The 103,563-nt window shown below is 44.2% G+C and overlaps 1 protein-coding gene across 2 annotated transcripts; it reads left to right on the forward strand.

The window, feature by feature from the left end:
• The first annotated feature begins 1,169 nt into the window (after positions 1 to 1,169).
• MTMR12 (myotubularin related protein 12) lies at positions 1,170 to 74,532 on the forward strand. 2 transcript variants are annotated; one of them, XM_038535402.1, is made up of 17 exons: positions 1,170 to 1,390; positions 31,654 to 31,714; positions 34,298 to 34,440; positions 35,752 to 35,824; positions 36,536 to 36,666; positions 38,495 to 38,588; positions 42,223 to 42,352; positions 50,504 to 50,579; positions 57,228 to 57,334; positions 58,269 to 58,393; positions 60,028 to 60,106; positions 61,538 to 61,608; positions 64,272 to 64,444; positions 66,861 to 67,028; positions 68,394 to 68,555; positions 69,454 to 69,552; positions 71,610 to 74,532. In XM_038535402.1, exons 1-17 carry the CDS (start codon positions 1,310 to 1,312, stop codon positions 72,177 to 72,179), a joined length of 2,343 nt encoding a protein of 780 aa, XP_038391330.1. In that variant the 5' UTR covers positions 1,170 to 1,309; the 3' UTR covers positions 72,180 to 74,532. The 2 variants fall into 2 exon arrangements, with proteins under 2 accessions (XP_038391330.1, XP_038391331.1); XM_038535403.1 differs by lacking the exon at positions 69,454 to 69,552 and having other exon boundaries at positions 1,310 to 1,390; positions 71,610 to 72,179.
• Positions 74,533 to 103,563: the final 29,031 nt, after the last annotated feature.

Raw genomic sequence — 103,563 nt, forward strand, 5'->3', positions numbered from 1 at the left:
TAAAAAAAAAAAAAAGTGACACTTGGCACCAAATGTGAAATTTGAATGAATTTCTTTGCGATTTTCACTAAAATGAGGAATTTATCGGTAATTTGGGAGTGGATAACACCTTTTTTTTTTTTTTTTTTAATCTAAATTCAATGAGCCAGGGCGCCTGGGTGTCTTAGTGGTTGAGCATCTGCCTTTGGCTCAGGACGTCATCCCGGGGTCCTGGGATCGAGTCCCACATGGGGGTCCCTGCAGGGAGCCTGCTTCTCTTCCCTCTGCCTCTTTCTTTCTGTGTCTCTCGTGAATAAACAAAATCTCTAAAAAAATAAATTCAATGAGCCAACATACAGTACATCATTATGAGTTTATTTTATAAAAGAAAACAAATTAAGGGCTATTGTTAGAAACGCCAAGAAGCAACAACAGCAACAACAAAACTGGAAAGATGAGGTCGACAGGACCTTTATGATCAAATATTCAAACCTATTCCTAGGTGCCTGTTAAGGATGATGGGTCTCCTCTCTGCCTGGATGCAAAGTAGCCAACCAGGACGTCATCGGTGTGGACCTGGAGCTCACACGGCGGATTCGACACACCACTTATTTTTTTTAAGATTAAAAAAACAATGTATTCATGGGAGACACAGAGGCAAAGACCCAGGCCGAGGGAGCAGCAGGCCCCACGCAGGGAGCCCGACGCGGGCCTGGATCCCGGGTCTCCAGGGTCACGCCCTGGGCCGCAGGCGGCGCTAAAGCGCCGAGCACCCGGGCTGCCCCGACACACTTTTGAAAGTTTTAAAGCCAAACGGCCAACGAGGAGAGGAGAACGCCCGCCGGGCACCGCGGCTCGCAGCTCAGCGACCGCAGCATCATTGGCCCGCAGCGCCGCCCCTGCCGCCAACCGCCGCGGAGTCCGGAGGGAGCGCTCTCGGGATTGGCCCGGGAAACCTCTCTCCCGGTTCATTCAAGAGGTAGCTCGGCGCGGGGCTAGGCCGGCGGCGCCGCCTGCCCAATCAGAGGGCGCGGGGGGCGGGCTTTGCCCGAGCGGAGCCAATCCCCGAAGGCGAACCTCCGCCCGCGCGACGCGCCTGCGGCGAGCGGGGGGCGTGGTCTCCGGCCGCGGGCTCCCGACTCCCCGGGCCCGCGCGCGGGGTGGGCGGGGCGAGCGGTGTCGGCGGCGGAGCCGGATGCGGGCGTCGCCGCGGCCGCCGCGGCCCTGGGGATGGGCGGAGCCCCGGCCGCCAGAGCTGGTGGCCGCCGCCGCTGCCGAGCCCGAGCGGCCGCCTCTGCTCCCGCGCGGCGCTGCTTCCTAGGGCGGCGGTATGCTGGGGAAAGGGGTCGTCGGCGGGGGCGGCGGCACCAAGGCGCCCAAGCCCTCGTTCGTGTCGTACGTGCGCCCGGAGGTGAGGGGGCGCCGCGCGGCCGGGGCGCGGGCTGTGGAGCTGCCGGGGCGGGGGGCGGGGGGCGGCGGGAGCCCCCTCCCCGCTGCGGCCGGGCCGCGGGCGCTTCCTGCGCGGCTGCCGGAGGGGAGCCGGGCGGCCCGGGGAGCTCGGGGGCGCTCGGGGGCGCTCGGGGGCCCCGCGCGGGCAGGCAGGTGCCGGAGCGCCGGGCCCGGTCGTGGCGACCAGGTGAGGGGCCCGAGCGGGGAAGGGGCCGCGGCCCGGGGCGGGGGGGGGGCGCTGGGCGCTCCGGGCCGCCGGCGTCAGGGCGGGTGGGCCCTGCCCTTGGAACCGCTCCGCTGAGGCTTCGGGGCTGCCCGTGTCCGCTGCGTGCGGCTCCGGGAGCTGCTGGGAGCCGCCGGCGGGGTCCGTGCGCCGCCTCCCGCCTCCCGCCTCCCGCCTCGCGCCTCGCGCCTCCCGCCTGCCGGCGGCGCAGCCCTCCCCTTCCTCGGCGAATCCCCCTCTGTCATTCCCTCCCCCTCTCACCGCCGTCTCGCCTTCCTCCTGGAGTTTTACGGTCAAGTTCATTCATTCACGAGCTGTTTTCCCGGAGCTCCTGCACCGTCCTGGACGCCCGGGACGCGTACACAGAACTGCGACCCCTGCTCCCCGGGAGCGTATTTGTTGGCGGGGCGGGGGGGGGGGCGCGAGTCGACGCAAGTAAAATATAAGCAGATGAAACGGTTACGTCAGGAGGGGATGAGGGGTCAAGGGCCGAGGAAAGAGAGGCGCCGTCGTCCTCCCCGGCACGGTGGCATCTGAGCAGACCTGAGGGCTGTGTGTGGGGTCTGAGGGGGAGTGCGCGGCGCTGGAGGCACAGCGAGGGAGCCGGCCCCGGGGAAGCCGAGTGGGCGAGGGGGGCCCTCGGGAGCCGGGTTAGAGACGCCGGAGCCTGTAGGCCCCGCCGCGGGCTTCCCGGGCGGTAGTCCCCGCTCCAGGTGCCTGATGAGGCGCCGTCTCCTGAAGGTTCTCCGGCGCCCGCCCTCCCCGGTACGTGAGGCAGCAGCGTGCAGGAGGAGCACCGAGCCCCTCACGGTCCTCAGCCGCCTCCCCGCCCCTGCAGGCAAAGGCCGGCGGCTGTGGGTGACAGGTCTTGACTGGGGACTGTTCTGCAAGAACACCTGAGGCCTGAAGCCTTTACACGCGCCCCTTCACATTCACGATTGCATGTGTTTTCTCTCTAGTTGAGAATACTCTTTTTTTTTTTTTTTTTTTTTGAGCATACTCTCCAAATCGGTTTTATTTTTAGTTCTACTTTGAAAATAAAAACCACTTCCTCCTTAGATGCTTGATAAGGAGTCAGGGTCATCTTGAATTTTCAACGGGCTTCCCTTGTGTTGTGGGTAAGTAGATGTGGGTTTCTCTTCGCGTCTTTTTTGATGCGGCCCTTGTTGAAATTCAACTGATCTTTAACCTTTCCTCTTCAGTGAGATTAAGCTACAAATGGAAAGTCTTCTGAAATGTGGCCAGAGTTCAAGAATGTTCAGATTTTTCATCCACCGAGTGCACATGTTGTAATTAGACATGTTTTCCCTCTTTGCCCGCAGTGCCTGATATATATTTCCTTTGAGGGATAATTAGGGAAGGGGAGTGGTTCAGCCCCAAAATGGTCACATTTTTGGGATCCTTAGAGTTCGCAGTTTTGTTTTCTTGCCATGAAATAGTGCTGTGTAGACACTATGTTTCTTTGTTGTAATCCGTCTCTAAAAATATTTTGTAAGGGAGGAAAGGGCTCTGACCTAAATTGCTTACAGTTTAAAAGATAAGGGCATGAGGGAGGGGACGAGAAGCAGTTTGTTTTTAAGTGTATAGCTTTTCCTAGACATCATATTGTTGGAAATTGGAGTGTGCAGCTTTGAGGCTTACCTCTTAGAACAGAGTCTGCTAACCTCATGGCTCACTCCATAACAGGAGTCCCTCAGAACACTTTCTGGACTGTTCTGTTTCTACTTCATACTGCTTTCATCTTTACTGTGTTTGGTGTATGTCTTCCAATCACTTATTTCTTTGTATGTGCTTTGCTCTTGTTAGCTGGGAAATCACACGTTTCTCAGGCTTTTTTTTTTTTTTTAGAGATTTTATTTATTTACTCATGAGAGACACAGAGAGAGGCAGAGACACAGGCAGAGGGAGAAGCAGGCTCCATGCAGGGAGCCCGATGTGGGACTTGATCCTGGAACCCCAGGATCACACCCTGAGCCAAAGGCCGACGCTCACCCACTGAGCCACCCAGGTGCCCCTATCTCAGGCACCATTTTGCTGGTGGGTCACTGAGCTGTCAGAACAGTCTTCATGCCGTATGATCTAATGATACCTGTGCCTGGTGATGAACTGGTTCTTGGCTGACCAGATCTTGGAAGGCTCAACAGTGGCTTTCTTCAGTATGCTAGAGTCTGTCAAGAGTCAGCAACTTTGTGTTAAAAGCAGTAGCACTTTACTGGATAAAGGATTTGAGGACGATGCTTTTAAACATGATGGCTTTTTTTTTTTTTCTTGTGGTTAGACGGATTGACATTGAACAACCTGAAAGGAAGGGTGGTAGTTCGAACATGGATCTCTGCCAGAGTTAACTTGGGCTCTTCTGTCATTGATTCTAAGTCAGTGAATGTGAACATTAAAGTGCTGAACTGTAGTTCAGGACCTTTGGTCGTGTTTTGTAAACGCTGCCCGCTGCCCGGAGAGTTGCAAATCAGTAGAGCTTGTAAATGGGAAGCTTGGGAAATTGAGGTGAATGGGAGAGAGAGAGCGCGCGCGCTGGGTCATTCTTGGTGGTACCAGATGGCTGGTACCTAGAAACATCTCAGCATCACTACCTCAGCTTAGTCCCAGGCAAACAGTACAAAGGACATTGTGTCTCCGTGCAGGGGAGCCCCTGAGTGCTGAGCTCCCTATCAGGGAGGCATTTGGTTATAGTTTGGAAGCCAGATCTATTTTTCTTGCTAAATAAAACACTTGTTTGAATTATTATTTCAGAAGCCATAAGTGTTCATTTCATTGTGGAAAAATAAAATATAGATATGCAAAGAATTTAAAAAAAAATTATAAACAACTCAGACTGTACCCTGTCAAAGATGTGTGTGGGTGTATGCATATGTTTTTTCTAAAATGGGCTTAATATTGCTGATCATATTATTTTTTTTTTTAAGATTTTATTTATTTATTCATGAGAGACACATGGAGAGAGAGAGACATAGGCAGAGGGAGAAACAGGCTCCTCACAGGGAGCCCAATGTGGGACTCAATCCTCATACTGGGATCACGCCCTGAGCTCAAAGGCAGACACTCAACTGCTGAGCCACTCATGTGTCACTGATCATATTATGTTTTAATCTGCCTTTTCCCCAGAAATCTATATTGTAAATGTCTTTCCATGTCTGTTGTTAACCTATAATGTCATTTTAGATTAGACCCACAACAGAAACACACATTGTGGTGGGGAGATGTTAGATAGCACAAAGAGCCAAAGAAAGCAGTGTGTGTGTGGGGGGGTTTTATGTGTGTTTTTTTTTAAGATTTTTTTTTTTTTTTTTTTTTTTTTTTTTTTTTTTTTGAGAGAGACTGCATACACAAGAGAGAGGGTGGGGAAGACAGGCAGAGGGAGAGAGACTCTCAAGTGGACTTCACACCCAGTGTGGAGCCTGCTGCGGGGCTGGATCTTATGATCCTGAAATCACCAGCCACAATCAAGAGTCCCACACTTAACTGGCTGAGCTACCCAGGCGCCCCGTGATTTTTTTTCTTAAGTTTATTTTATTTATAATCTTTACACCCAACATAGGGCTCAAACTTGAGATCAAGAGTTACATGTTCTCCTGACTGAACCAGCCAGGTGCCCTCTATTTGAAGATTGTTAGATTTGGGGGATTATTTATTTATTTATTTATTTATTTATTTTAAAGACTTTATTTATTTATTCATGAGAGACACAGGCAGAGGGAGAAGCCTCCATGTGGGGAGCCCAACATGGGACTCGATCCCAGAACTCCAGGGTCACACCCTGGGCTACTCTTCCTCTGTGATACAAATATGGGCCCTGTGAGGTTAAATGTCCTGCCCAGCACCACAGAAGTATTGCAGTCCGGAGATAAGAACTGTCCCCTGGAGCTAGCAGTGCCTGTGGTTAAGCCAGGCCCATAGGAGGGTAGGGAAGGTTTTTTTTTTTTTTTTTTTTTAAGGATTTTATTTATTTATTCATCACACACACACACACACACACACACAGACAAGAGGCAGAGACACAGGCAGAGGGAGAAGCAGGCTCCATGTAGGGAGCCTGACGTGGGACTCGATCCCAGGACTCCAGGATCACGCCCTGGGCTGAAGGCGGTGTTAAACCACTGAGACACCTGGGATGCCCAGGGAAGGTTTTTATGTAGATGGGAGGAGAAAAAACAAGATTGAAGAAGGGTCAAAAAAGTTCAGATTTAAGAGCCAATTTTTTCTTTTCAGTCCTCAGGGAAAAGAATGCATTTGATTGCTTAATCTTCATTTAGGGTCATATCTTTTCATGGAGAGAAGTGACCTTATCTATGATCTTGTGTTTTTCCAAGAGATAATGGCTGGGGTTATATATCAAAATAATACAATGAATAGTTAAGAATATTTGTTAGGCACTTATGTGTGCATATCTCATTTCATCCTTTCAGCTCTCTTAGGCAGCAGACACTGCTACTCCCTTTTGTGTGTTTAGATGTAGAGAGACCCACTGAAGTTAGTACCTTGTGGGGGGGAGGGGGCGGTAACAGCTGGCAAGAGGTGGTGCCAGGATTTATTTATTTATTCAATTCATTCATGAGAGAGAGAGAGGGGCAGAGACACAGGCAGAGGGAGAAGCAGGCTCCGTGTGGGGAGCCCAACGTGGGACTCGATCCTGGGTCTCCAGGATCATGTCACCCTGGGCTGAAGGTGGCGCTAAACCGCTGAGCCACTGGGCTGTCCTGTGCCAGGATTTAAATTCAGGCAGTCTCACTCCAGGGCTGTTCTTCCATCCTTATGTTTATGAATGCAGGTAATTTTATAGTGAAACATGCCTGTAGTCATGATTGGCATTCACACACTAAAGTGCTTTCTCATTCACGTTCTCCAGTAGTGGTTTCTTTCTTGGCTTTTGTTAGCTTCTCCAGCAGGTGACTGAGAGGATTCAGGGCCCCTTGGAGATACAGCTAATTCAGCAGATATTTACTTAGTACCTGAAAGTACCAGGCTCTATTTTAGATGTTGGGACTACAAAACAGATAAAATAATTGAGATGATTATTTTTTGGTGGCACACTACTGTTTTGGACCACCAACTTTGACGGCTTCAGTGGATCCATAACTAGAAGACATTGGCTTATCCTAAACAGACTTCCTTGCTCAGTCCTAGCAAAAAAAAAATACCTTTAAAAGCAAGATCTAGATCTGTCATTTTCCTTTTGTAAAGACTTTTTTTCCATTCCAAACTAATTTTTTTATGCCAGAATTTTCTTCTGGACCATAGAGGTCATTGACAGTGATTTAAAGGACATCAAAAGTTCTTCCTAAAAGATCTTCCTAAAATGATCACTTTCTTAGCTGTGGCTGGCTTTAGCCTGATAATCTATCCAAAGCTTCCGCTTTTTCTCTCCTGCATGTGCTTCCTGCGGCATCTCCCTGGATCTTTTCCAGTACCTCTCAACTTCTGCAGATGGAGCATCAGAAGATGTCATGAGGCTATGTCAAGAGATACTTCCTGTAGCCTGATCAAACAGCTGCCACACAGACACCCTCTGTCTTAGAACCTAATGCTCTTCTGCAGCCTACTTCCTTCTCTGTTATTAAAACCAGGACTGCTTTTAAAATATTAGGTTAGGGGTAGCCCGGCTGGCTCAGTGGTTTAGCGCTGCCTTACAGCCCAGGGCGTGATCCTGGGGACCCGAGATCGAGTCCCACGTCGGGCTCTCTGCATGGAGCCTGCTTCTTCTGCCTGTGTCTCTGCCTCTCTCTCTCTCTCTGTCTCTCATGAATAAATAAATAAAATCTTTAAAAAAAAATAAATAAAATATTAGGTTAGGATGCCTGAGTGGCTCAGTGGTTGAGTGCCTTCATTCCAGGGCGTGATCCTGGAGTTCCAGGATCGAGTCCCGCATTGGGCTCCCTGTGTGGAACCTGTTTCTCTCTCTGCCTGTGTCTCTCATGAATAAATAGATAAAATCTTTAAAAAATATTAGGCTAAGGGCAACCCATACTTAGAAGTTTCAAGTTCTAGATTTTTCCCTGAGCATCACCAACAGGATATTTGATATTCTTGGAATACTTCACATTAAACCATCCTGTGTGATATTGTTCTTTAGTGAGAATTGGGTTTTCACAGGCCAGAGCTTTTGAAAAAAAAGTTTTCTCTTGAGCCATCTGGGTCAATGTGGCTTAGTGGTTGAGCATCTGCCTTTGGCTCAGGTCATGATCCGGGGTCCTGGGATCGAGTCCCGCATCGGGCTCCCTGCAGGGAGCCTGCTCCTCCCTCTATGTTTCTGCCTTTCTCTGTGTCTTTCGTGAATAAATAAAATCTTTAAAAAAGAAAAAAAAATCTTATTTTAAATTTTCTTTTTTTAGAGGAAGGAAGGCCCAGAGGGAGATGGAGAGAGAATCTGAACCAGGCTCCATGCGCAGCGCAGCTCAGTCTCTCAATCCTGAGATAATGACCTGAACTGAAATAAAAAATTGGTTGCTTTACCAACTGAGTCATCCAGGTGCCCCAACCAGAGCTTTTTTTTTTTTTTCTAAGATTTATTTATTTGAGAGAGAGAGAGAGAGAGTTTGCTCATGCCTGCTCTGCTCAGGCAGGGAAGGGCAGAGAGAGAGAGAGAGATCCCCAAGCAGATTCCCTGCTGAGTGTGGAGCCCAGTGTAGGGATCATACCACAACCCCGAGATCATAACCAGAGCCAACCCTGAGATCACAACCAGAGCCAAAACCAAGAGTCAGATGCCCAACTGGCTGTCCACCAAGGTGCCCCCAAAGCTTCTTTTTAATCACTTAAAGATGTATACCTATTTTTATGATAAAGACAATGTTCAAAAAAGACAATATAACGAAGTTGCAGATACCAGAAGTTAGAAAAATAAAATTACCATCAGTTGTGCTACCTTAACCAAAGCAATTAGTTCCATTGTTTAGTATGTTCTTGCTTTGTCTGTGTATCTCATATAATTGCAATCATAATATATGTAAGAATTTGTAACCCGCATGTGGTTGTCAAGTTTGAAGATAGTACTGCTGACCTGTCACAGTAGAGCGTGTGTTTTTTGAGTTATTTTTCCAACAGAAAACCATCTTAGTTTCTAATAAGTTACCGTTGTGACTTCTGAGGTGTTTTGGGGAGCAACAAAAACAGTGGGTTTGCAGTTTAATGAATCGTTTAAAATAAACCTCTTGAGATAGGTTGGGAGGTAGGATTAAACTGGAACAATTTTTATAATTTCTTCTGTTGCTTCAAGAGGATGATGAAGGGGCTAAAAGTGGAGAGGGATCTGGAGTGGAGTGAAGCTGCTCCAGAGCAGGGAGGACCATAGGACCTCTTCCTTTCCTTAGTCTGCTCTGCGTGCCTCCGGGGCCACAACTCTAGGGAGGGCAAACAGCCACTTATTATGGCTATGAGTGAGGCCAGTCCTTTAAGCCTTGGTTGTATTTCTACCTGGAAAATAATAATATTATCTGATAGGTATGTGAATATTTATGAATATCAAATATGATTCTGCAATCCTTAGAATACTTGGCACATGGTTAGGCTTCAGTAGATGTGGGCTACTGTTACTACTATTCAGAAGTTGTGGGTCAGGGCCACTTGGGTGGTTTCAGAAAGCACTTAATCATTAATCTTAGAATACAGAAATCTTTCCCAGCTAAGGTATTAACAAAAGTATTTAGTTGTTGTGGTTGTTGCCATAGTATCATGCCAGGAGAGTTCACTGGGTGGTAACTTGCTTAGAGTATTTTTCACCATCTCTAAAAGTTTCTTTTCCTCTTTTCTTTGTTCCTTTATACATTTGAGAATGATTTGGTTATATTTAAAATTCCAACCTAATGAGAACACTTACTAGATGACTTTTTTCATTGTTGACATTTGGCCTTTGGCATTTTGCTCATTTCGTTCTCTGGACCCAGTTTCCCTCTTCACTCATTTCCTTTTTTTTTTTTTTTTTTTTTAAGTAACCTCTGTCCCCAACATGGGGCTTGAACTCATGAGCCTGAGATCAAGAGTTGCATGCTCTATTAACTGAGCCAGTCAGGTGCCCCCCTTATCTCTCATTTCTAATGACTCTATTGTAGGCCATATTTTGTCTATTTATTGCATCTGTTCAGTGATTTTTTTTTTTTAAGATTTCATTTATTTATTAGAGAGAGAGAGAGAAAGAGGCAGGGACACAGGCAGAGGGAGAGGCAAGCTCCATGCAGGGAGCCTGACGTGGGACTCATCCCACTCATCCAGGTCTCCAGGATCACGCCTTGGGCTGAAGGCGGGGCTAAACCGCATAGCCACCGGGGCTGCCCTGTTCAGTGATTTACTTAAGATACCAGTAAGTAAAGTGAAATTACCTCTGGGAGTAATGCAACTTTTTATCTTTTTCAAAGCCAGTTGCCAGACCATGCAGTTTTGATTTCATATGTAAATGCTTTTCATAGCTTTTCGTTTTGTGCTCATAACATCATAGCTTTTCGTTTTGTGCTCCTGACCATCATTCCTTGTAGACCTGATGGGGGAGGGGGTGGGGAGTGGGGGGGTAGCCTTTTGGAGGTGGCATCTAAGCCCCAAGTTGTTCTCATTTGGCAACAGGGAAAGTCTTCAGCTCAAGAAAAGTAGGGCTTGTGTATGAAACCCTGGCCACCATGGTAAAATACTTTCAAGTCTACCTTTCCTTCTTTTTTTTTTTTTATTTTAAGATCTTATTTTTAAGTAATCTTTACACCCAGTGTGGGCTCAAACTCAACCTGAGTTCAAGAGTCCCATGCTCTACCAGCTGAGCCAGCCAGATGCCCCAGTCTATCTTTCCCTATGACAGATTGCCACCGCTCTTTGAGATGATGGTCCTGAGCTGCTTTTTGCTTTTCTTGCTAAGAGAGTTTTAATACTTCTGAGAATACCTTGAAGAGAGTGAGCCCAGTTTTTGGATGAAAAATCTCACTGAATTCCTACCTTTTCTCTAGACAAAAAATTGAATTCCTGTTTTGCTTTAATCCCTCGAGATCTACTTCCAGTGTGATTTTACCTCTTATAGACTTTTTTCCCTCAACTGTAACATTGGGTGATTATCTTCACTGTAGGCTTATTTTGAATGTGAGAAGAATAAACTTGTATACTCAGGACCTGACACATGGTGGATCCTCAACAACTGCTAGATGCTATTATTATTAATAGTAACTTGACATGGGAATATTATTGATTGTATGCCTGCCATTTGCACTGTTAGAATTTGGAATGCGAAAACAAGTTTGGGCTCTGAGGTGGTTCACGTTCTGTTAGAGAGACAGCATGTCAACAGATGGCTTTAATGTACAGAGGTAGGTGCTGCCTGTTTATGAAGGAGGAGTGCACAGAATGCTTTTGGAGCACAGAAGGCTTGCTGCAGAACCTGCGGCAGCATCTGGCCTCATTTGAAGGCTATATAGAACTTGGAAAGGGCATTGTGAGAGTGGGTGCTAGTGTGGGGGAAGGGGATACATGCAGTGGGCAGGCAACAGGGACAGCTCCCAAGGCTCATAGGCATGTCGGGACCAGGTGGTTGGAGCATCTGTCTCATACCTTATATAAGGCATGGTGGGGGTGCAAGTGAGCTCAGTCCTGAAAAATAGAATTGAAGGGGTGCTGCTAGGATATGCAGGGTTGTTTTCTGCTTTACCATTAAGTCAGTCTGGCCCTTTGTGAGGCTGCAGGTGCCTTCTCATTGGCCTCTGGTTCTTCTTGCCCTGAGACCGTGGAGAAGCTCCTGCTCTGAAGCTTTGAGCTCCTCGCCAGCTATTCAGCTGACCTAGGATTTATATAGCAGTTCTGGGGGGGTCGGGGCAGGAGGTTGGTGCACAGGCAATGCCATGTGTTTTTGCAGCTGCTGTTAGTCACATCAGTTGGCTGAAAGGATGACATTTGGACAGTGCCGTCATTCCCAACTGCTACCTTTCTCTCGAGCTCGTACGCGTTCCAGTGCTGCCCTCTTTACTTTCAACGTAATGTGCTTGTGAAGAGCATGGCTTTGGAATCAGAGCTCTACGACCTGGTGCGTGGATTTGGTCTGGCTCTTTAACTGTTCTGAGCCTGTTTCCTCATCTGTGAAATGGCAGTGAAAATAACAGTGTCCAGCTCTGCAGATTGTTGTTAGCCTTAATTGAGGCAATCCACGGGAAGTGGCTAACACAGTCCTCAACATGTAGCCAGCACTCATTAAATGTTCATTGCTGTGGTCGCTGCAGCTTCTGTGTGTGCATGCGTGTTCTTTGGGCCACCAGAGCAGGTCTCCATAGCAACAAGATTTCCTACATTTCCTTCTAACATTGTTCTTCCTTGGTCTTCTCAGAGGCTTGTGTCCGGAGCCAAGGGCACTGGCCCTTTCCCAGGACTGTGCCCTACCTGCAGTGGGTGCCTTTGCTATCCACCCAGAGGGTCTCCCTTCCTGCACAGCGTTCTCTTCCAGTGAGCTTTTCTGTGTGGATTCCTTCTCTGTCTTCCTTTTTTTTTTTTTTTTTTTAATTTTTATTTATTTGTGATAGAGAGAGAATGAGGCAGAGACACAGGCAGAGGGAGAAGCAGGCTCCATGTACCGGGAGCCCGACGTGGGATTGGATCCCGGGTCTCCAGGATCACGCCCTGGGCCAAAGGCAGGCGCCAAACCCCTGCGCCACCCAGGGATCCCTCTCTGTCTTCCTGTTAGGGTGTTTTGTCTTGGGGGTGCCCAGGAGGAGCTACCTAGGGTTTGGGCAGCATATTATGTCCTGGGTGTTATGTCCAATCCAGTTTGGCTTTTGCCCTTTTAAATTAGCCTTCCTAGCTGCTGCCAGCAGTCCCCCCTTTCCCCAGCAGCCATTTGTACTCCAAACTAGTCACAGTTTCCAGGGTTCCCTTGGGGGAGACCTCTTTTGCTGGCCTGTCTTTATTTCCATTCATTCTGTGATCCCTGCTAGCATCTCCTCAAGTGCTTGGAACCACAGACCACAACTGCTTAACTGGTCTGTCTACCCAAGTCACCCTGCACACCATAGCCAGGTTCCTGCTGGATGCAGCTTTCATGTGTGATTTTCCTATTTAAGAGTCCTCCTGTCCACCTGCCTCCTCCCCACATCTTAACAGCTTTTCCAGACTCACTGCAGATTCCTTTCTTCTTTTGATTTGTTGAAAGAGTGTTAGCTTGCATTTGGGAGGCCAAGGTGCTGCTCATTTCTTTTCTTTTCTTTTTTTTTAAATTTTTTTTTTATTTATTTATGATAGTCACACACAGAGAGAGAGAGAGGCAGAGTCACAGGCAGAGGGAGAAGCAGGCTCCATGCACCGGGAGCCCGACATGGGATTCAATCCCGGGTCTCCAGGATTGTGCCCTGGGCCAAAGGCAGGCGCTAAACCGCTGCGCCACCCAGGGATCCCTGCTCATTTCTTTTCTGTGTGACTTTGAGGGAGCCCCCTTTACCTCTTTGGCTCTCATATCCTGATTCAGAGAGTTGACTTAGGCAAGTGATTTTAAACCTGTTTGCACGAAGGGGCACCTGGGTGGCACAGTCAGTTAAGTGTCGGACTGTTAGTTTTGGCTCTGGTCATGATCTCAGGGTCGTGGGGTGGAGACATGCATGGAGCTCTGTGCTCAGCATGGAGTCTGCACGAGACTCTCCCTTGGCCCTCCCATTGCTCACGCATGCACGCACACAGCCTCTCAAATAAATCTTTTTTTTTTTTTTTTTTTAAGATTTTATTTGGGATGCCTGGGTGGCTCAGTGGTCTGCCTTCGGCTCAAGTCATGATCCTGGAGTCCTGGGATCAAGTCCCACATTGGGCTCCATTCATGGAGCTTCTCCCTCTGCCTATGTCTCTGCCTCTCTCTCTCTCTCTGTGTTTCTCATGAATAAATCAAATCTTTTTTTTTTTTTTTTTTTTTTTAATTTATGATAGAGAGAGAGAGGCAGAGACATAGGCAGAGGGAGAAGCAGGCTCCATGCACCGGGAGCCTGATGTGGGATTCGATCCTGGGTCTCCAGGATCGTGCCCTGGGCCAAAGGCAGGCGCCAAACTGCTGCACCACCCAGGGATCCCATAAATCAAATCTTTAAAAAAATTTTTATTTTTTCATTTGAGATAGAGCAGAGAGAGAGAGCATGAGTGGGGGCGGGGGGCAAGGGAGAGGGAGAAGCAGGCTCTCTGCTGAGCGGGGAGCCAGATGTGGGGCTCAATCCCAGGATCCTAGGATTATGATCTGAGCCAAAGGTGGATGCTTAACCAATTGAGCCACCCAGGGGCCCCTCAAATAAATCTTTAGGGAAAAAAAAAAAACCTATTTTGTACAAGGAAACTTTTAAAAGATTATTTATTTATTTGACAGAGAACATAAGCAAGGAGGAGGAGCAGGGGGAGAGGGAAAAGCAGGCTCCCTACTGAGCAGGGAGCTCATGCTGGGCTTGATCCCAACACCCTGGGATCATGACCTGAGCCAGAGGCAGATGTTTAACTGACAGAGCCACCGAGGCACCCAAAAAGAAAGAAAAAAAATTCTTTTTTTTTAAACAATGTGTTTCTTTGAAGAATTTCTTCAAAATACACTGTCCCAAGTCCTGCTTTAGAGAGTCACATATATCTTAGGGACAGGAAAGGATGTGTGAGGGAGTGGGCACCTGCTGTAGGAATCTGCATTTTTTGTTGTTAACTATGATCCTTTCCCTCATCCCCATTAAGAACTGCCATTTCAAATGAAGTCATGGAGGAAACCCTAATGGAGAAAGAAAAGTGAGTTTAGTGGGAAAAGCATCTGGCCAGTGAGCGCTTCAGAGGGCCAGAGCCACCTTAGCCTGTGTTTGCTGGGCTTTCCTCACTGGCATTCTCCCTTTCTTTTTGTACTGGGTACAAAAGCTACAGACTGTAGCTCTGGGCTCTTGGTTGCTACAGTGTCTCTTCTCTACTCAGGTATAATCTCTCCACATCTGGGGGTGTTCTTTTTCCAACAGAACCCTAAGCTCCTTGAGGGCAGGGCTGTGGGGCTTGAGTGGCCTTGTGGAGGTCAGGGCGGCTTCAGAGAGGGCTGTGGCCATCCCAGAGGGGGCCTCAGAAGGTAGCTGGTAGGAGCATCATTCTGAGGCTTTTTTATTTCTCCTGGAGAGTAATTTGGATAGCTGAGGTAGACCTTTAATGTGGTTGCTGATTCTATTCTTGGTCTTAATGCCCCAACAGTCAGTCATCTGTTAAAGTGATTTTTTTTTTTTAATTTTATTTTAATTTATTCATGAGAGACACAGAAGAGAGGCAGAGACACAGGCAGAGGGAGGAGCAGGCTCCATGCAGGGAGCCTGATGTGGGACTCAGTCCCGGGACTCCAGGATCACGCCCTGGGCTGAAGGCAGGCGCTAAACTGCTGAGCCACCCAGGCATCCCTGTTAAAGTGATTCTTGTCAAGAAGCCTAAATGAGGGATCCCTGGGTGGCGCAGCGGTTTGGTGCCTGCCTTTGGCCCAGGGCGTGATCCTGGAGACCCGGGATCGAATCCCACGTCGGGCTCCCAGTGCATGGAGCCTGCTTCTCCCTCTACCTGTGTCTCTGCCTCTCTCTCTCTCTCTCTCTGTGACTATCATAAATAAATAAAAATTAAAAAAAAAAAAGAAGCCTAAATGAGTAATACTTTCACTGCCATTCAATAAATGATGAGCTGTCAAACCAGAGTGAGGGATTTAATTTGAGTCTTTGTGAGTACTTTCTTCCTTAAAAAAAAACTGAGATAAGGGGGAAAAGCGGTCTAAATGTGAAAGAACTTAAAATAGGCACATGCATAAGTATTTTTTTTTTCTTAGCTGTTAGGATGATACACTGTTGGAGGCTGTTTCCTGTTTCCCTGTCCTGAACACTTGTTACATTTGAGAGGATACTTGATGGCATTATTTTGTAATAGGACAGAAGTTTAAGATTGGCAGTTAGTTACCTAGGGCTAGGAGTGGGCTTGGAGGGTTGGTGGCAGGGAGAATGGAGGGGATGAATGCTAGTGGGTACCATGTTCTTTTTAGGTGTGCTGAAAATATTCTAAAATGGTTGTGATTATAGTTGTACAACTCTGAATATACTAAACACCATTGAATTGTGCACTTTTAAATAGGTGAATTGTAGGGGCGCCTGGGTGGCTCAACAGTTGAGTGTCTGCCTTTGGCTTAGGGCGTGGCCCCGGAGTACCAGGATCAAGTCCCACATCGGGCTCCCCTCAAGGAGTCTGCTTCTCCTTCTGCCTATGTCTCTGCCTCCCTGGGTCTCTCATGAATAAATAAATAAAAATCTTAAAAGTAAATAAATAGGGGCAGCCCTGGTGGCGCAGTGATTTAGTGCCGCCTGCAGCTCAGGGTGTGATCCTGGAGACCCAGGATCGAGTCCCACGTCAGGCTCCCTGCATGGAGCCTGCTTCTCCCTCTGCCTGTGTCTCTGCCTCTCTCTCTCTGTCTCTGTCTCTGTCTCTCATGAATAAATAAATAAAATCTTTAAAAAAAAATACATGAATTGTGGGGTGTATAAATTTGTCTTTCTGGAGTTTGTTGTTGTTAAGTAAGCCCAATGCCCAATGTGGGGTTTCAACTCACAACCTTGAGATCAAGAATCAAATGCTTTACCTACTAAGCCAGACAAGGTGTCCCTGAATTTATTATGTCTTAGTACAACTTTTACAAAAACAAAGTAAAAACCAAAAGTACTAAATTTTTGTTTTAAGCTTTCTTAGGTGTTGGAATTCCTGAGAACAAGTTCTGGCTTCATCACCTGTTTAGCTGTATGAGCCCAGTCACATGATTATTATTATTTTTTTAAAGATTTTATTTATTTATTCATGAGAATACACAGAGAGGAGAGAGAGAGAGGGGCAGAGACACAGGGAAAGGGAGAAGCAGGCTCCATGCAGGGAGCCTGACGGGGGACTTGATCCTGGGTCTCCAGGATCACGCCCCGGGCTGTAGGCAGCGCTAAACCGCTGAGCCACTGGGACTGCCCCCAGTCACATGATTTAACCTTTTGGAGCTTCATGGGCCTTATCTATAGAGTAGGGGTGAGAATACTTTACAGAATCACTGTCAAGATAAATTACAGGGGACCTGTGAAAGTGAACGTAGTAAAACCTCCGGCAGATTATATATTTATGTGTTTAAGTTAGGCCTATATTTTTGTGGATAATAGATGCTTAGTCTGAAATGTTTTTGAGAGTTCCCAACTAGCCATATGCAATGAACACTTATTAAGGCTGAGAACTGATTTGCATGGCGAGTAAATAGCAGGATCCTCAAGACCAGATACGGGAATGGCTCAATCTGTCGTCTGTTACTCTGAGTCCAGACAGAGATTGTCAGTTTGCCTCTTACTGCATGTCTGCTTCCCTGGCTTCTGTTTTCTTTCAGAGTAATTGTTGTTTGTATGCCAAAGACAGTGTATAGTTAGTGGAGTTGATCTGTGGTTAGCAGGAAAGCCGTTACCTGTGTTTTAGCCAGGAGTAAGCCTCTAGTCAGGCTGGCTCCAGAGTGATTGAAGCCCTCTGGCCAGGAGCAGAGAACCAACAGCCCTGGGAATCAGCTCCAGGAAACAAATCCCGCCTTGATTTCCAGCTCCTAGAACTGGACTGTGGATAGATTAATTTAACTTCTAGCCTATATCTTCAGTGACAGACCTTCAGATTTAAAAGTCTGGCTTTGAATATGCACCTGCCCCACTGATGGGACCAGAATATGTTTCAGAAAGCCAGTGAGACGTGTGACAAGAGTTCAGTAATACTGGCACTAATCATATACTTAGGTAGTCATTTTTATTTTATTTATTTATTTTTTACTTTTTTTAAAATTTTTTAAAATTTTTATTTATTTATGATAGTCACACAGAGAGAGAGAGAAGCAGAGACATAGGCAGAGGGAGAAGCAGGCTCCATGCACCGGGAGCCCGACGTGGGATTCGATCCTGGGTCTCCAGGATCACGCCCTGGGCCAAAGGCAGGCGCTAAACCGCTGCGCCACCCAGGGATCCCTATTTATTTATTTTTTAAAGATTTTATTTATTTATTCGTGAGAGACACAGAGAGAGGGACAGAGACATAGAGGGAGAAGCAGGCTCCCTGCAGGGAGCCCAACGTGGGACTCAATCCCGGGACTCCAAGATCATGCCCTGAGCAGAAGGCAGGTGATAAACCGCTGAGCCACCCAGGCATCCCTAGGTAGTCATTTTTAATAGAGCTCTTTTTAAAAAATCTCTTAAGAACTATGCTTCGGATGAAAGAATATTACCAGGATCAAGAATTATTTGTCTTCTTTTTAGGTTTTTCTTTTATGCATTCTTTCAGTAGACTTCTGACAGTTTACTATCTGAGGCTAAAAAATACAAAACAGAGGAGCACAGGGGAAGGGAAGGAAAATGAAACAAGATGAATTCAGAGAAGGAGACAAACTGTGAGAGATTCTTTTTTTTTTTTTTTTTTTTTTAGATTCTATTTATTAATGAGAGAACGAGAACGAGAGCGGCAGAGAGAGAAGCAGGCTCCATGCAGGGAGCTTGACCTGGGACTCGATCCCGGGTCTCCAGGATCAGGCCCTGGGCCGAAGGTGGTACTAAACCACTGAGCACCCCCAGGCTGCCCCAAACTGTGAGAAATTCTTAATCAAAGGAAACAAATTGAGGGTCGCTGGAGGGGAGGAGGGTAGAGGACAGAGAAACTTCGTGATGGGCGTTAAGGAGAGCACATGATGTAATGAGCACTGGGTGTTATTTGCACCTGATGAATCACTGACCTCTACCTCAGAAACCAATAATACACCATATGTTAATTAATTGAATTTAAATACAAAAATGAAAGTTAAAAAAAATATACGGGTACAGCCTCAGCCCCCAGTTTGTGTCACTGGTTAGGAAGGCAGACAAGGTAAGAGATTGTTGCAATACAGGAGAGGGGGTGGATCAGAGAGCTTCGCAGAGGTCTTGAACCGTGTGGACAGTGGATTGACGGGCCATTGGTGGCCGTGTGGCTGTGGTCAGGGCATCGTGAGTGGGCATACTCGACCAGGGAACACAGGCCTTGTGAGGAGGAAAGAGGACCCTGCCAAAAGAAGAGACTTGTGGAAGAGCAGCCAGGCCTGTAACTAATTTCTAATTTTTAGGTCTCAGTATAAATGACACTTCCTGAGGGCAGCCGTCTTCTCTGACCCTGTCTGAATGTGATTAGATGCCGTGCTCCCATCAGGCCTGCGGCCTGTCCTCCAAGCGCAGCACCTTACACACATCTTTATTACGGCTTGTACTGTGGTCGACCCCTGTGTGCTCCAGAGAGGTAGAGGCAGTGTGTTGTGTTCTTTCTGGGGTTCTTGTGCTTGAATATAGCAGGTGCATTAGGAGTGATTGTTCAGTCAGTAAAAGACTATGTGAAAGGGCAGGAGTCAGAGTCCTGGAGAAGGATGTGGTTGGCAGGAATACAATTCTGATCAGGTAAACTGAGGCTCAAGTCCCACTTCACATAACCTTTGTCCACCTCGTTTTCCTCATCTGTAGAATGAGAACAGTAATAGCTGTTAACAGAGTTGTGAGGATTACATGAGATGATGTGGTCTTTATACAATCTTGTCAGCTTCTGGTACTTATTGCATTGTTCATCCAGTGTTCCAGTTATAACTTATTTGTCTGTCTGAAGTTAGTGAGGGCAGAAGTCAATTCTTATTTATCTTTTTATCCTCAGCACTTTGGTATTGAGGATGCTCGGGAGCTGTTTGTTGAAATGAATTGGTATATATCAGAGATGGGTCACCTTGCAGCTCTGAGTAACCAGACGCAGAGCCCGAGTGTTGACGTGCTGGTTTCGCTCCTCAGGCTCATTGGAGCCCTGTACTTTGGGCCACTAAGAAATCTAGTTCTGAGGAGAGATCACAAGGACAACTTTTTCATGCCTTGCCAGCTCTATGATATGGGTTCCAGCATGTCTCTGTTGGGCCATAAGCTTCCGGAAGAATGAGCGGCAGTTCTCACATCTTGTCTGGCATAGATTGCTGGCATAGGAGTGCTTCTGGCTCAGCATGGGGCAGGATTTTCAGATGATGTGGGGAGAGTGGCAGCTGCAGGTCCTGGGTCCTAGGTCCTGGGGATGGTTGATCTTTGCAGTCGGAACAGGAACAGATGCAGTTCCTTTTGATCTGTGGGGTGGACAGTGCGGAAAGGGGAAGACTTGCTATTCATGCCCTTATCCTCTTTTTAAATTAAAACAAACAAAAAGAGTAGCCAAAACATTGGAGCAAATGATAAGGAATTAACAAAACAAACAAACAAAAAACCCCAAATCCCATCCTAGCACTGTGGCTGGACTGTTCTCTATTTCTGCTCAGCCACTGTTCTGACTGAATTCAGGCCACTGGGATACCCTAGTTTTGAAAATGTGGACATGCTGAGACTGCTGGCAGCCGTCTGTGCATTCTTCTGTGCTGTCATGGCACAAAATGTCCACACTCAGAGGGAGTAGCAAGAGGTGCTGCACAAAGCATTTGGTCCATTTTACTGCCACATTTGTTGAAAATTTGCATAATTTTCAAATGAGTTCGTTCTCAGGAATCTTGCAGAGTTTGAGAAAAGTCTGTCAGTATAACTAGGAAAAACAGTCTGTGTGATTATTAAAGACCCATACTTTTCTACCTTTTTTCCCTACACATTGAACCAAGATAGTTAATTGGGTCAGTAAGGACTTTTTTTTTTTTTTTTTTTTTTCAGATTTCACTAATTTTTTTTAATACTTTATTTAAATCCAACTTGCCAACATATAGTATAACACCCAGTTCAGGGTAGCCCTGGTGGCGCAGCGGTTTAGTGCCGCCTGCAGCCCAGGGTGTGATCCTGGAAACCTGGGATTGAGTCCCATGTCAGGCTCCCTGCATGGAGCCTGCTTCTCCCTCTGCCTGTCTCTGCCTCTCTCTCTATGTCTCTCATGAATAAATAAGTAAAATATTAAAAAAAAAAAACCACCCAGTTCAGTAAGGACTTCTATCCCATGTTTCATAGATCTAGAAGTAAGATTGGCACCATTTGCTGATTAGGCAGCTGGGCAGGAAGCATCAGAGTTGAAGGATAGTGGGACAGAAGGAGTAAAGGGTTAAGAGGAAGTCCAGGTCCCTCTCTGAAACCAGGTGGCAATTTCAGGAAGCACAGAGGCAGCTGTCACTAGACACGAGTTGAATTGGCTGTAAGATCCTGGGATGACACCAGCCCCATCCACGGCTGTTGCGCTCCTGCTGGACAGGCTTCACAATTTCTAGTCTTTCTGGATTAATACCACATGCATGACAGTCTTTAATGGAATACACTCTTTCTCCAGTACTTTACAATATGGTTAGAGCATTTGGTGATGCCATCCATTAGTAATGGCCCAAGCCTAGGTATTGTATCTTAAGCCATATGTTTCTCTGGTCCCTGGTCAAGTGGTTTTAAAACCTCTCACTACTTATTCGTTACTAATTAAATTAGTCAAGAAAACCTTTTGAACATATACCATGTACAAGGTCTGTATTGGATTCTGGGGATATATGGTGATCAAGGACCTGCCCTCAGAGAGTTTAGATTGGTGGCTAGATAGACTTAAATGATTATATAAACAAATGTGAAATTGCAACTGTGATGATAGGGCTAGGAGGGAGAGAGATACGTGGGGCTGTGAGAACCTGTACCAGAAATGGCCCTTGTCCTGAAAGCTGACGGATACACAGAATTCACAGAGGAGGAGAGGAGCATTCTGTAGGAGGAGCATCCTGTGGGAACACCTCTGGATGGGAAGGAAGGTGGCAGGTATGAAAGGCTGAGAGAAGAGCAGTATGGCCAACATGCAGACTAAGGAAGAGGAAAGGTAGGAAACCAGGGTGGACAAGTAGGTAGGGGCCAAGCTGCACAGGGCCTCGTAGACCACATCAAGGCACTGTCTTCATCCCACCAATAATGCAGAGCAAACTGCGCTGAAAGGATCACTGCTGCTTTGGTGTGGAGCATGGATCAGAAAGTGGACAGATACAAGTAGACCAGCTGGAAAGACCACCTTCACATGAGATGGTATCTTGAACTAGGTGATGCTGGTGGAGATAGAGGATTCTAGAGACACTGAACAGGTAATATTGATGGAATTTGGTAGTAGATTGGATACTGAGGCTGACAGAGAAGGTATAAAGGGAGACTCTTAGGTTGGCTTCTAGGCTACATGCTCCTGAAGGGAAGCACGGGATTGTCCAGGCAGTACGTAGCAGTGTTAATTGTGGTTGGAGCCTTTTCTAGAGTGTTGTGAAGCAGAGAATTCCCATTGAACCCTTGAGGGTTTGTTGGGGTGACAAATCAGAGACTTCTGCCTTTGTGGACCCAGAGAAGTAAGTCACAAGAGGTGACTCAGCTGGTGTTGAAGAAGCCCCAAGGTTCTTCCCCACGCAGCCGGCCTTTACTCCTGTGGAGGAGGTGGTTTTCGGTTTTTCCCCTTTGGCCTTCTTTTGCATGTCTACAATACTCTTTGAGGTTTCTATAGGCACTTTCTATGATTCTTGGTTGGACTTGGTTTCAGGTGGGTCTAGCAGATACATTCACCGATCATTTTGTCGTGTTTTTCCATCGTTCCACGTGAATGGCAGTATGGCATCCTCTAAGGACACAGACTGAGCCAGCTACCGTGTTGGACTTGCACCTCCACATGTACTAGTTCCGTGTCCTCGTCTGCAAAATGGAGATAACAGTGTGTATAATAACCCCACTTCAAAGGCTTGCTATAAGGATTAAATGAGTTAATAAGTATCAAACGCTTTAAACAATGCCTGGCATAAACAACTCAAATATTTATCATGGGGCACTTGGGTGGCTCAGTCAGTTAAGTGTTTGGACTGTTGGTTTCGACTTGGGTCATGATCTCCGGGTTGTGAGATTGAGCCCTGTGCATGGAGACTTCCTATGATTCTCTCTCTCCTACTCCCTCTGTCTCTCTTCCCACCTAAAAAATACATATATTTATCATATATTTATTCACCTCTCAACCTCAGTAAGGGCTGGTCCTTATAAGTACCCCCTTTGGCATTTACAGAGTGGACATTTGTGATTTCTGCAGTCCACAAGTGACCCCTGAGTCATGATTTAGTAATTCATAGTGTTGATAGGGAAGAGATTGTATTTACTTGCCTGATTGTAAAGATCAAGTTGGACAGCCTTTAATCACTCATCCAACAAATTTTCCCATGAAGACAACAGCTTATCCACACTCAGAATGCAGCATGATCAGGAGTAGGATGTATGTGTGGGAATTTCATCGTGTCTTGTAACCCACTTTAGGGTTGTCTGTCCATGTCCAGACTCAGCACACCCAGATGTGGGTGCTCCTGTATGCTTGTTGGGAACTGCTTCCCCTCTCTTCCATTCGACTGTGTTTCTTAGCCCAGAATCAACAAGCAACGGATGTTATAACTCTTTTCTCTTACTCAGATGCATTGAGATATTATCTCCATGTTTGTCAGGTTTTTTTTTTTTTTTAATTTTATTTATTTATGATAGTCACACACACAGAGAGAGAGAGAGAGAGGCAGAGACACAGGCAGAGGGAGAAGCAGGCTCCATGCACCGGGAGCCCGATGTGGGATTCGATCCCAGGACTCCAGGATCGCGCCCTGGGCCAAAGGCAGGCGCTAAACCTCTGCGCCACCCAGGGATCCCTTTTTTTTTTTTTTCTGTGCAGTTCAGAACACTATTGTGAAATACAGAAGTGAAGGAGCAATACGACATAGCCAGTGGGACTCCATTCTCTTTCCTGACTCCTCCCCACCACCCAAACAGATAGCTTCCCAAAGTAAAAAAAAAAAAAAAAAAAATTCAATTTTTTTGAAGGGAGGGTTTTTTTTCAAAGTTTATATTTTAAGTAATCTTTATACCCAATGTGGGGTTAGAACTCACAACCCTGAGATCAAAAGTTGCATGCTCTTCTGATTGAGTCAGCCAGGTTCCCCTTGAGGGATTTTTTTTTTTCTTTTTAATGATTCTCTTTGTATACACTGATTTATTGGTGTCCTTTAGGCTATTTCTGTTCTTAGGACTGGTGTCTGTTTTGATTTAGGAAGGAGTATTTGATGGCACCTCACGGTACTTATTTTTTTACGATTTGTAAGAATTGGATAATGTGGGTAGCCCAGGTGGCTCAGCGGTTTAGCACCTGCCTTCAGCCCAGGGTGTGATCCTGGAGACCTGGGATCGAGTCCCACATCAGGCTCCCTGCATGGAACCTGCTTCTCCCTCTGCCTGTGTCTCTGCCTCTCTTTCTCTCTGTGTCTCTTATGAATAAATAAATAAAATCTTAAAAAAAAAGAATTGGATAATGTATATTTATAATTATTTTGAAGTATTAAGCAGAGAAGGGTTAGATACTAGTAGTGATGTTTGCCTACAGTGTGGCTCCTTAAATTCCACTGCTTAAGTGCTTATATAGGTTTATTCTCGGTGTGCTACCAACTTTCAGTAGAATCAGTCAAGAAAGCTTTACTTTTTGTACGGTATACCCAAGCAGTCCCTTCCTCGGATGTGGTGTTCTCTTAAGGGAGCCTTTAGTTTACTCTCTGGGTCTTGTAGTGGGTTCAGAGTATTTTGTGTTTTTTTTTTTTTTTTTTTTAGAGTATTTTGTATTGCAGAAGACGAGACACAAAATGACCATATCTAAGTCATTGTGGGCTTTTAGAACACAAATCCTATTAATAGAAAAATGCCATTTCTTTTTCCTTTGCTTCAGGTATTCCTCTATACTCTGTCTTACAGAATTAGGGCCAACTTGGGTGTTGCTAACTGGGAGTTTCTGATCTGCAGAAAAGAAATGAGAATAGATTAAATTTACTTTATTGTGGGAAACAGGACTGAGAGAGAAGTAGAAATTATTTTAACTTGTGTGACAGAATCTGGAATAATTGTAACTCTTACGTAGTATTTTTGAACTCTACTCATCAGAGGAAAGGAGGGGAAATGAAAGAAATCAAGAAACAGATACTGTCATGTCCAACAGTGATAACTCCCATTTACTGAACTGTGTGCCAGGCATTTGCATACATTTTACTTAAAGCCTCTTATTAGGTAGTATTGTTTCCGTGTACATAGAAGCAAATCAAAACTCAGATGAAATGACACACCCAAGGTCATGTAGGTAGCAGAGCTGGATTTGAACTGTGGCCCCAGATCTATAGTCTTTCTGATGTTAGGGCATGCACTGAGAGAAGTTTGGAGAAACAAGGGGGAAAACAAAATTTATTAGTATTCTGCTGTATTAAAAATACAGCTTTCTGGGCACTTGGGTGGCTCAGTGGGTTAAATGTTGTCTGCCCTTGGCTGAGGTCATGATCGCAGGGCCCTGGGATCAAGTCCAGCATCAGGCTCCCTGCTCAGCGGGCAGTCTGCTTCTCCCTCTAACCCTCCTTCCCTCCTGTTGGTGCTCTCTCTCATGCTCATGCTCTTTCTCTCTCTCTCAAATAAATAATTAAAAAAAAATACAGCTTTCTGCTGTAAAAAGGGTAAATTTCATCCTAAGATGCACATAGATTCCCACCTAATATGGGGATGCAAATACATTTTCCTCCCTCACATTTTCTGTTTTAGCAGGGAAAACATGTATTAAATGTCCATTTGAGAGTGGTAGAGCAACTTTAAGGAAATAAAATGTCTGCGTTGTGTCTTTGTAGCACTTTGATGCCAAATGCGATTGAAAGAAATTGTTTTGGAACCTTTAGGAACTTGGCTCTTGGAATTTGCCTTTCTGGCTAGATGAAATTAAACTGAGAATAAAACTTTAGTTTTTGACTCAAAGCCCTCATAAACACTGAAGGGTTGATATGAAGCATTTTGGCATTTGTAAGCCTTCTGGCCTATGAGAGCTTCATTGTAGGAACACCCTCCACAGCTCCCCTCATCTTTTCAAGGTCAGCAGCCTTCTGGCAGGGCCCATTTTCTGCCTTTCCTGAGATGCCCTACGTCTGTCACAGTTTTGAGATGAGCACCTTGGATGTGAACTTGGTAAGAAACTAGAGAATTTACTTTTTGAGAACCAATGGAATGAAAAGCAGTTTGCTTTTCAGCCTCTCAGCAGATTCTCAGGAGTGTTAGCTGACTTTAGCTTTCACGTGCTTTTGTCCTGTATGTGGCAAATCCTCGTACAGTGAAGTGCAGTTTTCTTAAGGGAATTATTTTAGTTTGTCCTAATCAATTCTGTAATAGGAGACTATTAGGAAACTACGAGCAGTGGATATCACAGCCATTTCCCTTTTCTTTTTTAAAAGATTTTATTTATTTATTCATGATAGTCACACAGAGAGAGAGAGAGAGGCAGAGACATAGGCAGAGGGAGAAGCAGGCTCCATGCAGGGAGCCCGATGTGGGATTCGATCCCGGGTCTCCAGGATCGCGCCCTGGGCCAAAGGCAGGCGCCAAACCGCTGCGCCACCCAGGGATCCCGCCATTTCCCTTTTCTAGTAGGAAACCAGGGACCACATATGTGACAACTAGTACTTAGCAGTGAAGAATGTGAGCTCTGGAGCTCGTTGGGGCTTGGGTTGTACCCTGGTTAGTGACTTATTTCCTCTAAAAAGGAAAGTTCCCAAACCTTTTTAAGCCTCAATTTCTTCATCTTTAAAAGGGAGAGAATACCAGTGGTAGAGTGGTCGTACGGATTAATGAGATACCGACATGGGACGCCTGGGTGGCTCAGCGGTGGAGCATCTGCCTTCAGCCCAGGGCATGACCCTGGAGACCCGGGATCGAGTTCCCCATCGGGCTCCCTGCATGGAGCCTGCTTCTCCCTCTGCCTGTGTCTCTGCTTCTCACTCTCTCTGTGTCTCTCATGAATAAATAAATAAAAATCTTAAAAAAAAAATGAGATACTGACAGAGCACTTACTTGGCACATAATAGAAGCTTAATAAATATTGGCTATTATTATAGTTAAAGTGTGCAGTTGAAGTGAAAACTGAGCCTGACAGATTGTGGAGGGCTTTGACCACTGTGCACAAACTTGGGCATATCCTTTTTGTTTTCATGATTTTTGGCAGTGGTTAAAGTAGATGAGATTGCTATACAACCTGTGTTGTGGATGAATATAGTCTTGTTGTAATTCTTTAGTGCCATTTGAGGCAGGGACTCACATGCATTTGATGATTTTTCTTGGATGCTGGCTTTTCAGTGGCAGAGTGAACTTACTGTTTTTCTGACCTCTACTTTTGTGGTGTGAGCACCGAGGGCAGTATGAGGAGTAGTGGCAGTTTTAGTAGAAAGTTGAGCTCTGCAAGGAATCTTGGTGGTGTTTCTGTCATCCTCCTCCAGCGCTGAAATTCCTACATGCTTCATAGTAAAAAAAAGTATGTGGCTTCTGAGTGACTTAGCTGCTTTGTGTGTTTCCTCTCTTATCTATCAGATCAATTATTGGTCAGCAACTTGTTGCCACCATCCAAATGTATTTAACATTATTCTAGGGAAGAAGAGGAGTCAATATTTTGAAAGTGAAAGATGTGTACTAAGCTTTTGGCAAAGAAGATGGTGGGTGGGAAAAGGTCTGCAGGAAATGTTCTGGTAGATTGATATTCATCCCTCCAAGAATTCAGTTGCTTGTCGTGACAGTGTTCTGGAACGGAGAGAGTGGGTCTGTAGGAGGAAGCTTTCTTTTCTGTTTCTAGTGAGGGAAAGCTGTCAAGGACCCTGCTTCCTTTCCAGACACAAATGCTCAGGCTCACCTCACGGTCATGATTTTGACCTTGTATGGATCTCTTGTGCATTATCTCAAAAGGCAGGCAATATGGCTCTTAAGTCCATTCTTTTAGATGGGGACATTGAGGCCTGGAAACTTGTCCAAGACCCCTCTGATATCTTTGTAGGCTAGAACCTACCCAGGTTCCTATTTAGTCCTGTGCTTTTTCCTGGAAGACCTGTATCAGAGATAGTAAAATCTATATGCTTAATTCACTGCCCTGCTTGAAATCCTGCATGTGCTCCCCACTACCCACAGAATAAAGCCCAAGCTCCTTAAATGGCCTAAGGCCCAGCACTCACCCTGCCCTCTTTCACACCTATTACAAAATTACTTGCTTCTGTGTCTTTGCACCTCCTCTCTCTGCTTGACCATCCCTTGAACTGCACATTCCTTCAGAGCCACTTGCGTAGAAGCACTTGTTTGAACAGTCTCCCTTCTCCTCCCTCTTTTGGGGGAGTTAGGCCCCTCTTTTGTGCTCCAGGAGTTCCACATCTGTACCCTTATTTATAGCATCCATCATGTTGTACTGTGGTAGTACAAGAGTGCTGGTGTTGTCTGTTCTCCTCCTGGACCACAGGTGCCTGTTCACCTAGCACTTGGTGGAATTCATTTAAATTACCTTTGTGTTGGGGATCTCTGGGTGGCTCACTGGTTTAGCATCTGCCTTTGGCCCATGGCATGATCCTGGAGTCCTGGGATCGAGTACCACATCAGGCTCCCTTCATGGAGCCTGCTTCTCCCTCTACCTGTCTCTCTCTCTCTCTCTCTCACATGAAAAAATAAATAAAATCTTTAAAAAAAATAATTACCTTTGTGTTCTTATAAATCTTTTGTTTCCATGAACAAACCTCAATTACCTTTAGAAGCCAGCATCCTCTGCTTAAAATATGTATGTATATACAAATACATATATGACTTAGTTTAGAAATGACAAGGCTAATCAGCTGAATGATGGCAAAATCCTATGTTGCTTTGTGGTTTGGAGGCCTCATGTGTTCTCAGTCCTTCTAAAACCTACACACTTGCAGTAGATGCTAGTTCTGGCATCTGACTCCTTGCTGCCAGTCTTACTTGTGAGGTAGTAGCTGTGATGTTGGTTGTAATCCTATAGCTGTGGCTATATTGTACATTGACATGTTGAATATGTGATTCTAGTCATTTACAGTTTCTCTATTTTGAACATAATAGTCCTAAGTCAATTCCCTTGTGACAATCAGAAACCACTGTATGCCTAATGTAGGCAAACAAGGATTTATTGGAGGGATGCAGGTGTAATTCACGGAACTGTGGGCCAAAGATGTGGTTGGGCCTCAGTAAAGCCTGGGAAGCCGTGAGAGTGTAGGCCATGGTTGTTTGTGTGTCTGGAGGAGGGGGCTTTTATCTCACATAACCTTTTCATGGTTTTTATTCTCGGCAGAACAGCTTTCTCTGCTTTACCAGATCTGTGTGACCAGGTCTACAAAGGTATAGTTTAAGCAGCCAGCTTGATTAACTTCTTTTAGACCTTCAGCCAGATTAATTCGGGACGTAAAATAATTAGCTCTTTGAGGGGCTGCTGTCTGTTTCCCAGACATTTGATGGGGAGGCCATGGTTCACTCCAGGAACATAGGGGAGCAGAGAACAGTTGTATGGGGAAAGAAAGTTTTCAGTAGGACAGAACCCTAGAAGTGCCTCCTGCTTGTTTTCTTTATGGAATGCAAAGAGAGAATTCCACCAACCATTTCAAAAATTCATGTAGGTAGTTTTAAGTAGTATAAATTCTTTATCATCAGAAGAGGCTACTTCTGCAGACATAACAGTGGCGTTGTCCTCTCCAAGCTGGCTGTTCTAATGATTTTATTTATTTATTTGACAGAGAGCACAAGCAGGGGGAGTGGCACAGAGAGGGGGAAGGAGAAGCAGGCTCCCTGCTAGGCAGAGAGCCTGATGTGGGGCTTGATCCCAGGACCCCAGGATCATGACCCCAGCGGACAGCAGACGCTTAACTACTGAGCTACCCAGGTGCCCCTGGCTGCAGTGTTTGAACTGAATTTCAAGCACTAGTCAAGATGATCACTAGTTTTCTGACAGCTGATTGAACTTAATGACTAGTTTTGCTTTTTCCTGTGAGAAATATGACAGACCTGTCAAAAATAATTGTGCTTTAATTTAGTTCTGTGCCAATGACAGATGATGAAAACTCCATGAGAATTTGTAAATTACCAAAACACTCGTAGCATTTCTATATGCAAGATGGACAACCTAGTGCAATGCATCAGAATCATCTGGGGAGCTTTTTGCAAAACCAGGGGCCCAGCTGCATCCCTAGCACTTTGATTTTCTTACACTTGTGAAAAGTGCCTATGCGTAGAGGTAACAGGATCCCCGGATGATATGACACTCCCCAAATCTAAGAAGCACTGCCTCTTCAGGACTTAGTTTATTGGCATCTTTTGGGAATGTGAACATTAAACATCTCTAAAATACACCATACTTAAAATCGGTTCTCTGAGGGACACCTGGGTGGCTCAGTCCGTTAAATGTCTGACCCTGGCTCACGTCATGATCCCTGGGTCCTGGGCTCCAGCCCCATGTGGGGCTCCTTTGCACTCACTGGGGAGTTTGCTTGTCCCTCTGCCCCTCCCCCTCCTCGTGCTCACGCTATCTCAAATAAATAAAATCTTTTAAAAAAATGGATTCTCTGAAATAGCTCTGATTTTCTTCTTCATCCTCAAGATAGGCTGTCTAGCTTCTTCCAGATAGGCTGCTGCTTCTTCTTCTTCAGCTGTGCCCAGGTTTCTTTTAATGCCACATTCCAGCCTGAATTCCCAACTTCAGGGAACTCCTACCACCCAGAGCCTCAGGCCAAAGAACAAAAACAAAACTCATTCATTCTGATTTTGTTAACAAAGCTGGTTGTGTTATAAAAATTTTCCACAGTTAAGATTTGACTGGTTGCATCTCCATGGTGTCATTTAACATGGTTTTCTGTCCCAGTGTTTCTTATAAATTAGTAGATTGACATAGAAACTCAGGCTGACAGGGTACTTGAGTGGTTTGGTTGGTTAAGCATCTGCCTTCTTTGGCTCGGGTCATCATCCCAGAGTCTTGGGATGGAGCCCCACATCAGGCTTCCTTCTGAGCAGGGAGCCTGCTTCTCCCTCTCCCTCTGCCTTCCCCCCTGCTTGTGCTCTCTGGCTTTCTCTCTCTGTCAAATAACAAAATCTTTAAAAAAAGAAAAGAAACTCAGGCCACTTGGGGATAGATATTTTGGCAAAACTACTTAATAGATGGTGTGGTGGATTGCCTTAGGAGACCCACCAAACTCTTTGTTATGTTAACATCCATTTACGACCTTTGCTTTGTTCTATTAGTTCATTAAGGACTGCTAATTATCTTTGAATACCCAATAAACAGGGCGTGATCCCGGGGTCCTGAGATCGAGTCCCATATCAGGCTTCTTGCATGGAGCCTGCTTCTCCATCTGCCTGTGTCTCTGCCTCTCTCTGTCTCTCATGAATAAGTAAATAAAATCTTTTAACCCCCCCCCCCCCCCCAAAAAAAGAAACAAGTGACATAGAACCTGGCCTTGATTCCTTATTAGAAGTGATTGTATCCCATTGCACCGCCTTGTGGTTTTAGGTAATTTGGAGTGTTGCCCTCTGTCTTCCCTGAGTCTTGGTATGTTACAGAGTAGAAGGGTCAGTACTGACTTGCTTGACGCATTCATATTTTCCTTTTCTTCTCTTCAAGCCCTTTACATATGTCCATTTTCTCTCAAGAACACATAATCATTATTTGTTTTTTATCTTGATTCTCACTGGAGGAAGAGAGGAGTCATGCTGTGGAATGTCTCTCATTCCCTTTCTGACTCTGTATTGGAGCTGCCTTACTTTCTGTGACATTTGTTCTTTTAGGAAGGGAGTTGTCCCCTCCCGGTCCCTCCACTGGGGACAACTAATAGTTGTCAATCCTAAATAATTTAGTACATTGAACTAATTTTCTGGAATTCTCTGTCTTCCTTTAGTTAAAATACATTTTTTAAAGATTTTATTTATTTATTCATGAGAGACAGAGAGAGGCAGAGACATGGGCAGAGGGAGAAGCAGGCTTCTCGCAGGAGCCCATGTGGGACTCGATCCCAGGATCCTGGGATCACACCCTGAGCCAAAGGCAGATGCTCAACCACTGAGCCACCTAGGTGTCCCTAAAAATATATTTTTAAAAAGTAGCTTGTCAAAAAAATCCTGAGGGTATATGTTTTAGTGTGTATTCTGAAAGACGACTTTGTTATTCATGTTGAGTCCTTAAACAGAAAAATATTACCATTTGTTCTTCTCTTTTAGGAAATTCATGCAAACGAGAAGGAAGTAACAGAGAAGGAAGTAACTCTTCACTTGTTGCCAGGTAACGGTCGTGTTAGCTTCAGACCTCATGTGCAATTCAAAGCCAGTGATATATGATGTCATCCCTAGTATTGCTATATATAAACTCCTTTGTTTTCATCCAGAAAGCTTATAACAGCGTGAGTTGGACAAAAATATCAAGATCTTTAGTTAAATCACTATATACCCGGTCTGAGTATTACAGCATCTGCCAAGAATTTTTCTTGTTTTCCTCTCCACCCAAGCAGATGAAAATAAACCTGGGAAATTCACCTCTTTCACAAGCAAATTAGGCCTTTTTCAGGTCACTGTATCTGGAGGCATCCAGTATTCTGGTCCTCACTCAGGAAATCCTGGTCCCCCACAGAGCCCTACATCTCACATGCTCTTCCTGCTGCCCAGGTGTAGCTGCCCTGGACTAGCGCAGCTGCTTAGGCCTCCCCAGGCAAGCTTTGGTGGGTGGCCTCACCTGTGGTCTCTGCTTACATATCTGAGCGTGTAAGTGCCAGGCAGCCTTGGGGTTTACTAACCCTGAGCCTGCAGGGGCTTTATTCTGACATCATCACTAAGAGTCTGAATTGGTTAGTTATTTTTGAGATGGAAGAGAGACTCTGTACCTGAGGTTAAGCTTTAATCATTTGTGAATTCAGAAACGGAAACTACTTGATGGTTGTATCCCCTTAAATGCGTGCGGGCTCTCCTGGGGCTGTGCATTCAGTTCTTCTTCCATTTTCTTTTTTCTAATCCAAGTAGCTTTTTTTGTCAGTTTTTTAAGGTATATTTCCCTAAACCAATAAAGGTCTCATTTTGGTACTTTTTTTTATCTTATTCCAGTTTGTTGAGAGAATATGAATATGTACAAGTTACTGACTGATCCACCTTTGGTAAATATATTGGGATCCTGGAATTAAAAAAAAATATTTCTAAGTTTCAGAGGGTTTTTTGTTTTTTGTTTTTTGTTTTGTTTGTTTGCTTGTTTTACAATAATGACTTAAACCTTAATTCATATACCACATTGTCCTTCCTTTTCTTGGGTCATAGATCCTGAAACTAACTTTCATTTTAGTGTTACCTTCTCCCATTCTCTGTATTACCTGAGGACTCTTCTAGTTGTGCAGCCTCCATTTCCCAGACTAGAGCATGATCTTTTCCAGCTTCTGCCTTCCATGATTCAAGACTCTGCACATGTGAGCTGATAGCTATGGTGCAGCACGTCGAGCTTGCAGAGCCTCACGGGATGTTGTATTAGCCAATGCGTTCCGGTGTCTCTAGTTGCCAGTGCATGGCCACGGACTGACATGGCTTGCTTGGGCTTAGGGAGATACTCACTATTAAAAGCTGTTTCACATTAGGAGTTGAAAGCACGGGAAGTCTTGTTCACATATCTTCTATCTTGAACTAGTTGAGGCACTTTTTCTGGAACTATTTTAAACCCTAATGAGGCCCCAATTCATTGTTTTCTTCAAGCTCTGTGGTCCCTCTGGAAGCTGCCCTGGTGACTGAGCCACCTCCCATATTTCCTGAGTAATTAACTCCTTGGGAGATGGAAACATATACCATGAGAGGCATCCCTTCATAGTCTCAGTGTCTGACACTCTTCTTTATTTTCATTTTAAAAGTTAGACCAAGTGAATTTTGAGTCCAAAAATAAATTGAAAGACATTGAAGATAATATCCAGAGGGATTCTGAGGGGAGATAGTTGTCTGTTGAAAGAGAAGAAAATTCTTTTTCTTTTTTGTTACAAAACATTTGCACTTGATTTTTTATTTCTTCCCTACCCATCTCCTGCTCTCATCCAAATGTCCAGCCCTCATGAACTTCTCTGCTTCCAGGGAGCAGTGAATGCTTACTTATCCTGAAATCCTCATCTCTACTGTAAAGAGAAGAAGTCCCCTCTAACTCCAGGAAATAGAGCTGCTCGTGTAGGCTGGGCACCTCAGATGGAGCAGGAAAGGTGACACACTGAGAGGAAATAGCCTCCAACTAAGAAAGAGAGGAAACCATTTTTTTCCGACAAACCTCTGACCTCCCTTTTCCTCCCATCCTTGTCTGTGGAGCCAGAGTGCATGTGGTCTTGCTGCACCTCTTATGTGAGGAAGCTGCCTATGAGCCCTGTGGCTGGGGAACCACCCTGCTTTCTCTTAGCAGTTCCAGAGTGAGAGATGATGGTCCACTCTCACCACAACTCAGGCTGGAGCTCCATATTCTAGAGCCTTGCTCATTTCATTCATTTAGGGGATCACTTCTGTGGAACGCCTGCTTGGGCCCAAGTGACAGGAACACTGAGGTCTGCACTTGCAAGCATCGCTGAGATCATTTCCACGTATTGGAAATGTTCCTTATTCACAGTGAGAAGATAGGGAAGTGCGCTATGTGGAGGTGTAGCTGAGCCATTTTGGTTTTACTTATCAGTGGTCTCTACTCTGCTTCATCTTCGTTCCTGGCATTTGCAGCTCCTGCTGTGCTGCCAAGTGTGGAGTTCTGAAGGGCTGCCATATATCATGTGTTTGTCTTTACCGTGCATAGAGCTGGGGAAGCCTTTAGTGTTTGCATACTGTGTATTCCCTGAGGACTCTAATGAGGACTTGTTTTGGTTTCCATCAGGTGAACAGCTGCTTTGTGAAGCCAGTACAGTGCTGAAGTATGTCCAGGAGGATTCCTGTCAGCGTGGGATCTATGGGAAACTTGTGTGCACAGACTTCAAGATTGCCTTCTTGGGCGATGATGAATCTGCGTTGGATAATGATGTGTGTGCGAGCTGTATTTGGCTGAGTTGGGGGGAGCAGTGCAGTTGTGTCTCCATCATCTTTTTCCTCAGCTCTGCAATTACTCTAACTCCCTCCCCACCCCCAACACACATTAAACACAAAGGACAGAAGTCCTCACTGTTATATTGTTCTCTATCCCTTGGGATCTCTCTTCAGGGGTAGGACCACTCTAAAATTTCCCTCCAGTGCCTCAAGTCACGCTGGCTTGCATCTGCCTTCAGAGGTTGACACTGTCAACTTCTTGTTTTTTTTTTTCTGTATTTCATCACAGTAGGTAGCATTCACTGGAATCACATCTCCCCAAATATACAAGTTCCCTGTGTTTCCTGCCCCTCAAATTCAGGAACTGAGTTCAGTTGTGAAACTTATGCTGAATGCAGCACTTGAATTTGGGTTTACTTTGCCCTGAGTAGCGGTGTCCTTGTAAGACTTATCTCGACTTGCGGAGAATGGGCAGCGGGACGAGGGAGAAGACTGCCTGCACCACTCAGGGAGCGCTGTATGTTGATGCAAACCCAGCTGTCCCGGCCCATCCTTGCTGCCTTGGAGCGTGGCCTTCTCTGGCGTGGATCCGCTCTCATGGCTTGGCTCCGTGTCCTGTACACATAAGGACAGCATTCACAGAAACTTGAATCTTTCAGTGTTTTCTTCCTAAGCCTGGCTTCATGTAGCTGTCATTCACTAGTTTGCATTTATGTAGAGAAATCTTAACCTCTCAAAATGATTGTGTGTGGCATGGCTGGTTCACCTGGGACCAGCCCAGGAATGGCAAGTCATGCCTGGGTTTGGAAAAAAGTGCTTACCAGCTTTCCTTGCACACTTCATCTTCCCTTTCCTAGAGAATGTGGCTCCATTTCCCTGTTTGTTTTTTAGAGTGTACACTCAATTTTTTCCCCAGTTTTTTTAAGATATCATTAACATATAATGTATTATTTTAAGGAGTATAACATAATGATTTGATACATGTGTATATATTGCATAATGAATACTGGAATAAGTTTAGTTAACATCTGTTATGTCATATAGTTACCAATTTGTTTTCCTTATGATGAGATCTTTCTTAGCAACTTTCAAGTATATAATACAGTATTGTTAACTATAATCACCAGGCTGTATGTTACATCCCATGATTTGTTCATCAGTTTATACCTTTTGACCACCTTCACCCATTTCTTTCTCCCCATCTCTGTTTTTCTTAATGTGCAATTGGAAAATGGCGATTTGTTCTGCCTATAAATGTTTAATAGGGCATAGAAAGGAGTCACAGTTGTTTCCTTTTGAATCTTTTAGGAGGCCCAATTTAAGAATAAGGTTATAGGAGAAAATGACATCACACTCCACTGCGTTGATCAGATTTATGGAGGTAAGTATCTTTTCCTCTGGGGTGTTGCCAGCCTTTGAAATGATAATGATATGGTCCTTTACAGTTTACTAAAGTTTCTTTACATATTTATTTTGTTTAAATCAGTTGTATGAATGATAAAATTGAGATGTGAAGTGGCTTATCTGGGACCACTTAGCTAGAGGAGTTTGGACTTGAATTTAGAACCTGTTCTAATATTCTGCAGTGCCATCATATATGCTAGATCATACTTGTGGCTGTCTGTGTTATCTGTGTAGGCTTTACTCCAAAGACTAATCTGATAAAGGTTTGTTGCACTACATTCTGAGTCTTTTCTGCTAAGGGTCAAGCCTCTTTATGCTTCACTTCTCTTTTTCTGCAGTAAGGGCTTTTTTAGAAATTATTCAGTAGCCTTTTATGATGGTCTCGACACCAGTAGGTGTTGCGTGGTCCAAACTTTGTGGCAGGGAGGGAAGTGTCAGGAGAGCCCCTGTCCATAAACCTAAGGTTCCACTGTCCTGACAGCATGTCCTTAGTGACCCCCTTCCATCTTTTATAATCTTAGCTTCTGGAGTCAGAGAGCCAGGGTGGGGTCCCTGCTGACAGTGCCATTTAGAAGACAGCACCTTTTCTCTCACTTTTGAGAGGTGTTAATAGTCTACCTTGTTTCCTCAACATTAACTTTTGACTTATAACATGATTTCCCTTCCCGATTTCATTATCGATATATAGTGTTTGATGAGAAAAAGAAACCTCTTTTTGGACAATTGAAGAAATACCCTGAAAAACTCATCATCCACTGCAAAGACCTTCGAGTGTTCCACTTTGGTCTGAGGTACACAAAAGAAGAGGAAGTCAAAAGGGTAACTAGTTGCATGTATTTGTAGGTTTTCTTTCCCATCAGTGTCCCCACTAGCTCTTATTTGTTGCTTATATTGCACGGAAGTGGAGGGGGAGCATTTCACTCTCTATAGTTGAAATTGCTTTATAATCATATATGCTTTGATTAGAATTGAGAGAGAATTTGGTGAAGCAAGCCTGCATATTAGGTTGGCATATACTACCTTTAATCCTTCAGGTCATGATGGTTTTATTCCTGGTACCTCTGAAGGATGGGAGGTGGTACCAAGGTCAGGAGGCAAGCCTCTCCTCCCACATCTGACAGTCTCTCCAAACAGTAGTAGCAGAAACCCCCAACTCCTGAAATGGATGAGTTCATATCTGGGAAGTAGTAGAAGTATGTGGGAGGAGGAAAAGGTACATGTGGCCCACAGGCAAAGCCAAGTTACCAAATGAGGCCTGTGATTTTGGACACTAAGGAAAAAAATCTCATTGCTGCAGCAAGTCAAAATACATAACTGGATGAACTGGTTACAGTGGTCACTGTAACTTCTCAGATTTCTTACTCAGATATTGAAGGTCTCAGACTTGCCATGGTCATACTAAATCCATCCGGGAAAACCTGAACAGGGGCCAGGTCATCTGTTGTTCTAGTGACAGTTGAGTTAAACACACTTACAGGTAACTCCTTGGTTTTCTTTCAGAGAGTGTGGTACTTCAGTTAGAATAATGAACATGACTCCGGTATCTCTTCTGAGCAGGAAAAGAGTGATGTAGTTAGGGGAAAGTCCTTGAGAAGCCAGAAACTTCATTTTAAATGATGATTTTAGTCATCTGTCCAAACTTTTGTTTGGAAACTTTAAACCAAAAGCACAATGGATTGGTTTCTTTTTCTGATCTTCTAGAAAAAGCTCCTGAAGGCCACAAGTGGGTCAGAATATTTAAGTGTCTTGATTCTTGTCTGATATTAGCTCTATGTCTCTGATGTGTCAGATTTTTAGAGTATCTGCATATGGCACTTAAGTTTTTGTAGCACCTTGTTTCTGAGGAATGAGACTGATTTTAAAATTTCCCTAGAAATTGAGGGGTGCCAAGGTGGCTCATTTGATTGGGTGCCTGACTCTTTTGACTTTGGTTCAGGTAGTGATCTCAGGGTTGTAAGATCAAGCTCCACGTCGGGCTCCACAATGAGTCTACTTACGTCCCTCGCTCCCTCCCCTTTAGCCCCATGCACACATGCGCTCTCACTCTTTCAAATGAATGGATAATTTTTTTAAAAAAATAGGCGACTTCCCTGACTCGGGCCACCTCTCCTAGTCATGGAACCTCGCCTGGGAGCACTCCCCATTAAAGCACTCTCGAATCTAAAAAAAAATAAAATTAAATTTAAAAATAAAAATAAAAAAACACATTTTTTTTTTTTCAATTTCCCTAGTGCTTCAGGGCCGCCTGAAGGTGGCTCAGTCAGTTGAACATCCGACTCTTGGTTTCTGCTCAGGGCATGATTTTAGGGTCATGGGATTTAAGCCCTGCCTCAGGCTCTGTACTTGGCACAGTCTATTTGGGATTCTCTGTCCTGCTTCTCCACTCCTTCCGGTGCTCATTCTCTCTCTCTCTCTCAAATAAATGAGTAAGTAAACTCTTTAAAATTTCCCTAGAAATTCAAAGCTCTTAAAAAACCTGACAAAATTGTTAACATTCTGTTTGTCTGGAATTATTCCAAAAGATAATATCATAGGGACCTTGGAGTTTTCTGCTGCCCAGAGGAGCCTATTAGCATGACTGAAACCTAGACAACTTAGTATTTATCTGCCAAAAGCATGACTTATCCATTGTTTGATTCTTTTCTAGATTGTCAGTGGCATAATTCATCATACCCAAGCTCCTAAACTGCTTAAAAGATTATTTCTGTTTTCCTATGCAGCTGCTGCACAAAACAATACAGGTGAGTCTCCTGGGCTCTCATTTGCAGGTAGGCAAACCTTTTAAATTCCTACATGAAACTAGCAGGCAAAAACCCATCCATGAGTTTCTTTTTCCTCTTTCCTAGCAATTGATTGCCTCTTGCTTGGGTAGGTCATTCAAACTTTTTAAAAAACCTTTCGCTTTTTTTTTTTCCCCTGTGATCTTTGTTGCTTTTTAACTTATCTTTAGGTTTATTTACTTTTTTGTGAGGGATTATTGGTTTGATTGTTTCTTATGAAAGATAAAATCAGCATATTATAATGCTAATGTGAGACTGGAGAAACAAAATTCAGACAAGTTTAAAATAATCCCTGTTTATCCTTGTTTGTTTTTTTCCACCTTAATATATTTAATTTCATTTCATAACACTCTAGGGAATGTCTTGCATTCTAGAAAGTTTTTATTTTTATTTATTTATTTTTAAGATTTTATTTATTTATTTATTTATTCATGAGAGACACAGTGAGAGAGAGACAGAGACACAGGCAGAGGGAGAAGCAAGGCTCCATGCAGGGAGCCTGATGTGGGACTCGATCCATGGACTCCAGGATCAGGCCCTGGGCCAAAGGCAGGTGCTAAACCGCTGAGCCACCCAGGGATCCCTAGAAAGCTTTTAAACAACCAGAACATGCTCTGTAGCAAATATTTTGGGGGAATGGAACAGTTGTATGTGAGAGAGTATTTGACAACACAAGTATGCTTACATAACTTAAAATTCCAAATGTTTTCCATTTGATTCACTGCAAAAGGGAGCAGTCTTTTAACTAAGAAACTTTGGTCGATTAGCTGTTAATAATGCCTAGCACTATACAGTGTTTCCCCAGATGTCTGTCTTCCCCTTCCTCTCCATCCTTCTCCTCGGTTTGTTTACTCACTCTGCTGGTCAATCTTAACATCACGTTGATGTTGAATGACTCTGTACTATGTACTTTTCATCAGGGAAGTGGTATGTTACTTTAACAACAGACATGGGGCTTTCTGGAGTGCAGAATTGAACTGCTTATTTGGTCAACATTTTGAACACTTGATATGGGTCACGGCTGTGGGGATGGAAGTCGATAGGACTAAATCCTTGTCTTCTATGAGCATCACGTCAAGCACAGACAGCTGAGAGATGTGTTCTCTGGTGGAGGGGCTGGTCACACCAGAGGAGGGAGGCTTTCACAGGCTATTACAGGCTATCACAGGCTGTGCCGGAGCTGATAGTGGAGGATGTGGGCATGTGGTCATGGAGGAGTATTTTAGGCAGAGGGCTCAGCATGTGTAGAAATGTAGATACCTGAGAGAAAAGGTTACATTTTGGTGACTTAGTAGAAAAGCTGTGAATTTTGGGGTCTGTCCCACCAGAGTTCAAATCCTTGCCCAGCTGCTCAATAGCTGTGTGATCCTGGGGCTGACACTAAATTCTTGGGGCATCTGTTTTCTCATTTTAAAAACAGCGGTGTTAAAGCCTCTATTAAAGTGTTGTGAAGATTATAAATTGTTAAATGCATGGCACATAGGGTGCAGTCAGTTAAGTGAGGGTTAATTGAAAGTATAACTGCGTATTTTTCAGGGTGGATTATGTTCAGAGAATTACACTAACTTAAGATAGTGCTTGCTTTACTGTTAGACTGAACATAAAATTAGTTTCTTGGGGATCCCTGGGTGGCTCAGCAGTTTAGCGCCTGCCTTCGGCCCAGGGCGTGATCCTGGAGCCCCAGGATCAAGTCCTGCATCAGTCTCCCTGCAGGGAGCCTGCTTTTCCCTCTGCCTGCATCTCTGCCTCTCTCTGTCTCTGTATCTCTCATGAATAAATAAATAAAATCTTTTAAAAAATTAGTTCCTTAATTCACTAAGTTCATCTTTGTGAATGACAGGTGTTTTCACTGTAGCTATAGGTATAAGTGCTGAGTAACTGGCTTACCACAGCTTGTTGCAATATGAGATATACAAAATATAACTTATTAATTACTATAATTTATATAAACATTTATTGGATTTACATTTGAAAAATAATACTCTGTTTTTAGGAATTCTACGTCTTCCTTATATCCTGACTCTTGGTTCAGATTCAGCATAGGACAGTTTCTTAACTCCCCAACACTATGTTGATCCGTGTTCCAAAACCCTTACCTTGATAGACTCTGGCAGTTTCTTCACTTTGTGGTGTGTGTGTGTGTGTGTGTGTGTGTGCGCGTGCGCGCGTGTGCACGTGCTCGTGCCACAAGGCCCAGGATATGTGTCATCTTTTATTCTGTTTTCCATCTTTTTAAAAATCTTCCTTCCAGTCCCCATTTTTTGAGAAGTAAATGTTATAAATGATAGATGCTAATTGACCAGTTAGCTTTTGCATGGAGCAGCAGTTTGTAGAGGTGGGTACTTTGCAAACTGAACATCTTTAGTTACTTTCTAGCTTGATAATTCACAAAAAGTGCTTTGGCTGAAAGGTCCTGAATACTCTGGGACATGGCATTTTAGGGAAGGACTTACCTGTGTTGCTAAAAGAATGATCTACTCTTGAATAGCATGTTACAAATATTTGTGTCCACCGGGAAATTTTTTTGGTGTCTATTACTTTATCCTTTACAGCTGCTTGGGTTTGGATTCCAGCTCTGCCATTGCCTAACTCTGTGATCTTAGGCAAGTTCATGACCTTTCTGTGCCACATCTGTAAAATGGAGAAATTAATATTACCCTACCCTGTAGGATTGTGAAGATTGAGTTAATAAAATGTAGTATGCTCAGAACAGTGCCTGGCACACACCTAAGTGCTATGTAAGCTTAACTACTGTTTTTATCATTATTCTTATTCTCTTGTGTACGATAATCTGGCTTTATTTTAATGAAATAAACTAGCACGGAGGAGTTTTATCAAACACTATTTTCCCAAAAAGCTTGGCTTTTTTTAGATGTGCAAGGACTTGAACTAACTGATTTGTTTAAAAAGCTGAGACTATTTTGGTGTGTGTCACCCAGCAGTCTTTGGCTTGGGAGAAGACCAAGAACACATCTGCTGGGCTGCAGGAATAGTGCTCCTGGACATTTCCTCCTAGCAGGTAGCAGTAGCAGGGCAGGGTGAGGGACAGAAGACTCCATCTAACCCTTACCCTCCCACAGCTGTGTGATCTGATGATGCCCTTTAATAACTGTCACACTGGAAAATCCTCTTGTTGGCAGTGCATCTTCAAATTGAAGGAGGATTTACATTCAGGGACCTGACACGCTATTCAAATGAGTTTGCCATCTTATGCACATATTCGTAGGGCTGAAAATATTTTATTATTTTAGCATCTGTGCCAAGCCTGTCTTCTGGTGCTTCACAGCATCTTTTATGTTATATAAATTATCTCATGGTCAGATGACTGAAAAATGGAGCTATAAATTACTTTTGCAAGGAGTGGAACAAGAACACCTCCTTTCTTCCAGTATAAAAAGACAGACCCTTAGTCATAATTTTGGGTTAATGACAAAAAAAAAAAAAAAGGAACAAGGTTAGGATTAATCAGTGACCTTGCTGTGCTTGGATAAAAATGGGCTTAGTGAACAAAATTAGGACTTACAAATCCACTTTCACATCATTAAAATACCTGTACTTTACACAAGATTTTGTCTTTTTAAATTTGTTTTGCTAGCCACTGATCCCAAGAACCATACTGTAATGTTTGACACCCTTAAGGACTGGTGTTGGGAATTGGAGCGGACCAAAGGCAACGTCAAGTACAAAGCAGTGAGTGTCAATGAAGGCTATAAAGTCTGTGTAAGGTAAGCATTCAGTGCTCTTTTTTTTTTTTTTAACAGCTTCATTGAGGTAGAATTCTCATGCCATACAGTTTACACATTTGAAATATACAGTATCTATTCACAGGGTTGTGCAGCCATCACCACGGTCAATTTTAGAACGATTTCATCAGCTCCAGAAGAAGCCTCATACCCCTTAATAGGTGCTCCACACGTGCCCTCACCACCCCCAGCCCTAGGCAACCTCTGATCTACTTTCTATCTCCATAGTTGACATATTCTCAAGATTTCATATAAATGGAATCCGATAACAAGTGGTCTTTATGTGTGGCTTATTCACTTAGCATAATGTTGTCAAGGGTCATCCATGTTGTAGCATGTATCAGAATTCCATTCTTTTTTATTGCTGAATGATATTCCAGGGTATGGATAGACCACATTTTATTTATCCACTCATCAGTTGATCAGCTATTATGAATAATGCTGCTATAAACATTTGTTTATAAGGTTTTATGTTTTCATTTCTCTCGTATATATGTATGTATATATGTTTATACGTGCACATATATATTATGTGTGGAATATATATGGAAACCTATGTTTCCATTTCGTGTGTGTGTGTGTGTGTGTGTGTGTGTGTGTTCACACACCTAGGGGTAGAGTTGCTGGGTCAAATAGTACAAAATGTTTTTCACAGTGACTGCACTATTTACACTCCCATCAGCAATGTAGGAGAGCTCCATGTTTTTCATGTCAATACTATACTTAAGAAACCCTTAAGATGTCCCTTAAAACATTTAAAAGTGAATTTGTGTCTTTGTTTTCCTCCATTATAGTCTGAGTAAAATTATTAGAGGCATTTTTCAATTTGTGTATTTGCTTTCCTTTTACTTAGCACTTCATTTATTCAGCAAAAATCTTTGGTGGGGTGCCTGGGTGGCACAGCTGGTTAGGCGTGCGATTCTTGGTTTCGGCTCATCATCTTGGAGTCTTGCTCAATGGGGAATCTGCTTCTCTCTCTCCCCCTTTATCCTTCTGTCACTGGGTGTGCACTCTTTCTCTCTCTCTCAAATGAATGGATAAATCTTTTAAAAAAAGAATTATTTGAGTGGCTGCCATGTGCCAGGTAATGTCCTGACTACTGGAGGTACAACAGTTAACAAAGAGCCTAAAAATCCCTGCCCTCTTGGAACTTTCACTCTGGTGGGATGAAAACAATGATAAAATAAATGAGTGATTAGAACGTATTAAAAGGTAGTAAGTACTGGAGAAACATAGATCACACAGGGCTAAGGGGGTGCTGGAGGTGTTGGTGGGGAGGGATGGTCAGGCACCGGAGACAGTAGAGGCAAAGACCCTGAAGTGGAGTCTTGTCTGGCTTCTGTGAGGAACCGTAAGGAGTCCAGGGGCTGGGGAGGAACCATCAACTGGCAGAGTAGTAGGGGGTGAGGTCAGGGCAGAGAAAGGTAATTAGATGGTTTCAGGGAGGAGGCTTTCAGAATTTATGGTGCAGCGAGGAGTAGTTTGAGCAGAGGCGTGATGTGATCTGACCTTCATTTTTAAGGGATGACTCTGCATAATCCTTTTCTTTTTTAAATATTTATTTATTTATTTGAAAGAGAATATGCACATGAGCAGGAGAGGCAGAGGGAGAGAGAGAATCTCAAGCAGACTCCTCACTGAGTGCTGAGCCTAATGCAGGGCTCGATCTCACAACTGCAAGATCATGACTTGAGCCAAAACCAAGAATTGAACACATAACTGACTATGCCACCCCAGTGCCCCTGTAGACTCCTTTTGTAAAATCTTGAAACTTCTCATTTTGGAACGTACTCCCCAATATCCTGCTAGCAGTTTCATAGATTTATATTTTTGTGGAGCTTTTTGTATTTATGGTTCTCACAGACCTGTTCAGCTCATCAGTTTTGATTTGGATCAGTCTCAAACATTTATAAAGTTAGCTTTCCTGACACAGCACAACCTGGAGTGACAGTGGGGAGGGGCCTGCAGAGCAAGTGTCACCTCCCCATTCCCCCTCTTCTCCTCCCCTCTTTCCTAGTCACAAAGGATGAAAAGGGGAAGCTAGCTCTTGCTCAGAAAGAAGTTAGAAATCCCTGCACCTAGGAATTGATAGTTTATGATATGATGCTGACACTGATAGAAAGCATCCCCATTCTCAGAATTGTTTTTTAAAAATCCTGGCATAGGGATCCCTGGGTGGCGCAGCGGTTTGGCGCCTGCCTTTGGCCCAGGGCGCGATCCTGGAGACCCGGGATCGAATCCCACGTCGGGCTCCCGGTGCATGGAGCCTGCTTCTCCCTCTGCCTGTGTCTCTGCCTCATTCTCTCTCTCTCTCTGTGACTATCACAAATAAATAAAAATTAAAAAAAAAAAAAATCCTGGCATATGTTGATTAAATTCATTGGTATTTGTGTAGTTGTCAGCACATCAAAAATATATTTGGTAGAAAGGCAGGTGGAGGGATCCCTGGGTGGCGCAGCGGTTTGGCGCCTGCCTTTGGCCCAGGGCACGATCCTGGAGACCCGGGATCGAATCCCACGTCGGGCTCCCAGTGCATGGAGCCTGCTTCTCCCCTCTGCCTATGCCTCTGCCTCTCTCTCTCTCTGTGTGACTATCATAAATAAATAAATAAATTTATAAAAATAAAATAAAATAAAAAATATATTTAAAAAAAGGCAGGTGGAGAAGGAAGCTTTTAAATATTTTTTTTATTTCAGAGAGTGCAGGAATGTGAGCAAGTGGGGGAGGGGCAGAGGGAGAGAGAATCTTCAAGCAGACATGCCACTGAGCATGGAGCCTGAAGTGGGGCTTGATCTCACAACCCATGAGATCAGAACCTGACTGGGGGGGGTGGGGGGTGGTTACCTGGGTGGCTCAGGTCATGATCCCAGAGTCCTGGGATCAAGTCCCACATCGGGCTTCCTGAATAGAGCCTGCTTCTCCCTCTTCCTGTGTCTCTGCCTCTCTCTCTGTGTTTCTCATGAATAAATAAGTAAAATCTTAAAAAAAAAAAAACAAAACCCAAAAACCCTGATTGGAAACCAAGAGTTGGACCCCCAACTGACTGAGCCACCTAGCCACCTAGGTTATCAGGGAAAATGGAGCTTTCTCAAGGTTTTAGTGCTGGGAGCACTCAGCACAAACACATACCCTGTGGACTGCCCCACCCATGCTTGCAGTCCCCGCACCCTTTTCTGTCCCATGGAGAAGATACAGGGCAAGCTTGTATCTTGTGCCTTGTGTCTCACATGCACCACTATAGTGCTGCCTCCATGGTCTCCGCCACCCACCCTGGTCCCCCAGCATCCGTTCTCTGTGTCTCAAAGGGCCCTTTGTGGTTTGATTCCTGCCTCACGCCCCTCAATACCCCCTCTGACCATACTAACCCCACTCCCATAGGCCTGCCTGTGTGGTCTCCTGTCTGGAATGTTCCTTCTGCTTTCAGCCACACAAGTGTGGTTACTCACATCTTATTTGTCAGCTCTTAGCTCAGATGTTACTTTCATAGGGAACCTTCTCCAAGGCCAGGTCTCTTTTTTTTTTTTTTTTTTAATATTTTTTATTTATTTATTCATGAGAGACACACACACACACACAGGCAGAGACACAGGCAGAGGGAGAAGCAGGCTCCACGCAAGGAGCCCGATGTGGGACTCGATCCTGGGTCTCCAGGATCACACCCCAGGCTGCAGGCTGCACCACCAGGGCTGCCCCAAGGCCAGGTCTCTGTGAGAGCGAAAGCTTCTTTTCTGTTCATGGCCTCTCTTCCCAGCACTTCCTACAGTTGTAAGTTTATTTTTATTTGTATTACCGTTTGGAAATGTTTGTTTCTGTAGCTTGTCTGCTCTGGAGAATCAAGTACACTATCATGGGGGATTTTTGTTGTTGTTTTGTTTTGTTAATCATTATATCCTCAATACCACATACAGTGCCTGGTTTTAAGAGGCACTCAATAAATAGGAAACAGAATGAGTAAATTAATGAAAGCCCTTCCCTCAATAGGTAGATGGCACTCCAGTCAGTTTTGATAATAGGAAACTGAGCATCTACTCCATCTTTTCTGGAGGTCAGGGCTGGCTTACCAGTCTTCCTTCTCCTGAAAAGCCTTCCTCTCATCTTGCCTCCCTGCCAGAATATCGGAAGGTCTGTTACCCTGTAGGGCATGTGTAACACGATGGAGCCTGTGAATTGACACTGCCGCAGGAAGACCTTGCTGCCCTGCTCTTGTCCTGCTGAGGGTTTCCTCACCCTAACTGAGGCTGGGGCGCGGATCGGACAACTTTCTTTCAGTAATAAAACATCCTGTATTTGGAAAAGTTTATTTTGTATTTGAAAACTCATCCTGATGACTAAACTGACTGCTCTTCCAAGGAGGGAGGGTTCACTGTTTGTGGACATTGGGAACCTCACAGCAGAGAGCCCTCGGAACTTCCTAGTAGTTCACTGGGACAAAGGAGGACATCTTAGACTCCACTCACTGGTGCAGAGCTGTCCATCTCTGTGCCAGCCTCCTTCCAGGAGCCACTACATGCCACATACACTAATACACTTGGTTCTGACATTTTTCCCTTTTTGGTAAAAGACTGTTTATAAGAGGAAATTAACTGGCTAACCAACATTGTAAAAAAAATTTAACCTCACTGGTACTAGTTGGGGAAGACATGCAAATTTTTATTTTTATTTTTTTAAATTTTATTTATTTATGATAGTCACAGAGAGAGAGAGAGAGAGGCAGAGACATAGGCAGAGGGAGAAGCAGGCTCCATGCACCAGGAGCCCGACGTGAGATTCAATCCCTTGTCCCCAGGGTCGCACCCTGGGCCAAAGGCAGGCGCTAAACCGCTGCGCCACCCAGGGATCCCGACATGCAAATTTTTAAAACCTTGTGGCCCCATCTCTGTAGAATGAGCCTCTGGGGACACAGCTGGGACTTGGGCCTAAACCCACCCCACACGTAGGTCTCCTGTAAAGGCTGAGAAACTGGTCTGTTGGTAAGTTGCCAGCTAGAGCAGAGCTGCTTCCTCAGTCACCTGGGGAGTTTGTTAACATGCAGATTCTGATTCAGTTGAGGTTCATCTTGAGAATGTGCTGTCCAGGTGATGTTGCTGCAGACTTGGAGTAGCAGGATCTTCTAGAACAACTGCCGTCATCCTGCCTGTACACTGGGAAGCTTTTGAGCTTCAGATTTTTTTCTTCAAGCTTCTGATACTTAGTAGTTCTGGGGTGGAGCCTGGACATAAGGAGGTTATTAATATTCCCATGTAATTTCTTTTTTTAAGATTTTATTTATTTGAGAAAGAGACAGTACAAGCTTGGGAGGGAGGAGCCAAAGGGAGAGGGAGAAGCAGACTTCTTGCTGTGAGAACCTTCCTTCTTGGTGAGCAGGGAGCCTGATATGGCGCCTGATCCCAGGACCCCAGGATTATGACCCGAGCCAAAGGCAGACACTTAACCTACTAAACCACCCAGGCGCCCCTTCCTTTGTGATCTTATTTTATTTTATAAATAAATTTTATTTATTCATGAGAGACAGGGGGAGGGGGCAGAGACACAGGCAGAGGGAGAAGCAGGCTCCATGCAGGGAGCCCGATGTGAGACTGGATCCCCGGACCCCAGGATCATGCCCTGGGCTGAAGGCAGGTGCTAAACCCCTGAGCCACCCAGGTGTCCCTCCTCTGTGATTTTAATGGGCAGCCTGAGTTCATTGATTTGTGAAGGGTTTTTTTGGGGGGTGGGGAGGGGTGTTGTTTGTTTACTTCAGTGATAACACCTGAAGAAGGGATAGCTTACCACCTATGCATTCAAGGGGACATACAAGAAAATATTCTGAACGTATCAAACTTCAAAAGCCAAGTAATTCTTAACAGTTTTGATGGTTTGAAATACCTTGTCCTTGATCAGTGTTTTCCAAAGCTGGTTCTGTATTATATAATGAGAGCTTTTTTCTTTTTAATTACTTTAAAAATTTTTTAATGGAAAATTTCAAGCAGTATAAAAGAAAAGAGAATACAGTGAGTTCCCTTTTATTCATCACCCTCCTTCAACAATTATTCTTATGCCTAATCCTATTTTCTCTGTGCTTCCCTTGGGTTATTTTGGAATAAATCCCAGACCTCATCACATTTCATTCATGAGTATTTTGATATACATCTCTAACAATTAAGGACTCTTTTTATAAATATAACCATAAAACCATTATCATACCTTTCAAATTTAACATTAAAACCCTCAATGTCGGGATTCCTGGGTGGCGCAGCGGTTTAGCGCCTGCCTTTGGCCCAGGGCGCGATCCTGGAGACCCGGGATCGAGTCCCACGTCGGGCTCCTGGTGCATGGAGCCTGCTTCTCCCTCTGCCTATGTCTCTGCCTCTCTCTCTCTCTCTCTGTGTGACTATCATAAATAAATAAAAATTAAAAAACAAAAAAAACCCCTCAATGTCATTTAGTAGCCTAAGTCAGTGTTCAAAACTTTCCCCATTGGTTTTATAAATTTTTAAACAAATTTTCAGCTTTTTATCTGTTTTGTTTTTTTTTTTTTTATGATAGTCACAGAGAGAGAGAGAGAGAGAGGCAGAGACACAGGCAGAGGGAGAAGCAGGCTCCATGCACCGGGAGCCCGACGTGGGATTCGATCCTGGGTCTCCAGGATCGCGCCCTGGGCCAAAGGCAGGCGCCAAACCGCTGCGCCACCCAGGGATCCCGCTTTTTATCTGTTTTACCGTTAATTAAGACTCAGTGAGATTGATATGTTGCAACTGATTGATAGGTTTCTCAAGTCTCTTAATCTATAGATCTTCCTACCATTATTTGTTTTCTTGCAATGTATTTGAAGAAACCAGGCTATTTTCTGATTGTTTCCTGTAATCTGGATTTTGTTGGTATTTAAAATGTGCTCCATCCCTTGTGAATTGATTAGATCTAAAGATGATCACATTCAAATTCCAACCTCTTCAAATTAGAAAGTCCATCTGTCTCATCATCTATTTATTTATTTATTTATTTATTTATTTATTTTATTTATTTATTTATGATAGTCACAGAGAGAGAGAGAGAGGCAGAGACACAGGCAGAAGGAGAAGCAGGCTCCTTGCACCGGGAGCCCAATGTGGGATTCGATCCCGGGTCTCCAGGATCACGCCCTGGGCCAAAGGCAGGCGCCAAACCGCTGCGCCACCCAGGGATCCCTGTCTCATCATCTAATACTTAAGGAATTTACTTTAAACATGTGACATGCACACAGGTGCCATCTGATTATTTTCCATTGTAGTTTTTGCACTATAGACACCTTCTTATCTCCCATGAGGCTTTATTTCAAGCTCTTTGAGTGCAAAGTGTTTACAGCCCCACAGTGATACAACTTAGCACATTTCTTATTCATCGAAACCTGCATATGCTAGCTAGAGGAAGAGGTGGTGACCCTGTATATCTTTGATATTTGCAACTCTGAAAACCTAACTTTCCCACATCCTACCACTTAGCAGGTTATTTTTAGAACCTAAGTTTTCTCATATAGAAACGGAAGTCATACTGGTTAGGTTTGGGTCATAGCTTTACTAATGCTTAGTAGTGGTATTACCTGTGAAGGGCCTTAGGGGTACTGTCTCAGTTTCTTTATCTGTGAAATGGAATAATAGTAGTACATACCTCATAGAGTTGTTGGGAAGATTAAATGAATAATTTGTGTTAAGGAATCCAAGTCTGGCATATAGGAAGCACTTAAATGTTTGTTGTCAGAGTGCGTGATAAAATGTCTAGGCATCAGTCATCATAATTATTGGTTTATGTTTTAGTCTGCCTGAAAACATGAGTGCTTAATTGCCACCGTGTGACAAGAAAGATCTCTCTCAGTTTTGGAATTCATCTACTTTTAGGTATCACATATTCCATTCCCCTCATTTCAAGGATGAAGAGACAGACCCAGAGAAGTGGGGGGCTTAACTAATGGTCACATAGAATCAGAGGCAGAGTTAGGATTTGAACCCAGAGTCCCAACTGATTTAGCCAGAGATGGTTCATTTGTACTGGTTCTTCTTTAACTTTGAAATAAGGTTCGTGCCCTATCACTTTGCTTCACTTCCTCAGTTCATTAAAGTTGAGCTTTCATATTTAGTGCATCACTCCAGGACAAAAACTGATGACCTCTCTTTCTTCTAGATTGCCAGCATACTTTGTTGTCCCTATTTCTCTTCCTGAAGAGGACGTGCTACGCTTTCAGGGTCACGGCATACCAGTAAGTACATCTGGAAACCCTAATAGCCATGGGTTGCTCATCAACCCATTCTGGCAAGTTATTCTATTTAAAACCCTTGGCTTTGGTCCTCTGTCCAAAAGTGATCCAAAAATATCTCAGGGACTCACTAAAAGAGTCTCAGACATGAGGCTCCCTGGGACAGCTCTGAAGTTTTCACAGATGCAGTCGAGTTTTTAGCAAAAACATTTCAGAGATTGAAAAGGATTACATATCTGCCTACTGTTGAAAGCCAACTTGATTTTATACCTGAAATCAATTTGAGGCTAAATCTCAAAATAAGTCTGAGGGTCGTAGGGCTTAAGATTCTTTTTTGGCCCCACTCTTCATTTTTGAGTGGGTGTGGCCATGTTTTCTTCCAGAGACAACATGGAGAACTTACTTAGTTTCCACAGAATAGACTGGGATGGGAGCCATGTTTAATGTGTCACTGATCAAAGAAAGCAAGACTCTGGCAGTTATTCCAGTTTCTAATTGGTGGTTGAGAGTTGCCAAGCCTTCAGGGAATTTAATAAGGAATGAGAATTACAAATAAATGCTGTACTGTGCTCATGGCTTTTTCACTGAAAAGGTCACTCCTGTATGGGAGGCGAGATGTTTAATGGGGTCACATGCCCAGAAGCCTGTGTAGGCAGGGCAGGTAATGAGCTTGGTCCTTGCAGTGAACCAGAGACCCTCCACTTGAGTTAAGGGGAGCTGCTCCTCTGTGCCAGCCAGTTTGTGCCATGTGGGAATATGGGCCTGGTTTTGCCAAATATCCTGATTTCTCAGGGGAAGCCAGAGATTAGGATTTTTATGTGAGTCGTGACTTTTCTCAATTTCTAAATGTATGCATCTGCTTCAGATGTTAAAAAAAGACAGAGTTGCCCAGAGTCAGCTCATGTCCCACTAGTTTGTAACCTTTGAGAGTGGTGGTTCTCACACTTCTGATCTCAGCACTGTATACTCTAAAAAGCTATTGAGGATTTCAAAGACTCTCTGTTTATGTGGATTATATTGTTTGATATTTGCCATATGACAAATTAAAACAACATTTTAGTTTATTTTAGCAGTAAACTTACATGTCAGTATAAAAAATTTTTTATGAAAAATAGCTGTTGTTCAAAACAAAAACATAGAATTGCAGTGTTTTACAGTTTTGAAAATAGAAGACCACTGGATTCTTATATCTGCCTCTTTCTTCAGTCTGTTGTAATAGGCAGTATGGGCTTGATAGAAGTACATGAGGAAAATCCAGCCTCACACAGATCCATATTTGGGAAAAGGAGGAATATTTATTAGCCTTTTCAGATAATTGAGAATATTGTTCTTTGATGGTGCACCAAAAAAATGATAAGTGGTGGTTTCATAAAGGTTAATTGCATAAGGAATCTGAAAACATGATCAATGAATTTTTCATTCTTTGCTAAATTAAAATCCATGGGGTCTGCCTTGTATTTGGAATAGATCTTAAAACCTGCATGATTGTATGATATTACATAGTGGTCATTTGGGAATTGGGGTTATACAGATCATCCAAATATTAGCATGTTTCCTTCTATAAAAATCACATTCATTAACATCACTCTTGTCTCATCAGAAGAATCTGTATATTTTGGGAAGCAGTCTAGCAAGAGGTAGAGATTAGTTTCCTCAATTCTAAGTTTGTTTGTTTTAAGATTTTATTTATTTATTCATGAAAGACACAGAGAGAAAGGTAGAGACACAGGCAGAGGGAGAAGCAGGCTTTCTTCAGGGAACCTGATGCAGGACTTGATTCCAAGACCCCGGGATCATGACCTGAGCCAAAGGCAGATGTTCCAACTACTGAGCCACCCAGGCATCCCCACAATTATAAGTTTTGTTTGAAAGTTCAATATTTATCATTTTACCAGTTTGTCGGTTGTTTTCCTTGAAGAGATAGGGTCACTTCTTTCTTTTTTGTTTTTTTATTTTGGAGGATGAACGCTTGCCACATACCAAAGTCTGAACACCCATTGTTTGACTCTCACTTGTTCTTTGAATTCCATGAAGAGAACAGTTCATTTACCTCTCACCTCAGTCACATAAATGCTTTTCCTCAAGCTAAATGTTGTGCTTCAGTGCTTCCTTCCCACTTCATCACATAAAATATAAAGCATGCTAATATTAAATATTAATCTGTAATGGTCAAGATTAATAAAAATAATTTTTAGTCCTTCATTAAGGACATTCTCAAGTAAAACATTTTCTTTGCCTACGAGTGTATGGTAGCAAAGAATACATTGGTGGCCAGTGCTGTCTGATAGCAGTACCTTGACTAGGCCCAGGCACCAGCACGGCTTTGACATCATCAGTGCAAATGTCAACACAGTGAAAAGGACAAATTACCTCTTAGTATTATTCTCATACCACCCAAAAGGGTTTTGGGACCCCTGCCCTCTATCTATAGACCACATTTTGAGAATTGCTATTTTGGAAGAATGAAAACAAGGGTCTTCGTTCTTTAAGCCTTTCAGAGATGAATTGGGGAAAAGAAGGTGAGCTCTGTGGGAAGAGACAAAAGATCAATTGTCTATACGAGTGTGAGTAGACTGCCTTTCCACCGAGCGTTGTATGAAATTTAGATACTGTCTTCTCTCCAGGCCTTGAGGCTGAGAAAAATAGGTGTTCTGATGAGACCTGCTGGGGAGCCAGCAACATAACTTTGATAGAAACAGTGAGCAGGGGTTCTCACTTCTTAAATTTTTTTGTATTTATTTTTTAAGATTTTATTTATTCATGAGAAACAGAGAGAGGCAGAGACATAGGTAGAGGGAGAAGCAGGCTCCCTGCGGGGAGCCAGATGCAGAACTCGATCCCAGGACCCTGGCATCACAACCTGAGCCAAAGGCAGACGCTCAACCACTGAGCCACTCAGGATGCCCTTCACTTTTTTAGATATGTCCTGAAAGTTGTTGGTGGGGTTTACATGAATGGACAAGAGAAAAATATTATACAAGATGGAATTTACACATTTCCCCAGGGAACACAGAGCTCTCATGATACATAACATAAAATTTATCATTAATGGCACTTAGTGTATGCGTATTGTTATGCAACCATTACCACTTTACAGTTCCAGAACATTTCTGTATCTCCATGCTTTTTCATCCTGATTTTTCAGCTAGTGTACTTTTCTTTGCCTTTTCTTATTTTCAGTGACGACCTGCATCATTTGTAAGTTCAGGCATATCCATGCTGCCACTCTAGTGACTTTGGCCTCTGCCCTCTACTGTTCTCCAGTCCCTGAGTATTGATCTTTCTTGGCTGTGGAGCTAGTGAACATCCATAAAGATTATTCAAACCGAACAGCAGAGTATTACTTAATGAGATATGTGAAAGCCATATGTTACCTTGCCTCAATTGGGCCTTTCTTCTGTTCAGCAGTCTGTTGTTTAACTCCTTTTGGATCTTGTATCATTCTTCCCTAGGGCTGGTGTAAGCCATTTTTTTTCATTCTCTTTAAGTTTGTAATTCCATTCTTTTATACTGAGAGATGATGTTACCCTACTTCCATGGGATCTTAGACAACCAGTGACAAGACCTCCCTTGGCTTCTCCCTTCACTTCCATTGTTTTTCTCTGTGCTTCTGTTTGCTTCTCCTGAATCTAAACAGCTGCCTGGCTCTTGATTGGCTCTGCCCTTGCCTTGTCTGGAGCCTGCTTCTGTCAGTCGTCCCCTTGCCCCATGGATTTTTCCTGGTGTTCCGCTCTATCTGAAGGTACACTCAAGCCTCCCCCTGAAGAAGCCCCCCCTCTGTGAGTTAAGCTACTGCCTTGTTCTCCCTCCCAGAACTGACAAACATCTTTAAAGACTTGATACTAATTTTCCCTACTTGACTCTACTCATTTCTTCTCTTACCATGACCTTTGCTCCCTGCTCTGCTGACAGACCCTCCAGAAGTCAGCGGGCCTTGTACATCCCACCTCTCCACACCAGCACTGCAGGTGTCACACTGATTATGGTCTCAACCTTTTTTGTTTCTAAATTCTTGTCTTGTGTGGACACACTGTGCTCTCTTGGTCCTCTGACCTCCCTAATGGTTTCTTCCTTCTTACATTGCATTCTAGCTTCCACTTTGTAGGTGTTCCTCTGAAGCTCTGTCTTTGGCTATATTAAGAGAGATACCTTAAGATGATCAAGTAATGAATAAATTCTCCTTCCATTTTAAAAGTTAAACAGGATTAATAAGCAGTGATTGATGTCTGTTGTCAAGACATTTATATTAAGGGATACCTGAGTGGCTTAGTGGTTGAACATCTGCCTTCAGCTCAGGGCGTGATCCTGGATTCCTGGGATTGAGTCCCATATTGATCTCCCCATGGGGAGCTAGCTTCTCCCCCTGCCTATATCTCTGCTTCTCTCTGTGTGTCTCTCATGAATAAGTAAATAAAATCTTTTTTTTTTTTTTAATCTTTATTTATTTATGATAGTCACAGAGAGAGAGAGAGAGAGGCGCAGAGACACAGGCAGAGGGAGAAGCAGGCTCCATGCACCGGGAGCCCGATGTGGGATTCGATCCCGGGTCTCCAGGATCGCGCCCTGGCCCAAAGGCAGGCGCCAAACCGCTGCGCCACCCAGGGATCCCCTAAAATCTTTAAAAAAAAAGACATTTATACTAAGACACCAGACAGAAATTATACCTATTACACATGCTTTTTGTTAAATTCCAATGAGAAGTCTGTCTTTCACCAAGAATTTTGCTTATTTTCTGTTTATTTTTTCAAATAGAGAACAGTAAGGGAATTGCCTCAGAGGAAGTGAGACCGGTATGGATGTACCTGCAAAAGAAAATGAGCTATTGATGGTTGAATATCACCAAGAGCCAACTCTTTCTACCCCAGGAGGAGAGATCAAAAGGATAAAGGACACATAATTTCTTAGAACCTGTCACCTAGTCATAGCTTAGAGTGTCTCCCCTTTTATCCAAGTGAGCTGCACCAACTAGGGGGACAGGATTGCTTAGGCTTTCAAAATACTGCCACCATTGGCAGAGGGCTAGGAACTGTCTGGTAGTTTCTGTACGTTGCTTAGCATGACACTGAAAAGGAGGGGAAGGCAGCAAAGGGCACTTTGAGTTGTCTCAGTGTCCTAACACTTCCAACCTCATTGAATCTTAAAAAGTCGGAGTACGGCTTGGCCCTGAGAGGAGAGTCCTTGCTTTTCAGCATTTCCTTTAGTTCTGTGTTTCTCTGTCTTCACTCCCTGGGTCGGGGTGTCCTATCTTCCACGTCAGCTGGCAGCCAGCTGCCATGTCCAGATCCCCAGTCTTGCCTTCCCCTCCTAAACTTGTAACCCCCATCTAATATGCCTTCTGGATATCTGCACACAGCTGTCCTATTGGCACTGGACGCCTAATATACCCAACATTGATCTGTCTTCTTCCCCTGAAACCCCAAACCACTTCCGTTTCCTGGCTTTCTGAGTTAGTGTGGAGTATCACCTGGATTGTGTGCTGATCTTGAACCTCATGGCCCTGGCTTCTGCTGCTAGCATGGCCAGTGTGTGGTTTATACCATTCATTGCAGATGAGTAGCACATGGTACCGTCTTTGGGTAGCAGAATTATAAAAGGCATCTTCTTCCTCTCGGTTTACCTTCGAGCTAAGGCTGAGGACTTGGTCAGCAGAGCGGCTGCTGGGCTATAGCCATTTTCAATGCTTAACCAGGCCTTTATAGAGCACAAAGTCCACAGGTGTACTCACCTGCCCCAACCAGCCTTGCCCTCTCCTCCACCCCCAGCTCCACCGACAGATTACTTTGTCCCAAGATTAGTTCTTACTTCCTTCTGTTCCTGCAAAACAGCAAACAAACAAAAACTCCCACCATAGCCAGAAAAGTGCCTGCACACCTGAACCTATCACGTACGGTCATTTATATGATTTCTTCCTCTCTTGCCTTCCTTTGTTGTTCCTTGAAATTCTCTTCTCCCATTTACCACATCCTACCTTTCATTATGTTTGTAAATTTATTTCCCTTGGGAGTATAAACTCCTCGAAGGCAGACACAGTATCTTAGCACTTTTCACATCCCCTTTGTATATAGCGCAGTGCCTGGCGTGTACGGGTTGTTGAGGAGCCAGCTTTCTGTTCTTTCCAGGTGAACTTTCTCTGCTGACAGGGACTGCCCCCTTCTTGCCACCCAGCTAGAGCACGGCGTCTAGTCAGAATGCTGCAACCTTTAAGTGTAGCTAGAGAAGGTTATTTGGTTCTCCAAGCCTCAGTTTGTTGCTCTTGATGGGGCTACGGATCATAGCTGTCTCAGAGCGTGACTGTGAGAATCAAATGGGTTAATTGAGTAAAATGCCTGACAGAGCAAGCTGCGCTCCAGTGAGAGCTACTGTGCTAATAATGGTGGTGATGCCATTGTCCAGGCTCCCAGCACGAGAGCCAAGTCAAGAGGGATATGTTAGACCATAGGCGAGGCTGAGTGTGCTTGTCTTGACCTGGTTTGTTTTAAGACTAAATCAGTGTTTTTCATTGTACATAGTTACTCTTGGGCTTAACAAAGTTGAATATATCCAGCCATTTCTTACTGAGGTTAAACATTTCCCTGTATGAATTTAAATGCTAAGCTTACCTGACTCCTGCTGGATTGTGTATGACTGAAAAACCTGTATTCCCCTTTGCAGATATGGTGCTGGTCCTGCCACAATGGATGTGCCCTTTTGAAAATGTCAGCACTGCCCAAAGAACAGGATGATGGCAGTTTACAAATCCAAAAGAGCTTCTTGGATGGGTCAGTACTAGTCTACATATTGTTACCAATTAGCTTAGTTCTTGTTTTCCCAGAAGCAGGGGAACAGTTCTTAATAGTACATTCACTCCTGTTTACCTGCTAAGTTAATGCTCAAGAATACCACATAAAGTGGTTGTTTTCTTTTTTTTTTTAATTTTTATTTATTTATGATAGTCACACACACAGAGAGAGAGAGAGAGAGGCAGAGACACAGACAGAGGGAGAAGCAGGCTCCATGCACCGGGAGCCCGACGTGGGATTCGATCCCGGGTCTCCAGGATCGCGCCCTGGCCCAAAGGCAGGCGCTAAACCGCTGCGCCACCCAGGGATCCCAAAGTGGTTGTTTTTAATAACCTTGAAAGGAGGGACACGTGACTGGCTTGCTGGTGGAGGATGCCACTCTTGATCTTGGGGTCATGAGTTCAAGCCCCACACTGGGTGTAGAGATGAAACTTTGAAAGGATAACAGTATAACATAATCATTAAGAATGTCAACCACATTGTTTCTAGAGATGCACACCAAAGTATTTAGGGGGTAGTGGCATGATGCCTATAGTGGTAACATTGGTCAGGTCTAGCTCATGGCCTATGTCACTGTCCTTTAATACTTTTGAAAAATTTCAAAATATTAAAAAAAAATTTTTTTCAAAATATTAAAAAAAACCCAAAGTGGGTAAATTAAAAACAGAAAAGAAGAAGACTTTGAAGTTATATTGCCTTAGGTTCAAATCATGGCTCTTTCAGTTTATAATCTTCATGATCTTGGGCCAGCAAGTGCTCTACATGCTTCCTTTGCTGACTGGGAACGACAGTCCTATGCTAGTCCTGTAAGTGCTCAGGACAAATAAACTATTTCTAATTCACATCTACTTTTCTTTTTTTTTTTTTTTTCCACATCTACTTTTCTAATCTCATGTTACTTTTTGATCCCTAGAATTTACAAGACCATCCACAGGCCACCCTATGAAATTGTTAAAACTGAAGACCTGTCAACCAACTTCCTGTCCTTGCAGGACATCCAGACTGCATACTCTAAATTTAAACAGCTGTTTCTGATAGGTGAGAAGAATGCTGAGCAAAATCTTTCTGTCACATGGGGAAGAACATGCCATGTGGATCAGGTGAAAGTTGGTGCCTTTTCCCTGGGCTCCGTATGCACCAGGGGCTCCTGGCCATGAGGGTTGGTGTCATGGCATGGAGGACTGGTGGCCAAGAGGCCGTGTTGTTGCCACATCCGCCCCCCCATTTTTCTCCAGGCTTTTGCCCCCCTGCCCTTTCTCATGGCCATGAGCACAGGCCCACCTCTTTTCTATCTCCATCTCCAGCACCCCAGGTGTCCAGAGATGAACATGGGCTTCTCCCTTTAAAAGTTGTGTAACTGTGCAATACCGGCATCCACAGGCTGTCTCACAGTGACTTAGAAAAACGAAGGGTCTGTTTATTTTCATTGGTGGTTTTTTGAATGGACCCTCCCACCCCCACCCTAAGTGAAAACATCTCTTTTTCCTTCTGATTAAGCAGAAATGGACAGTGTAGGAAATGAAATATGCACATCCCAGCCACCCCCACTTCCCTGCCCAGGCTGCCCACTGTGAACAATTTAGGACTGGAATCCTGGTTAACCTGTTCAGTTACCTGTTCTCGTTCTTCAGTGAGTCTGTATTACCATCTGAGATTAGTCACACTTACAGGTAATTTTTCCTAACTTGGATTTCATAGCCTAACAAATTCCATCTATTTGAGGATTCATTCATTCAGCCACCATTTATGGCATTTCCATCATAGGCACTGACTATGGAGACGTTTGAGATAAAGATGAATACGATACCTGGGGAAACAGCAGTGTCCACTTCTAATGAGAACACATTGCGTTGTGTGTTATAAAATAGATTTATAAAAAGCAGGGACTTGGCAGAGAGTCCCTTTTGCACTAGTCCCATTGCACTAGTTCATTGGTTTTGGGGGTCTTTTGAGGGGGGTAGGTAGGTTTTTTGGTTTGTTTTTTGCAAATCTTAAATTTTGGGTGCTCTACACATTCAGAGAAACTTCTCCAGTAACAGACTATAAAAAGGATCCCTGAAAAGTAAAGTGGTCCCTGCTCTAGCTGTTGCAGGACTGTGCTTCTACACTTCATCCTCATCTTCCAGGACTTGGAGAAGCGTCTGCCTTGTCACTGATTTGAGTTTGCAGCTTTGACATGTATCAGACATCCATGAAATGCAGGGCTCTCTTATCAAGGTGGGGGGATGAGGGGTAGGAGCGTGCAAGGAAAATGTGTTCATGTATTTAGGGTTCTAACAGAAGCCAGGTCTCTCCCTTTGGCCGGCCGAGTCCAGATCACTAGTAGGAACAGTATAGGGCACTATTTTCTGCCTAAAACATGTTACTCTCCCTGTTGAGTTCTAAGGTAAACTGTGACTTTATAGACATACTGTGGGGTACTTTTTATTTGAGCAGTAGATATCCAAAAAATCCATTTTTGACTGCTACCTCCTTCCTGGGGCATAGAGTTCAAACACCATTTCAGCCGAAGTCTGGAAATGTCCTTTTCTTAAAAGCGGAGATCTGTGCTTGGATTCTACAGTCCAGGTCTGAGACTGACTGAACAGCAGGCTTGGGTAGCATGGATTTTGCGTGGCAGATGTGTCAGGGAACAGTGACCTAACTTCTTACTCTTTTTTTTTTTTTTTCAGATAATAGTACGGAATTTTGGGACACAGATATAAAATGGTTTTCTCTGTTGGAAAATAGCAGTTGGCTTGATATAATCAGGTATTTTAAGCTATTCTTTTGCTCATGAATTTTATGGTTCTCTGATTCAAAGTAGTGAAGCAAATTGACAATTAATTTATATTTCACAGTTAATGGTTCTTAGATCATATGTTCTATTCAGGGCTCAGCTGGATTTTACATGTTATGTGTTCTGTGCTCATTTGATCTGAATTTTTGGACATACTACTGCTCACTAAGAGATCTCTGTAGGCTCTACCTGAGGCATGGAAAGACTGCAGAGGAGGGGGCAAGGCAACCCAGGATCCTAACCGAAGCAGCTGGCCTGGCCTCCAGGCAGGAACCAGGACTGCCAGGGGGAGGGATGTTGATTTTTTACTGAATACCTTTCTGAATTATGTGTCTCGTGTATATTACCTGTTGAAAAAAAATAATATCATTTTTCTCATAATTTCATGATTAATCTCAATTAGTCATTTTGGGTTTGGGAATTAGATTGAGATTCCTGGAGACAGAATTACATTCCCTTCCCTACTGCATATTTTGAATAGCTCCCCTCTGTTGCTGTTAAGTAGTAGAGAGGGTGAAGGGAAGCACAGAACACAATGGTGACCAGGGGTGTGAGAATAGCTCCAACCCTAGGATTCTTTTGAGGAAAGAGAAGAATTCTTCCCTTGACCTGGCCTGGAATCTCTCTCTCTGTTCTGCCAATAAGGTGTGTGAAAAGGAGTCTCAGCCCTGCAAACACTTACTAACAAATACCTGTTGAAGAGCCTGGTGCATGTCCCATAATTGGTGTTTTTGTTTTTGTTTTTTGTCCTGTAATTTGAATGTATTATTGTAAACGGTGATAAATGTCATACAGAAAAGAACACTTCATTATGTGGGGTAGGTAGAGAAGGTTGAGCATCTCTAACCAAATGAAGAGTCGCTACGAAGGCACCCCTGCTGCAGGCAGACAACAGCGTATGTGAAGCCCCTAGTTATAAGTCAAGAAAAATCAAAGCTGTTAAAGGAATAGTGTGGAGAGAGAGAGAGACAAAAGAGATTTCTGGGCATATTGGATCTTATCAGCCACACTGACATGTTTGGAAGTGACCTTGAATTAAATGATGTGGTCTGGGGCACAATTTCCGATGTGGGCATTGGCGGGTCTTACTAGGACTCGCGGGCCAGACTTAGGCGTGAGTTCTCAATAAGAGTTTGTAGTTGAGAAGTCACCTGGGAACATTTTAACATCAATTTTGGGATTTCCTTCTGAAAATTTTCAGTTTCTAATTAGCAAATGAAGTGTCTTGAATATCTGAATAGTGTAAATGGTAATTTGCTTCTTTTCTGTCTGGAGGATTTCAAGTGGAAAAACCAATGAGATTGTGTCCCTTAGTCTTCAGTTTTCTGTCTCTAAACTTCTCATCGTTTCCATGAGGAACCATCAGGAACTAACACCCCTTTTCTTGTCTCTTTCTAATTTAGACGTTGCCTGAAAAAAGCAATAGAGATTGCAGAATGTCTAGAAGCACAAAACATGAACGTTCTTCTTTTAGGTAATATATTTAAAGCAACAAAGAGTGGTTTTCATTTTCTTTCACTCAAGACTCAATTTCTGTACTCACAGCTTTATGGAATTGGAATTGTCTAATAAAAGGAGTGAGCTTGTGTAGAAATCCCTCCCATTCTTTTCTATCCTGACCTTGGAATCCTTTGTGTTTGAGGTCAGTGTTATGGTTTAAAAATAAATACTTCATTTAGAACTTGGCAGATCTGTTTGCAGCCCAAGAAGGAATTGTTTGGTATCTTCACCAAAGCTCACATTTCCAATGCTTTGGGTTTTGTTTTATATTAACTTGGTTGAAGTTAAAATCTTTTGATAATTCCTTTTCTATAAAGTAACCTGTGGCTGGTTTAACTGTTATTTTTATATATACCTTTGTGTTTGACAACCTTGTGCAGTTGCCCTTGAAACTTTGTGGGTCATGAATTCCTTTTCCTCAGTGGGCTTAATTAACATGCTTAACATGCTGACAGGACATAAACATTCAGAATGTGTAAAAATAGGTATAAACTGCTTTTATTTATTTGTGTATTTATTTATTTTTAAAGATTTTATTTATTTATTCATGAGAGACTCAGAGAGAGAGAGAGAGAGAGAGAAAGACACAGAGACACAGGCAGAGGGAGAAGCAACCTCCATGCAGGGAGCCCAATGTGGGACTCGATCCCAGGACTCCGGGATCACGCCCTGAGCAAAAGGCAGATGCTCAACTGCTGAGCCACCCAGGTGTCCCCAAACTGCTTTTATTTAAAGCCTCTGGCTGGAATTGGTTAGATCTGCACTAGAATATTATATTTGCTGTTTAGAATATTTTCAGCTCCTTATAAACTGCACTTCCAATTCAGTAGATCCCCTCAGGCTTTTGCCTTGCTCTGATGCACTCCGTGACTGCTGAAATTTAGCCTCTGTGGGCAGGTTGGAAAATGAGTCTGCCTGGGGCTTCTGTTCCACCTGAAACTGGCTTAGTGACTTCAATTTTAAGACATTTATTGAGCACCTGCCGTGTGCAGAGTTCTATAATTCTGCCATCTAGAAGTTTACAGCCTAATGAGAGAGTTGACCTGAGCACATAATTGAAAAATACCTACCCACCAGTGGCAGAACAGAGTACTGAGTAACTGGTGCAAAGGAGGAAGGATAGAGATTGGAGTCTGAGAGCAGAAGTACCCAGGGCCAGACTGAACCACTGAGAGTTCCATAAAACGAAATCTGAATCTTTGGCTAAGGTATGAGAAGTCACTCACTCCCAGATGGATGACTAAGTTGTCTCATCTGAAATCTCATTTTCTAGCCCCTCTTCCTGTTACTAATGACGTACTATTTATATGCTTCAGATGCAAGAAGGAAGATCCACTTAAAAATGAAACTTGTTTCAAAAACCAGTAGCACCCCATAGACCAAACTCTGGTTCTTTTAAATCCACATGTTCCCTTAATTTAGACTTGTCGTTTAGAAGATAAAGAGAAGCACAAGCATAAGCCTGGATTGTAAACCGTGCCTCACAGTTACAGGGTCAGAATGAAAGAGTTTTCACAGTGGAAACACCTTACCTACTTACTACCTCATTTTCAAGTTTCTCTAAGTGCACTGCTACTAGCACCGTCATCCTCATGGACATTTTTAAATAGCAACTTGAGTTGTACTTCTTTTTGTAAAGAGGAAACCATGGGGGTGTAGACCCTACCTTTTAGGATCTGAAAATTCTAAGGCAGGTTCATGGATGGTAGTATGCTTTCATTTGCTGTGAGTCATGAATGCACATGAAGCAAGCGTGTGAGCAGAATTTTTGTCATCCAGGTTTTTGTACGGTGTGCTCAGGGGTGGGTGCATGGAGGTGGACCCAAAGGTGTTTCTCCTCCGGGTGACACAAAGGGCAGCAGGCACCTCTGTGCTCTCAGCCCGAAGCAGAGAGAATTGTGGAGGTGGGAATTAGGGATCCAGAGATCTTAAATTTCCTCCAGAGTAGAGGCAATGGAGAAATCGGGAATGGCAGAAAGGAGCTCTGAGCCGAGTCTGAGAAGCAGCTGCGTCTTGGAACAGTGGGTCCGGTGAGGACTTCTGCTTTGACACAGCAGCTGGAAGAGGTTGAGCTGGTCTGTGAGGCCCAGAAGACCCCCCATCATGTGGATTGTTCTGCTCTCATTGTGTGGCACCCCAGGATGCCCCGTGCTGACCGGGGATTTGGCAGGCCGCATTTTATTCATTCTGTTAGCAGATACATGCTTAGTGCCAGAGTTTGCCGGAACCTGTATGAGTCTGGCCAGAGCGGTTTGTCTCTCAGGCTGAAAACACTGCCTTGTTTCCCTCTGGCCCTTGCCTCCAGGGAAGTAGGGCTTACCTGCCAGTAGTGGGCAGACTTTGGTTTGGGGAGCCCTGCTCTTAATTGTGCGGGTATGAGTGCTCTTTAAAAAAAAAAAAAAAAAAGATTTTATTTATTCATGACAGAGAGAGAGAGACAGGCAGAGGGAGGAGAAGCAGGCTCCGTGTAGGGAGCCTGATGTGGGACTCGATCCCTGGTCTCCAGGATCAGGCCCTGGGCTGAAGGCAGCGCTAAACCGCTGGGCCACCAGGGCTGCCGGGTGCAAGTGCTCTTTGCAGCTTTTAGTAATGTCATGCTCTCCTGCCTCTCTCTGCTGGTGCTGGGGCCCCTCCCAGAGGAGAATGCTTCAGACCTCTGCTGCCTCATTTCCTCTCTGGTACAAGTGATGATGGACCCCCACTGCAGAACCAGGGTTGGTTTCCAGAGCCTTGTCCAGAAGGAGTGGATCATGGGCGGCCACTGTTTCCTGGATCGCTGCAACCACCTCCGTCAAAGTGACAAAGAGGAGGTGAGTGTCCACCTCACAGAAGTGCCTGGTCTCTTACTTAATACTCACCTTCACATGGAGGGTTACTGCTTGCAGAGTGTGCGCCTATGGGCGTGTTAGGGAGGCTGTGTTCCCCTTACTCTCTGAGGATTCTGAATTCTTTAAGCAGTATTGAAACCCTTCCCCAAGGAAAGGGAGGTTAGTAAGCATATTCAGATCCCTCTCTTCTAAATTGTGTACACCAAGGGTGGATATTTATTTCATGGTGGGAATAACATTGACTTATAAACCTTAAAAATGAATTCAGAGAGACTCCCACAGTTTCTGTTAAATTAGGCTTTGCAAAAAAAAAAATGAATATCCAGTATACAAGTTTCTTACAGAAAATATATGCTAGTACATAAATCTTTTTAGACTAAAGCATGGGGTTAGTTAATGCCATCCGTTACCAGGACCTCCTTGGCGGTGTGTGTCCACTGTGTACACCACTCTTCTGCTTCTGGCCATGTGAATTGCTCCACGCCCGGACCCTGAATTCTAGGCATCGGAAAGTTAGCGCTATTGTTTAGGCCCCTTAGACTTCCCAGATTGTGGTGTACTTACCTCAGCTGCAGCTGTGCAAACTCCTTTGGCCGCATTATTAATGACTGTGGAAGGGAAAATGAAAACAGGTGAACTTTCTTTAATTAAGTCACCTGCGAAGTTCCCGTATTCTAGAAGCAGGACTCCTGGTGCTCTTACTCTAGATAATAAACATTGCTTGCGGTGGGGAACAGCCTGGCGTAGCATGCTATGGGAATGGAGAACCCATGGCTCCTGCCCTCCACGTCTTGGTGTGTTCCTGGAAGACCCCAGCTTCTCTAGCTAGGCCTTGAGGTTTCTTTCAGGCCTGGTCTCTGCTCATCTGTGTCCCATCAGGCTAAAGGGAAATCACAATTTTCAGTCTTGGAATGGACTTTGTCTTTCTGAGGAACTTGGCAAGGTTAGTGGGACTCAAATAACATGATGGGCAGAGAGAGCAGATACTTTGTCGAGAAGAGTAGGTTTTGGGTATCTCGAGAAAGTGAGCACTGACAGGTACCACGTCCAGGGGGATGTAAGTCCAAGAGCCCATCCAGTCTGATCTACTTTCACCCAGCTTTTGGAGAAGTTGTCCAAACTTTCCGAGCCCATTTTCCTGATTCTACAATAAGGTTCAGATATTTTCCACTCTGTTTAAATGCTTCATTGAGCCAAAAAATGAGGGGTGAAAGTTGTTATATAAACATTTCTTAGCATCTCAACATCAACATGTTGGAGTTGTTGATTTTTCTTTTTTCTTCTAATATGTGACCACTTTTATTTCATTTCTTAAATTTTTAAAACTTATTTTCATTAAAAAATTTTTAAGTATATTTTTAAAGATTTATTTGGGTGGGGGCGCAGAGAGAGAAAGAGTGCTCATCCCAAGCAGACTGCACTGAGCAGGGAGCCTCACGTGGGTCTTGATCCCACGAACCATGAAACTATGAAATGAGCCGAAACTAAGTCAGTTGCTTAACTGACTATGCCACTCAGGTGCCCCAGTCTCTTAAATTTTTTAAATTGTATTTTTATACTTTAGTTGACACCATATTGGAGTTTTAAAGGAAAATTCGGTGGTCTGCTTTGTGATATGATTGGTACAGCCCTGGATTTGATTCATAAACTGGATTCCCGACTCCTGTCTCTCTTAGCTGCATGAGGTCTCAGCAGCCTCCATAAGGGAGAGGCTGTGACTTGGCTTGTCTTACCCACTGATAGGATCACTGGCGACTCAGAAGGATAAATACTTTGTGAATAACAAAGCACCCTAGAAAACTATCTCTACCATTACAGACTCACCTCTGGCTAGCTAATAAACGAGGCTATCAGTTAAAAACATCTGTGCCAAAAAAAAAATCTGTACACTTGTGAAAAAAGCTTAGAAACTCACTTTTGCTGCTTCTGCCTTGTTTCTCATCCTTTCTTCTGCACCATCAGTGGTGGGGGTGGAAAAAGGAATATTGACAAAATATTTTGAGTACAGTTTTTTGGTAATCTACAAATGAGAAGAATGGAACTCTTTTGGTGGGGAGGTAACAGTTTCACTTAACTGGGGTTCGAGTGTTCCCTATCATCAAAATCAGTTGCAAGTGTTCATCTGTCAGTGCTTAATCGATAGTGAGATTTTACATACTTCATCTTTGAAATATCTTTTACACAGATCAATACTGCCAAATACTGATACTAATCTACAGGCATGTGACTTCAGTTGAGCATATCCATTGCTTTGACTGGGGCGGAGTCTACTCTGTTTCCCAGAGAAGGTAGTGCTCAGAGATGGTTATTGTACGACTGTTGAGATGGCTGCCCCTTGGGATAGCTGGCCCTGGACTTTTAGTGCCTACTCAATAATATGTATCTTGTTTTCACATAGGTTCCCGTGTTCCTGCTGTTCTTAGATTGTGTGTGGCAGCTGGTGCACCAGCATCCCCCAGCATTTGATTTCACGGAGACTTACTTGACTGTTTTGTCAGATAGTCTATACTTACCTATTTTTAGCACCTTCTTCTTCAATTCGCCTCATCAAAAAGATATTAACATGGTAAGAGTCCCTCTTAGGAACCTGTGTATTTTTTTTTAAAAGATTTTGTTTATTTATTTGACAGAGAATGTGCGCACAAAGTGGGGGTGGGGCAGAGGGTGAAGCAGATACCCCACTGAGCAGGGAGTCCAACACAGAGCTTGATCCCAGGACCCTAAGATTATGACCAGAGCCAAAGGCAGACGCTTAACCGACTGAGCCACCCAGACGCCCCTCGGAACCTGTGTATTAAAGAAGCCCTGGCTCACAAGTAGTTGCAGTAGTTTGGATGATAAATGTATTTCTAGAACACTAAGTACATACTGGGCCTTGTTTTGAGTGCTTCCTGGGTTTTGATCATTCTCAGAGCCCCCTGTGAGGTCTACATGCTTATCCCTGAGGAGCTGAGGCACTGAGAGGATGAGAAACTGACCCAAGGCCACACAGCAAATATTGGAGCTGGGAGCAAGTATTGGAGCTGGGGAATTATGGAAAATTAAAAGTTGTTCTTTGTAAAGATGGCCAGGCTTCTCTTCCATTTACCTGATGCCTGGAGTTCCTCTGAAGAGAATAGAGACAGGCAGAGCAGGGAAGCTAGACTTTTGCTTGCCATCTGAAGCTCCTTTAGCTGCTCTTGAGGCCTTGCTCCTGGGAGTTTTACTTTCTAACCAAGCTTAATGCTGCCAGCCTCCAGGTTTGCTTCAGCTGGCCCTTTGGAGCAAATTCCTCAGTGAAGGGGCCCAGAACCTGGACCTCTGGTCACACAGCCCCAGTTCCAAATCCCAGCCTATCGCCCACCAGCATCAAGATCTTAGGCAGTTTAATTCAGTTTTCTGAGCCTCCGTTTCCTCGAGTCTAAAATATGAGAAATAGTGACCTCACAAGGTTGTCGTGAAAGTGCCTATCAGTGGCTGGCACATGGCCCACTGGAATGTAATGTGACCTTCTTTCCTCTCTCCCTACCCAGAACCTTAAGTGAACAACTACTGACAGCCATACGTAACCTTTAAAAATGAGGGACCGGGATCCCTGGGTGGCGCAGCGGTGGGATCCCTGGGTGGCGCAGCGGTTTGGCGCCTGCCTTTGGCCCAGGGCGCGATCCTGGAGACCCGGATCGAATCCCACATCGGGCTCCCGGTGCATGGAGCCTGCTTCTCCCTCTGCCTGTGTCTCTGCCTCTCTCTCTCTCTCTCTCTCTCTCTGTGAGACTATCATAAATAAATAAAAATTTAAAAAAATAAAAAAATAAAAAAAAATAAAAATGAGGTTACCCATGAGTGTTTGGTCTCCAGTCAGGAGTGCCCTTCTGGGGCCCGTCCCTCAGCATTGTGTTCGCTTTCCTCAGCTTTCCCTGGAAGCCATCGTGACCTGTGCTTGTTTTGGCAGGGTAGGGAACACCAGGATACACAGAGCAAGCCTTTGAATCTGCTCACCGTGTGGGATTGGTCTGTACAGTTTGAACCCAAAGCCCAGATGTTGCTCAAAAACCCTCTTTATGTGGAAAAGCCAAAACTGGACAAAGGCCAACGGAAAGGAATGCGTTTCAAAGTAAGGTGACCCCCTTTATCTGCCCAGAGATCCCCGTGTATGTAAGGATAAAAGTTACAGATGGATTCCGCAACCAGTCTCAAAGTCAGGACTCATGGGCTGCCAACTGTCAGGGCCTGTGAGAACCCTTTGCTTTCAGTACATCAGCCTTTCCCCTGCTGAGACATGGCCATCTGCCGATTGTCCCTGACGATGTCACTGCCAAGGCAGTTGTGCTGCACCGGATGGTGTGTACCCACTACCTGAGTCTGGTTAGCAGGGTAAAAGGAGTATTGATTGTGGGTTTTGCTCTGTCTGTACCGGCTCATGTCTTCAAAAGCAAGACCTTTCTTCATGAGATTCAGCTACAGTTTTTTTCTGTTAAGAGCTATACTCTGTCTAGCATGATTCCCCCCGCCCCAGGTTGATGTGGCGCAGGAGCAGCCACAGATGGCACATAAGCACATGGGCACGGTGGTGTCCAGTAGTCACAGCAATAGGCACCAGGCCTGATTTGGCCATGGGCTGTCATTTGCTGACCTGTGCCATAAACCCAAAGTGTCACATTATTTGGATGTCCCTTCATATACTTATTACTGATTGTACTAGGTATGAAAACCCCAAAGTCCCTAAAGGATAAACAATTTCCATGGCATCTCCCAGCTCTGTCTCCTGGCCCAGAGTTTCCCCCCCACCAGACGCCACAAAGGAAAGCGGTGGTGAATCCCAAGTCAGTGTGTATCTCTGTCTTCTCCACTGCCCTACTTCTGATCCCACCTGCTGTCCAGGGAGTCTGGCCGGTCCTGGTGTGGGGGGTGCTCCATTCTAAAGAGGCTTGGCGGCCAGGTGAGCCAACCCCTGCATTTGCAGATGATGCCAGCTGCTGAACAACTTAGAACTGTTGCTTTACTCTTTCAAGGGTCCTCAGGGCCAGGGTGGATGTTTCCCTTCCCAGTTTAGTCTCTTGCCTGCCAGCTGGACCAGAACTGTCCTGAGCCCCAGAACAGCTTGGCCTGAGGTCAGTTTTTCTTCGGTGTGCTGTGCCCCCTGGTGGCTGCATGCACACTTCTCACCTGTTCAGGATTACAGAACTGTGCTGGGCGGGAGAGGTGTGGAACCTCAGAGACAGAGAGGCCTAATCCCTTATTTTGCATGGGAGGAAACTGAGGCTCCCCTTTGGAAGACTGGATTTCATTTTTGTGCTCAGATCCAGTTTTTCTGAGTGTCCCTTCTCGTAATCAGGAGCAGATGGCCTAGGCTCCAGGAGCTGACTGGCGCAAGAGGTTTGAGCCAAAGTGGTGGAGAATCTCAGGTTGTATTAGCTACAGCAGACCTGGGGCTGGGACAACAAGGAACTTTGAAGCCTTTGTGTTAGGACATCATGTGTCGAGCTTAGGGCCCCTTGTTAGTGGGCCAACGGACTTGGAGAAGTTCTGTAGAAACTAAAGAGGCTGTGGCTGACCAGCATGAAGCACTCCTTTTTAATTACTGTTCGATGCTGTGGGGCCTGCTTGGGCTTGCAGTCTCAACCTCAACCCTCAGCCTCGACCAGGCATGCCACTGCCACCCTGCCCTTCTCGAACCCACCGTTTGCATAGGGGTTGAGGGTAGGGGCTTCCAAGACAACTGAAATTCTGTTAAGAGCCCAGTCTCTGGAGCCAGACTGATTGTGTGTAAAACGACCTTCAGCACTTTCTAGCTGGGTCTTTGTGTATTCCTAACCTCTGCCCCTTAGTTTCCTCATTGGTAAAACGGGGCAGTAACAGCGACTCCGAGAATTGGCCGAGTCCATGCATGTAAAGCGCTGAGCACAGAACGTGGCAGGCGGTAAACATGTAGCGGCTGTTAGCTTCCACCTGCCTTCCGCGGTCCCCAGCCCAGACTAATTCCCCTTGGTCCCTGGGGAAGAGAGAGGCCGAGCTGCTGACTCCTGGCCTTCAGCTCTCTTGTCCACAGCCTGAAAGGCAGAAGTCCTGGTCAGCTCTCAGTTGTGGCATTGTGGGTGGTTTCCCTTTTCTTCTTTATATTTTTGTTGTTACTCTATATTCCATAACAAAGAATGCTTTTTTTTTTTTTTTTTTTTTTTCCCCTCTACAAGGAAGAACCAGTGCAGGAATATATTAGAGAGTTGTAGGGCTAGCCTGCCCATAAAACTCATGACTGTTCTTATTTCAAATGAACACCTCAGGAGCAAAAGAGCTGGGTAGAAATGCGTCTCCCCACATTGCTGACCTCTCCGTTGGGCCCCAGGAGTCCTTGTAACCTTTTACCTCCTTACCCATCTTCACAGCCCCTTCCTGGTGCTCCTCAGTTTAGAACACCTTGCTTTGGCTACAGGTAGAATTACTGAGGAGGGAAATAATGTAAATGCTGTCACGTTTTCTGCCCTGGGCAGCTTGTCAGGTGAGAACATCTGGCCCACTTAGTTCCTCAGATTCCTTCTGCTCCCACCTATCTCTTTGTCCAAAAGAATCTCTGTGACATAAGCCTAAACTCCCACTGGATGCCTGACAACCTACAAACATGGTTCATTGAAGCCACAAGATCTGCAGGTAGTCAGCACTTCTTCCTCCCAGGTGTTCAAAGCTTTCTCAAAGAAGAAACATTTTGCTTTCTTCAAAAAATGAATAGGCCTCACATTCAGACCCCCCTAAACTGGAGGTCCATCTTGAGTTAAGCTTGTTCTTTTTTTTTTTTTTTTTTTTTAAAGCTTGTTCTTTAAGAGTACTTAGCGTGCCCCTGCCCGGAGAGGAGGGAGTAGAAAGCTTCTCTTCCTGTCACAGCTCACCTTTATGCACAGCTCCTTTTATGCCTGGTTTCACCCATTTGTTTATAAACACAATGTGCATCTAACATTTGCATCATGGAATAAACAAGGCCCCCCGCCCTCCGCCCGCCAAGCCATTTACTGCTTTTTAATGACTCTTCATTCACATGGCAGTTCTGATTTCTCGTGACTCTTGTTAAAGCAGGATTATGCACCCCCACTCCCACCTTTTTTTTTTCCTTTGAAAGGTATGATTTGTAACTGCTCTCAGGCTAACCAGAGATTTCTATTTGTGTGTTCTCTCAAAGCATCAACGACAACTGTCTCTACCACTCACTCAATCTAAATCATCTCCCAAAAGAGGATTTTTCAGGGAAGAAACAGATCATTTAATTAAAAACCTTCTGGGCAAGAGAATTAGCAAATTAATTAATTCTTCTGATGAGCTGCAAGACAATTTTCGAGAGTTCTATGACAGCTGGCACAGCAAGCCCACCGACTACCACGGACTGCTGCTGCCTCACATCGAGGGGCCAGAAATCAAAGTCTGGGCCCAGCGCTACCTGCGTTGGATTCCGGAAGCCCAAATCCTGGGTGGTGGTAGAGTGGCCACCATGAGCAAACTCTTGGAAATGATGGAGGAGGTAGAGCGCTTACAAGAGAAGATCGAGGAGAGACACCACAGCCAGGGGGCCCTCCCGGCAGAGGGCCCCTCGTTGCTGAGGAGCTCGGCCCGCTTGTCCTCTTTGTTTCCTTTCGCTCTGCTGCAGCGACACTCCTCAAAACCGGTCCTTCCCACCAGTGGCTGGAAAGCTCTGGGTGATGAAGATGATCTGGCCAAACGAGAAGATGAATTTGTGGATCTAGGAGACGTGTGATTGTCCACTTAGTGGTCATGAAGGAGGGACGTTGAGGGTTGGGACAGGCATCGAACCCCTTTGCTCTCTGGATGAGTGGGTCACACTGCAGCTTACCACTGCAGCAGGCAGGGAGGCATTTGTCCAGGGCTCTGGAGCAGGAAACCCGGAGCTTCAGGAAAAGAGCTGGTTCTCATGTTTTTATGCTCCTGAAAGACTATGCAATTAAAACCGGATCTCTAGTATTATTAATTGAAAGGAATTATTACTTGACCCATAATCGAACTGTGGCCATTGTCTGATGCATATTATACAGAACCGGCGGTGGCTGGTTTACTACTAGAAAGGGCTTTGGTCTCACATTCTTGGACTCAATATTTTCTTCAGATCTTTTCTGTGCCAAGATAATTTATCCAGTCATTGGGAACAGTGTGTATCTTGCTACCCATCTTACTTCGGAGCAAGTTCAGCTTTATCTGATGTGTGTATGGCAAATTGAAAGACTCAAGTAGAGATATTCAGATGTATGGCATTCATTTAAACCCTAGCATTTTTCCTTTCTCTATCCTCTTGCCGGAGAAAAGCTGGGGAAATTCCACTCATGTTACCCATCCTGACATTTCCAGCCGTCCCTCCCCCTGAATAGACTGTGTCACTTTGTGTGGGGCTGGTGAGCTAGCCAACCAACCACGCTGCCCTTTCTGTGTGCCGACAGCTCCAGGTCTCCCTCTGCCCACTCCGGACCCCTCGCTGCCGTCCCCCCATGCTCCCTGCCATGGTGTGCGGAGTCCCAGGATCTTGCTGCTAAATCTGTTGGTGAAACTGGGGGAATCCCTTTGCCCGAAGGAGCTTCCATTCTTCTGGAACTTCTTTAATGTTTGAAAGTGCTTTGCCTTTTTCTAACAGTGTGCCGAGGCTTGGGGACATTTGTGACGGCAGCCCTCTGCATCAACCCTCACGCGGTCTCCCCGAATCTCTAACCGCACATACGTGAGCAGGATCACTTCAGAACGTGGCTTTCAGAGGGAAGCCATTAAGCAGAAATATCAGAAGTGATGGTTCTCCTTAGTACCTCAATGATTTAAAAGCCATAGAAGAAACTTGACTATGCCTGGTCACCTTGGATCTGCTGTCTAAATGGTATATATATATTTTTAAATGCAGGAAAGTACACTTTTAAGGACGAGTTGTTTTTTTCTCTCAGTGGAACCCTTGTTAAATCCCACAAAAGGAAAGGGGGAAGCTAATGTTGGAATGTCTCAAATTGAATGTTTGCCTTTTATATACATTTGCTCTCCAGTATAGATCCCAATTTGAATGTTACATGTTTAGAAAAAGTTCAGTTGCTTGAGGGCAATAAGAAATTTTCAAACTATTGACAAAGAAATTTCTCAGTTTGCACTGAATCGTCTTTTTGTATGTAGAAGAAATTGCTTTACTCTTCTCCCCATTTGTGTTGACACATGAGCCAGGTTGGTCTATTAAAATGACAGAGGTTGAGGAGAGGGCAGGACTCGGGCATTGGGGGCCAAACACATGTCCGGTCTTGTTGCCTTAAGCGTCTCACTAGTGAGTTCAGTGTTAGGCTTGCAGTAGGGATTTTTAAAATACATTAGTTCATTAGCTACCTTAACATGCGCTCTGTGGGCCTTCCTAAACTAGCACTAGCCTCCACTTCTCTGCCCCACTGCCTCCCTGATACACTATGGAGCTAACTATTTTTGTTACCATATTATAACGTGAATATTTATACAGTAGCCTCTTCAATCTTAGAACCTTAGCAGTTTTCATTCCAAAAATGCCCGGTGTGATGCTTTACACTCCACAAAGTATGGTTCAAAGGCACAAGGTCATGGCCCTTGTCATAGCAGTTGAATGTGCATTGAAATATTTTTCTATGATTTTTTTTTTAATTACAATAGAAAAATAAGCTGTTGTAACATGTGAGGTCATGACAATTTATGTATTTATATTTGAAATCAGATTTCTATAAACTTGTATTTGTGTACAGAATTCTCAGTGGGTTTATATATTGTGACATTTATATTCAAGATTGAGATATGGATTATGCTTAACAGTAAAAGCTGAAATGAGACCTTTACTTTGTTTAAAATGCTGCACTGTGCAAGTTTGGAAATGTACATTAATTTACTGTATATAATATCTTGAGTTTGTTTATACCTCCAAGTTTTTACACTGAAGATGAATTAGCTTTAAAAACATTCAAAACCTTTTTTTTTTTTTTAAGGGAATAAGCTGTTGGGCTTTATCTGTATAAATGTGCTTTTTATTTTCCAATGTACAATGAAAGTTTATACTTATATTTCACTGCATCATATCTGATTGCAGAAATTAAAGCACAATTTACAAGCAATACTGCTTTCAATGTGGTTTATATAACGTAGGATAATTTTGTTCATTCAGTGTGCGTGTGTGTGTGTGTGTGTTGGGTTGAGTTGATTGGTTGGTTGGTGGTAGGAAACCAACAACCTAATAAATATTTAAAAATTTTTTTTTTTTTGTTTCTAATAAATATTTAAAATTTTAGGGGCTCCTGCCTGGCTCAGTCAGAGCATACAACTTTTTCTTTTTCTTTTTCTTTTTCTCTTTCTCTTTCTCTCTTTTTCTTTTTCTTCTTCTTTTTTTTTTGGAAGATTACTTATTTATTCATGAGAGACACACAGAGAGAGAGAGGCAGAGACATAGGCAGAGGGAGAAGCAGGCTCCCTGCAGGAGCCTGAGCAGGACTTAATTCCAGGACCCCGGGATCATGCCCTGAGCTGAAGGCAGATGATCAACCACTGAGCCACTCAGAGGCCCCAGAGCATGCAACTCTTGATCTTGGGGGGCTGAGTTGGAGCCCCACAGTGGGGGTAGAGTTTACTATAAAAAAATAAGATGAGGGCAGCCCGGGTGGCTCAGTGGTTTAGCGCCGCCTTAGCCCAGAGCAGGATCCTGGGGACCTGGGATCAAGTCCCACGTCAGGCTCCCTGCATGGAGCCTGCTTCTCCCTCTGCCTCTGCCTCTCTCTCTCCGTGTGTCTCTCATGAATAAATAAATAAAATATTTTTAAAAAATAAGGTGAAATTTCAGGTGGCAATTAAATACTACGATGAACAATAAAAATAGGGCAAATAAAGGAAAAGGGCTTTCTAAATACGTGAAGTTAAATATTACCGCCTCTGCTTCTGAGGGCGAATGTAATTCGAGAAGTCTGTGTTCTTGCTGAAAGAGATCTGAGTTCCCTTACGGGGCGGCGGAAGAGCAGAGGCTCTGTTTCTCCCTGCAGAGAGGAGAGGCCCCTGGCAGGACAGGGTGGTGTGTGCCCCCGGGGATTTTTCGGATCCTCTGGTTTGCCACTGGCTAGATGGAGACCTGTCACTTGGTGTGTGGGGAGAGTTCGCTTCCTTGCCCGGCCCCTTGGAGGGACGAGAGACGGCCCCTCTCGGCTCCCAGGCCCCTCCTGGTCACCACGCCAGCTCTGAGGCATCCCTGCAACTTAATAAGCCCCCATCGCTACCACCTTCTTCCTGTGGTTCTTCGATGACTATTAATTCAAGTCGTAGTTAGGACCCTACTGATGAGCAGGGTTCTTCAGCAGCTCTGGACTTCGGGGGACTTGGCAGTCTCCTGATTTTTGCTTGTTCTTTGGTTTCCAGGCGAGGGCAGTGCGGGGGACTTGGGCGGGTCGAGTTAGCCATATTCCATGTGATGTGAAACAGGATGGGGCAGGGGCTCCTGTCGGGAACATTCCTGGCTCCTGTGCCTTCCTGTCACCTGCGCCGACAGGGGACTTGGGGGCAGAGGGCGCCTGGACTCTGGCCTGTTTTCCAAGCCTCTCCTGTGGTTGTGGCCAAAGTTGCTCAGTAGAAAAGTCTCCTGGGCTGTGCTTGGGGTGCTTATGCCCCCCTGGGGCTCTCGAGCAAGCGTTTATGAAGCCAGCCTTGGGGCCGGAGAGAGGGGCTGACAGGACCCTCCACCCCACCCCACCCCACCCCACCCCACCGTTGCAGGAGCCTCTGTAGTGACCTTGGCCCTCCACACTGGCGATTCCAACAGCCTCCCCAATGCAACATAGAGCCTCAGGAACATTAGGATGGAGGGGGTGAGGGAAGCCCCTGTCTGTGCTGAGGATTCCAGCGTGCGGAGGCGGGTGCGTATCCATAACCAGCCCAGCTGTGGGGAATATCATTTTAAACACCATTTACGGATTGAAGAGGAAAAGAATTTGTTGGAGGTGCTTTTGTGTCTTTAAAAACACAGACGTCTCAGCCCATTTTGTGGTTCAGGCCCAGGTTCCTTTTTTCCAATCCTTCTATTACATGGTCTGCCTCTAGCAATTAAGGGATACGAAGTATATAATCAGGTGGCAACACAGTAAGCTTTCTTGGCCTGCCTTGAAGAAAGCTCTCCAGTTTTGCTAGCTAGTCCAGTTTTTATAAAGCAGTTACCTTTTTTTTTTTTCATTGAGATTTGAGTATTACTTTTATAAAGGGCTGTGTGGCTTGCCCCCCACCCCACCCCAGCCACCTCTCAAATCCAGACTGGAGGACTTTTCAAATTACCCTTTTCTCTGAGGTCTGGGGCCGGTGAATGTGGTGCTTCTCCCCGCCCTGCGAGGGTACAGTGTGTGCCATTCCTGGGTCGGGCAGGGCAGGAATGCAGACCGAGCACATTCTATCCCTCGGACTGCCCCCAGGACAGCCGGGCTGGGGCTGGAATGCTCTTGGAGAGCTGAACGCAGGCCCATCCCCAGGCCTCTAGGGCAGGACAGTGGCAGGAGGGATGGCCTGGTCTGGAAGTGTCGGGTGGGGACAGGCTGGGACGGGGGACCTGCCAAAAACGGGGGTCGCAGTCTAGATTTTTTTTCTTTTTCTCGAAATGTACCTGACAAACAATGCTGTGTCTGTTTCAGGTGTACGACAGTGGTTTGACGATTCTGTGACTGGCTCGCGGCTCCCCACAGTAGGTGTCGTCACCGTCTGTCATCATACGTCATTATATTATTGACTGTAGTTCCTATGCTGTACTTCTCATCTCTGTGACTTCTTCCATAACTGGAAGTTGGTACCCCTTAATCCCCTTTATTTTGCCTGTGGCCCCCCCATCCCCCCGGCAACCACCAGTTCTCTGTATTTAATAAGAGTCTTTGGGGTTTTTTTGTTTGTTCATTTGTTTCGGTTTTTGATTCTACATGTAGGTGAATCTGATAGTACTTGTCTTCCTCCGACTTATTTCATCACGCCCTCTAGTTCTATCCATGTGGCTGCAGCATTCTAGAACTTGGTAAGAGTTTGGGATACGCAGGTGTATGCCAAAACTCGGCAAAAGTAGGTTTAAGATGTGTTTGTGTTTGAATTCACATTACAAGAAAAAAAAATTAAGCAAGCATTGACCTCTAGTTAATGATACTGCCACCAAATTATTTAGAGAGAACTGAACCATTGTCTGCAGTTGACTTTGAATGGCAGCATCAGGGACGCCTGGGTGGCTCAGCGGTTGAGCGTCTGCCTTCGGCCCAGGTCGTGATCCTGGAGTCCCAGGATCGAGTCCCCCACTAGGCTCCCTGCAGGGAGCCTGCTTCTCCCTCTGCCTGGGTCTCTGCCTCTCTCTGTGTGTCTCTCATGAATAAATAAAATCTTTTTTAAAAATTGTGATTGGCAGCAACAATAAGATGGGTTAATGGATGGGCAGAGGGATGGCGATAGCTTAGGTGTGTGATAAAGCAAGTATAGCAGAATGTCAGTGAGGCGATCTAAAGCTGGGTGTATGAGAGTACAGATAGTCATAAAATTCTTTAAACTTTGCTGTATTTGAAACTTTACATAATAAATGTTGGGAAAAAATTTAAATCCTTCAAGAAATAATTATAAACAAAAAAAATATATATAGGGAAGCATATTGGTCCTTTGTGGGAGAAGAGAAACCCTATCCTTACCAAATTACCTGGCCACCGGGATATAATGGACCCTGGGGAAGGAATTAGAATTTTCATGGCCCCCTGCCCTGAGTCCCCTTTTTCCATTTCCATTGTCCCCCTGGGTCATTTTCTGTTGGCTGGATAGTTATTATAAATGACCTCCTCCTTTGAGTGCCTTCTCTCAGTGACGGGATCTTCCTGGAGCAGTCATATGACTTTTTTTGGCTTGGAAAGTTTCAATGGCTGCATCCGTGAGAACACTGGGCTGCAACAACTGAAGCCCAAAAGAGGAGTTGTGTGTGTTTGAAGGTTCAGGTCAGAGACGCTGCTGGATCTCCAAACCTGAAGCCCACGCCATCTGCTCTGAGTGTCCTTGTCCTTTGCCCTCCTGCTTTGCACACTGGTCTCCTGGCCCTAGTCGATGAAGCAGGATGCACCCCCCACGGCAACTCTGATTTCACGAGACCAGTCACACTGCAGCTGGAATCTTGGTCTTCATTCCAAATCCTGGAGCGGAGAGCCTGGGCCAGCCAGCTGTGGGCAGGGTCTGTGTAGACAGGGCCACTCCCATAGCTCCGAGTAGCAGCACGTCCCTGCAGCCCACACTCTGCCAGCAGCTCACTGCGCACTGGTTGTGGCACAGTCATCTTTCTCAGGTTCTCAAATTTTTAACGATATAAATGTCACATTTCTGTATTTCTCCAAATTAACTCCGTCCCCCATCAGAGGCCGTGTGGTGTAGTAAAGAGTGGGGTTCTCTGAATCAGAACCCCTGACTTGCAACTTATGAACCGTGGGACTTGGGCAAGGTCTCTGTTTGCTCATCTGCAGGATGGCAACATTCCCAAAACCCACCTCACTGAAGTGCTGGAGGGTTAGGAGTTCCCGTTAGTGTCTGTTGCATAATAAATGCTCAATAAATGTTAGCTAGGCTTGTATTGTGTGTGTGGTGGTTAAATACTTTATGTAAACAGAGAGGGGTGTGTATGTGTGTGTGTAAATTTAATCTCCAGCCCAGGAGCTCACTGTAGCATTTGAAATACCATAAAGAGGAATCTAGGTTCCAAAGGTGGCCCATTAGCCCTTCAGATGTCTTTAAGATCTGCCTCAGGATTTGTTGAGCAGCACCCAGAATGTAAAAAAAAAAAAAAAAAAAAAAAAAAAAAAGGATTTTACCATTTTCAGTGGTAAAATGAGTGGATACTTGGGATCCGTGGTTGGCTAGGAATCCCATAGGGGCCCCATCCTCAGACATACGGATAAAACTCCACCAGGCCCCGCAGCATAAGCATTTTGCAGCAGAGCCCGAGCTCTAAAAACCCCATTGGTCCAGTGGCCTCCACATCACCCCAGGGACCATCAGCTTAGCTGGTTCTGCTGTCCAGGGGCGTCTATCTTGGGAGTGAGACTTTCGTGCCAGGTCCTGGCCCGAGGACAAGGAGAGGGACCTCTCCCACAGCCTCGGTACAGGAGACGGATGGTTTTGGGCCGTTTCTACACGTGCACACCCATCTAGGGACTTGGTCCGAGGCTGGCTTTCGTTGTGAGACGCCCCCTGCTAAGGAGGGGGGTCCTAGAGCCAGGGAGCCATAGCCGCTGCCCACCTCTGCCTTCTGGCAGCTACGGACATTTGCCAGAAGAGCATCATAATTGCTCTATAGCCACGTTGACAGGTCAATTCGTGACGCTCCCCGTGGTTAGGCCCACCGGATAGCGCACCGTAGTTAGATTGCGGGCACTCCTCCCTCGCTCCTTCCAGTTGCTCGGGAGGCTTGGGTGTAGGAAGCCTGCCTGTGGCCTTGTTCCACCGTGGCTGCCGCCAGGGCTCCCAGCCTGGGCCCCGTGGCCAACTCTGAGACAAAAGTTGGGGTACAAGTAGTTTATTTGTCGAGTGATCCTGGGCAGCACAGGGAGTGGGGAAGCAGGACGGGAAAGCCACATGACACAGAGGACCCGAATGAGCAGGGTGTCACTGTGCCAACCTGCGCGGGGCCCTCATGAGGACCCTCTGAGAGCCCATATGAATTGGGGGCGGGGGGGATGTTGATCACAGCCTGTGTCTTCTCCCTCCACGTTGTCTGTGGAAGCTCCTCTAGATCAGGTGATGGAGTTCCAGTGCGTTCTTCTGTAATAGCCGCTCAGTGGGCACCCACAGCAGAGAGATTCCCTGGTTTCTCCCCAAATTCCAAATGCGGGACTGCCTAGGCCTCCCTTCCTTGTAGAGGAGTTCTGTTTCTGGATCCTCAGAGCCTGAGCACACTTCTGAATGCCCTTCCTGCTTCCACCAGGCCTCAGAGCTTCTGCTCGCAGGACCCGATTGCCCAGGCTGCTGGAGCCGGGCCGCACGGCTCCCTCGCCTCCCAGGAACGGCGAAATTTGCTCGGTCGGTCACGATCCCATCCGTAGTAAAGTGGCCCGTTTTGGGGCAGCCCGGGTGGTTCAGCGGTTCAGCGCCGCCTTCGGCTCGGGGCGTGATCCTGGAGACCTGGGATCGAGTCCCACGTAGGGCTCCCTGCATGGAGCCTGCTGCTCCCTCTGCCTGTGTCTCTGCCATTCTCTCTCTCTCTCTCTCTCTCTCTCTGTCTCTCATGAATAAATAAATAAAATCTTAAAAAAAAAAATCTGAGCCTTAAAAAAAAAAAAGTGGCCCATTTTTTATTTAATTGAATGAAATGTAAAAATCAGAGCGTTTCAGTCCACAGAGCACCTCTGTCTTCACCATCCGGGTCCAAGAGCCCTGCCCCGTCACTAGCAGTCCCCAACGGGCCGCTCCCGGGGAGGGGACAGCAAGGATTCAAGGAATAAATGCTTTGTGATTTAGGGGAGGAAAAAAGAGTTAAAAGCCAAGAAATTAAACAGCTTCTGTGTGTAGTAGGTGGTGAGAAAAACGTAATGCAACACATACCATTTCCTGCCGCTGCATAAGCAGTCTGGAGCCCAGGTCCGACCTCGCGCTCCCCTGGAGCCCGGAGAAAGGGCTCAGGGGCTGCGGGTGCAGGAGCGAGGGGCCAGGTGGTCGGCAGAAGGCGGTGTAGACACTCGAGTTCCAGCAGGTCGGGCGGCCCGGTTCACAGATACGGTCCCGCGTTGGGGGGCCCCCCTCTGCTTAGACCAGGTGCTGGAGGATGCTTGCGACTGGCAGAGAGGACAGGCTGTGTGCAAGGAAGCTGCCCTATGATTGCACATTTCTTTTTTATTTTTCTTTTTATTCATTTGCACTTTTTTTTATTATTATTCATTAGAGACACAGAGAGATGCAGAGAGAGAGAGAGAGAGGCAGAGACACAGGCAGAGGGAGAAGCACGGGCCTCGATCCCAGGACTCCAGGATCAAGCCCCGGACTGAAGGCGGCACTAAACCACTGAGCCACCCGGGCTGCCCCCCACCCCTTTTTAAAAAATTTTACTTATTTGCACATTTCTTTTCCTTCCTTCCTCTCTCCCTCCTTCCTTTCCTCTTTTTTGATAACAGCTTTATGGCGGCATAATTCACATACTAGACAATTCACCCATTTAAGGTGTGCAATCCACCAGTTTTCCATAGATTCAGTCACGCAGCCATCGCCGCGATCCACGATAGAACATTCTTGTCACTTCAGAAAGAAAGCCCTACCCATTAGCTCTCACTCCTCAACCCCCCTGCTCCCCAAGCCTTAGGCAACCACTAATTAATCCAACTCTCTGTGTTTGCTGTTTGCTTGTCCTGGACATTCCGTGTCCGTGGACCCACACGAGTGGTCTTCCTTGATGGCTTTCTGCCACTGGGCGTAATGTTGCCACGGCTCACCCACGTTGTAGCACGTATCAAAACATCAGGCCCTTGTGTGGCCTAATGATAACCTCTTCTATGGAGATGGTTGGGCTTACCCATTCATCAGTCTGGACAACTGGGTTATTTCCACCTTTTAGCTAGTATGAGTAATGCTGTTGCAAACAGTTGTATGTGAGTTTCTGCGTGGACTTGTGTCCTCCTTTCTCTTGGGTGTGAATCTTGGAGTGGAATGTCTGGGTCAGATAGGAGCTCTTTGTTTAACTTCTTGAGGAACTGCCAGTTTTCCAAAGTGGCCACACCACTTTCTATTCCCATCAGCCGTGTATGAGGGTTCCAATTTCTCCACATCTTGCGGGCACTGGTTATTACCTGACTTGCGCTCTAGCCATCCTTGAGGGTATGGGGTGGCATTCGTTTTATTTTTGTTTTCATTTCCCTGAAGATTGATTGACAGTGTTGGACATCTTTTCATGGGCTTGCTACCTATATCTATGTCTTCCTTGTAGCTGGAGAAATATCTGTTAGGATTCTTTGTTCATTTTTTAACTCTATGGTCTTTTTGAGTTAAGAGTTCTTTATAGGGGAAAGGAGAAAAAATGAGTGGGAAATGTCAGAGAGGGAGACAGAACATGAGAGACTCCTAACTCTGGGAAACGAACTAGGGGTGGTGGAAGGGGAGGTGGGCGGAGGGTGGGGGTGATGGTGACGGGCACTGAGGGGGGCACTTGACAGGATGAGCACTGGGTGTTATTCTGTATGTTGGCAAATTGAACACCAATAAAAAATAAATTTATATAAAAAATAAGAGTTCTTTATATATTCTAGATACAAGTTCCTTATCAGATAGATGATATGCAGATATTTTTTCTGTGGGTTGTTTTTCCACTTCCTTGATTGTCCTTGCAGCACAAAGGTTTAATTTTGATGAAGTTCAATTTATTTTTTTAAGTAGGCACCACACTCGGTGGAGCCTACTTAATACATGGAGCTCGAATTTGCGACTGTGACATCAAGACTTGAGCCAAAATCAAGAGTCAGACGTTCAACTGACTGAGCCATTCTGGTGCTCCCAGTTTATTTTTTATTCTTTGGTTGCTTGTTCTTGGAGTAGCATTATATAAGAATCCATCCCCAAATCCAAGGTCATAAATATTTACCCTTTATTTTCTTACAAGAAATTTTTTTAAAAGATTTTATTTATTTATTCATGAGAGACACAGAGAAAGAGGCAGAGACACAGGCAGAGGGAGAAGCAGGCTCCACGCAGGGAGCCCGACGTGGGACTCGATCCCAGGTCTCCAGGATCATGCCCTGGGCAGAAGGCAGGGGCTAAACCATTGAGCCACCCAGGGATCCCCTGATCTCATTTCTCCACGTGTTTCCCTCCAATCTAATCCCCATTCTGCAGTCAGAATCTTTCTATAATGTCATTTGGATCAGGTTACTTGCAATTCTCTAAGGCCTTCTCAATGCCTTGGGATGAAGATGCAAATGCTTAACCCCCTAAACAAGGCCCTCCCTGCCCTGGCCCATGCTGGCCTCCACATGATAAAACCAATGATTAGAAAAAGTTTGAGAGGGATGCTTGGGTGGGTCAGTGGTTAAGTGTCTGCCTTCGGCCCAGGGCATGATCCCAGAGTCCTGGGATCGAGTCCGCATCGGGCTCCCTGCATGGAGCCTGCTCCTCCCTCTGCCTGCGTCTCTACCTCTCTCTGTGTGTCTCTTGTGAATAAATCAATAAAACCTTAAAAAAAAAAAAAAAAAAAGAGAAAAGAAAAAGTTTGAGAAAGAGCCCAAGGACAGAGTCCTAACACATATTCAGCACTCAATTTTCAGATATGTAAGGCTAATTTTGAGACAGAGCAGAGACTGGACTCAGGTGCCCCGCAAGCCTGACCGTGACACCCAGCAGTCCTTGATAGCTGGCACCCTATGCCTCTGGAGTAATAAATCTCACAGGAATGCGGAAGCAGGATGCTTACCAAAGGTGAGACTCAACTACAAAGCTGGTGAAGACCAAACCAAACCAGTCTGCCACGGTGGACCCCAGGCCCGACCTTCCACTGACTTTTTACCTCATTCTAATGCCAAGAATCATGCCCAGGGGTGGAGATGTAACATGCTAATGAGACCTAAGCTGCATGGGAAGCTCGTTCTGTCCCTGCACCTGCTTTCCCATCCTCCTGCATCTCCCACTGCCCTAACATGCGTAGACGGCACTCCTTTCCCACCTCAGTCTTTGTAAAAACTTTTCTGGGCATTTGTTGGAAAAATTAGCATGAAGGACCCTTTCCTTGGTGCTGTCTCCCTTTGCTTGAGCAACGTCTTGCCTGAAACTTCCAGTTTGGCTTCCAGGAAATTTCTATTGCTTGCAGAGCCCGAGGAGCCTCGCTGGTAACAATCTCATGGCCAACAATGTAATCAGGCCTAGGCTTTCACCTGGATACTTTGCTGCAATTTTTATATTAACTCAATACCAGTTTTATTATAGATCCTTTATCTATTCTGAAACCTTTCTAGGATTATATTGCTGTGTATTTTCTTACAGTATCAAGAGAGGAATTTGAAATATCTATTTATTAGATGTTACATATAAATAGTTGAGGTTTTTTTTTTTTTTTTTAGTTTTTTTTTTTTTTTTTTTTAGCTTTTATTTAAGTGATCTCTGTACCCAATGTGGGGCTTGAACTCATGACCAAGATCAAGAGCCACATGTTCTACTGAATGAGCCAGCTAGATACCCTCTATAATCCTAAAACTTTTTTTTTTTTTTTTTTTTTTAAGATTTATCAGGACACCTGAGTGACTTAGTGGTTAAGCACATGCCTTTGGCTCAGGGTGTGATCCTGGAGACCTGGGATCGAGTCCCACATTAGGCTCCCTGCATGGAGCCTGCTTCTCCCTCTGCCTGTGTCTCTGCCTCTCTTTGTATGTCTATCATGAATAAATAAATAAGATCTTGAAAAAAAGTAAAATAGTTTGCCACTTTAAAAAAAGAAAAAATAAAATAAAGATTTATTCGTTTGAGAGAGAGAGTGAGCGAGTGGGGGCCTGAGACAGAAGGAGAGGAAGAGAGAGTCCTAAGCAGACTCCACGCTCAGCATGGAGCCCTATGTAGGGCTTGATCCCACTACCCAGAGATCACTACCTGAGCTGAAACTTAGAGTAGGAAGCTCAAACACATGGGCCATGCAGGTGCCCCTAGTCCTGAAATTCTTTTTGTTTTGTTTTGTTAAAGATTTATTTATTCATGAGAGATACAGAGAGAGAGGCAGAGACACAGGCAGAGGAGAAGCAGGCTCCCCACAAGGAGCTCAATGTGGGACTGGATCCCAGGATCACGACCTGAGCTGAAGGCAGACGCTCAACCACTGAGCCACCCATGCCTCCCAGTAGGGGGAAGTATTGGAGAGAAAAAGTGGCTGTTTCCAGAAGGAAAAGAGCTCTGTATTTGTAAAACAATAGTCTTCATAACAACATGAAATGTTAAGCTCAGAAAAAAATTGTTATTTTTAAGTTTCATAGTTTTCTGTAACTTCTTAGGAAATCAGCACTGACTTCTCCCTTTCTCTTTCAAACAGCTAAACTTGGGGCACCTGGGTCACTCGGTTGGTTGCGTGTCTGCCTTTGGCTCAGGTTGTGGTCCTAGGGTCCTGGGATGAAGCCCATGTCGGGCTCCCTGCTCAATGGGGAGCCTGCTTCTCCCTCCCCCTCTGCCTCTGCCTGTCGCTCACCCTGATGTGCTCTCTCTCTGTGTCACATAAATAAATAAGATCTTTAAACCAAAAAACAGCTAAACTTATTCTTTATTAGCTATCTCATAAATTCTATTAGTCACTAACCCATAAAGAGTATAGATTATCTGCTTCAATGCTGCCATTTTAGAGAGGAGGAACTCAAGCCCAGAGGGGTGGCAGGACTTGATAAGTGCCTTGGGGGGGGGGGGGGTTTAGCTGAATGCCATCGTCAGCACCTTGCTTGGCCAGTGCACTCTTCTCCTCTGCCCCAGTCACCCATCCGCCGTAGGCCCTCCCCACATCTGAGCGTGTGCCCCTAGGACTATTCAGAACAAAGTCTCAGAAGTACAGCAAGCCTGACAGTCCAGTGGAAATGTTCCTCTCTTTTCGGCTGAATTTCCTAGACCTTCACACAGACTGGGGAACCTTGAGTCTTTCCTTGCATAATTAATCTCACTCCTTGACTTTCAACGGAGGAGCGTGGGTAGGACAGGTAGCAGAGGAGATAGGCCCATTCCCAGGGAGGGTTGCTTCAGGCCTGTAAATGTTACAGATTGTTTATCTGGGACTCTAAATACCAGAGCCCATCCAAACAATAAGATTGCTGAAAACAGCTCCCCCCACCCCACCTCCATTAGTATTCATCTTTTCTGAAACACCATTGTGGGGCGCCTGCGTGGCTCGGTTGGTTAAGCTTCTGCTTTCAGCTCAGGTCTTGATTCCGGGGTCCTGGGATGGAGCCCTGGGGTCAGGGTCCCTGCTCAGTAGAGAGCCTGCTGCTCCCCCAGCTTGTGTTCTCTCTCTTTCTGTCAAATAAAATCTAAACAAGACAAAACACACAAACCAAACAAACACAAAAAGCCACACCATTGTCTTAGTGGAAGAATGCAGGGTGTGCTTACAGTGTGAACTATCAGGTCTGGGTGGCCCGCTTGGCCACGGGGCCTAATGCACCTTATAAGGGCAGATCGTAAGGACAGTAATGGAAGGAAGAAGAAAGTGGCCCAGAGTGACAGGCAGCGGCCAAAATGGCTCCCAGCCATGATGCCTTTATTAATCTTCTCTCCTTGAGCATGAGCTGGACCTAGTGGCTTTTAACAAATAGGGTATGGCCAAAGTGATTAGGTTGCAAGAGGCTGTGCCTTTCACCACTCTCTCATTTTGGAGCACTGTCTGAGGGCAGCGAGCTGCCACAGTGTGAGCTGGCCGGTGGGGAGGTCCACAGGGCAGGAAACTGGTGTCCCTGGCTAACAGCCATAAGGACCTCAGGTCAGCCAATCACCAGGAGTGAGTCTGGAAACAGATCTGCCCCCAGGTGAACGTTGAAGTGACTACAGTCTCACCCGAAATCTTGATTGCAGTCCTGTAAGGCACCCTGAGCCAGACCCCAGCGAGGCCATGCCCAGATTCCAGACCCATGGGAACTGGGAGATGATAATGGTTATTTTTTGGTTTGTTTTAAGCTACTAAATTTGGGGGTAATTTGTTACAGAGTAATAGTTGGCTAATAGTCTCAGTGGGAAGCTACCTCGTGTCCAGAACTCATTGGACATTTCGTGAAATGAAGGCTACACTGGTGAGCCTCAGACGTTCTAGATGCACAGGCTAAGCAAGAAATTTAAAGGGGAAAGATCTGGTGAGAGCTGATACATTTTCTTAATAGAGCTGTTACTATAAACTGGTCATAGGAATTTAGCCGTAGTCCTATTAGCAGATCACCAAGGATTTCCTAATAAAAAAATGTCACCTATTATTATTTGTGCATGATGCTTTTGAAAGCAGGGTTCTTTTTTTTTTTTTTTTTTTTTTTTTAGGGTTCTTGGGGCACCTGGGTGGCTCAGTCAGTAAAGTGTCTGCTTTGGCTCAGGTCATGATCCCAGGATCATTGGGCTCCCTGTTCAGTAGGGAGTCTGCTTTTCCCTCTGCCCCTCACCCCACTCGTGCTCTCTCTCTCTTTATCTCTTGTTCTCTTTCTCTCAAATAAATAAATCTTAAAAAAAAAAGAAAACAGGACTCTTTTAAAAATTAATTCCTGGGGATCCCTGGATGGCTCAGCGGTTCAGCACCAGCCTTTGGTGCTCCAGGGCATGATCCTGGAGTCCTGGGATCAAGTCCCACGTCGGGCTCCCTGCATGGAGCCTGCTTCTCCCTCTGCCTGTGTCTCTGCCTCTCTCTCTCTCTCTCTCTCTCTTTCTGTATCATGAATAAATAAATTTAAAAAATTAAAAAAAAATAAAATAAAAATTCATTATTTTAGAGAGTGTGAGAGAGTGACTGGGGGAGGGGCAGGGGAGAGACTCTTCAAGCAGACTTCCCACTGAGCACAGAGCCTGATGCAGGGCTTGATCCCAGGACCCATGAGATCAGACCTGAGCCAAAACTAAGAGTCAGATGCTCTTCTTCTACCCAGGGGCCCCAGGGCTCTTTTTTTAAGGAAATGAGGATGCATTACAAGTTCTGAATTTTTTTGGTCACTTAAATTAAGTAAAATATTTATGAGTGTAAATCACTTAATACTTAGGCAAATAGATTTTCCCCATTTTCAGCCAACACAGTTGTTTTGCATCCATGGTACGATAGTGTAATGCTCAATAGCACAGAGTCTGAATCCAGACTGCATAGGTTCCAGCCCTAGCTCTACTGAGTTACTAGCTCTATGACTTTGGGATGTTACTTAATCTCTCTTTATCTCAGTTTCTCCATCTGGAAAATGGGGATAACAATTTCCTACTTCATAGGGATTTTATGAGGGTGGAACAAATTAATAAATATAAAGCAATTAAAATAGTATGTGGCTTACAGTTAGTGCTGCCTAGGTATTTGCATGTTACGAGGAGGTCAGAAAGGGTATTGAGGGAGCCAGTTTGCAGCATATGCCGTAGGAACACCGCACCATGATGTGAAAGCGTAGCAAATGCTCCCCCTCCAAATTCTGGCAGACTAGGGCCCAACAGTCTACACGGGAGATAAGCCCTGCTTTGTCTGATTCAAGCTGTTGGAGAAAATGTGATGGCTAATATTTCAAACAGTTAACGGATATGTTTTCTCCCCTCTGCAATGCTTTTTATTCCTACACCATCATAAAGGTGTGCACGCACACACATGCACACACATACACACACTCTCCCCAACCTCTTTTTTTATGATTGATTTTTTTTTTACAAAAGTTTATTCTTTTTTTTTTTTAAGATTTATTTATTTGAGAGAGAGGCAAGGAGAGAGGGAGAGAGGAGAGGAAGAGAGAAAAAAGATCTCAGGCAGACTCCCTGCTGAGTGCAGGACTTGATCTCATGGCCCTGAGACCATGACCTGAGCTGAAACCAAGAGTTGATGCCCAACTGACTGAGCCACCGAGGCACCCCTACCAAGGTTTATTTTATTCTTGTTTTTCTTTTTTTTTTAAGATTTTATTTTATTTATTCATGAGAGGCACAGAGAGAGAGAGAGAGAGAGGCAGAGGGAGCAGGCTCCATGCAGGGAGCCCGATGTGGGATCCGATCCTGGGTCTCCAGAATCCTGCTCCCGGCTGAAGGCAGCGCTAAACCGCTGGGCCACCGGGGCTGCCCCCAGTTTATTTTATTCTTAAATGTACAACAAGATCTAAGACAAGATTTCATTCTATCTATAGGTGGCAACAGAGGCTATAAGGGGAACCAGGTGTTTAACCAGGAATTGAATGAAGGATCACCATTGACTCAGGCACATGGAACAGCTTATTTTTGCCAGATTTCTTTTTTTGAGATTTTATTTATTTATTCATGAGAGATACAGAGAGAGAGAGAGAGAGAGAGAGAGAGGCAGAGACATAGGCAGAGGGAGAAGCAGGCTTCCCCCTGTGAGTCCCTGATACGGGACTCGATCCTGGGACCCTGGGATCACGCCCTGAGCCGAAGGCAGACGCTCAAACACTGAGCCACCCAGGTGTCCCTGCCAGGTTTCTTAATTCCATCTAGGACTAGAGGCCTTTCTCTGTGGTCTTGCCTTTTAGTTCCTCGAGTTTCTTCTTCTCATCTTTCTGTTTCTGTTTGAATGCCTCATCTTCCTTGTCAATCTCCTTGACTTGCTTCTTGGGCTGCTTCCTGCCACCTTCATGGCTAGACGTGGCACCTGCTGTTCCTTCCCCAGACCTCTTCCCCAACCTCTCTTGACTAAAAATCCTTTGGTTGGGAAGAAGAGTCTGTGGAGAGCAAGGAATGGCATGTAGCACCCTGCTCCCTATCCCTACCCCTACCCCTGGAGCTCCCTGAATGCGTGCAGAATGTTAGGACCCCACAATTCACAATATTGATTTGGAGAATCAGAGTAAAAGGAGACCTGTGTCTCACTCCCATTTGTAGCTCTGGGAGGAGGCACATTTCAAAGAACTCTCCAAGCCCCATCAAGGGGGTGGTGGAGTAGATGGTTGGGTGGGCCATATGGGAAGAAAGGCCTGAGGTAGCCCAGGGTGGCAGGGAAGAAGCATAAGGTATTTTTCATACTGCTATGGACTCCATGTGTGACCAAATTCATATGTGAAATCCTAATCCCCACTGTGATGGTAGGAGGAGATAGGGATCTTTGGGAGGCGATTAGGTCATAAGGATGAATGAGATGAGTGCCCTTATAAAGGAGACGCCAGAGAAATCCCTTGCCCCACCCACCATGTAAGGACACTGCAGAAAATCTGTCAGAAGCCAGGAACCAGGAAGCACGCTCTCACCAGACACCAAATATGGGGGTGACTTCATCTTGGACTCGCAGCCGCCAGAACTGTGAGAAATGAATTTCTGTTGTTTATAATTATCTCTATTATGGTAATCTAAACAGACTATGGCACATACCATCAAGAATGATCTGAGGAGCTAAGAAAGAGTCAAGGGGTCTTATAAATAGGAAGGAGAACACACAGCTGCAAAGGCCAGAATAGACCTCCTATCCCATGGCCATATCTTATTATACTTTAAGATTATTTTCCCCTGGAACCTGGATACAACCCTGGGAAGAGGTAGGAAACCCCCAAATCAACTGAGAACATCCTGAATTGACAGTTCAGCCCAAATTAACTAAGATTAAATTTTCAGACAAAGACAGAATGAAGGCTTTAAATAGAAATTAAATCCAATTATAGACAAGTTTATGTTTTTGCAAACCTAAGTTTGTATCCTATATAATAAACTGGCTGGCTTTACTTAGTCATACAAGTTGCAATGTGTTTAAAAAAAACTATAAATTACACCATGAAATTTTCATTACAGTAGAGGTTAAATAATTCAGATTAGCATGTCTTCACTGAGCCATGCATATTTGCATCACACAGGGATTTGGTTCAAGGCTGGGTCAGTGGAGATTTCCCAGAAATATCATCAACATTTCTAACCACACATTTCCACCCAATAACTGAGCTCATCTACTGCAACAATCTTTCTTAAACTAGCATTGCATTCATAAGATATAAAGCATTAGGGGATCCCTGGGTGGCTCAGTGGTTAAGCACCTGCCTTCAGCCCAGGGTGTGATCCTGGAGACCCCGGATCGAGTCCCACGTCGGGCTCCCTGCATGGAGCCTGCTTCTCTTTCTGCCTCTCTCTATCTCTCATGAATAAATAAATAAAATCTTAAAAAAAAAAAAAAAAGCATTAGTCATAAGTATAGCTGCTCCTTGGAGGGCAAAATCAAGTACTTGTGTCCTAATAAAATTTAGTTTTGGGGACACCTGGCTGGCTCAGTCAGGAGAGCATGTGATTCTTGACCTTGGAGCTTACTTTAAAGAAAATTCTTTAAAAAAATTAATTCTTCAAATTTTATTTAGGACACTAATTATTTCATTTATACTCCTGGTAGCAGAATTATTTTACATACTTGAATCAAGGAAAATTGTTATCTTTGCCTTCACTTTCTACATCCCCCAAGATCTTAAAATACTTACAGCAAAGGAGCTCTATTGGAGACAGAGTATGTGGATGATTTTTAAGAAGGGTAACTTGAGAGCTCAAAGTAGCTCTTCATTCATCCAATTAACCAACACTGAAAGCACCTGCTATGGCTAGGCACTTACCTCCCTGCTGGAGGTCTGGAATGACAAAAACTTAGACTCAATCCTCAAGAAATCTACAGTCTAGTAAGTCTCAAAGTAAATTCCATTAAACATAAAGAAAGACTTGACTAAATGAGAGACACACATTCCCCTGGATGGGAAGACTCAGTGTTATGAAGGTGTTGGTTTTCCTCAACTTTATCTTAAAGTTTAACCCGAAAATAAATCCCAAAGCACTTTTGACCACAAAATGATGTTAAAGTTATACTGGAAAAAAAAACAAAAAACAAAAACAAAAACCATGAAACATGAAGAACCTTTAGGAGAAAGAAAAATGAGGAATATTTCCCCTGCAGATAATAATGCATATGATATAGTTACCATATCAGAACACAAAATATGAGAAAAAATAAGAAGTCAAAACCGAAGAGACAGGAAATTTAAAAGAATAGAATTTGAGAGGGGTATTTGGGTGGCTCAGTCAGATAAAAGTCTGACTCTTGGTTTCAGCTCAGGTCATGATCCCAGAGTTGAGCCTCACGGTGAGCTCCCTGCTGAGTGTGGAGCCTACTTAAGATTCTCTCCCTCTCCAGACACCTGGGTGGCTCAGTAATTGAGCATCTGGCTTCAGCTCAGGGTGTGATCCCACAACCCAGGGATTGAGTCCAGCATTGGGTTCCCTGCAGGGAGCCTGCCTCTCCCTCTGCCTATGTCTCTGCCTCTCTGTGTCTCTCATGAATAAATAAATAAAATCTTAAAAAAAAAATTCTCTCCTTCTCCTTCTGTTCCTCCTCCTCCTCCTCCTCCTCTCTCTCTCTCTCCCCCTCTCTAAAAATAAATAAATAAAGTTTAAGAATGAATTCAAGTAGATCTAAGAATTTAAAATATTATGACTTTGTTTTCAATCACTAAACTGATTTTCAGTTAGAACTGATTGTTGAAGGGCCACCTGCGTGGCTCAGTTGGTTAAGTGTTGCACTCTCGATTTCAGCTCAAGCCATGATCTCAGGGTCGTGAGATTGAGCCTTGAATTGGACTCTGTGCTCAGTGGGGAGTCTGCTTAAGAGTCTCTCTCTCCCTCTGCCCCTCCCCCTGCCTTGGGCTCTCTCTCTCTCTCCTTTTTTAAAAATTCATTTATTCATGAGAGACATAGAGGGGAGAGGCAGAGACACAGGTAGAGGGAGAAGTAGGCTCCTCACAGGGAGCCCGAATGGGACTTGATCCCAGATCCTGGGATCACCCCCTGAGCCGAAGGCAGATGCTCAACCACTGAGCCACCCAGGTGTCTGGAGAGGGAGAGAATCTTAAGTCCCTCTCTTTCTCTCTCAAAAAAAATATTGTTCACTAAATACAGTTGGAATAATGATCTAACCATTTGCAAAAATTGAAATAAAACGGAGACTTTCGCCTTATAGTTAATACAGATTAAGGATTGAGTGTAAGAGGTAAAACCATCAAAAAGCAAGAAGAAAATGTAGCTGAATAGTTTGTATAATTATTGGATGGGAAACACTTTTTTAAATGTGACACCAAAGGCACAGCCTTAAAGATTGTTCAGCTGTAGTAGATAATGCTAATTTTCCAAAGTGGTTGTTATAGCTTATACTTCCATGAATTGTTTTAATATATATATATTTTAAAGATTTTATTTATTTATTCATGAGAGACACACAGAGAGAAGCAGACACAGGCAGAGGGAGAAGCAGGGTCCATGCAGGGAGCCCGACGTGGGACTTGATCCCGGGTCTCCAGGATCACACCCTGGGCTGAAAGCGGCGCTAAACCGCTGCACCACCGGGGCTGCCCCATGAATTGTTTTTCTAGAGGTCCAGTTGCTTCATGTCCTTGCCAACAACCGGTAGTTTTGTGTGGGAGCCCATCTCACAACCCTGAGATCATGACCTGAGCCAAAACCAAGAGTCAGATTCTCAACTAACTGTGCCACCCAAGTGCCCTCCTTACTGTGGTTTTAATTTGCATTTCCCTGATGACTAACATGATGGGTACATTTTCTTTGCTTATAAATATGCATACATTCTTAATCCAGCAATCTTAATTCTAGCACTTAATCCTGCAGAAACACACACACACACACATTGGACTTATCCAACGATTATATTTTGATGAAATGAATGTTTTTGGTATGTTTGTACTGTGAAATATGGTTACCTAGTGATAATTACCATTAATATCTTGATGGTAGTTAATCTTAGTAATAGAATGATGGATATAGTACTTAGTAGTAGTAGAATGTACTACTTAGTAGTAGTAGAATGATGGATGATTTTTTTAACCTTTAAACAATACTTTTGGGCAGCCCCAGGTGGCTCAGCAGTTTAGCGCCGCCTTCAGCCCAGGGCGTGATCCTGGAGAGCCGGGATCGAGTCCCATGTCGGGCTCCCTGTGTGGAGCCTGCTTCTCCCTCTGCTTTTGTCTCTCTCTCTTTGTGTGTCTCTCATAAATAAATATTTTTTAAAAAGTTATAAAAATAATAAACAAAACTTTAATTCATTTCTAGTTGTGTCCTGACACGAGATTTTTAAAATATGTTCTTAACTTTTAGACAGTTCCTGAAATTTTTTTAAAACCCTTTCTTTTTTCTTTAAGATTTTTATTTATTTATTCACATTTTCTGAATTTTTCACAGCATTTATTATTTTTATTTCTGGAAGATATAGCAAAAATTATTTCTGTATTATTCTGTAACAGAAAGAAATAAAAAATATAATCCCAAATAACCTAACAGAATACCCACAATTCAATCATTAGCAATGTCATTGGTGGTTAAGTTTTTCATATAAAATGCAAAAGATATACCCAGTGCCCATATCTTTCTAAATATGATGTCATCTTTTTTTTTTTTTTTTTTTTTCCAGTAAGCTCTATACCCAACATGGGGCTTGAACTCACAACCCTGAGATCAAGGCTTGCATACTCTATTGACTGAGCCAGTCAGGTGCCCCCAGTTTCATCTTTAAAAAGAATCAGGCTCCTTGGAGAAATGGCTGAGACCAGGGAAAGCACAAGATGAGCCAGGAACATGGGAACATTTTGATAAAACAGAAAGTATGGAAATGAAAAAACAAAAAAGAGATGGGAACAAGTTAAAAGGACATAGGAGCTAGTTTCAAGGAAAGCCCAGTGGTTAAGTCTGGGACAATTTTTGAGCTAAAGATAAACCAGAACAATAAAGGATTATAACTCATTGAATAAAATAGGAATCCATCAATTCATGCTGATGATAATAACTGAATAAATGGGGTTAAGCAAGGGAAGGCCTTTCCTTACAGTGAAATATAGGCTGATAAATGTGGAGGGAGGGTAATTGTTCAAAGATCAACATTTTGCAACCATCACAGTCAAGAATGGTTGGAGCAATAAATAGCAATGATTGCTAAATCTAAGGGGGGAAAATTTGATAAGGAACAGGATATTTACTCAATTCTAAAGCAATTTATATCTCCATAAATGAGCAATTTGGTAATTATACAGTGGAGAAACTGGACATCTGGGTCCATTGAGCAAAATTAACCAACAGTGTGCAAGTTGACATGGTGTGCTTCCAGATCTGATACCCAGAAAAGAACAAAACATCACTTTTGTGCCATTATGGCAAGGGACCCACAACCCAAATCAAGTCATGAGGAGACACCAGGCAAGTCTGACTAAAGAGCATTCTACAAAACAACTGACTTATGTTCTTTAAACACATCAATGTCATGAAAGACAAAGAAATACTAAAGATCCATTCCAGATTAAAGAACTTTAAAGAAACATGACAATTTAATGCATGTGATCATCAGTTAAAACTTGTACTGGGGTGGGGGGAGTTCAATAATTTATTGGTACAATTGACAAGTTTGAAATATGTATAAACTCAAATGGTTCAGAGAAAATGACTAATTATAGAGGGAGAAAAAGAAAATAAATGTGAAGAAATCAGAAACAAATGATTATTCTGGATAAAAGCAGTATGGGAGTTCTCTGTAATTTTGGCAACTTTTCTTTACATTTGAAGTTATTCAAAATAAAGCCTAATAGTAATAATAAACATAGTCGTAGTCATGGGCTTTGTTTGAATTCTTTTATCCTAAACATAAACACACACACATACTTAGATGCATGGAAGTAATTTATCTGGGGGGAGGAATAACAAGAGGCCTAATTTTGATGTGTGTGGGCGGGTCCCTCAGTTCTTGCTTAATGGAAGGCAGGCCGGGGAGTAGAACATGGTAATAGTGGGTCTCAAAAATGGAAGATGGTGGCTGAGGCTGGAGAACTAAATATTGAGAGTCCCAAGAGGTCAGTTTGCTGTCAGACATGGCCCATGGATGTGGACATGAACGTGGGCAAAGTAAAATGGAACTTCCAGATTATAAACAATGGAAGACAGAAGGGATCCATTAGAAACTGCCCTGGGGCAGTTTGGCAGGGATCCCCAAAACTTCCTTTGTTGGTACATTATTTAAAGAATTCAATGGGGGGGATCCCTGGGTGGCGCAGCGGTTTGGCGCCTGCCTTTGGCCCAGGGCGCGATCCTGGAGACCCGGGATCGAATCCCACGTCGGGCTCCCGGTGTATGGAGCCTGCTTCTCCCTCTGCCTATGTCTCTGCCTCTCTCTCTCTCTGTATGACTATCATAAATAAATTAAAAAAATAAATAAATAAAATGAAAAAAGAAAAAAAAATAAAGAATTCAATGGGAGGGATGCCTGGGTGGCTCAGTGGTTGAGCGCCTCCCTTTGGCCCAGGGCATGGTCCTGGAGTCCTGGGATTGGGATCAAGTCCCATGTTGGGCTCCCTGCATGGAGCCTGCTTCTCCCTCTGCCCGTGTCTCTGCCCCTCTTTCTGTGTCTTTCATTAATAAATAAAAAAAATATTTTAAAAAATTCAATGGGAGATTTGCTGCATTCATGTTATCTGTAGGGGTTGAATATTACCTGAAAGAAAGGCAAGGAGCATCTCTAGAGATAATACCTAGAAGTATCTTTTTTTAAAAAATATTTTCTTTATTTATTCAAAAGAGACATAGAGAAAGAGAGAGGCAGAGATACAGGCAGAGGGAGAAGCAGGCTCCGCGCAGGGAGCCCGATGTGGGAGTCAATCCTGGGTCTCCAGGATCACGCCCTGGGCGGAAGGCAGACTCTCAACCACTGAGCCACCCAGGCGTTCCTACCTAAAAGTATCTTAGAGGCTTCAATAACTCTTATAAAAATAAGATTTGTCTGATGTAAAACAACAACAACAAAAAGAAACCCCTATGAAATGGAAGATGGTGTAACCTCCTTGTTTATAACACATCACCTTGTTAGTCTCATTTCTTTTCCTTCTGATGAAACATGAAGCACCATGGCCAGTCCACATGCTGGTACTTCGGGTCCTTAGTTTCAGCCACTAAATCTCATCAGCCAATGAACCCATATCAAAAATCTCTTCTTTCTCAATCTTAATTCCAAACCAAGGTCCTGTTTGAAGATTTGGATTTTAGTTCATAATTCAATAATCTGTATAGGCTTATTTTTCTATTGTGAACGAACAAAACTCCTATATTTTTGACACTAGACATTTTTTTTGTTTTTTGTTTTTTTGACACTAGACAATTTGAAAGCTGCCTGTCAATAAACAAGCCAGCAGACTGCCATTGAAGAGGAAACTTTCTCAAACAAACAGGGCAACACGATGAAGATGCCTGTGGTAAGAGAAATAGGACTGTCACAGCCTATTGGTGAGTCATGGTTACCGTTGGAAATGCATTTTAGATGCATGAAGATGGTGACAATCTGACTCCCTTATCATATGGGAAACTTCAAATATACAAAAAATAGAGGGAGTACTATAATGTATGGATTTATTATATTTAGCTTTCCCTTTGAAACCTCCCCTTGGCCTGGCCTTTGTAAAAGGTAAATCTAACCTATTCATTTTCCTTCCCATCCCCCAACCCTTATTGAAACAAATAAGTAAAACTGGCAGGACAAACCACTAGGTTGGCAATCACTATGATTTAGACTTGGCTAAATGATGTTTGGAAAAGACATTAAGTTTTAAGGTCATGAGGCACTAGTTAGTACAGTTAGTACATGAGGCAAATGTATCTGCCCAAGAAGAGGCTAATGGAATAAAGAAGTTAATGTTGCTTTGAAGCAATATATGTCATTCACCCCAAGGTGGGCACCTACAGTGGGAGAAGATGGCTAATTTTAGTTGAAACTTTCTGGGTTTATGTTACAAGGCTTCCTTTCTTTTACTTTCAAAGCACGTATTTATAGTCAAGTATTGACTTTGCCCAAAAAACTAAAAATAGTAGAGGTAACAAGAAAGGTAAACATATTTCAAAGCCATCTTTATGAAGAAACTTTTTGGGACGGATGCCTGGGTGGTGCAGTTAAGCATCTGCCTTGGGCTCGGGTCTTGATCTCAGGGCCCTGGAATTGAGACCCACATCACCTCCCTGCTTGGGGCGGGGGACAGTGTCTGCTTCTCCTTCGGCCCTCTGCCTTCCCCCTGCCCCACCCCCACTCACGCTCTCTCAAATAAATAAAATCTTTAAGGAAAAAAAAGAACTTTCTGGGAGAATGAAGTCGCTTTCTAGATACTTATATCAAATCTTAGGTCTTAGTCAATCTCAGCTTCTGTAGCTTAATTTTTCTGCCACTGGTGTCTTCTGTTTCCTCGGTGAGTAGCCATTCTAGAGTGTGTTGGGAGAAGTCACTGAAGAAATGGTTCATTTTTCTTTTTTCTTTTTTTATTTATTTTTTTATTGAATAAATGGTTCTTAAAGGGATAGAAAAAAATGGGGGAGGGGGGATTGAGACCTGATCTTAAGACATAGAATCTATCTTACAGAAGTCACACAGATGCTTGTAAAAGGGGGTATATTGCACTTTGGAATAGTGAACATTTAGGAGTAAGTTAAATATCCACCATCACAGACCTGATCTAGTGAATTGTTTGTCCATTCCGTGAAATACTCTGCAACTAGTAAAGAGCATGAGATCGAGGTAAATGCACTGATATGGAGAGATTCCCAAGAGATATTATTAAGAGGAAAAAGCAACTTGGCAAAACAATGCGTACAGCATGACCCTTTTATATTAAAAATCCATATAATGTATGTGCATGTGTTACATGTAAATGCATAGACTGGGGGTGGGAAGGATGGCCAGTAAACCACAGTCCTGGCTAATTTAGAGGAGGGATGTAAAAATGAGGATGAGGATGCAAGGTGACTTTTATATTTTTGCTTACTAGAATTGATTCAATATGTTCATGTTACTTGTTTAATTTTCTTTTTTTCTTTTTAAGATTTATTAATTTATTTGAGAGAGAGAGAGAAAGAACAAGGGGAGAGGGGCCGAAGGAGAGGGAGAGAGAAAATCCTCAAGCAGATTCCCTGCTGAGCATGGAGCGTGACAAAGGGCTCAATCTCACAACCCTGAGATCACGATCTGAGCTGAAGACTCAGAAGCTCAACTGACTGAGCCATCCACAAGTGCCCCTCACTTGTGTAATTTTCAAAAGATCATTTAATGCATTCGATCTTTCCTGAAAACAAGAAGTAATAAATTCATAATGATATATGGAACTCCTTGTGGGCATAACTCTTTGGCGTCTGACCTCATCCCACCACCACCCTTTTTAAGAGCTAAAAACAAGAGAGATGATTTCTGTGACAGTTCCTTAAATTCATGCTCGGATCACTTACCTGGCTTGAGGTTTGGGTTTGGGCTTTTTTGTTGTTGTTTTTTTTTGTCCTACCCTCACAATTAGTGGGTTCTTTCCCTCTCTCTTAAGGGCATATCTACTTTCCTCTCATCCTGACTGCTGCATCAACTGATTATTTTTCTTAGGCTTAGTTCTATGTCCACTGGTGGCTTCACTTCTCCTATTTAAAATGTAAATTTAAAATGTAGCCTGTAAAATGAGTGTAGGGTCAGCTTTCACTAAATTACTTATTTGGATGAAGGAAGTTGATGAAAGGTTTAGAGTTCTCTTGGCAGTTAACAATTCCCCTTGATTGCTGGCTTGGTGGTTTTACCTCAAGAAGAGGGAAATCAAGTCCTTTGAATCCAAAGAGAATAGACTCGACTCTGGGGAAGGCTGAGCCAAGGAAACTCTTAACCTGTGTTTCGGTTATCTATTTCTCATGAATTAATGGTTCGTCTCTGCTCCCCATATCATCAGCTGGGACAACTCACCTGGAATGATGAAGGATTCACTTTCAAGATGGCTCACTCGCGTGGCTGGCATATTGGTACTCACTTAAGTGGGAGCTCAGCCAGGGTTGTGGGCCAGAGGCCTAGGTTCCTTTGTAGGTGGATCTCTGCTTGGGTGTCCTCACAGGATGGTGGCTGGATTCCAAGAGCAGTCATCTGAAGCGAACCAAGCAAATGTGCCTGATAATGTTTTAATGACCTATCCTCAGGAGTTACGTAAAGTAAATTCTAGCATACTCTATTGGTTGAGGGAGTCTCAAGGCCGACTCATGCTCAAGAGCAGGAGTTATAGACTGTCTCTCCTGATTAGGGGCAGATGTAGGACATCTGTTTGCCACACCTTGGTTTTAAGAGATAATAGCATTGATACTGGATCTGAAGTGGAATACAAAAGCAGGGGATCCCCAGGTGGCTCAGCAGTTTAGCTCCTGCCTTTGGCCCAGGGCGTGGTCTTGGAATCCCGGGATCGAGTCCCACATCAGGCCCCCTGCATGGAGCCTGCTCCTCCCTCTGCCTGTGTCTCTGCCTCTCTCTCTCTCTCTCTCTCTGTCTCATATGAACAAATAAATAAAATCTTTAAAAAAAAAAAACAAAAAACAAAAGCAGTGAGACAAATGTCAAGAGAAACTCATGACAAATGTCATGAGGTGACGAATGTCACCTTCCCAGATCTTCCTCAATCAGATCTGTAGCTTGGTTGATTACAAATTTTCCAAAACCCACAAAAACACTTAATTTCAAATGCAAGTGGAAAAAGAATAACACATTTTTTTAAAAAACCTAACCAATCATGCAACTCTTCAAAAAAAAATCAACCCAATTTCATTTATTTATTTATTTTTAAAGATTTTATTTATTTATTCATGAGAAACACACAGAGAAAGAGAGAGAGAAAAAGAGAGAGGCAGAGACACAGGCAGAGGGAGAAGCAGGCTCCATGCAAGGAGCCCGATGTGGGACTCAATTCCTGGTCTCCAGGATCACACCCTGGGCTGCAGGCGGCGCTAAACCGCTGCGCCACCGGGGCTGCCCATCAACCCAATTTCAATGTCAAATTTAGGATGATGTATTACTTATTTACATTTCGACTTATCTAAATTTATCTTTCATAAAGCAGGAAATGGAGAGTTAATTATATCCCACTATCTTATTTATTAAGTGTAAGGTGAAGGTTTTTGAATTAAAGTAAATATTGGAAAAAGATTTTGAATTAAAGTAGAAATAGTCATTAAGATTAGGATGAACATTGAGATGTCCCCTATTAAGATAACTTTCTTACATCCTCATCTTATTTTGGTGGAAGAAATAACCCATTTGAAATAGCAGCTTCTATTTTTAGTTGATTATATATTTTTGAAGATTTTATTTATTTGAGAGAGAGAGAGAGGGACCACCACTGGGGAGGAGGGGCAGATGGAGAGAGAGAAGCAGACTCCCCACTGAGCAGGGAGCCCTATGTGGGACTCCATCCCAGGACCCTGGGATGATGACCTGAGCCAAAGGCAGATGGTTAACTGACTGAACCACTTAGGTGCCCCTTAGTTGATTATATTTTGGTAAAATTAGTGTTTTTTTTTTAAATTAAAAATTTTTTTTTAAATTAGTGTTTTGAATGTGAACCCTGTTGCTTTTTCATATGGCTTAAACATACTCTATTCAGAAGAACTTTCCTTGTTCAGTTAAGTCATTTGAAATATATTCTGGGGATCCCTGGGTGGCTCAGTGGTTTAGCGCCTGCCTTTGGCCCAGGGCATGATCCTGGAGTCCCGGGATCGAGTCCCACGTCGGGCTCCCACATGGAGCCTGCTTCTCTCTCTGACTGTGTCTCTGCCTCTCTCTCTCTCTCATGAATAAATAAATAAAATCTTTAAAAAAAAGAAATATATTCTGAATTTTGTTAATGAATTGATGGGCAGGGGTTTTGGTGGTGAGAAGGCAGCAGACTAGTAACAAATATGGAAGAACCATTGGGATAAACCTTATGAGTGTATTGTAAAAATTGCCACACAGCATTGTGAGCTTCTAGAAAGAAATATATAAATACAAAATAATACAACAATTTTATCTTTTAAAGATGGGTAGGAGATAGGAGAAGATATCTCGTGTGGATGCGCCTTGGCAAAGCCCCTCTGCCCTTCCTCTGGTGAAGCAGTTGGAGAGGAAGGGAGCTTCTGCTTCAGGAGGGGACAGAGCAGAAAGCTACTTTAGAAAGCCCAAGTCAGGGCATCTGGGTGGCTCAGTCGGTTAAGCTCCCACTTTTGGGACAGGTCATGATCCCCGGGTCCTGGGATCGAGTCCTGCATCAGGTTCCCTGCTCAGCGTGGAGCCTGCTTCTCCCTCTACCTCCCCCGCCCCCATGTGCTATCCCTCTCTCTCACAAATAAATAAATAAAATATTAAAAAAAAACAACAACCTAGGAACAGTGGCCAGTGGCAGTTCACTTGTTATGACGTGGAACATTTATAGAAATAAAGCGAAGTGAAGTATAAGGGTAGGTGATGAGGGTGATGTTTGGACTGGCACTGGCGCAAAGTAAGCAGAGGTGGTTGTAAGTGAACAAATGGGCAAAATTTGCACATGGAGAAGGAAAAAGAAGGATCAGCACCCCCATAGAATAGGCAAATAGGCTAATCTGTAGAGACGGAAAATAGATTAGTGGTCTCCTAGGGCTGGGAGTGAGGTTCGGGAGCAAAGGAGAATGATTGCTGCCTGTCAGGTGTTTTGCTGGGGAGGGGGTGAGGAAAATATTTTAAAACTGACTGTGGTGAGAGTTGAACTTTATGGTATATGAATTATATTTCAAAAGGGCTAATATTTTGAAAAAGTAAACCTAAAATTGAATATAAATAGAAATTCATACATGTGTAGATTCCAAAACAAATGCACCAACTACATGTTCACCACTGTGTCCCTATTCTTTCTCTCAAATCATGCAATGCCTTTTGTTAACTTCTCTATCTTTCCAGGGCTTTAAAAATGCATGTGTAAGCAAATGTGAATATATATTCTTTTGTTCTTTCCTTTCCTACACATAAGACAGCATATCGTATAAACTGTTCTGCTCTTCATAGTTTTCTTTGTACAACGTGTTAGAGATCTTTCCATATTAGGAAACAGAACATCCTCGTTCATGTTCGCAGTATATAGTCTTCCGTTGTGCGGATGGGTGTTCTGTTTCTTTAGCCAGTCTTCTACTGATGAACCTTTGGGTTATTTCCATGTTGTTTTTTAAAGATTTTATTTATTTAGGGACGCCTGGGTGGTTCAGCGGTTGAGCATCTGCCTTCGGCTCAGGGCATGATACCGGGATCTGGGATCGAGTCCCATATCGGGCTCCTTGCATGGAGCCTGCTTCTCCCTCTGCCTGTGTCTCTGCCTCTCTGCATCTCTCATGAATAAATAACTAAAATATCTTAAAAAAAGATTTTATTTATTTATTATTTATCTGAGAGAGAGAGAGAGAGAGAGGGCAAGCCTGCACGCTGTGAGTTGGGGGAGGAACAGAGGGAGAAAGAAACTCAAGCAAACTCCATGCCAGGACCCTGAGATCCTGACCAAGAGCTACATACCCAACTGACTGAGCCACCAGGTGCCCCCTTTTGGGTTATTTCCAATCTTTCACTTCTACAATGTTACAACAAATAACCACATATATGTGTCATTATGTACATTAACAGGTAAATCTAGGAGATGAAGTGAGATCACTAGATCAACAAGTAAATGCATTCATGCATAATTTTGATAGAT

Source organism: Canis lupus, chromosome 4 (assembly GCF_011100685.1).
Source record: "Canis lupus familiaris isolate Mischka breed German Shepherd chromosome 4, alternate assembly UU_Cfam_GSD_1.0, whole genome shotgun sequence".
NCBI classification, from domain to species: Eukaryota; Metazoa; Chordata; class Mammalia; order Carnivora; family Canidae; genus Canis; species Canis lupus.

Excerpts from the sequence above, each read along its gene's own strand:
- MTMR12 (XM_038535402.1), top strand. The coding sequence starts at position 1,310 with ATGCTGGGGAAAGGGGTCGTCGGCGGGGGCGGCGGCACCAAGGCGCCC. Across the intron at positions 35,825-36,535 it reads CGTTGATCAGATTTATGGAG|TGTTTGATGAGAAAAAGAAA; the intron begins GTAAGTATCTTT and ends ATCGATATATAG. Across the intron at positions 42,353-50,503 it reads GGCTATAAAGTCTGTGTAAG|ATTGCCAGCATACTTTGTTG; the intron begins GTAAGCATTCAG and ends TCTTTCTTCTAG.